This window comes from Eulemur rufifrons, chromosome 24 (assembly GCF_041146395.1).
Source record: "Eulemur rufifrons isolate Redbay chromosome 24, OSU_ERuf_1, whole genome shotgun sequence".
Classification (NCBI taxonomy): Eukaryota; Metazoa; Chordata; class Mammalia; order Primates; family Lemuridae; genus Eulemur; species Eulemur rufifrons.
In genome coordinates, this window is record NC_091006.1 from 16,789,253 (window position 1) to 16,932,208 (window position 142,956).

Below are 142,956 nucleotides of genomic sequence, written 5' to 3' on the forward strand. Positions count from 1 at the left end.
TCTGTTGCTCGCTAGCGCGTAGGGGTCTACGTTGCGGGAAGCGAGTGGGCGTCCTCGCCGGGGGGTTTCGTTTTGCAGATTCGTGTTGGGGGTTCCCTGTGGACCGGGAGCTCGTGGGCTCCGCGTTGGGACGAGCACTTGGGAGGGCTTTGTTGCAGAGTAGCGTTGGGGAGAGCGAGTCGTGCCGGTGTTGAGGGCGGCTCCGGACAGTTCCGTGTTCAATGTTGATCACTTGTTTACTTTTAAAAACGGGGTTTCTGGTCTTCTTGCTTCTATGTTTCCTGTATATTCTAGTAAAAATTTGCTTTCAGGTTTATTCTGACCCAAGTAATGACATCCCATCATCCTGAATACTCTTCTAGAAAATAACTTTTGTTAAAATTTTGTATATTCCATGTTTAGTGTTGGAATCAGGTGTGTAGGTATTGGTATAAATTTATACATATTGTTTATTGCCCGTTTTAATATCTGACTTATAATTTTATACATATTTAACCTCACATCCTATCAACTAACTACGTACTCGTATTTCCATATTACAAACTCTTTGAAAGTTTTTTTGTTTTGTTTTGAGGCCCGGTCTTGCTTTGTCGCCTGGGGTAGGATGCAGTGGCATCATCGCTCACTGAAACCACAAACTCCTGGGCTCAAGTGGTCCTCCTGCCTCAGCCTCCCGATTGGTCACCATGCCTGGCTAATTTTTTTTCTATTTTTAGTAGAGATGGGGGAGGGGGTCTGGCTCTTGCTCCAGCTCATCTCCAACTCCTGACCTCAAGCAGTACTCCCACCTCATCCTCCCAAAGTGCTAGGATTACCCGTGTGAGCCACCGCACCCAGCCTTTTTTTTTTTATTATTATTATTCTTTAAAAATTGCTTCAGTAATGTTCCATCAAGTGGGTGCTTTAATTTGGGTAGAAGTGATGTAGATCTAGGCACAACACTTTCAGGAGCATGTGATAGATTTACATTAAACCAATTATTTTTTTTTTTTAACTGGCTTTAGTGTTTTTCCTTATGTATCTTGGGCATTTCTGGTTATTCTTATTTCTACATAATTTATACTTTTGTTGCGATTGTAAATGGTGTCTTTTTGCATAAGACCCCCCACTTCCTCTTTTTTTCGTGTTTTCTAATTTTATGTAATGGACAAGAGCAAAAGTTTGAAAATACATATTTAGTCACTTCATCTCATGTTATTACATATAGCATATGAATTGACTCCTTTCTGTTTTCTAGTTGAGCGTTTTTGTCAACTGCAAATAATTTTAGCCTGGTGGCAAGTGTATGGACTGTGGTATAAGAAGAGCCAGCTTCTGCCTTTGACTTGGGTAGGTTAATCTCTGAGTCAGTTTTCTCATTTGTGAAAAAAAGCTGTCATAATTCATACTTTATGGAGTTAAGATTAAGTGAGCAAATGTTCTTAAAGTACATACAAAGTATAGTAGCTGGTACATCATATGGTCTCAATAAATGGTCACTGATTTATCAAGTTTTTATTTCTCTTTCTCAAAGGCTTTTTAACTTTAAAATTATTTTAATTTATAATTTTTCTCTCTTTAAAATTTTCTTTGATTTATTTTTGTTAGATTTCTCAGTATCTAATATTCCTGGAAAAAAAAAAAGACGTACTTTTCCATAATGATTTGTTCTTTTAATTTGGGGCTGGATTTTATTTGTTAATATTTTATTTAATATTTTTGCATCTAGAAATGAAAAGATGTCTTGGATGTGCTTCAAAATAATCCATTGGTGGAGAGCGAGTTAATAGTGGAGTAGATAAAACAAAATTAGGTGTGCATTGATAATTGTTGAAGTTATATGATGGATATGTGGAATTTGAGTTTACTGGTGTTTTTCTTTTGCTTGAAATTTTTGATACTACATAATGAAAATTTTTTTGCTTCTACGTTTATAAATGCAATTGGTCTGTTTTCTTAAAAAGTTTTTTTTTTTTTTAAGTATAACACAGGGTTAAAAAAATAGAATATTATAGCATCTCAGAAGTCCTCATCGCTTCCCTCTTCTCCAGAAGTAATTATCCTAAAAACATCATACTAGATTTGTCTGGTTGTATACTTTATATAAATGAAATCATAAGGTACATGTTCTTTTGTGGCTATCTTTTGCTCAGTATTTCATTGTGTATTTTACCTAAGTTGTTGCATATAGCAGTCTTCATTTCTTTTCATTGCTGCATAGTATTCCATTGATGATTATACCCCAATTTATTTATCCATTCCACTATCAATAGACATTTCAGTTGTTACTGGCTTGTGACTATTTTGAGAACTGCTGATATGAACATTTTTGTACATGTCTTTTTGGTGCCTAAAAGGTTCCATTGAGTATATACTTAGTAGAATTCCTGAGGTATAGCAACAAGGAAAAACAACAAATGCCAAGTCATAGTGGGAGATGCTTAACATACCTTTCTCTTAGTAACTGAGAGGACAGGCAGACAAAAAAAGCTAAAAGGCTGTAGATTGACAGGTGTCAGCAAACTTTCTGTAAAGGACCAGATAGGTAATAGATATTTTAGTTTCTGAAAGTGGGATGGTCTCTGCAGCTGCTAAGTTTTGCTATTGTAGAGCGAAAGTAGCTTCAGAGAATACATAAACAAATGGATGTGATTGTGTTTTGGTAAAACATTATTTACAAAAACAGGTTGCCAGCCTACCATAGCGGCAAATCCTGAAAGATTAGAATGACATCATTAACTTGACCAATCTAAAAACACTCCACCCAACAATTTTCCTCAAAAGCATGAAGGATATTTATACAAAGTCACTGTATGGTGGCCCAAAAAGCAAGTCTCAATAAATATTTATCTATGTATCTATCATACCTACTACCTAATCATGTCTAAATAAATTTCAAAAGATTAAAATTATACAGAATATTTTCTTTAACTACAGTGGAATTAACCTATAAATCAATACCAAATGATTTGCATTTATGTCATGCACTTCTGAATAATCTATGAGTCCAAAAAAAAAAATCACAGTGGAAATATTTTGAATTGCATTTTATAATAATCCTACATATTAAACCTTTGTTGAAATCAGCCTAAGCAGCCAGTGGAGGGAATTTACAGCCTTAAATGTATGTATGAGAAAAGAAGGAAGGATGAGAATCAATGAATAAACATCTATCTCTATAATTTTCTTTTTTTCCATTCTATTGATTAGTTTGGAAATACTGGCTTTATATAATTGGTGGAGAAACCTTTCCTCTTTTTTCTATAATCTGTGAGTGTTTATATAATATTGGAATCACTGTACTGTAAAGATTAGATAGAAATCAAATCCTGAAGACTGTTCTTTTTAACGGAAATTGAGAGTAGCTAGAATAGTATAATATGTGCCCATCCCCCAGCATCAGCAATTATCAACTCATGGCCAGTCATATTCATCTGTGCCTCCTCCACTTATATTTTTCTCTGGAGAATTTCATAGCAAAGCCAAGGCATCATGTCTTTAAACTTGTAAATCTTTCAATATGAATCTGTAACTGATAGTCATTTAAAAAAACTTATAACCAATGGGCAATTTTCAAATGTATCCAAGTTAATATTAATAGTAATTCCTTTACTTCATTGAATAACTAGTCCATATTCAGGTTTTCTCTGATCATCTCAAAATAGTCTTCTGATATTGGATCGTATGAATCATGATCCAAGTGATGTGCGTGCATTTTATTTGCTTGGTATATAGCTCTTAGGTCTCCTGTGCTCAAGTGATCCTCCTGCCTCTGCCTCCCAAAGTTGCTGGGATTACAGGTGTGAGCCATCACACCTGGCCTATTATGGGTATCTTTTTATTTCAGTTAAGTACATATTAACATTTTAAGTAATTACATAATATTCTATTAGATGGATTAAAATTATTCATTCAATGAATCCTTTATCAGTGGACCTAGGCAGTGCCTGTAGGTATATTTTTGTTTTGTAATTACCTTGGGATGCACGGTCAGACCAATGATGAATGAAAATGGTGATTGTCTGCACCCTTTCCGTACTTCGTAGGAATGTTTCCAGTGTGTCACTGGCTCTCATATACAGTGTTGGATTTGGTATTGTTTTGTTTCTTTGTTCAGATCTTTTTCCTTTTTTCTTCTCTTTTGGAAAAAAATACTAAGATCCCAACTGCAAGTCCCAACTCCATTCCTCCTTCCTTCCCACTAATGTGAAATTTTATATTATACTCATTTTTGGACTTGTAAGTATATCTGCATCCACAAATAATATATAATGTTTGTGTCTTTAAAAGTTTATACAAATGACGTTATACTTTATCCTTTTACAAGAGATACATAGGAGTGTGTGTGTGTGTGTGTGTGCATATGTGTGTCTTTTATTCAGTCTAAGGAAGTAGGCACTCCATTCCTGGCCTCTTATGGATTTGTAACAAAAGTAATATCAAATTGTATGAAATGTTTTTCCAGTATCTATTTAGATGGTCGCGTGGCTTTTCTCCTGTAATCTATTAGTTTTTTTATTGGATATTGTTGGCTGCCAACTTGACATCCATGCCCCCTTTGTTAAGAAAATTCCCATTTTATTTAGGCAGTCATCTATCTGGGAATTTAACCTCAACTTCAGTTCAGTAGGAAATTCGGATTAGTTTTACCAACCAGGGTGTTTACATAGCCATTCCCAGTTTCACTGACATGTTTCAGGCATGAGCATTTGGAGCAACTCTGATCTATGAGGTGTGAGGGAAAGTCTGCCATGAACTTCTGGGAAATAGTTGGATCGTGGATTCTCCAACCTTAGAGATCTCAGCTCCAACCCATTCATACCTAGCTGCCTCTTCTGTCTCTCAAACGTCCACATGGAGTTCTACATTTGAGTTGTATACCACTCTTTTTGGACTGGCACTGCAGGGAGATGAGATTGAAGGGCTGAGTATGGGACAAGCAGTCTCAGGATTGGAGATGGGGGTGGTATGCGCGTTCAATAGTGTGTTTAGCAGCGGGTCACAAAATGGGTTGGAGATGAGCGCTCTGGGTGGAAGATGCAGGAGAGCTAGAGGGTCTTTGGGAATGACTTGCCGGGGTGAAAGCAAAATTCAAGTTGATCTCACCATCCTGGTGTCTTTAGAGTTGTGAGTTGTTAGTATGACTCCAGAGCGTGGCTCCTGGGGATGCTGGCCTCTGATCTGCTGCTTCTGGGGCAAGAATGGGGCTGCCTTTGCATTTCTGCCTGTGTGGAAGCGGCTGGTGGAGCATGCACAGTGACCACAGGGGCTCTGTTTTTCAGCCCTGACTATGTGGCCACCGCACAGTGTGAGGCACCGGGAAGTAAAGTTCTGAAAGTAAGTGGGAAAGAGAACAAATTTGCATTGTGAGGCTGTTACAACAGGGAAATGTCACAATGAAGAGAGCTGGCTGGGGATTCAAATTCCCACATTGCTAATTAGGAAGGATGTTAACCTGCGACACACACTTCACCTTATTAAACCTCAGCTTACTTGTGTTTAAAATGGAAATAAAATAGTATTGAGGATTAAATAAGACACAAAATATGATTTGTTTAGTACCTTGGTCTTTGAACTGGAGTAATTACTCTAGTGCAGTAAACAAAAAATTTAGGAGCATATGGGTACAGGTGATTTTGAGTTGATTTCCAGAGCTACTAATTCTATACGTTGTCTTTCCTAAAATTGATCCGTGTGAGAACCTGGCAGTGGACAATACCATGAGGTGGTTTTTGTTTACCATCTTTTCTTTCTCATCCATTCCATTTCAGCTTTACCAAAAAAAGACATTCCTCTTGTCCATTTCATATCTTCATATGGAGTGCCATCCCATGATGTTAAAGCTTCCAGGGTGTTAAGGAGACAGATAAAATATTGGGACTTTACATTAGTGTGAATCCAAATGGCAATCAGAGAGTTATGGTCCCAGGTCCATGTCCTATTGTAATTGAATTTGGTCTTGAATCCACAGGTTCTAGTCTGCAGGAACAAGACATCTTCAGTAATAGCAAAAGGAGGTTCCAGGCTAGGGAGATCATCATTTCTGGTAGTAGGCTGACCTCAGATACCTGACCACAACTGCCGGCAGGTCCGGAATAGGCAGAAGACGGAGCACACCCTGGAGCTGCCAGCCCTTTCTTAAGAACAGAAGAAAATGGCAAAGGCCCAGGTGAGATTTGTTTTACCTGTTTTATCCTTTGTTTCCCAATCGATCTGTAGAAGCTTGTGAAAGACAGTCTGGCTAAATGAGACAGTATATGTTAATAAAAATCAGGATCTGTCAGAAGATAAGTTTAAGTTATCATCTTAAAATATGGGCAAATTAAGAAGTGAGATATGTAGATCATGGGGTTTGTGCAAAGTTCTTAATGTTGGAACATTGACTGTGTAAGACCCTGCGGGTTGCCTCAGCTTTGAACAGTGTCGCCTTTTTTGGTAGCTGTAATAACAAGAAAAGTATCAAAAGTGTCATGATTCGCATTGTCTCTGAGGAGAAGGCAAGGCAGTTCTTCAGGGGAAGTAAATGCTTTATTGCTCTTAGATCCTAAGAAATTTCTTCAGAGAGGTTTTGTGCTAAACAGTGTCCTTATTATCAGCCTTATAATAAAGGTATAGGATGTTCCCTTTGGTTTTTTCTTATTGTGTTCCTTGGAGTCAGCTAAGCGGGTAATGCCAAAGCAGAGCTGGATTGGACGGAATTCTTCAAAAACAGCATGCGTTGGCCAGGTGTGGTGGCTCACGCCTGTAATGCCAACACTTTGGAGAGGCCAGGAGTTTGAAACCAGCCTAGACAGCAGTGAGACCCCATCTCTGAAAAAAATATAAAAAATTAGCTGGATGTGGTGGTGTATACCTGTAGTCCCAGCTACTTGGGAGGCTGAGGCAAGAGGATCACTTGAGCCCAGGAATTTGAGGTTGCAGTGAGCTGTGATTGTGCCACTGCGCTCTAGCCTGGGTGACAGAGTGAGACCGTGTACCCTTTCTCTAAAAGAAAAAAAAAAAGTGTGCTGACTTTACCCTGGAATAAAGCCTAGATCATCCAATAGAATGAATGGGCTGCTTGACCTCGAGTGGTTCTCCATGAAGAATTCTCTCAGTCAAATTTTTGGTATTGATTTGATAGGAGTCAGCTAAAAGTTCCTCCTTGGTAACAGCTGGGAGTACAGATACTAACAGTGCTTCTTTCTTACCTTCTTAACCCCAGGTCCACAAAATGAAGTCAGTACCAGTTATTCTTGTTTTGGTCTCAGATGATTACATGGCTTTGCATGCAAGAGATTCAAACAAACAGAAATATTTGTACCAAAAGACAATATCCCCTTTCACCCTTTTCCTGTCCAGACTCCAGCCCAAAGAGTAACATATGTTAATAGTTTGGGTCTCCATCTAGTCCTTTTTTATCATTGACATATGGTAGAATATATCTATGTTTATGTACATTTCTGTATATATACATATGTGTACCTACCCATATATAACTATAAATTGTTAAAATTTTTTCCATATCTTGGATTATATACATATAATTTGAGGGCTTGAGTTTTTCATTTAAGAGAATGCCTTGAAGATCATTGGTATCTGTATGGATACATTTACCTTGTTGATTTTAACAGATGTATGGTATATTACAGATGGAGGTATGTGCCATAGTTTAATCCTGTCTGCTTTTGATAGACATTTAGGTTGTTGATAGTTTTCTAATATTATAAACAAAGAAATAATAAACAGTCTTATTGCATGTTGTTTCGTATGTATGCAAATATTGCTTTAGTGCTGTATTAGGGTAGGAAGAATTTGTGGAATTCCAGGGTCCTATGGTACGTGAAATAGTCACAGTGTGCATAACTTATTATGGAGAAAGTGATCAGAACTTGTCCCTGTTCTTTTCCACATCATCTGTTGATACACACCTCAGATTGCATTGAAATGTGTTGTTATAGGGATCGTTATCATTCGAGGATGTAGCTGTGGACTTCAGCAGGGAGGAGTGGCAGTTTTTGGACCCATCTCAAAAGGTCCTATACAAGGAAGTAATGTTGGAGAACTACAGCAACCTGGTATCTGTAGGTAAGGACAGCATCATAGTTACCTTTTCTTTTTCACTGGGTGAAGTCCATAGGGTCCCTTAAATATTTAATGGTTTGGAGTAAAGCATTGTATGTTACAGACTTTTTAATTGTGGTAAAATACATATAACATAAAATTTACCATTTTAACCATTTTTAAGTATGCAATTTGGTGGGATTTAATACATTCACAATGTTATGCAACCACCACTATCATATATTTTCATAACTCTTTTCATCTTATAAAACTGAAATTCTGTACCCATGAAACAATAACTACCCATTCCTCCCACCTTCCCCGAGCCCCTAGCAACCATATTTCTACTGTCCATATCTGTGATTTTAACTACTCTAAGTACCTCATATAAATATAATCATGTAGTATTTGTCTTTTGTGACTGGCTTATTTCACTTAGCATAATGTCTTCATCCATGAGGTAGCATGTGTCAGAAATTCCTTCCTTTTTAAGGCTGTATAATATTCTTTTGTATGATGTACCACATTTTGCTTGTCCATTCATCTGTCAATGGATACTTAATTGGGTTGCTTCCACGTTTTAGCTCTTGTGAATAATGCTGCTGTGAACATGGGTGTACAAATCTCGAAAGACCCTGCTTTCCATTCTTTTGAATATATACTCAGAAGTGGAACCGCTAGATCATATGGTAATTCTATTGTTAATTTTTTTAGAAACAGTTTTTCACAGTGGCAGTACCATTTTACATTCCCAGCAGGAGTACAGAGGGCTCCAGTGTCTCCACAACCTTGCCAACACTTGTTATTTTCTGTTTTGTTTTGTTTTGTTTTGTTTTGTTTTTTATTTAAATTTTTTTCTTTTGTTTCATTTTGGTTTTTTTGATTGTAGCCATCCTAAGGGGTGTGAGGTGTGTCACAGAGTTTTATTTTCCTCCTTGGCCTATAGTATATGTGCTCTTTTCCTGAGTAAAAGGTTTTTATTCTGTCAAAGTCTAAGTAATATTGTCACTGAAATATGACTCTCTCCAGTCTTCATAGATCCTGCAAGCATACATACTTGGTGCAGGTGTTCAGTGGTTTCCTGTTTGTAGGGTATCAAGGTACCAAACCAGATTCACTCTTCAAGTTGGAAGAAGGAAAACCCCCATGGACAGTAGAAGCAGCCCATAGTCAACCCTGTCCAGGTAAGTGAGTGAAAACTAAGAAAATGGGGGGATGGCACGAAAATCCCAGTTGTTCAGTGAAGCGTTGATGCTTTTGAAATGCTGTTTAGGGAACTTTTCTAACTGGTGACCCAAAATCCTAATCAAAACCTTTCTGTATCTTTGTTCATTCCCAGTGGGGCTGTTCTTTATCTGCTGTCAAAGGATAATGTCCTTTTTTTCTCTGTTCTGGATCTGATTACAGCCCATCTCCTTTAGGACCTTGATTTTTTTACCTGGTTCTGTTTTTCCCAGCCTGCTCATGGCTTGTCGAACTTCGTGTTCTCCACCTTTCTTGCTTTGAAATTCCCCTCACTACCCGTGCAGGTTGCTTTGTGTGTAGCACTGCTCTCTCCTTGGTCATATCCCTGCCCCTTTCTGTTTTCCTTCCTGACAATCACCTCACCTTAGTTCATGTGAAAGCCCCCTAACCTGGTCTCTCAGGCCAGCTCTTATCTACCTATTCACCCCCTGCTCTCCTACCTTTTCAGCTTCTGTTTTTTTTATCCTTTGTTTGATTCTCCTATCAAAAATTTAATTCATTCTCAGAGCCCTGGCTCTGTGTCCTATGCTGGAGGCTCCCAAATTGACATCTTTGCTACTAATGTCTGATCTGCGCTCTCATCCCCTGTATGTTGCCAGCTTCCAGAACAGCTGCCCAGAGATTTCCTACTTTCTGTATGTGAAGACAGACTTCTCTCTCCCAGATATTTCCACCATCATAGAGCATATTCATATATACTAAAGATTGAAACTTTGTCTTCTGACAATCTCAAGTTGACATCTCCCTTTCGGTAGTCTCACCTGCCTTCTAATTCTATATTTTGCCTGCACCCAGGACAGTAATCCTGTGAAATCTTTCTAGAAGGTGTGGAACTGGTAATGTGCAAGGCCATGTGGGAACTGTCAAAAGATTAACTTGAAATTGGCCACATGGAGCCAGGGACAAAGACCAACTACATATTTATCATTATATCACAATATCTCAGCATCTGCATAGAAAGTTGGAGTATTGCCTATAGTATTACTCTAAAATGATGTTTTGGGAAAGCTCAGTTTTTGGTGTGGGGTTGGAATGAGAAGGGAAAGATTTAGTAACAAGGTGTTTATTGAATATTTGACCTCAGTAATCTTGGAATGAGATGCTGCAGGTCTTCACTCTGATTTTCCAGTTCCAGACCTTTGTTGCTGAAACCCATGTTGCTTATTTACTTGATTAGCATAGACAGGGTTTCATGTCTCTGGATGTTTTTTTCCATATTCTCTGTGCATATCCCTCTTCTGGGACTCTTAAGACTTGGGAGTGCTTGAAGCTCTTTCTCCATCCATTCTTTCTAAATGATCTCATCTAGTCCCATGCAGTTCCAAGTATTTAAATAATGTTAGTATACTCATGACTTAAATTTGCTGTCTTCAGTTTAGAACTTTCTCCACACTCAGACCTGAGTACTTGATATTCTGTTTTGAAAATGTATTATTCATTTCAAACCTGACGAGCTTTTAAATGGAGTACTTGATTCCCCCCAGATGCCAGACTTACGCCTCTAATCTTCCTCATTTCATTAAATGGCACCAGCACCTATATAGTTGCTAAAGCCACACAGTGAGGAGCTCTCCTTGATTCTTCCCTTTTCTACCTCCACCCTTCATTCTAACAGTGAGTCTTACCTTTTTCTTCTCCATACATGTCTTTTCCTTTTCCATTTGATGTCCTTTGTTTTTTCACATTTCTCCATCTCCATTGTAATTATTCATGCTCAAGCCATGTGAACTCTACCATAGCCTCCTGTCTTTTCTCTCCTATAATTTTATCTGCAATTCATCCTCCACAGAAGCAGCATGTGACTTTTTGGAACTATCACTTCACAACATGTTGTTTTCTTGCTAAAAAATGTTAGATGGCTTACTCCCATTTTTCTTGGCATAAATTCCAATTTTTAACAAAGTCTTCCTATAAAATTTCTATGTTCTCAATTCTGCCAGCCTTGCCCAACTTAGGTATTTCTATCTCACTCAAGCTCAGGAGATTCCATGTATACCAGCTTCTCTTGCATTTCTTGATCATGCCGAAGTTTTTTCTTTCTTTGGGTTTTTGCACTGGCTGTTCCCTTTTCTTGGAATGTTCTTCATTTTGTTCTTTGCATAACATCGCTCATCCTTACCCAATGATGTCAGCTCAACTTTACTTTCCTTGTGGATGCCTGCTTATCTAAGATTGACCCACCACTATTCTGTCACCTCTGTTATACTGTTTTTCACATTCTGTAATTTTCTTACTTCTTTACCTACCTGTCAATTCTCTTTTTACTAGAATGACAGCTTCGTGGAGACAGAGAATATATTATCAGTCACTTTACTGTCCCAAATACGAGCCCATTCAGTGTTCGTTAGACGAATGGATCCATCCCCTCCATCTATTTGTGATCTATTCCAGTCACAATGTGTTTCTGTTTCTACCTCTGTCCCCATTTTGCAAAGTCCTTTTTGGAAAGCAGCCCAAGTTATGTTTATTCATTTTAGACAACCCATCATTGTTTCTGAAGTATCTGTTTTTCCTTTTGCTCTTTTATGGTGCTGTTTTTTTTTTTTGTTTTTTTTTTCACAGAGCATGGGGTACATTCCTTAGACTAGAATCTCATAAAAGCCAGCCAAAATCATGGCATTTTTGTACTTCCTTCTGGGTTCCCCCCAAATTATCATAGATGTTATTATTTTTCTTAGAGGAAATATGGGAGATTGACCATATGCAGTGGCACCCAGAAAACCAAAATGAGCTTAAAAGTTTAGAAAGATGTCAGCAAAGTTATGCCCTTGGAAATAATTTTGATTTCTGCAAAAGTATTGTTCCTTCAACACAAAGACACAATAAGTTTGGCTCACATTGTAAAAGTTTGATATCTCATTTAGGTCTTGTTATCCAGAATAGAAGACATGCAGGAAAGGATTCTGATGAATTTGGTGGATATGGGAAGTCATGTCTCCATATCAAGCATGATAAAATTCTTACTGGAATTAAATACCACAAATGTGTGAAATCCAGTAGCACTAAATCACAGCTCAGTGACCATCAAAAATCTTATACAGAAGAGAAACTACATGAATGCTGTGGGTGTGGGAAAGGCTTCTCCAAGAAAGCACAGCTCATTCGACATCAGAGAACTGAAAGAGGAGAAAAACCTCATAGATGCAATGAATGTGGGAAAACATTCATGAGGAAGATTCAGCTCACTGAACATCAGAGAACTCACACAGGAGAGAAACCCCATGAATGTAATGAATGTGGAAAAGCCTTCTCCAGAAAGTCACAGCTCATGGTACATCAAAGAACTCACACAGGAGAGAAACCCTATGGATGTAATGAATGTGGAAAAGCCTTCAGCCGGAAGTGCCGGCTCAGTAGACACTGGCAATCTCATACTGGAGAGAAACTCTATGGATGCAGTGTGTGTGGGAAGGCCTTTTCTCAGAAGGCCTACCTCATTGCACACCAGAGACTTCACACAGGAGAGAAGCCTTATGAATGCAGTGAATGTGGAAGCACCTTCTATTTTAAGTCAGACCTGACGAAACATCAGAGAATTCATACAGGAGAGAAACCTTATGAATGTAGTCAATGTGAAAAAGCATTTAGAAGCAAATCAAAGCTCATTCAACATCAGCGAACTCATACTGGAGAGAGACCATATTCATGCAGTGAATGTGGCAAGGCCTTTGCCCACATGTCAGTCCTCATTAAACATAAGAAAACTCATACAAAAGAGAAAGCTGTACATTCACTGAAGGTGGAGACACCTTCATCAGGGAGTCATACCTCTTTATATATGAGTGAGCTCACTCAAGAACAAAACCCTATGAACCCAATACCTGCAGGAACACCTTCCTCAGGAACCCAGCCCTTATTAAACATCAGTGAGTTCTTAGGAGCTGGAAATGTAGTGATTGTGGAACAATCTTTTCCAAGAAGTCAAGCCTTATTAGTTAATCAGGAATTTGAACAGGGACTAAGCCTTGTAAATGAAGTGAATGTGACACCTTCGGTCACACATGTCTTATATGTTACAGATATTGTATAAGAAAAAAATTGTCTTTTACTAGAAAAGCGGTAAAGTCTTTAGCAAGAATCCTCTAACCTTTATATGTCAGCATATATTATATGCTCATTTAGGGCAGAAACTCTATGGATGCAGTGGTTGTGGAGGACATTTCTGTGAGCAGTTAGACTTATTAAGCATCAGTGAAATCATACTGGGTAGAAATGCAGGTATTATGGGGAAGCCTTTGCCTGGAGATAAATCTTAATTGGTATCAAAGAATTCTTACAGAAATATATAAGAAAGATTGTGATGGTATTTCCAGTCCTAAATTGTACCACATCATGTGTCAGAGAAATAGAGAAAGACAACTGTAGACAGTGTCTTTGGATATGGAAAACATTTTTAGTAAAATATAAAATTTATAGAAAAGAGAAACCCCTGAAAGCGAGAAATGATGGAAATTCACCAGATTCATTCATGTATCACAATTTTATACCTTGGGAGTCTTGGAAAGACTTCCCTAATAAATGAAATCTTGAACACTAGGAATTGTATTATGTAATGAAAACCTATGACTATAATGAATCTGGAAGTATAACTGTGTTAGTTTTTTATGGCTGCTGCACCAAACTACCAAAACTTTGGTGGCTTAAAAGAACACAAAGTTATTATCTTACAGTTCTGGAGATCTCAAGTCCAAAATACATCTTCCTGGGCTAAATCAAGCTGTTGGCAAGGTTGCATTTCTTTTCGGAGGCTCTAGGGGAGAATCTGTTTTTTGCCCTTCCAGCTTCTAGAAGCTGCCCAAATTCTGTGGTTTGTGGCCTCCTTCCATTGTCTAAGCCAGCAGTGGCCATTCAGCTTTTTCATCACTCTTAACACTGGTTCTTTTGCCTCCCTCTTCCATGTTTAAGACCCTAGTGATTATATTGGGACCACTGGATAAACCAGGATGATCTCCCTATCTTTAAGTCATCTGATTAGAAACCTTAACTCCATCTGCTACCTTAATTCATCTTTGCTGCATAATTTAACACATTTCTAGGTTCTGGATATTAGGACATGGACATCTTCGGGACACCATTATCTTGCCTACCACAACGATGTTAGATATCAGAAAATTCATACCATGATAAATTCCCACCTAGCCATTAAGTAAATTTGGAAAAGTATATTCCTAGGGAAGTAATTAACTATAATTATAATCCAAGTACATTAATATTTTATTCTATAATCAGAGAATCTCATGCTGTGATTTTTTTTTTTTTTTTTTTTGAGACAGAATCTTGCTCTGTTGCCCAGGCTAGAGTGCCATGGCATCAGTCTAGCTCACAGCAACCTCAAACTCCTGGGTTCAAGCAATCCTTCTGCCTCAGCCTCCCGAGTAGGTGGAACTACAGGCATGTGCCACCATGCCCGGCTAATTTTTTTTTTCTATATATATTTTTAGCTGTCCAGATCAATTCTTTTTAGTAGAGATGGGGTCTCGCTCTTGCTCAGGCTGGTCTTGAACTCCTGACCTCGAGCGATCTTCCCACCTCGGTCTCCCAGAGTGCTAGGATTACAGGCGTGAGCCACTGTGCCTGGCCTGCTGTGATTGTTATATGTGAACATCTTGCTATGCTTTTGAAATATTTAAATCAAATCATCAGCACTGGAAAACAACTTTTTTTTTTTTTTTTTGTGACAGATTCTCACCCTGTTGCCCAGGCTAGAGTGCCATGGCATCAGCCTAGCTTACAGCAACCTCAAACTCCTGGGCTCAAGCAATTCTCCTGCCTCAGCCTCCTGAGTAGCTGGGACTGCAGGCATGCACCACCATGCCTGGCTAATTTTTTTTTCTATCTATAATTTTGGTTGTCCATATAATTTCTTTTTATTTTTAGTAGAGATGGGGTCTCGCTCTTGCTCAGGCTGGTCTCGAACTCCTGAGCTCAAATGGTCCACCTGCCTCGGCCTCCCAGAGTGTTAGGATTACAGGCGTGAGCCACCGCGCCCAGCAAAGATTGCTCTTTTTTAAGCACCAGAGGAGGCAAGAAAAACTTCATCTTTCTCTGCTGCACCCCTTTTAATAAAAGGATTTGTTCTATAAAATTTGGATTGACTCAAAAGGCTGCACTTAAGGACCTGCACATGTGGCCTTAAGGCCGCAGGTCCCCCCTGCCTCATGAGGACTGAAATCCTCTGATGCCTCTGTAAAAAGACATACTATACTGATCACTTAAGATCCAGCAGGTAAAAGGAGCAAAAACGGTAAATCTTAGGATAGTGTGCTTTTCACATGAGCTTGGCTCCTGGGTCACTTTTTGTCTGGGGCTGGGCAAACATAGTTAGTTGTCTTTATGGGGAAATTTGGGCTATTGAGTACCATGAAGTTTCTGTAACTGCTGAGCTGGCCACTGAGACCCAAATGGTATTTAGTTAGAGAAAATGAATAAGGCGTAGGGAATAAGAAAACTTTTAAATAGAGCCACTCACCTTACCTAATTGCCTGTTGTGTAAAGGCAGGTCAAGTGCAATTATTAAAACATTCATATTGTAAAATATACCATTACATAAGAGTGTACTAAACACAATCATACACACATATGACAGTTTGACATATAAGGGAAACACCTATATGTGGACAACTGTGTAATACCACTCAGATCAAGCAATGGAGCATTCTGGAAACACTATCCATCCCCAGTAAACGCTCTGCTCTTGAACTTCTGTGGTCAAGATCCCTACAGAGAGACAGGCCTGGAGCACTTTTCTGGAGCCAGTTTCACTTCTCCAGGTTACGACTTTGCCAGAGGCATCCTCAGATTTTACCCTGCCCTATCCCTTCTTTGCCCAATAGGTTCGTTGATGTATATACCTCAACACTCCTCCAGAATGGAAGAGGCTTCAAAAATGCAACGAGACTAAGTAAGTTCTCTGTCAGCTTAGGTTTGACCTGCTGATTCCTTTACGTTGGCTTGAGGTTCGTGGAAGCTAGGTGGGATCACGGAAATGCTATTCAGCATGAGCAACCCTGCTTGCAGCTTTGGGGCTAGTGCTAATGTGCCTTGGGAGATCAGTTGCAACCGTTTCCCTTCTCGGCGAGGCAGCGGCGACCTCCACAGCCACACGCTGTCCGTTGGCACCTCTTTCAAGATGGCCACCTCCTGTGGGCGTTACTGAAATGGGCTCTCGGAAGAGCCAGAAACTACAGGCTTTGGGCTTCGATGAGGGACTTGGTTTCCTTACAGTTTCTACTGAGTCTGTGCAATAGCCCGACCAGGCCAGTGAGCGGACTGCTTTCGATCACTGTAGTAGAGTTCGAGATTAGGGTTTCTTTTTGTTGTTGTTTGTTTGTTTTTTTGCGTGGACTGCTCTGGAACCTGCCACTGTAGGAATCCATGACTTAGGGATGCGACAGTTGACGTGTGAGGGTTATTCACTGGGGTTGGTTAAAGACCAGCCAAGGTGTCCAAGATCAGTGTGTTCAGGAGACTATGTTTGGGGTGGAAAAGGAATGAGAGAGTGAAAGGTCGTTTCCTGTGGGTGTTGACAGAGACACTGGTAGAGCCACTAGCCTTCAGGGAATGGTCAGGGAGAGCAAGGGCTGGTGGCTTAGTCATCTGGGGCTTCCGTTTTCTGGGTTTGAGGATTTGAAGGGTCTGTGTGAAAAAAGGTGTCTGGGGTTTTGTGAACAGGGGCAAATGTGAGGTGTGGGGATATGGGGGCACTATGGATATATGTGGTAGGTCCTAGGAGATGCTGGTGGGGTTAGTAGGTAGGAGGCCTCAGGAGGGTATAAGTTTCAGTGCAATATGAATTTTTGATAGATGGAAAAGTTGAAAGAATAGTAACTCACCACTTATATATTCAACAATTGTTAAAACTGTTAAAAAATTCTCAGTATATGTATATATATACTTGTGTGTGTGTGTTTTATGAGGGATGTCCAGAAAGTATCCAGCCATTGTTAATGTAATTTTCATACTACATTGTGCAGATCATTGTGTAAATATATGTAAAATGTTTAGAATGATACACAACACATAGAACTCTGTTTTTTAATGAGTATTATGATTTAATATGTAACACAATCAATTTCCAAAATGCAGTTCTGAGCATAAAATACTTTTGTATGTGAAAAAGAGTGCATTGGCTATCAAGTGTCTACAGGAAATGTATACATTTGTTTCAAGACCTGTTCCTGCCTGTCATGTGGGCATCTGTTCCCTTCGCCTTTTTTTCCTGTCTCAATGAACTATTTGCAGTTCCTTTAACCTAGAATGGTATTTAACACCTTTACACATGTTGTTTCCTTCTGGAAAACCCTTGGTCCCCATTTCTTCCACTTCTTACTGTAGAACACATACTACTAATCTTATACTAAACGTGTTAGGTGTAGCTACAGCTTGACTTCTTCAGAACTATTATTTCCTTACCTAATTGTGCCCACATACTAGTTTGAGAATACTCTGTCTTAATCCTTATTAAACCATAATACCTTGAAATATATAAAGTTTATGTAAAGAACTGTGTTTGCCATTCTCTGCAAGATCAGAAACTACTTGAAGGAAGGACTATTCCTTACGTGTGTTTTTTTTGCAGTATGTGTAATGGATAACATTAAATGCTCCTAAGGTGGGTTACAGTTTTTTTTATGTATTTAAAAGGGTTAAAAGACATGTTACATTGGGTAAATGAATCAGTAAACAAGTGAATGAAGAATGCACAAAGAAATGATAGTTTTGTAATGGATTTCATCCACAAAGTGCAAACCAAAACTTGTTACAGAACAATCTTTGTGAATTTCCATAGTAAAAACAATGAGAATAATGACCTGTAGGTCTGTTATACTTTATTCCATTATATTAAACCCAGATTAAAAAGGATTATGTGATCACAGGGCTTATTGTCATTCAGTGATGTGGCTGTTGACTTCACCTGGGAGGAGTGGCAGTTATTAGATCCTGTTCAGAAGAACCTCTACTGGGTTGTGATGTTAGAGAATTATAGCAACCTAATGTCATTGGGTAAAGATAACTTTCCTAAATATCTCCGTGTAAGCCCATTAATTGCCTGTCCTTTTTCTATTGCCACAATTTATGAGTACTCTGATATCCTGAATGATTTTGAACTTGGAATTTTAGAACTTATTTTATTTATGATTATACAGTGATTACATGTAATTTCACTTTCCAAATGAACAGTTTTTATTGCTGAGATTTATACTGTATATTCCCTGAAACAGAACTTTTCCTCACAGGCTTTAATACTGCACAGGTTCTCTGTGGTTGCTTCTTGACAGGTTATCAAGCTACCAAGCCAGAAACAGTAGTCCAGTTGGAGAACAGAGAACAAGGAACAGTAGAGAGAGATTTCCCAAATCAGTGCAGTCCAGGTAAGTGAAACAAATGCAATGGGAGTTATTGGAACCAAAGTACTAATTGGCCATTGATGGGTTGGAATCTTTGTTGTTTTAACACTTTTGTTTTTAATAGTCTCTGAACCTTTAAAGGTGACTTAGAGTGAGTGAAAAGAGGTCTTCAATATCAATGATTCCTCTTCCTCTTACTATCTGTTTTAATCCATTTGTGCTGCTATAACAAAATACCTGAGATGGGGTAATTTATACAGAACAGAAATTTATTTTAAACAGTTCTAGAGGTTGGGAAGTCCAAGATTGAGGTGGCAGTATCTGATATCAGGTGAAGGCCATCTTGCAGCATCCTCACATGGCAGAAGGTGGAAGGGCAAGTGGAGATGAATGTTATATTTTCACATGGCAGAAGAGCAAAAAGGAGCAAACCCAGTCCCACAAGCCCTATTTATCATGACATTAATCTGTTCATGAGGATGAAGCCCTCATGACCTAAACATCTCACATTAGGCTCCACCTTCCACCACTGTTGCATTGGGGATTAAGTTTCCAACAGATGAATTTTGGAGGGAGCATGTTGAGACCATAGCACCATATTTCCATATATGACTCATAGGAGAAGATGTACCTCTTTTTTTTATCTACCCTGGATCAGATCCTTGCCTATTTCATTTGTTCCTTGCTATTTTGCTAAGTCACTTTTCTTTTGAAGGCCGTTAGACAAAACTACCCTTCACCACCTCCTACTGATATTCATATACCTTTTGTAGTATGCTTTCAAATATTTCTAGAGTCTTTTCCAAGTTTGATGACGCCTATGTCCCCTTAGTTCATAACTTATTCTTTTCTTTTATTGAATGTCTCAGACTTATATTGTATACCTGTGGATCACTTTCTGAATTCTCTTTGAATATTGCCTTGCAGTTCTATCCCTCTTCATTTCATGATGATAGTACCATTTACTGATTTTTTTTTTTTCTCTCTCTCTAGAAGTAATGTGGCCAGTATATGATTGGTATCAGGAAAATACTGAGAAGGAAGAACCTGTGGAGAGAGATTGTGAAAATAACGCATTGGGGAAAATATTTTCTCTGAGCAAAAACTTTGTTCCATCCATAGAAAGATCCCATAAATGTGACTCAATAGAAATATCTTTGAAACAAAATTCATATTCAAATTTTCAGAGTAAAAGCCATTCAGAAATGAACTCTGATGAGTTAAATGGTCATGGGAAATCGCTTTCCCATCCTATACTTGAAACCTCCCACACTCCAGGCCAGTACTATGAATGTAATTTATGTATAAAGGCTTTCAGCATGGTGACAAATTTTAAAAGACATTACAGAATTCACACAGAAAGGAAATCTTATGTATGCCGTGAACGTCCACAATCCTTCCGGTATAAGTCAAAATTCATCATACACCAGAGAACTCATACAGGAGAGAAGCCGTACAGATGCAGTGAATGTCAGAGAGCTTTTAGTACAAAATGTCATCTCACTCTGCACCAGAGAACTCATACAGGAGAGAAACCGTATGGATGCACAATGCTGCTGGTCGCAGCTGTGGAGGTGGTGACAAAGGACAGTAGAAGATCTGCTGCCGTTGTTCCCTTTCCTGCCCAGGATGGTGCAATTCAGCACCCAAGAAATGGCCATCTCGCTGTTCGTCTGACTCATCTTCCAACGCTGCGGCTTCCACGCGCGGTTTGGAGGACCAGAATCGGATATGTAGCTAGACCCCTTACTCACTGTCGAGGTGCGACTGAGTCGACGCAGAAGGTGAGAAGTCGGAGGCACGGGGGCTCAGAGGAGCCCGCGGAGATGGGGGTGCTTTGGTTTCCTGTGGTAGTAGTGGATAGGGAAGGAACACACAGATTTGGTTCATGTGTTTGAGATAGAGCCAATGGGATTTGGTGATGGATTTGATTAAAAGAATCAGGAAGAATTTATATTTGGGACTTAAGACATTGGGTAGAGGGTGGTGACTTTTTCTAAGTTTGGGAAAGATGTGGATGCTGGGAAAGACTTAGCATGCAGCTGTTTTGAGGGAGTCAAATGGATAGTTCTGTTCTGGTCATGCCACGTCGGAGATATTACTTAGACTTTCAAGTGGAGATGCAGAGGAGAGAGGTAGATGTGAATGTGGACTTCTGAGGAGAGGTTATAGATTAAGATGGAGATTTGGGGGTCATCAGTGTACAGGTGGTATTTCAAGTTACAGGAACACATCAGCTAGGACGACCGCATTAATAGAAATAGATGGAAGTGTCTAAAATTGAGCCCTTAGGTATGCCAACATTTAGAAGCCAGAGAAGAGCTAGCAGAGGAGACTGAGAAAGTCAATGAGGTAGGAAGAAAATCAAACAAGTGTGATGTCACCAAAAGAATGATATATTTAAAGATGAAAGGAGTGGTAAACAGCCATATATGTGCAGGGGTTAGAGACTGCATTGCTACCATGCAGATGTTAGCTTTACCCCATTGGCCCCTTAGGCAAGCACCGAATGTTTGAACCTGCGGTGCTGCAACTTGGCAACAGGTGTCGCTGTTGTTCTTGGTGAGAGTCATCTCAGTGGCATGCTCCCTGCTTAAATCCTCGTAAAATGGGTTGTGGGGAAATGTGAAAAGAGGAAGTAAAGAAAGGAAGTGGAAGTGACCCTTGGGTTTGCTGTCAAGGAAAGCAGAGAAATAGGTTATAAAGTACAAGCAGATGTGTGTGGTACAAGAGTTTTTTGTTTTTGTTTTTTTTTTAAAGATAGTAGATAGACCATATGCTGATAATAATGACAAAATAAGAAAAACTGATAATAAGAGAGAAACAATACTGTCAGAAGGGACTGTTTGAAAGGTGTGACATTGCATACTCCATTTTAAAGTTTTCCCCAACATTTTATTTCATTTCATTTTAATATGTAAAACATACTACTATAATTCAATGTTTGTTTGCCATTAACATGGTTTCAAAAGTCAGCACTATACAAAGACGTATACTTAGAGAAGTATCACCTCCCCGATTCCTTCCATCCCATTTCCACCCATCTCCATAAACTTATGGTTATCATTTGTCTGTTTCCTTTTAAACACTAGCAGATACATGCTGTATAAGTTGGCATTCCACTAGAGAAATAGAACTTATATAACTAACCATCACAGTTCATCTTTGTCAACTAGGCACCCATCCACCTCTCCTTAAATCATATTTAATTTCCAAAGGAAGACAATTACAAAATGTACTTCAGCCTAACATGATACATCTATCCTGCCTACAACCAAGAATGCATGCTCTCTCCAAAAGAGGATGCATAGTCTTGGAGTGATCGTCACTCTTCTCTTTTATATCCTCAAACATACATAAATATCATGATGTCACATTACCTATTATCAATACATTTTACGTTATATGATAAGGAGATAGAGAAGGAAGAAAAAAAATTTGATATACACACAAACATATTCATGACAAAATAAGGAAGAAAATAGTCATTAAAATTACAATCTCTAATTCTGCAACTGGTCACATGATCATGACAGGTATTCTTAACTACCTTCTTTCACTTTCCATTTATATACTGTTTTTCCTCAGTAAGTACCTAAGCTACTCATCGTTCTTTGCCTAGTTAGGTGACCCAAACGTTTATTCATGAAAGGTCTGGGCCATTAGCAGCCCTTCCTTGATGTGTATTGTTATAGTTGCCATTGACTTTAACATGGAACACAGTAGGACTAACAGATGCCTTAAGTGGTCTCTTGTATTCCAGAAAAAACAGTGGATGCACTCAGTGGAATCTCATTTCTATCTTTGATCATTCCAGCCTATTCCCTGCTCCTCCTCCAGTTTTGGTGGCAGGGATGGAGACTGTACTTGGGATCAGCAACATGGACTTTCACTCACCATTCTGGATACAGTCACTGCTAGTTGCCCAATCTTCCCACAGCAGAGATCAACTCCGCGTGTGTGATACGGCATATGTTCTCTTTACAGGTAATTCACCCTCCTCTTACTGAGAAGTGAGGGAGTTTTATCCTCCACTTGAATCTGGATGAGAACTTGCAATTGCCTTGACCAATGGAGTTACAGAAGAAGTAATGCTATATGCCTTTCAATTCTATGTCATAAAAAGAATAAAACTTTGACCTAACATTTTCTCAGATCACTCATTCTAGGGAGAGCCAGTAATCATGTTGTGAGAATACTCAAGCAGTCTGTAGACAGGAAGCAAATGCAGCAACAACTCACCATCCATGGGAATATGTCACTTGGAAGTGAATCTTCTGTCCCCATCAAGCCTTCAGATGACTGCAGCCTTGGCTGACATCTGACCACAACCTCATGAGAGACCCCAAACCAGAAACGCCTAATAAAGCCACTCCCAAATTTCTGACCCATAGTAATTGTAAAAGATAATAAATTATATTATTGTTATTTTAAGCCACTAAGTTTTCGGGGGTGATTTGCTATGCAACAACAAATAACTAACACAGTGACCAACCAAAGTTTATTAATAAAAAAATAAGGTGGCCTCTTATGTACTGATGTGATACAATCCTTGCATCTAATTGCTTAGAATTTATTCACATCTAGCTGGAAGGATGACTGAGAAATGTATTATTTTAGTTAAATAAATTGCCGCCCGCATTTGTTAATGAAGAAGGGGGATGAATATTGCACAGGCAGCTGGCAATCTTGACCGGAGCTTACACCTTTGGGTGCTCAACATCTCTCTCCACTCTTCTCCCTAAACAGAGGAAGTAATCTCATCCTTCCCAGGGGTGATATCGCCAAAGTTCTGTTTTGGAGTTTCAGACTCAGTCAGGTCTAGAAGTGTTTCTTTGTGGTAACTATCCCATAAACTTATAAGAATCCTCAGCTTCCAAAGACCCCAATACACAAAGATGCAGTGGGAATTGGGAATCCGCAAGGAAAATTCCCAATGAAGAAAATACCAGGGAGGATGGAGAAGGCACTATTTTATTGCAGTTAACCAAGGCCAGTGTGCAGGAACAGGAAAAATTCCTTGCCCTGGCAGTGGAGCCAATCTGAAAGCACTGGTTCTCCCACCTAGAGGGACACCTCCTTTCATTTCTCCTGGCTTTTGCCTCTTATATTTTTTCCTTTTTCCTTATTTTCTATGGCCACACCTTAGTTGGACATTAAAGAGTATACATTTCTTGGGAACTTGAAAGCATTTACAGGAGTCAAGAATGCAAATGAAAAGGGTAAACTGCTCTGCTTTGGAAATGCAAAGAACTTTAGCGGGGATATGAGAGAAAGGGAGAAGAAAATTGACTGGATAAAGCAGTGGAGTGAGTGAGAGGCTTTGATATCAGGACCATGTGATATTCATCTTGAGTTGTGTCTTTTGCTAATGCATCAGGAAAGTAAGTTACACAGTGAAGGACCATTTGTGAATGGCTATGTGAAGAAAGCAAGGGAAAGGGCTGAGTACTCTTCAGGGTTGATTTATTTAATATTTCAAAACATAGGCATGAGACAACAGTTAGCCAGAGTCCTTTATTTGCATCAGAAACTCAAAACCAGAGGTGTTCATGAAAATGTAAGCCACATGGGAATTTATAAATATTGTGGGCTGGACATGGCCTGGTTTGTGTTATGAGGCCTGGGGATAATTTTAATTAGACAGTAAATGTTCCTCACTTGACACCTAGGTGATACTATTGTTTGTGGATTCATTGATTCTATACATATGTATTGAGTACACATTTACCTGCCAGAAAGTATTTTATACATCAGGAGTGGAAATCCCTCAGCATGCAATACAGACAAAATCCCTGCCCTCACATAGCTTACATTCTCATTATTTGAAAGAAATTACAAGTTCTGTACACAGTTATTGCACTGTTTGATGCCAATAACTTTGACAGTTTGAAAGAAATGTCCAACTGATGATTTAAATAAAAGAATAAAAACAATATGATCATCTTAATATATGTAGAAAATGTATTTGATAAAATGGAACAGCCATTCATGACTTTAAAAAAAGAAAAAGAAAACTCTTAGCAAACCAGAAACAAAAGTAAACTTCCATAGTCTGATTTAAAAAATAGCTACAAAAAACCTACAGCAGGCCAGGTACGATTGCTCATGCCTGTTTTCCTAGCAGTTCTGGAGGCTGAGGTGGGAGGATTGCTTGAGGCCAGGAGTTTGAGACCAGCCTGGGGAATATAGTGAGACCCCATCTCTACAAAAAAAAAAATTAAAAAATTAGCTGGGGTGGTGGTGTGCACCTGTAGTTCCAGCTACTTGGGAGGCTGAGGCAGGAGGATTGCTTGAGTCCAGGAGTTTGAGGCTGCAGTGAGCTATGATGATGCCACTGTACTCCAGCCTGGACAACAGAGTGAGACCCTGTCTCAAAAGAAAGAAAAAAAAAAAAAACCCTACAGCAGACATTTTGCTTTAGGGTGAAATACTAAAGTCTTCCCCTTATATATACCATCTCAATCCAAGCCTTACAAATTCCCACCACTCTTTGTTTTTTCTTGTGCTTGTTTCCCACCTCCACTTACCCCATGGTACAGGCTGAGGTCTAAAAGCCAAAAATAATGCTAATAGCCTCATTGTCTATTTCTTACCCCAAAATCAGGGGTACAAAAGTATTTTTCTTTAGTAAACACTTGAGCCACTTATACTAGAAGCTCGGTGTGACTCAGGTTAGATGAAGCTGGAACTGGGATCAGGGTAGGACAAGACAAAGCTCCAAAATGTCTCTGACACCCTCCTCACATTGCCTGTAACTCAGCGTCTGTAGGAGGTGAAGCAGAATTGGTAGCTGTGTCGCTGGTTGGAGCTGAGTCCTCGGTGAGGGCTCTCTCCAGACTGGTGGGCAGGGAGTGGATCAGTCTCTCTCGGAAGTCCTGGCCCACAAAGACGTAGAGCATCGGGTTGAGGCAGCTGTTGAAAAAGGCCAGGGAACTCGTTGGGTTAACCAACAAATCAACGATTTTATACTGGCCAAGCAACAACATCTCTTTGAGCCAGACTGTGCCTAGAAGGGCAACCAGTTGAAAGGGGAACCAACAGATGAAGAAAGAAGCCACAACAGCAGTGAGGACCCGCATCGGACGACTGGATTTAATCATGCCTTTTTTGTGGATCTTGGCAGCAATGAGCCCATAGCAGACTGCAACAATGGACATCGGCATGCTAAAGCCAACAATGAACCGGATGATCCCTCTGACCATCAGCATGGTTATGGCCACCTTCAACTTCTCTTCAGTGGTGTTACCCCAGGATGCAAAGTTGAAAGTACAGTATGTGTCCCCATTCACTGTAGTTACTGTGGTCAAGAAGATGAAAACTGGAAAGGTGAGGAGCAGAGCAAGAATCCAGGGCCCAAGGATCACCTTCTTGGCCAGACCGACGGTGCGGTGGTTCTGGGCCCAGACTGGATGCAGGACACAAATGCAACGGTCCAGAGCAATGAGTGCAATCAGGAAGACACTTCCAAACAGGTTGACGTCCACCACAATGTGAACTAACTTACATAGGAACCAGCCAAAGGGCCATTTTTCTTTCATGGCCATGGAGACTATGAGGAACGGTAGGGTGGCGGTGAAAGAGAAGTCGGCCAGGGCCAGATTCAGGTAAGAGATGGTGGTGACTGTGCGTGTCATCCGGAATCCAGCCACCCAGATCACAAGCCCATTGCCCAGGATGCCAAGGACAAAGGTGATCCCCAGTACCACCAACGGGAGGATCTGCAGAGCAATGTAGCCGGTAGACTCATGGAGCTCCTCTTCAGATCTATTCAGAGGGATGGAGAAGTTGGTTTCCATCGTGCCACACCTGAAACATGTCAACAGTGGTCATTTCTCAGCTGTGGAACCATCCTACAGTATTCCCATTCATAGCCCTCATCAAATTCCACTGTAGCTCCCACTCCTACTGGGAGACCAACTCCACTGAACCTTGTAAACTGCCATACTATAAAATTGGCACTGTCTTGGAAATTCCTTTGGGAAAGCCTAGTTCTACATATTCTTATAATTATGAACATGCATTCCAACTCTCAGGCTGGTTACTTTACCAAGAGGATTATGAGGCTCCTGTCCACCAGCAGAAGTGCTGAACTGAGAGTGTATAGACAACAGAAAATTGAGCATAGGCAGCTTCGGCGTAGTAAGGAAAGTAGAAGTCAGGGTCAGTGGGTACAAATTTGTGTCCATCCATGACTCAATGCAAAAATGCTGGCAAGCTCTGCAGCCTCTTTCAGCCCCAGGCTCTTCTAGGCTCCCACATCTTGTCCTTTTCACTGTCAGAATCCTTGACCTATTGTCTCTCTACTATTTAAGTTAAAATTTTAGGGTTTGGCTTGAGTTTATAAATAGAAGAGAATCTTGAGAAGTTACTGGTAACATGTAGTAATGTTACATCCCGTGGATTCTGGGCTGGAGGAAGTCAGCAAAGAGGGGGCACTATCTCCGTGTTCTACCCTCTGCTTTTCATTATCCCTGCTTGATATGGAGCTCTTCCCTGTTGGAGATGCAAAAACGTTGTACCCTTCATATAGCTTTAGTGTTTTGTGGGATAAAGAGTATGAGAATTGGCCAGGCGCGGTGGCTCACGCCTGTAATCCTAGCACTCTGGGAGGCCGAGGTGGGCGGATCGTTTGAGCTCAAGAGTTCGAGACCAGCCTGAGCAAGAGCGAGACCCCATCTCTACTAAAAATAGAAAGAAATTATATGGACAGCTAAACAAATATATATATATATAAAATTATCCGGGCATGGTGGTGCATGCCTGTAGTCCCAGCTACTCGGGAGGCTGAGGCAGGAGGATCGCTTGAGCCCAGGAGTTTGAGGTTGCTGTGAGCTAGGCTGACGCCACGGCACTCACTCTAGCCTGGGCAACAAAGTGAGATTCTGTCTCAAAAAAAAAAAAAGAGTATGAAAATTACAAGTTTTGTTAATATTTGTGGGGTTCTTATTAGAGACCATGCACTGTGTTAATTGCTATATATGGGACCCAGTTTGGTCTATATAATGGCACTATAATGCTTATTATTTCTAGTTTTCATAAGAATAAATTGATGTTCAGAGCAATTGTGAAATCTGCTCAAGGTCACTTAAGTGATAAATAGTACAAGAAGGTCTTCAGTCCAGCTTGGTCTGACTTCTAAACCCTTCCTCTGCTACACCAATCATGACAGACGCTGCTGGTGGCCCACCCAGCACCCGTTTCCTCACACTGCTAACCAGACCACAATTGTGTTTAGTTGCTCACCCTTCAGAAAAGATGTTTCTCCTTCAGCTTTGGGAGCAAATACTGATTAATCTAATTAGTACTAACTGGAATCCTTTTTGCTTTCCAGTGGATTGCTTTAGAGGTAGACGACTAAATTCTGGATGGTAACGCTATGAGAAAATATCCTGAGGAGTTTCTGCTTTTAAGAACAAGAATCCAAAAGTTATAATCCCAGCCTCTGGACCAGGTCACGTCAGTAACTATTGCATCGAATTTAACCCAAAGGCCCCTGTGACCCCCATGTCTATGCCACTCGACCAAATTTCCTTACACTGTGGTATGCAGGCTTTATCAGAAATATTCAAGGTGTCTGTTAAAATGCACATTCATGAACCCCACTCTAGAATTTCTTTGTGTAAAACCTAGGGTGATTTTCTATGGCTATGAAAATTTAAGAATCATCTCACCCTGGGCTATTTGGCTTTTTAAAGAGTAATAGCGATTACCTCGCACTTGTTCACATTTAGTACTCATAAGAATATTATGAGGCAGCCACTGTCATCCCTTTTTTACTAGGGTGGAACCATGGCTTGGGGGTTTCAATGGTGGTTTTCAACATCAAGCCCAGCCAGTCTGTGGAGGCAGCAAGATTTAAAAACCAGGTATAACTAACTCCAAAGCCACTGCCTTTGCAACCAACTCCAGAGCCATTGCCTTTGAAAGAGTTTCTCCCAAGATTACCTGGATATGGTCATACCACAGAAAGATAACTTTTCTCCGTTTTTCCTTTACTCACTACCTCCTTTTCTTCCAGTTTTTACCAGTTGCTTTCACTGAGGGTTTCTCAACCTTGGCACTATTGACATTTGCGGCTTTGTTGTGTCCTTTGTTGTGAAGACTGTCCTGTACATTGTAGCATGTTTAGCAGCACCCATGGCCTCTGTGTACCAGATGCCAGTGGTCACCCTGCCTCCAGGAGTGACAACCGAAAGTATCTATAGACATTGTCAAGTGTCCCCTGAAAGGCAAAATCATCCCCAGTTGCACGTCACTGTTACAGTATAAAGAGTTCTGGAGTGAGTTCTATTCTATTCTTATCTCTGACTCCCCAATAAGTTTTTGGTCAGTGACATCTCTTTGACCTTCAGTTTCCTCTTTTGCAGAATGAGGATGATTTTATGGTTAAGTCTAATGTTCAAGTGAGGATTAAATGAGAACAGACATGGAAATATTTTAGGCTAGATCAAGTGAGTCTATACAAATAGGAACTCCTGGTTTTCACCAGGCTTTGTGCTGTGTTGTGGGTCTCGAACCTTATGCATTGTAGAAGCTCAAGGTCAGGACAAGAACAATGCTCAAAACAAGAGTGGGTACTATTTTGAATATCATCCACACACTACAAGCTTCTCCTTTTACCCTCACAACAACTCATCTCACAGGCTTTGTGGACAGCATTTGCTAACTTGTGTAGAGCAGCGAGCACACTCGAAGACACTATAGATAATGACAAACGTTAGTGAGTATGACCGTTGCACAGATGAGTAAGTTAAGAGTTATACTGGTTACATTAATTGTATAAAGCCCCCAGTTAGAAAGAGGTGGAGCCAGAATTTGAACTCAGCTAGGCTGATTTCAACAGAATTGTGCTGTTCACCCTCTCCCGTGCCATATTCCCTCAGCCAGACACAGAATTTCTCTACCCACCCTCCAAGCACCCTGCAAGGCATTTAGAAGATACGATGTACTCAGTCATGTAAATCTCTGGTTTTAAAATGTTGTTACAGGCCGGGCGCGGTGGCTCACGCCTGTAATCCTAGCACTCTGGGAGGCCGAGGTGGGCGGATCGTTTGAGCTCAGGAGTTCGAGACCAGCCTGAGCAAGAGTGAGACCCCATCTCTACTAAAAATAGAAAGAAGTTATATGGACAGTTAAAAATATATATAGAAAAAATTAGCCGGGCATGGTGGCGCATGCCTGTAGTCCCAGCTACTCGGGAGGCTGAGACAGGAGGATCGCTTGAGCTCAGGAGTTTGAGGTTGCTGTGAGCTAGGCTGATGCCACGGCACTCACTCTAGCCTGGGCAACAGAGTGAGACTCTGTCTCAAAAAAAAAAAAAAAAAAAAAAAATGTTGTTACAACATTGGAAGGATGAATGTGCAATGACAGGTGGGGACAGGCCAACAAGGGAAAGTTGCAAAATTACAGAGCCACTCTAGTTGCAAAGGGTGGAAAGAACCTGTGAGCTACAGATGGTGCCTGTACAGATGATGAGGGCTGCTTTCTGGTGAGCCCCTACTATGTTCTCGTCACCGTACATTTCATCATCTCTAATTACAACATCCTTGCTTTGGGACAAGTGTCATCATTACTGCAATACAGGAGGAAACCATCCATTAGAGAAGAGAAGTGACTTGCTCAATGTCACAACTATTAATAAAGGGGTGGAATTGAATTTATGACCACAAATGTCAAACTCAGCACCTCCTTGTTAGCTGACTATTTCTCCCGCATATTTGCTTTAAAATAAACATTTTAGTCCTTCTGTTTTCTCCACAAACTACGTAACTTCCTCTACTCGTCCCACTTTCAGCTGATGTCCTTGACTGATATTTTAATGAGAAAATGGTAACAATTAGATGAGAAATTGTTGAGAAATTAGATGAGAATAACCTTTCCCTCCCTAACCCTCGAATCCACCTGCACCTGTTACTGTGAACAAGGAGCTCTGTTCATTCCACTGATTTCCCTCCTGCCTTTGCTTTCCACCCCCTCTCTCTCCTTCCTGCAGACTTGCCTCCTGCATTAGTTCTTTCTTTTCTGCCACAAAAAACAAACAAACAAACAAAAAAAACAACCTTCAAGATTTTCTTTCTACGAGATCATTCTCACTATCAGGTAAACATTACCATATTCCCTCCTTTTCACTTCCTCACTTCACATTATCTCCTGAATCCACTCTGTGTTGACTTCAGTCCTCATCCTCCCCTTGCTGTGTCCTCCTGATGCCTATGACCTGCCTGCTGTGGGATCCAGTGGGCCCTTCTCAGTTCTTGTCCTGATATCCAGTGACACAGGGCCCAGTAGATCTCTTTTTCCTCCTTCTAACACATTTTCCCTACGCCACAAGATGATAAAATGTACACACAATACACCCCTGGTTGCCTTTATAGCTCAACTGGCCACCTCCTTTCAGTCCATTTTACTAACATTTTTGGTTCTAAATTTAGGGGTGTTCCACAGCTTGTGTTCGACCCTCACCCTCATCCTCTCTATCTAGCCTTTCCACAGGTAATAACATCGAGCCTCATGGCTGAAAATATCATACTGTCCTCTCAGGGACACCATCAGCCTGGGCCTCTCCCCAGAGCTCTAGTCAGACACAATCACCTGACTTCTGGACATCTCTCCGTGGGAATCCCATCAGCACCCCAAGCCTCACATTGCCCAACCAAAATGTTGATTATCCCACACTCCCCAACCTGCCCCTCTCCCAATATTCTGTATCTATCTGGAGCTTAAACATTCCGTTGTTAAAGCTCCAAATCTAGAACTTTGATTTCCTTTTCCTTTACTGGCCAATCCAGTCCAAGTCCTATTGGTTCTATCCACAGAACACGCTGAGCCCACAGCCAGAATCACCTCCATCTCATACCCTTCTCCGCAGCCCTTGTCAGGCTTGGACATTTCCACAAACCTTGCAAATAGCTTGTTCCTGGCCCTGCTACACGGCCCCCCCCCCCCCCCCCCCGCCCCCGCCCCGCCAAGTCTATTATGGAGACAGAGACAAATGATCTTTTAAAAGGGGAAATAAGATCATGACATTATTCTCCTCGACACCTGCCAATGGCCTCCAGACTTCTAACTCAAGCTCTCCACGCACCCCTGGGTCTGCCCTGTGTATCCCTCATACCTCACGCATGCCGTGCTCTCTCCTCTGACACACTGCTCCGTTCACAGTGGATTCCTTGATTCCTTGAACGCGAGGCTCATTGCCATCCCAGGGCTTTTGCTTCCTGTTTCTTCTGCCTACAATGTTTTTCCTTTTGAGCTCCCCACACTAGGCTCATTCTAAATATTCATATTTCAGTTGAAATGTCATGTCCTCAGAGAGGTCCGGCCTGACCCACTGGCAAAGCAGCTGCACTGGCCCAGCCTATCTCACCAGATACTTTTCTTGTTCATTTATTTTCTATCCCAAATATCCCCCACTCTCGTATGTAAGCTCTACAAGAATACCACGTTCTTTCAATGCTGCATCTCCAGAGTAACACTGTCCAATAGTAGCATAATGGGAGACATCAATTCGAGCCACATATGTGACTAACAATTTTCGACTAGCCATGTTAAAAAAAAAAAGTAAAAACATTGGGGAAAATTAATTCTAATAACATATTTTACATAATACCACATATCAAAAAGAATCTCATTGGAACATGTTAACCAAAATAAAAGTTATTAATAAGATGACTTAGCTTTTTTATTCATACTAAGTCTTAGAACACACTAAGTACACTTTACAGTTACAGCACATTTCAGATTAGACTAGAAATACAACAAGAGCTCAAAAGCCATATGTGGCAAGTGGATCCTACATTGTGCAGGACTGCTTTTGAGTTTAGGAGGTGTCTGTCATCTAGTAGGCATTCAAGCAATAATTTTTAAATTGTCAGTCCCCAACTTACCACCATATAAGATCCTTTTCCTGTGACTTTCTTGCCTCTTGTGGAGCAATACAAGAAGGACTTTTAGCAGAGACTTTGATGAAGGACAGGGGGAGGGACAATAGAACCAGAGCCAATCAGGTGACAGAAACTCTTACAGGCACCCTGAGTAAGTTGTCAGCAGACTCTTTTTTTTGTATGTTTTCTTTTTGAGACAGAGTCTCGCTCTGTTGCCCAGGCTAAAGTACATGCCGTGGTGTCAGCCTAGCTCACAGCAACCTCAGACTCCTGGGCTTAAGCAATCTTCCTGCCTCAGCCTCCCGGGTAGCTGGGACTACAGGCATGTGCCACCATGCCCGGCTAATTTTTTCTATATATATTTTAGTTGGCCAGATAATTTCTTTCTATTTTTAGTAGAGATGGGGGTCTCGCTCTTGCTCAGGCTGGTCTCGAACTCCTGATCTCGAGTGATCCACCTGCCTCGGCCTCCCAGAGTGCTAGGATTACAGGCGTGAGCCACCGCGCCCGGCCAGCAGACTCTTCTGAGACACTTAAGTGACCGAATATTACCTCACCTCTAACCTTCGTGGGAAACAGTAATTCATCGCTCCGAAGATCAAGGATCAAGGATTCTGGGAGTCCAGGCCTTTTCTTCTTCAGAGATTCAAGAAAATGAAAGAAACAATTACTGAGGTGAGAAAAATTAGAAGCAAGCAATAAAAAACAAAGATGATGGTTAAGCAAAACTCATTCCTCTACTTACACAATACTTCTGACATCAAATGTGTGGGTTTTTTCCACACCAAGAAATTCTACAGTTCTCTGGGGACACCAGCTGGGTGTCATACAATTCAATTCTTTCATGACGCTCTCTACCTGGCCTTAGTGTCAGATCCCACAAGTTAAAGGGCTCAGTCCCACAAACTGTCCTCACTTCAGACACCAAGCACAAGTCCCAGGTCACCACTCATACTTCTGACTGCCTATAAATCGAGTGTTCCTACGACTCCTTCCTCAGGTTTGTTAATTTGCTAGAATGGTGCACAGAACTCAAGAAGACACTTTACTTACATTTCCCAGTTTATTATAAAGGATACAACTCAAAAACAGTGAATTGGAAGAGATGCCTGGGTAGATATGTGGCAGGGACAGCCTGGGGTGGTGCATGGGGCTTTCACGCTTTTGCCAGGCACACTACCCTCCCAGCACCCCTACGTGTTCAGCAACCTGAAAGTTCACCACATCTTATTGTCCAAGAGTTTTTATAGAGCTCAATCTCCAGTTCCCATCTCCTCTTCCTGGAGGTCAATGGGTGAGGGTGCTGAAAGTTGCAACCTTGTAACCACTTGGTCTTTCTGGTGACCAGCTCTATCCTAAGGCCACCTAGGGTCCCACCTTAAGTCATCTCATCAGCATAAACTTAGGTGTGGAGGCCGGGCGTGGTGGCTCACGCCTGTAATCCTAGCACTCTGGGAGGCCGAGGCGGGTGGATCGCTCAAGGTCAGGAGTTCGAGACCAGCCTGAGCAAGAGCGAGACCCTGTCTCTATTAAAAATAGAAAGAAATTATATGGACAACTAAAATATATATAGAAAAAATTAGCCGGGCATGTTGGCGCGTGCCTGTAGTCCCAGCTACTCGGGAGGCTGAGGCAGGAGGATCGCTTGAGCCCAGGAGTTTGAGGTTGCTGTGAGCTAGGCTGACGCCACGGCACTCACTCTAGCCTGGGCAGTGAGACTCTGTCTCAAAAAAAAAAAAAAAAAAAAAAAACTTAGGTGTTATCAAAAGGGGTTTTTTATGAATAACAAGACATTTATATCACTCAGTAAATTCAAAAGGTTTTAGGAATTCTATGGAACCTTGAACAAAACCTAATATACTTCTTATTACACCTCGAAAGTGCTAAAACAAGTAGTAACCAGCAACACACAGAAAGGTAAGGAGGTGAATGGGAGAGCACACGTCATCCAACATCATCACCAAGATTAACCCTCTGACTTTCTGGCCCTAGGAAGATAATTTGTGGGCCACTAATCTGAGGAGATGGGCCCTTTCTGAGTTTTAAAGCACCATCAAAATGTTCCAGAAAGTTGTTCAAATCCAAGGCATATAATTATGAAGAAAGGTGGAGAGCCAGAAAACAAGAGTCTAAGGGAAAGAGATGAAGACAACTGTTTTCCCTTTTCTCCCTGAATTGCTATATCAATAGAATGTCTACAGTGACTTTAAACTATGGGTAAATTTATTATGAAACAAATTTTGAAAGGAGGTAGATTTTTGAGTTTGAACAAGAACAGAGTTTCATTTTATTCTTCCAGCCCACCATCCTATTGGTTTTATTCCACGAGCTTTTTGAACATGACCACAGGATGGCTGTCACTGTACCAGACATCACATCCAAATGGCCCTCCAAGCCAGAAGGATGGAGATAGGCAGGTAAAGTGAGTACGATCACGTGCCTCTCTCATTTTATAAGGGAGGGAAATCTTTTCTGGAGTCTTTGCAAGACCTTTCTTTACTTGTCATTGGCAAGATGGAGCAACATGCTGATCTCTACATGAATCTGTACCCCCCAAAAAAAGAAAGAAAGAGAGAGTGGGAGAGAGAAAGGGCGGAAGGGAGGAAGGGAGGGAGAGAGAAAGAGAAAAAAGAAAATTAAAAGCTAGGTTGCCTTGATTGACTTAGGTCAATCATGATTGATTTGCTGAGATGGTGGCACATTGCCACCTGAAAAAAATGGAGTTTACTTATCAAGGAAGAAGGGGTTGTAGGTATTTTATAGGTACAGGCCTCTGAAGAGGTGGTCCCTTGCTGGCTCCAGGACACAGAGTTCAATGAGTCATGGGCTGTGCCCTGGAAAAACTGACAACCTGGGAGGAGAGATGAGAGGGTGTAGTGCTTAGTCACAGCAGCATGGGGTATGTATAGTGACAGACAGATGCCTGGTTCATTGAGGGATCCCCAAAAGGAACAACTAACTCAGGCCAAGAGGGCCTAGGGTCACTTCCTGGAGGATGTAACATCTAGGCTGAGTCTTAAAGACTGGGGTAAAGAAAGAAAAAAATCGCATTCTAAGCAGAATTGGGTGAAAGGACACAGAAAGGGGCCAAGACATAGCATGCTCCCTTTGGTTATTGGAGCATAGATGGTGAGGAGAAAAGCAATAGTGACGAGTCTTTAGAGGGTGTCAGGGGCCATCTCATGGAGGGTCTTGGATGCTAAGAAGAATTTGGAATTTCTCCTTAAGAACATGAAAAGCCATTTAAGCAGACACCTTGTCAGGTGTGTCCTTCAGAAAAAAAGAATTGTTCTAGGAGACTCTAAACAGGATCGATTTGGGAATGTTCCCAATTGGAGGCAGAGATCTTAGAGCAGAGATTGTTGAAAGAGAGCAAAGTGAACCAGGGCATGTAAAGTGTGATGGAAAAAAGATGTGGTTTAGGGAGAGATTGTCCAGGCTTGGTGCGCAGAGCTTGGAGACTACATGGCTATGGGACAGAGGAAGAATGAAGGCTCTCTATGGAACCCACACTCGTAACTCACCATTGCTGTGCAACCAACCACCCCAAACCACCACTTAACTATGCTTGTGGATTGTATGGGCTGGGAATTGGGAGAAGGGACAGAGGAGTTACTTTCCACTACCACCCAAGACTCAGCGGTTTGGGGATGACTAGGGACTGGAGTCACCTGGAGCTCCTTCGCTCACACGTCAGATACCTGGGCTGGAATGACTCAAATGCTTAACTAGGCTGTAACCACAGACTGGAGCACCTACGTGTGGCCTCTCCAGTTTGGCAGGCTCGGGGCAATCAGATTTCTGGCATGAGGGTTGCTGGCCTCTAGAACAAGTGTCGCAAGAGAACCAGAAGCTTCATGGACTTTTTTGACCTAGCTTTGACAGTTATATGGCATCATTTTTTTTTTTTTTACCACATTCCATTGGTTAAAGTAGAGCCAACCCCATCCTGATTCAAGTGGAGAAGGCATAGACCCTAATTCTCACTGGAAGAAGTGTCAAACAATAGTGTGGCCATTTTCTTTAAAACCACTGCACTGGGGTAATGGGCAGATTTGGGGGCCATCCTTGAGATGGGAACCCGTGAGGAGAAGCAGACTGTATTCGTTAACCAGGGCTGCCTGGGGTATCTTGAGTAATAGAAATTTATCTTGAATAATAGAAACTTATTTTCTTACAGTTCTAGAGGCTGGAAGTTTAAAATCAAGGTGTTGATTTCTTCTGGGTCTTCTCCCTGTATCTTCACAAAGTCTTCCCTCTGCCTGAGTCTGTGCCCTAATCTCTTCTTGTGAGGACACCAGTCATAATGGATTAGGGCCCACCCTAATGAACACAGTTTAACTTAATTACTTCTTTAAAGATCCTATCACCAAATACAGTCACGTTCTGGGGTGCTGGGGGTTAGGGCTTCAACAGAAGAATTGAGGGGCAGCATTTAGTCAATGACACAGAGTTGTGGGAGAAGGTGATGAAAGCAAATGCTGGAGGTGAGCCTGAGTGGACAGATGAACCCAAGATGATGTATGTGGGGGTCAAGGGCAGGTCTGACTAGAGACAGGGATGTGGGGACTCTTAGGTGTGGTTGAAGCTTTCAGCATGGATAGATTCACCAGAGAGAATGTAAAATGGGAGATGAAAAGATTTTTTTTTTCTAATTACTAAGTTATAAATAATATTCATTACACTGGAATTTATGTTGAATGCTTTGTATCAGTTATCTGATTTGTTCTGCTCTAGAAAATCCTCTGTAAATATTACTCTCAATTCACGGGGAAGTGACGGAGACTTAGTGCAGTTAAATCAGGGCTCAAATCCAGCCCGCCACCTCTTCTTGTATGGCCTGAGAGCCAAGAATGGCTTCCACATTTACTACTGGCTGCAGACAATCAAATGAAGAGTATTTTGCGACATGTAAAAATTATATAAAATCCATTTGTGCTGTTTTAAATAAAGTTTTATCGGCACACAGCCATGCTCATCATTTGCATATTGCCGGTGGCTATATTCCTGCTATAACAGCAGTGCCCAGGAGTTTTGATGGAGACACTATGGCCTGTCAAACATAAAATATCTACTATGTGGCCCTTTACAGAAAATGTTTGTGATCTGTGTTAAATGGCTTGTCCAGTCACAGAGCTAATGAACAGTAGAACTGGGATTTTAGCCTAGGCAATCTGGCTTCACTGTCTCGGCTGGGTGATTTACTGAGAGGCTTTGCTGCTCACAGAGGCCATTTCAGACTTTTCAGCTACCAGAAGGGTCAGGGATTTTTGCAGCAAAGGCAGGAATTCCCCCAACCCAGGACAACTCGAAGGCCACTTCCCCTTGGGTCTTACTCAGATATAGGAGCGGAAGTTCATTTCGAGAATTTCCTTGCTTTCTTCACTGTGTTCACTTTGAGCCACACCCATTTGCCTCTGTTCATTTTTGCAAATTGTGGTGTGTTAGTCATGGACCATTTGGTAGCAAGGAGCAAAACCTCCTATGCTTTTTAAAGGGGTCTTATGGGAAACATACAGAGGCATCCCAGGAGCCTAGTTTCAGGAAGAACAGTCAGATTTCAGAAGTCTTCAAAATTTTCTGGCAATTACTGTCTGGAGTTCCTCATTTCTTGTTTTCTCTAGGACCCTTCTCTGTTGTCCATAATAGTGCCCTCAGCTTTTCTCTTTAATTCTCCCACAAGGTATTTTCTTCCTCGTCATTCTTTAATACATCCACACTTGTTACTCTTCCTCCCTTGGGAACCTTTTTAATGTGTCTGATAAGTACTACCCCAAAGAAACTTTTATAAAATACAAATCTGAATATATCACAATTCTGATGAAAAACATCCAATGACACCTTTTTTCTTCCCTGTCTTTCTGGCTTGGGATGCTGTAGTGTGAAGTTAGGAGCAATGGCAGCTCGCTTGGAGCCATGAGGTGCCAATCCCCAGGGAGAAAGCCACCATATTTGGGATGACAAAAAGTGGAAGAATTAAAATAAACATGATTTTTTTTTTCTGAGGCAGGGTCTCACTCTGTTTCCCAGGCTAGAGTGCAGTGGCATCATCATACTTCAGAGCAACCTCAAACTCCTGGGCTCAAAAGATCCTCCTGCCTCAGCCTCCTGAGTAGCTGGGACTGCAGGCACGCATCACCATGCCCAGCTAATTTTTTGTAGAGACGGAGTCTCACTGTTGCTCAGGCTGGTCTCAAACTCCTGACTTCAAGTGGTCATCCCTCCTCGGTCTCCCAGAGGTCTAGGATTATAGGCGTGAGCCATTACATTAGGCCTGAACATGGTTCTTGATGAAATTCTTTAAATAGAACCTAACCTAGTTCTACCCTCCTCCAAATTCATACAAAGTAAACCATAAATATCATTTTTGGTCTAACACATTGACTGCCACACTAGAAAGAAATTTTTTTTCCTTGGGGCCACGGTGTTTTATTACAAAAATAGAACAAAAACTTCGAAAACAAAATGATCTTTTCTAATTTAATGAAAAATGTGTTATTTTTTTATTGTTTTCCGTGCATGAGTTATACACAACTCATGTGGCACTAGAATCAATTTTTACACTGCACACCAGTTGAGTTGTATGTGACTCATGACAAATTTATTGAATTTATTTTGGAGAATTGAGTCTTCATATGCTTCACAAGGCTCCGGGCTCAAAACCAGCGTGAGGTAAATACAACTCACATGGCAGTTAATGTGTTAAGCCATTGTTAGATTTAATTGTAAATGACTTAAAATTGAAAGCAGACTTCATGAAACAAGACCTTGGGAATAATACTTTTAGGATACATCTGTGTCTGTATCTGTCTTCCCATGTCTCCAAATCACTCTGCTACTCTTGCATGATTTTTAATTCTTCAGAAAGACAGCCTGCAAATGAGCCTCCACAGGAGTGGGGGATTTTAGGAGTAACCTGGGCAGTGTGTGTGGGTGTGGAATGCTCTGTCTTGTCAACTCTCTCAACTGGTCTGCCTCCACTACCTCTCCTTGTGTTTTTCTGGTTTCTGTCTTTCTCATCTTCATCTCTGCCTATTACTGCTTCCCTCTGATTCTTCTCACCACAGTACTTGCTCCTCTCTCTACCCTGATGCGTGGAGAAAAAGTGGACCTGGCCACCTGGATTCCTTGACCCTTGATGTTGAGAGGGTCGAACCTCTGCATCCCACAGAGGATTGAGGTTGAGGAAAACAGTCAGGTCCTCGAGTTTCTAAAAGGGCCTTGCTCACTCCCTTAACGCTATTAAGACAGGTAGTACACTGCCGTACTTTTGGGGCCTTTGAGAATCACAAGGGGCTCTGGTTTTCTGTTTCCTGTTTCTCAATTGGTTTCAGTTCCGTTACCCTTCCCCCGTCTCTTTTGGTGTCTTTGAGACTTTTAGAACCTGTGTCACTTTCCCCAGGAGACCAGGACTTAGAACCACCCAGAGCAGAATCACAGCTGATAGAAGGTCCAGGTAAGAAACTGGGGAACTGGATACAGCCGCACTTGGTAGGCTGGGGGGTACAGTCGAGTCTTTGGAGTGAGTTGAAGAAGGATATGGAGTTAAAGAATGATTTTTTTAAAAACATAAGAGATTTTAGAGCATATTGGGACACTGATGGAAATGATAGAATATAGAAAGTTATATTGATGCTACAGGAGAGAAGGGATAAGTGAGGAAGAGAACTTCTTAAATCGATGAAGGAGTGAGTCCCAGTAGAGGGTAGGTCTTGGGCAGGAACACTTGTTTTCTGGTCATTGATGGGAAAGCAGAGAACAGTTGTGCAGGACCAGACAGGAGGGTATGGTTGGTGGATTATGAGGCAAGAGCATCAGCTTGGGGGTACAGATGGGGTAGGATAGGAGGTGTGGAGCTTTGAGGAGAAAGCAGAAGGGCCTCAGTGGTTATTGTGGGTCATGGGGAAATGAATGTAAGAAGTAAGCAGTGGCCTTCCAGAGCAGTGGTGAGTGCGGACCTGAATGGTACGTGGGACTCATCAGCAGAATTCAGCTCTGCCCCTTCCCAAATTTGAAACATAGTCTGGTCACTTCCCATCCAAGCCCTCGTTTCCTCTTCTGTCACAGAGAGATAGTGATTTTTAGTCAATGCTGAGATTGCTGAAATCAGAGACAAGAACGGTGAGGATGTGACACAGTGATTGCCATTTATAAGAAGCGCAGTCAATGGCAGCCACCGTGGTTCATGCTTTATTGCAAATCACAGGGTTTCTGCTCGGAACCATGGTGGAGACATAATTGCACAGCCTTTCCTCTCTGGTATGTCCCATCCTGTCATTGCAGAATCTTTCTCATTCATTGCAACAACCTTTTCGAACGGTTGCCTTAGAGCTTCTTGAGGACAAACAGTCCTCAGGGTGTCTCGGCGGTTGAACGGGGGCTGGGTGGGCTGCAGACATCTCCACGTTGTTTCTGGGATTGTAGAGTGTCAAGGTTCAACAGAAACGTGAGCCACATATGTAATTTTAAATTGTCAATTAGGCAATTTAAAAAGATAAGAAGAAACAAGTGAAATTAATTTTAATAAAATATTTTACTTAACCTTATATAGCCAAATTATCAGTTCAACGTGCAGTCACTATAAAAATTATTCTTCTAATTGTATAAATTTATGGGGTACATGTGTAATTTTGTTACGTGGAGAGACTGATTACACAGTGGCGAAGTCAGGGCTTTTAGGGTATCTGTCACCTGAATAACATACATTGTACTCATTAAGAAATCTCTTTCATCATCTCTTACCTTCCTCCAAAATTTATTAACGAGATAGTTCACGTGATTTTTTTCACACTAAGTCTTTGAAATCTGATGGATGTTTTACTGTTACAGCCCATCTCAAATCGGACTAGCTACATTTCAAGCGCTTGAAAGCTGTGAGTGGTGAGTGGCCACTGTATTAGACAACTCATCTGTATTGGTAGAGTAGCAGTGCAGTGGCAGAAAGAGACACCTGCTGGAATATTTGACAGCCTGAGCTGGGTGACTTTAAGCAATTAACTTACATGCTCTAAGTCTCAGTTTCCTCATCTGTGAAATGAGTATATTATAAAAACCTACATCAGTACATACTGTGTGTCAATCACTGGCTCATGCTTTATGGTACTAACCCATTTCATCCTTATAACAACCATTCGAGGAAGGCTGCTGCAAGGATTAGAGGAAAAGAACAGCTCTTGGCAAGAGGCTGACATATACTTTGCATACCTAATCCAGTGAAATCTCATACCAAACACATTTTTTTTTTTTTTTTTTGAGACAGAGTCTCACTCTGTCATCCTGGCTAGAATGCAGTGGCATCATCATAGCTCATCACATCCTGAAACTACTGGGCTCAAGCAATCCTCCTGCCTCAGCCTCCCAAGTAGCTGGGACTACAGATGTGCACCACCATGCCTGGCTAATTTTTTTGTTTTTTGTAGACATGGGGTCTTGCTCTTGCTTAGGCTTGCCTCAAACTCCTGGTCTCAAGCGATCCTCCTGCCTCGGCCTCCCAGAGTGCTAGGATTACAGGCGTGAGCCACCACACCTGGCCTCCAACACATATTTGGACTGCAATTAATAGTTCTATCATGCTCTACTTCATTCCCAAGAGAACTGAGCCCATCCAATGATAGAGAAGAGCATCTCATCTGTTTGGCCAAGTAATCACAGGGACAGGAGTAGAAAGGGGATCTCCCGTTCTGACTTCCTCTGGCACAGAATCCACAAGATGTAAAACGTGATTACACGTCTTCTGTTACTACTCACTGATCCATTTGACCTATCTTGGAAAATGAACCAAATAGTATGCCTTGCCTTTCACAATGGCAGAGGAAAGGGAGAGGCTTTCGTGACCCCCACGACAGAGGGGGAGCAGAGTCTGGGAGGGAGAAGTCGCATAGTCCTCGTACTAAGAGTCATGGGTGGGCGAAAGTCTTGGCCCACGTCTGTGTGACACTGGGTCACTGAAGCTATCTCTCACCAGTCTTCTGATACCCATACACCATTATTTTTTATTTTTTAAATTTGTGGTAAAATACACATAACAAAAAATTTACCATTTTAAGTGTACAATTCTGTGGCATTAAGCACATTTACAATCCTTTACATCTGCAACCAATATCTAGTTCCAGAACGTTTTCATCACCTCAAGCAGAAACTCCACACCCATTAAGTGGTAATTCTCCATTCCCCACTTTCCCTAGCCCCCAGCAACCACTAATCTGCTTTCCGTCTCTGTGAATTTGGTTATTCTGGATATTTCATGTAAGTGGAATCATACAATATGTGGCTTTAGTGTCTCACTCTTTTCGTGTAGCATGATGCTTTCAAGGTTTGTCCATGTTGTAGCATGTATCAGTGCTTCATTTTTCATGGCTGCATGCTATTCCATTGCATGCACAGACACTACATTTTGTTTCTCCATTCAGACATCTGTGTTGTTTCCACCTTCGGACTATTGTGAAGAGTGCCACTATGAATGTTTTTGTTTGAGTACATATTTTCTCTATTCATCTTTTTGTCCAATACTTTCTTCTTGGAGGGCAAAGACCTTATCATCTTTAGTCAGGTGACCTACCTGGTAGGTGGCTTGCACATCCGCAACTGTGGGAACGTGTGATAAGATGCCATCTCGCCACGTTCACCATGGTTGCCAGTTTACAGATGTGGGTAGGGATAGGGAACAGTGGTGAGGATGTTCTGGCCGGACTGGAAGCTCAGGGGAAGATGAGGGAGTTATGAGCGGGAAAATTGGCAGGTGCAGAAATGAGGGCTTAGGGAAACTGCGTGGAGGTGCATAACTGAAGAATGGCTGTTGTTAAACTATTTCAGGAGTGCACAAGATGGAGGCGAATTCTTCTCTCCCCGTGAATGTGTCTGGACGGACTCACGCTGTACCTGGTGGCTATCTTGTCCTGGATATCTTCTCTTATTTGGTATTAGTAGTCACCTTTGTCCTTGGCATCCTGGGCAATGGGCTTGTGATCTGGGTGGCTGGATTCCGGATGAAACACACAGTCACCACCATCTCTTACCTGAATCTGGCCTTAGCCGACTTCTTTTTCACCTCCACTTTGCCTTTCTCCATAGTCTCAAAGGCCTTGGGAGGACATTGGCCTTTTGGTTGGTTCCTGTGCAAGTTCATTAATACCATAGTGGACATCAACCTGTTTGGAAGTGTCTTCCTGATTGCGCTCATTGCCCTGGACCGTTGCATTTGTGTCCTGCATCCAGTCTGGGCCCAGAACCACCGCACCGTCGGTCTGGCCAAGAAGGTGATCCTTGGGCCCTGGATTCTTGCTCTGCTCCTCACCTTGCCAGTTATCATTCGTGTGACTACTGTGGCTAACAAAACGGTGGGGAAAGTATTCTGCACTTTTGACTTTTCACCCTGGACCAACGACCCTGTCGAGAAGTTCAAGGTTTCCGTCACCATGCTCACGCTGAGAGGGATCATCCGCTTCCTTATTGGCTTCACCATGCCGATGTCCACCATCGCCATCTGCTACGGGCTCATCGCCACCAAGATCCACAGACAAGGCCTGATTAAGTCCAGTCGTCCTTTACGGGTCCTCTCTTTTGTTGTAGCTGCCTTTTTTCTCTGCTGGTTTCCCTATCAGTTAGTTGCCCTCATGGTCACAGTCAGAATCCGTGAGGTGTTGCTTGGTATGAGCACAGGCTTCAGAATAGCGGTGAATGTGACAAGCGCTCTGGCCTTCTTCAACAGCTGCCTCAACCCGATGCTCTATGTCTTCATGGGCCAGGACTTCCGAGAGAGACTGATCCACTCCCTGCCCGCCAGTCTGGAGAGAGCCCTCACCGAGGACTCAGCCCCGACCAGTGACACAGCTACCAATTCTGCTTCACCTCCTGCAGAGGCTGAGTTACAGGCAGCATGAGGAGGGAGCTGGGAGACACATTTGAGCTCCGGTTTCTGGCTTCATCTCACCTTCAGTTATACCGAGCCACAGGCATTCCTTGCTTATTTTCGGGTTACCCAATTACAAATCAAAGAATCTTTGAACCCACCTATAACCTGTAAACCCCCACTTCAAGATGTCCTGTCTTTCCAGGCCAAGCCAATGTATATCTTCCATATATTGATTTATATTTTACCTGTAATTCCTGTCTCCCTAAAATGTATAAAACCAAACTGTAACCCAGCTGTCTCTGGCACATTTTCTTGGGACCTCTTGAGACCATGTTACCGGTGCTGCAGTCACATACATTGGCTTAGAATAAAACTCTTTAAATTATTTTACAGAGTTTGGGGTTTTCTTTTTCCACTAACAAATGAATATGTTCATGTCCTTCTATTTCTGTCTTTGTATTCCCTGTTTTCTTTCTGCCTTTGGCAAACGTGTTCCTGAGACAGCCACTGGCATTATCTGATAATCTTTAAAATCTCAAAACACCCTGTATGTCTTGTCACATAATAAGAAATATGTATTTGGTCTCTGCCCTGGGTTCCTGACACAGAACTCCTAAAACATTCATAATTTCCTGAGTGGTAGGTGTGCCTTTTATTATAATATTTGTTCTTAGTCCCAGTTCCTGACACAAGAGCTTCTAGGACCCTTGGAATCTCTGGATCAATGAGTCTTTCGTATGCTAATGAGAGGACTGGTGGCTGGGGACCCCTAGATATCTTCAGATGGGGGCTGGTCCCCAGAAAGACCAAGGCTTGACTAGAGGGTTGGAACTTTCAGCTCCACCCACTGAGCTCCAGGAAGGGTAGAGGTGCTGGAGAGTCACTTAATCACTAATGGCCAATGATTTAATCATTCATGCCTAAGTAAGGGAGCCTCCCTAAAAACCCTGCATAACAGGGTTTGGAGAGACTCGGGGTTGGTGAACACATCCACGTGCCTGGAGGTGTTGCACCCCAACTCCTGCAGCTATAATAGAGACCTCCTGATCCTTGCCCTATGTATCTCCTCATTTGACTGTTCATTTATATCCTTTATAATAAACTGGTAATAGTAAGTAAAGTGTTTCCATGAGTTCTGTGAGCCATAATAACAAATTATTGAACCAAGGAGGGGTGGTGGGGACCCTGATTTGTAGCCAGGTCAGACAGAAGTGTGGGTACCCTGGGGACCCACTATTTATGATTGGCATGTGAAGTGGGGGACAGTCTTGTGGGACTGAGCCCTTACCCTGTGGGGGCTGCTCTAATTCTGTAACCAAGGTCAAGCTTGTATCACTCGCCTCAGGGATCAACCCCCACGTGCAGAGGACCCTGGGTCAGAGGAGCCTGGACATGAGCAGAATGTGCACATCTGGACTTCCAGGAGGCTCCTGCTCACCCCCAATGATGCTAACACAGTGACCCCACATCCTTGGCTGTTTGGAAATCAGGAGAGACCCTAGTTCCTGTTACTCAGGCAGCCCTCAACCTATTTCCGCTCCTTGTTCCTCAATTCTGTTCTTTCAGAAGTTCCCGAAGCTTGAGACAATCTTCATACACGACCGGAACTCCCGGAAACCCCAAGGCAAGAACTGCATTAGGAAGTGCAGCTGGGTCAGCAAATAGACCCGTAAGCCGTAGGGAAGCAGGAACCTCAGCTCATGGGTCCCCAGGAGGGAGTGCTGGGGACCTGGACTCCTAGGACTGAGGGCTTCATCTCTTGGAGCCTCTGTCTTCTCATTTGTAAAATGGGTATATGAACAATCCCTCCCACGCAGGATTGTCTGCACAATGAAAAGAGACAGAGTTTATTTCTCCACAGGAATGGAGATGAGCCAATCACAACCACATGCACAGCTGTGGACGGATCTCGCAGATGTAACACTGGGTGAGAGAAGCTGGGCGTGAAAGAGGGCACCCTATATAATTTCATCTCTACGAGCTTTAGAAATGGGGGGACTACCCCATGCTGATTAGGACAGTACTTACCCTTGGTGTGGAGGGAGGTGACTGAGAGGGGGTAATGGGGGTGTCCTGTGTCTTGATCCTAGTGCTGGTCACAGGGGCGCGTGAACACTGAAAGTTTACTGCGGTACATTTATGACATGTGCGACGCTCTGTATGTGTGTTATACTCCGTCTTTTACTGAGAGAGAGGAGGGAGGGAGGGGGGAGAGAGAAGAGAAGGGAGGGAGAGGGGATGGAGGGAGTGAAAAAGGAAGATAGAATGGAGAGAGGGAAGGGAGACAGGGAGAGAAGGGAGAAAGGGAGGAAAGGAGAAAGGAGAGAGGGAGAGAGAGAGAAGCAAGTGGGAGAGAGAAAAAGGAGGGAGTGAGGGAGAGAGGGAGAGAGGGAGAGAGGGCTTTCTTGGCACAGAGGAGTAAAGGGTGAGTTTTAGACTTTGCTGCAGCTGAACAGATGAGGAAGGGTGAGTTGGCACAGGGCTTGGTAGAGACAGTGAACATCATTTCTGATCCTTCCCCACCTGACTCTCTCATTCACACATCTGGGGGCACAGAGAGGAGGCTGCGGGAGACACCAGCACTGAAGGCAGAAATAGCTGGTCTCCAAGCACAGCCATGCCAGTGACCTGAGGCATCTGGGCAGTGCCTGCGGCAGAGACAGCGCCATTGATAAATTCCTGCTATTGTCAATATTATTCCCATGGGCTGGTAATGGCCTCAGTCTCCTAAGCCTCAGAATTAGCCAGAGGCCTTGATTTCTGGGACTCTGACATGAGAGAGACCCCACATCTCTGTCCCCTAAATTAATATATGTGGGGGCAGCCCCAGAGGTGTGCTGAGAAGGTTCGTATCAGCTCACAGAGAGACAATTATTAAAATTTCAGGAATTTTTATGAACCATTGTTAAAAATTAAACCATATAAGCCTACAATGAAATAAGCAATATTAAAAACAAAGGTAACAGATTCTTTTAAAATTCATCACTTCCCAGTTATTTTGCTACATTTTGACGAACCAATGTAGTTCTACCATATATTCTGGTTGTTTTACTTTTGTCTTACTCATTGACATAAACAAAATACCAACCAGCATTCACGTCAGAACTACACTCATTCATCAGCAACACGAGCCACTTCTTGGCTGAATTCAAGAGTAACCAAGCATTTATTTGTAATCTGATGTTGTGACAGTATTGTTGGTGATAGAATTATAAAATAAGGGCTGGGCATGGTGGCTCACGCCTGTAATCCTAGCACTCTGGGAGGCCAAGGCGGGAGGATTGCTTGAGCTCAGGAGTTCAAGACCAGCCTAAGCAAGAGCGAGATCCGGTCTCTACTAAAAATAGAAAAATTAGCCAGGTGTCATGGAGTGCACCTGTAGTTTTAGCTAATTCGGGAGGCTGAAGCAGGAGGATTGCAGGAGTCCAAGAGTTTGAGGTTGCAGTGAGCTATGATGATGCCGCTGCATTCTATCCAGGGCAACAGAGTGAGGCTCTATCTCAATATATATATATATATATATATATATATGTAACAAATACACTTTTTATATTTTATATATATTATATTATATATAATGGTACTGGATTTTGTAAGAAATTGCAAGTTGCCCTGAAGTTATAATTGTATGGCATTTACAATAAAGAGAATTGTATATTATATTATTATTTGTAGACAGTGTGCTACATATCCTTTATAATCAGTAAAAGTGATTGTATACTTATGTGTTTATATACAGACATACATTTTGTTTTCCTGGAGAGCCAGCTGTTAAACATTTACCAGCACACCACAGTGCAGAAAGCACATGTGTTTTGGATTCTGCAAGGGCCGCATTCAAATCCCAGCTGTTACTACTGATATGTGATCTCAGACAAGTCACTTCCCTCTTTGAACCTCAATTTTCTCTTCTTTAACATGGGAGTTGTACCAACTACTTGAGGGATATCTTTTGCTCATGAATATGAAGTGGGCAACACAGACCTTGGCATATATATCATGGCCACCAACAACATCATGGCTATTTCAGCCTGCTGGAGACCGGTCTACTTTCTCTGTCCTGTGAGACCCAGACCACTGTGATATGGCACTTCCTGTCCAACCTGCCCTCTCCCGTCCTCAGAGTCTTCCTTCCTCCTTGCAATCTCTTTGTTAATCAAGAGATTGGGGAACCATTCGGCCATAGACTTTACTCTGAAGTCCTTGGACCTGGGCATAGGAGAGAGGAAACAGCCTCCTCATGGGGCATTCTGGTCCCATGCACCTCAGCAGAGGCCTCAGCCACAGTCCTTAGAGGAGGACTGACCGCATGAACTTCTCCAGGGCAATGGCCAGCAGCCAGTTTATCACGCACTCTCGCGTGCTCTGTGCTGACCACAGTAATTTCCTAGGGCTGCTCTAACTCATTACCACAAACTGAGTAGCTTAAAACCACAGAAACGTATTAGCTCACAGTTCTGGAGACCAGAAGTCTGAAATCAAAGTGTCAGTAGGGTTGTTTCTTTCTGGAGGCTCTGAGGAGAGCCCCTTCCATGTCTCTCTTAGCTCCTGGAGGCTGCTGGCAATTCCTGGCGTTCGTTGGTGTTATGGATTGAATTTTGTCCTTCTTCCAACTCCCCATTCCTATGCTGAAGTCCTAACCACCAGTACCTCAGAATGTTTCCTTATTTGGATATTGGATCATTGAAAATATAATTTTTTTTTTTTTGAGACAGAGTCTCACTCTGTCACCCAGGCTAGAGTGCAGTGGCATCATCATAGCTCACTGCAACCTCAAACTCCTGGGCTCAAGTGATCCTCCTGCCTCAACCTCCCACGTAGCTGAGACTACACGTGTGTACCAGCACATGCCTGTAGTTTCAGCTACTGTTTAGGACTATACATTTTTCTATTTTTGTAGACATGGGGGGGGGGTCTCACTATGTTGCTCAGGCTGGTCTTGAACTCCTGGCCTCAAGCGATCCTCTCTCCTCAGCTTCCTGAACTGCTAGGATTACAGATGTGAGCCACCACACCTGGCCGCAGGCGTAATTATTTAAGTTAAGATGAGGTCATACTGGAGTAGGGTGGACCCATAATCCAACATGACTAATGTTCTCATGAAAAGGGGAAATTTGGACACAGGAAGAACATTATATGATGAAGGCAGAGATTGCAGTGATGCTTCTCCAAGCCAAGCAACACCAAAGATTGTCAGCAAATCACCAGAAGCCAGGCGAGAGGCATGGAATAGATTCTCCCTCACAGCCCTCAGAAGGAACCAATCCCGCTGAAACACCTTGATCTTGGACTTCTAGCCTCCAAAATTGTGAGACAATAAATTTCTGTCATTTAAGCCACCCAGTCTGTGGCACAGTCAGCCCTCTGTATTGGCAGGTTCCACATTCAAGGATTCAACCAATCACAGACAGAAAATATTTGGAATAAAACATCAATAAAGCATAATACAAATTTTAAAAACACAGTATAACAACTACTTACATAGCATGTATGTTGTATTAGATATTATAAGTAACCTGGAGATCATTTAAAATATACAGGAGGATGTACGCAGGTTATATGTAAATACTATGCCATTTTATAAAAGTGTCTTGAGCATCTGTGGATTTTGGTATCCACGGGGGTCCTGGAACCAATCCCTCGTAGATACCGAGGGGTGACTGACTGTACTTGGTTACTACTCTAGAAAATGAATACCCTTGGCTTGTACATGCACCACTCCGATCTCTACCTCCGTCTTCACATCATTTCCTCTCTGTGTTTGGTGCGTAATCTCCCTCTAGTTTCCACTCTTATGAAGAACACCTGTGATGGGATTTAGGGCCCACCTTAAACCCAGGATCAGCTCAAGTCGAAATTCTTTATGACATTTGCAAAAACCCTTTTTCCAAATAAGGTCACATTTATAGGTCCTGGGGATCAGGACTTGAACGTATCTTTCGGTGGGGGGGGCGCCCTTCAACCCACCACGTGAGGGGATTCATACACATCCTCTCATGTAATCCTCACTCCAATACAGCGACAGAGGAGGGAAACTGAAGCTCTGAGGGAATAAAGCACTTTCCCAAACTCACAGGTGTTGGAGGTGGTATTAGATTCCCCGGTCTTTCTGACTTCCTGCTGTGTCATGCTCTGTCCCAGAGGTGGCCTCAGTAGCAATGATTGATGAATGAATGAATGAGTGAATAAACGAATCAAGCAGCTCAGCAGCAGGCAAGCAAGCTATCTTGTACAAATGTTTTCTAGAAATAGCAAATTATCAGTGGAATATTAATAATTTGGGAGCCCATTTAAACGAAGTTTCCATCCCTGGTGCCTCCAGCTCTCCCGTGACATTGAATATATCAGGGCCTTGGTTTTTCTATCTGTAAAATGGGGATTATAATACTTTCCTCAAATATTTTTCAAGGATGTTAAGTGAGAGAAAGCACATAGGTCAATGCTAGGCACATTATTAATAAATTATTTCACTTTGGGATACATCATTTCCTAGTCAGATGGTTCCCAAATTTTACAGCAGGTGAGAATTACCTGGGGCATTTGTTTAAGTCATTTCCAAAGCTCTGAGCTTGCAAAATCAGAATACACGGGAGTGGGGCCCTGTAGGTTGCATGTTTAGCAAATGCACACGGATGATTTAGATGCTTTAGGGTCCACAGACCAGTTTGCAGAGCACTTAGTATCCGGTAACAAGAGCACGCGGTGGAGCCAGTTTCTCGTTTGTGCTCTCGGGCAGGCTTCTTCACCTCTCTCATCTCCCAACATTTGGAAAAATGGAAATCGAATTATCACAAGGACTGGAAGAGAATTGGCCAGGATGGTGTCAGGGTTGAAAAGCCAGATCTCATCTCAAACTCCTTACTTAACTTCACGACACCTGCAAAACCCCTTATAACTCTTCTTTCCAAATAAGGTCACATTTAGAAGTAGGGTTAGGACTCAGACATAACTTTTGGGGGCCACTGGTCAATCCCCTACATGTGGGGGCTCCTATCATCCTCTTGTGGAATCCTGTTGTGTAATATATGGACAGAAAACCATGGCAACATTATTTCCTCTTCTCCATCTGACGGCATCCACCGGGGATGACAGCATTGTGGTTTGGAGCTGCCGGCCTGGAGTACCTGCAGCACAGACTGCAGAAGAGGCCTCCAGACTTCTGCTGCTCTGACCATCTGTCTGCAGCCCGTGGGCGTGTCCCTTTGATGACACACCAGCCATGCCGCATGCTCTTTGGCTGCTCACCAAACTTCTCTGAGCTTCTTGCTATGCTGAACTCCTCCCAATAGCCCCAGGTGGGAGGGTCCCCTCGCCCCACTCTTGAGAGATGAAAAAGCTGGGGCCCAGGGATTAAGTCGGTACCCAACAGAGTTCCATCCACCCACATCTATAATATAGTGATGGGCTCTCCTTGTCTACAGGTGGCTAAGGTGGGGAAAGAGGCTGAGGCCCAGGAGGTGGCTTGTCCAAGGCCATCAGCCTTAGAACTCAAGAGTGTCTGACTCCAGAGCACCCCCCGCCCCGCCCCGCCCCGGCTGACTCCTCAGACAAGAGCTGGAGTATCCAGGGAGGGTAAAAGGGTCCCCCTGTTGCCATCTGAGTTAGTCATGGAGACCTTCAGCTACTGATTCAGAGATGGCTGAACTCATCTCATATTCCAGTGTGCCAGGCAGACTCTCTCTCTTAACCTTAAGAGATACTCTGTGAAGGATAACTGGAGATAGTCCCATTTTACAGACGAGGAAAGAAAGGGTCAGGGGGAAAGAAATGGCTCCTTGCCAAGAATATACAAGTAAATGTGACATAATTAGGGTTTGTGTCCCCTTAAAGTTCATTGTTGAAATCCTAACCCCCAAGGTGATGGTATTAGGAGGTGGGGATTTGGGGGTGATTAGGTCATGGAATTTGTACCCTTGTAAAAGAGGCCTGAGAGAGACCCCCTTGCCTCTGCCACCGTGTGAGGACACAATGAGAAGGTTCTATCAACCAGGAAACAGCTCCTCACCAGACACCAAATCTGCCAGTGCCTTGATCGTAGACTTTTTAGCCTCCAGAACTGTGAGAAACAAGTTTCTGTTGTTTATAAGCGACCCAGTGTATATTTCATTAGAGCAGCCAGAATGGACTGAGACAATAAGAAATATATATTTGGTCACAGGTTCTGGTTTCTGGCACAGAGTTCCTAAAACTCGTGTAATTCCCTGAGTGGTAGGGGTGAGATTGTCTTTTGTTATTCATAATAAGCCCCTTTCAATCTTACCTGAGTTGATGCTAATGAGGTGACTCTAGCAGGGTGGCGGCTGGTTTGCCAGAGGAATCAACCTTGTGATTAGAGTGTTGGAACTTTCAGCCTCATCTCCAACCTTCAGGAAGCTTAGAGGGGTGCAAACTGACTAATAGTCAATAGCCAATGATTTAATCAATCGCACCTAGGTAAAGGAGCTTCCATGAAAACCCTAAATAACGGGGGTTCAGAGAGCTTCCGTGTTGGTGAATGCATCCACGTGGTGCCAACTCCACAGCGACAGAAGCTCCTGCACTTGGGACCCTTCTGGACCTGTCCCTGTGTACTTCCTCACCTGTTCATTTGTATCCTTTTTAATATTCTTTGTAATAACCGGCAAATGTAAGTAAAGTGTCCCCCTGAGTTCTGTGAGCTGTTATAGCAAATTATTGAACGTGAAGAGGGGGTCCCGGGAGCCCCTGATTCGTAGCCAAGTCAGACAGAATGTGGGGACCCTATGATCCCACTACTTGCGACTGACATCTGAAGTAGGGGGACAGTCTCGTGAGATTGAGCCTCCACCTATGGAGGCTGCACTAACTCCCAGCAGTTAGTGTCAGAATTTAAACAAATCCTTAGACATTCAGTTGTCCAGAGAGTTGGAAGATTGATTGTTAGTGGGAAAAAAAGCCCACACGTCAGAGTATTATGAGCAGAGAAACAGGGTTTTCTTTCAAAACCACTCTTCCCTGGTGGCCCCCCGCAGTCCAGGCAGCCAGCCCCGCCCTGGCTCTCCGTCCTCGGATTTATTTTCTGAATCACACTGTTGTGCTCCTCCTGTGGAGGCTCTTCCGCCCTGGTTGTGGTGGAGGTGGACCTGGGACTCAAAGTGGGCAACAGGAACTTCAGGAGGGTCGGGGGAAGGCACAGAGCTAAGACCACATCTGCAAGAGTCACCCGGGCCTGGGAACATTGTCTGTCAGAGATTAGAATAAGGCGAACCCAGAATTCGGGACCCCAGGCCTCCTCTCGTGCCCACAGGAGTCAGGCCCCCAACCCCCTCGTCCCCCAGACCCAGGGTCTGGATCCCCAACCCCCTCCTCCCCCAGACCCAGGGGTCTAGGCCCAGCCCCTCCTCCCCCAGACCCAGAGGTCTTGGTCCCCCTCCCCTCTACCCACAGTGACCTGCTCAGTAGATAGAGCGACTTAACTCCTGACACCTGATTTCTATTACCTGGCTATGCTGCCTCATGTCACTGCGTCACTCTGGCCAGGAAACCACTCTGCTCAGGCCTCATTTTTCCTGTCTGGAAGACAAGACTCCTCCTCTCTTGCTTCCCTGGGATAGACAGCTGCTGAAAAAGGAAGTCCCACCCTCTCCCTCCCACTCTCTGGTGCTGTTTGTTTCCCTCCAGGGAAAAGGGCTAGAGAGAGAGTGGAAGACTGGGTGGAGGGTGTCTTCGGCTGGACACCGACAGGGCCCTCCCCCTCCGGGCCTTCCCTTCCCTCCTCCCAGCTCCAGCAGTGGTCCTACAGCTTCTCCTGACGTGCCAGCTGGAAGCAGAGGCTGGATTGTACAATCATCATCACTGGGCGGCCTCCCTCCCTCCCCCGGTTTCAGCAGAATCTTGGAGGTCTAGGTGTTTCCCAGAACACGCGTGTGTGGGAGGAATGGCCCGGTCTAACTCCAAATCCATTAGGGCTCCTCTGGGAGCATGGCGGCCCAAGCCTTCTGAATTCTTGGAAGTCCAGAGGCAGTCTGCTTCCAGATTTGGGATCTTTCCTGATCCTGAGGTCTTTCTGTCTAAGGTCCGATCTCCCTGGGAGCTTCTCACCCATCCCTCCCAGGACTGGGCACTCGGAGTGGCATCCACAGAGCTGTTGGGGAGGGTTGGCAATGGGGAGTCCCCTCTGGTGGCTCTCTCTCCCCCACATCTCTCCTTTCCTTTCTCTCTTCTTACTCCATTCTCCTCCTCCTCCTCCTCCTCTGACCTTCCTCCTTCTCCCCCTTTCTCCCTGTCTATCACCCCCTTCTTGTCCCCCTCCTTTCCTTCCTCTTCTCTTTCTCTCTCCTCTCCATACACCATTCTGAGTCTCTATCCCAATCTCACTCATTCATTCAACACCTATTTACTGCGCACCTACCGGGAACCAGGCACCGGGCCTGGCTCCAAGGAAACAGTCATGAACAAAACAGGTAACACCACTGCCTCTGACAAGGGAGACACACATTACACACAAAAAGATGCTAAATGAGCAAGTTGTACGTTATGTAGGAAGGTGATCAATGCTTGGAGAAAACAAAAAAGCAGAGGTGGGTAAAGGGGCCCGGGAATCCAGGGTGGGGCAGGTTTCTCTATTAACAGGGTGGTCAGGTAAGCCAGCTCCCCACAACCACCCCCTCTCCTGTCTCTCAGTATCTGGATTCTCCCAAAGCGCTTCCTTCCCTGCCAATCCAGGACACCCAGCAAAGAAACCATCCACCTGGACGCAGGCATTTAACGAAACACGGACTTCTTCAAGTTACCTCCCAGGGTCCCCTTACCTCCCTGTTTCCCCAGGAGGAAGTCATCTTTGAGACCAGTACCTGCTTAAGATGGGGCAAAGGGAGGAGCAAATGTAGGAGGAACCAGCCGAGGTGAAGGGCTCCATGTCTGTGTCCAGCTCCTAGCCTCAGGGTTTACTCTCGCACCTCTGCCCATCCTCATTCACACTTCCTCAGGGGCTGCACCAGTCCACGGCTTCACCTCCATCCAAGCTCAGACTCAGAGCTCTCTCTAGCCTGGAGAAGACTCTGGGATCTCTGATTCTCTGATATGACCCCACCACCACTGAGTCGCTGTGGTCAAGAGCACTCTCCAACTCCCGTCTCTCTGTCCCTCACTGGGACCCAGAGCTGATCCTGCCCCTCCCCTGCTCACAGCCCTCCCGTGGCTCTCCAGTGGCCCGAGGACAAGGTCCTAGCCTCTGATTCCGGTATTCAAAACCCTGAATGTTACACATATTAAATAGCTTGATTTAGCCATTCCACAACATACACATCTAGCAAAACATCATGTTGCACATCCTATGTATATATACATATATATATATATATATATACATATACTGCTAACTTGTCAATTTAAAATTAAATTCTAGAAATCCCCACATGGGTGGGCACCATTAGGTACCCACCTCCCATTCTCTGGCTTCACCTTCATGCTTCCACAGCATCAATTTGCCCATACTTTCCTGACTGGCCGTGCCATTTCTTGCCTTTCCACCCCCACCCTTACCAAGGCTAACTCCTCATTAGTCAGGATCACCTCCTCCAAGAAGCCCTCCCTGACTCTCCAGCTGATTCGGTGCAACCTCAAACGGGTTTGTGGTCCTCTGTTTACACAGCTGTCTCCTCCATGGGATTGGCATCTCCTCAAGGGCAGGGCCCAGGGCTGAGTCATCTCTGTGTGCCCAACATGGCCCAGCCCAGAGCCCCGTTCACCAGAGGTCAGGAGATGTCCCTAAGATGAATAAATGTTCTTTCCTCGGCCTTTTCTCAATTTTTGCTTTATCTCCACCACACTTCTCTCCTTTCGGTCCTGGTGTTCTGCAAGCCATGCCCTGAAGTTTTCTGACGATGATCAAAATCTTGGGAAGGCCATGTGGACCCAGGGCAGGGACAGGAGATCAGCTGCCCTTGGAGTGGAGGGGTCTGGGAGAGAGGACTGATAGTGGGGGGTGCTGGAGGTCTCTGCTTGTCCCCCCATTGCCAGTCCCTGCCTCCTATGGGGCAACCCAGCTCTCTCTCTCCTTGTCTTTCAGTTCTTGTCTTGGCTGCTCCCAGCCTTGGTCATCTCTCTCTGCAAGAAATTCTGGGATTTCAACATGAGACATTAATAATAATACCAAAAAAAAAAAAAAAGAAAAAGAAAAGAAAGAAAGAAAGAAAAAAAAAAAAGAAAGAGAAGGAAAAAAAGAAATTCTGGGAGATTGGACATATGGGTATGAAGGAGGAGGCGGATTGGGGGCCTGGACCTCTTGGTCCGAGGGAGGAGGGGCTGGGGGCCTGGATTCCTGGGTCCTGGAGGAGGGAACCACTGGGGTTTAAAGTCCTGGTTTCTTCTCCCTCATCCACACTCTAGTTTTAGAAACCTCTGGTTTTATACAGTTGCTCCACCCGGGCAGGGCGGGGTGGGGGCTGGGCAACCACTTGCCAGGCTTCTAGGCGGAGCCTGGGCTGCCCCCTCCCACCAAGTAGAGGGATCACCCTCCCCTTCTGCTCTGGGCTAACCCCGGATCATCAGATCATCGGAGGATCCCTCATCCTGACACAGCCAGACACCAGGCGCCCCAGGCGCCCGGCAGCAGCGTCAGGCACCGCCCGGCACGCCCTGGCTGCTGGGCGGGGCGCCCTGGCGCTGGGGGACGCTCCTTCTCTCCCTCCAGCCAGGCTGGGCAAGGGCTTAACCTGGCGCTGCCCCCAAGCCTGCCTCCCGGGGGAACCCCAGGGTGTGAGGACTTGGTGTCCCACAGAGGAGACTCCAGGACAGGCTGGAAGAGATGGAGCAGCAGAAAGAAACGAAAACTTAGAGACAGAAAAACAGTCAGAGAGAAATAGTGATGGGCGGGGGATGCACAGAGTTGAAGTCTCGGGAGGAGATCGGTCGGGATGTAGAGAGGTAGAGGGAGGACAGAGACAGAGACAGAGACAGAGAGAAAAAATGAGAAAGACAGGAGGGACATTAGAGACACTCAGAGAGAGAGTCACAGGACGAGGAAGTCACCAGTCAGGGAGACAGAGAAATTTAGAGAGATGGACACCAACCCAGAAAGAAGCAGGTATAAATAGATGGAGAGAAAGAGAGAGAAGGAAAGAGAGGGAGAGAGAGAGGGAGGCATGAAGAGGAGCAAGAGACAGGCATAAACAGACAGGAATACAGAGAGATGGAGACCCAGACTGACAGATGGACAGATCAGCAGTGTTGGGGAGGCAGAGACAAAATGACAAGGACTCAGAGAGGGACTGAGACAGAGAGAGAGGAGATGGGAATGTACAAAGATAATCAGTCGCAGACACAGGGAGAAACAGCTACCCAGGTGAGAGGTTAGACATTACCAGTTCATAGCAAGAGGAGCAGAGAGAAAGATAGAATTAGACACAGAGAGTTTTTTAGTTTTTTTAAATCATGGAAAGAAAGGCATGGAAACAATGGCATTTATCACTGATTTTCTGGTCCTGAGGGGCTGGGGGATCAGATGCCCTGGCTCCAAGATCTCTTTTCCATCCTTACTCTGACTCAGTTTCTGTGGTGGGTCAGACCTCTGACAGAGCCCGTGTGGCTCCCTGGGGCAGCTGACCAACATCTCTCTAAGTCCACCTGAGTCCCCGAGGACATGAATGTCAGTGCTCCCGCCCTCCACCCCAACTCTGGTGTGCATGCATACGCATACGCACATGCACACAGACACACACGCACACACGTCGATTAGGCATCTAAGGGACAGACATTCACTCACAGTGCTGGTTCCAGGCAGCTGTGCCTCAAGCCAGTGCACACAGGCACACCCACAGCAAGCACGTGTGTGCATTTTATTCCATCTGCCAGTTGCTGAGACACGTCATCCCTTGGGGACCCAACCCAGAGACTGATTCTGGGCACAGGAGGGGCAAGGCTGTGGGGAGGGGCAGTGTGGGGGTGACTGGGGAAGGTGAGAAGGGGGAGGTGGAGAGAGCTGGGGAGGAGGGTAGGAGAGGGAACAGGAGGAGAGAGGAGGAAAGAGAAGTGTGGAGAGAGAGGGATGGAGAGAAATACAGGGTTGGGGAGGTAGAAGGATGGAGAGAAATACAGGGATGAGAGAGATGAGGGGAGCCCCCCCAAATGCAAGGGAGGTGGAAGAGAAAAATAAGAGGGCAGGCAACGGGCAAGAGAGAAAGAGAAGGAGAAGAAAGAGGGGAGAGGCTGGGAGAGAAGGGGGAATGGTGGGGGTGGGAGAGACTGGAGGGGTGGGTGCAGACCTGGGGGCCTGGGAAGGCAGGCTGGTCTGGGTGAGGGGGGCAGGGGGCGGGTAATAGCGGGAAGCGGGTGGAGCTGCCCAGCTTGATTGTGACCTCAGAGCCCCTGGCCCAGCTTAGCCTGACGTCAGCGCCTGCTCCCGCCCCCGCCTGTGCTGGTTTTCAAATGACCCCCCCCTCCAGCTCTCCGGCCAGACACAGACTCGGAGAGCAAGCCGGAGAGGAGAGAGCCCAGCCGGACCCACTGCGATGATACAGGTGTGTGTGAGAACATGGCCATGTGGGGAAACTGCCACCATCTGTGTGACCACGTGTGTCGGGGAACCATGTGTCTGTGATTATACCCGTGCGTCTGAGTACTCGGGCTTCCCTCTCTGCGTGGAAAGTGGCTGTGCCAAGTGCGTGTATGTGAGACATGACATGTCTGTGTTTCTGTACATGTTTATCTTGCCGTAAATTCATGTATGTCTGTGTTCCCCAGGAGGGGAAGAGAAAGAAAGAATGAGAGGGCGAGCAAGCTACCGAGAGCTAGTGAGAGAGAAAGACAGGGCTGTATTTGCCTGTGACACGTGGGTCTGATTTGTTTTATGTGTTCAATAAGTATTAAGTTGAACTAAATGAAATCACCGACATTCAGCCACTCTTGGCTGGTGAAAATGGCAATTTCATATGGTTCAGTATCATCTTAACTGTTAACTGCTATTTCTTCAGAAATCCTTCTTGTCAGTCTCATTGCTCCACTCAGGGGTGTTGGCGTGTTTGTTACCACATGGGTATCTCTTCCTGATGTTGCTTCTTCCTGCTGAGGGGTATGTGTGTGTCTGCAAGTTCACCTGTGTGGCTGTCAGGGGGTGGTCGCAGGGTCACTCTGTGTGTCGCTCGTCATGTGTGAGTACACATGTGAGCAGGTGTGTCTACACATGTGAGCGGGTGTGTCTACACATGTGTGTAAGCCTTTTAGATGAACTAAATGTGTGTCCCTGTTGCTGGAATCACAATCCTCTGGACCTCCTCCTGTCACGGTGATCCCCAGCATGAACTGGGCCACCCCAGGAAACTTGGGCAGGGCCAGGTGTAAAGCAAAGGGACAGAGAAGGATTCTAGAAGAAAGAATTGTTAATATTGAGCATTTAAAAACTCCATCACAGCTCTGTCCTATAGAAATATGACTTGAACCACAATATGTGATTAAAAATTTTCTAGTAGCCATATTTGAAAAAGTAAAAAAAAAAGTGAAATTAATTTTAATACTGTATTTTATTTAACCCAATGTGTCAGGCTCAGCACTCTTTTTCTGTAAAAGGTCAGAGAGTAAGTTTTTTGTTTTTTTTTTTTGAGACAGAGTCTCACTCTGTTGCCCAGGCTAGAGTGCCGTGGTGTCAGCCTAGCTCACAGCAACCTCAAACTCCTGGGCTTAAGTGATCCTTCTGCCTCAGCCTCCCAAGTAGCTGGGACTACAGGCATGTGCCACCATGCCCGGCTAATTTTTTCTATATATTTTTAGTTGTCCAGATAATTTCTGTCTATTGTTTTTTTAGTAGAGACGGGGTCTCACTCTTGCTCAGGCTGGTCTCGAACTCCTGAGCTCAAACGATCCGCTCACCTCGGCCTCCCAGAGTGCTAGGATTACAGGCGTGAGCCACTGCACCGGCCAAAACTTGAAATTCAATTCCTCAGTTGTACTGGCTGCATTTCAAGTGCTCAGTAGACGCAGGTGACATCTGTATTGGACATTGAAGATCTATATCTTAATGACTCATTTAACTTACAACAAGCCTACAAGGCAGGAATTGGTGACATAGGAGGAAGTGTAGCATAGAGGGGAACGCAAGAGCCAGACTGCCTGAGTTTGAGCCCAACTCCTCTACTTACTACCTGAGTGACCTTGGGCAAGAATATTTACTTCTCTGGGCCTCAGTTACCTCATCTGTAATGGAAGATAGTAACAGTACCTACCTCATAGAGTTGTTGTAGTGTCTGGCATGTGGAAGGTGCTAAATACCCATTTTACAGATGAGAAAATGGAGGCACCCTTTCCCTCTGATTCTGGGCTCTTCCCTCAAAACTTACTGGGCACCTGGCCCAGTCCAGGAGCTAGGCAGTGGAAGGGGAGAACCAGGGCATGCCTCTGGGAAGTCAGAGAGGAGATTCCTCCAGCTGTGAGCGGCTGACCTTGCACAATCCACTCCTCCTGGCTAATCTGTCCTCAGTTTTGTCGTCTATATGGTGGCAGCAAACACCGTCTGTCCCCCTGGGTTCTCCTAGGGAATAAAGCCAGTATATAAGATTGTGATTTAGTGACTACATTACCAGAGTTCAGGTCCAGACTCCTCCTCTCTCCAGGTGTGACCTTGGGCAGGTTGCTGCACCTCTGTGTGACTCAGTTGCCTTATCTGTAAGATGGGCATGATAATAATAGTACCTGCCTCATAGGTCTGCTGTGAGGATTAAAATAAGTTACTTCATCTAAAAGGCTTAAAGCAGCACCTGGTACAGGCCATTTTGTATTGTTCTTTTAGTAAATATTATTATTACTGTCTCAACGTTAAGAAACTTTTGATTGTGAGATGAATTTTTATGTTTACGTGCCACTAAGAAACAGGGGAGAAACACCCCGCTAATTAAACTGTGGCACTCCACTACGTATAATCCTCACGGATTTAAGAGATGTTTACAATGTGGAAAAAGGTGTATTAGAAAGGATCAAATCGGATATTAAGCCTAGATAACTGGCCCAATTATTTTCATCAATGCAAATAACTTTGTAGTGCCCAGGGGATGTTTTCAAAAAGGTGATGTTATCATCCTGCTTGGGGGAAAAACCCAGAGATCTTCTCAGAGGAGGACCTCAGGACTCATGCCCCTTCCTTTTCTCTGCCGGCTGCCAGCAGGACGTGCCCAAGCCCACCCCAGCAGCCCGCCGCTGCTCTGGCCTGGCCCGGCGGGTGCTCACCATCGCCTTCGCCCTGCTCATCCTGGGCCTCATGACCTGGGCCTACGCCGCCGGCGTGCCGCTGGCCTCCGATCGCTATGGTCTGCTGGCCTTTGGTCTCTACGGGGCCTTCCTCTCGGCGCACCTGGTGGCGCAAAGCCTCTTCGCGTACCTGGAGCACCGGCAGGTGGCGGCAGCTGCGCGGCGGGCAGTGAAGCGGGGGCCCCTGGACGCGGCCACTGCCCGGAGCGTGGCGCTGACCATCTCGGCGTACCAGGAGGACCCGGCGTACCTGCGCCAGTGCCTGGCGTCCGCCCGCGCCCTGCTGTACCCGCGCGCGCGGCTGCGCGTCCTCATGGTGGTGGACGGCAACCGCGCCGAGGACCTCTACATGGTCGACATGTTCCGCGAGGTCTTCGCCGACGAGGACCCCGCCACCTACGTGTGGGACGGCAACTACCACCAGCCCTGGGAACCTGCGGCGGCGGGCGCAGTGGGCGCCGGCGCCTACCGGGAGGTGGAGGCGGAGGATCCGGGGCGGCTGGCGGTGGAGGCGCTGGTGAGGACGCACCGGTGCGTGTGCGTGGCGCAGCGCTGGGGCGGCAAGCGCGAGGTCATGTACACCGCCTTCAAGGCGCTCGGCGACTCGGTGGACTACGTGCAAGTGAGTGGAAGGCGCCCTTACCCCACTCGTGACCCCACCCCGCACCCCACTTTCCTGGGGCCTATCGTTCAGTGTAGAGATTCGAATAGATCTCTTCCTTTGTGCATTTATCCATTGAATGGAAAGATTATTTCCTTCACTCATTCATTCATATATCCATCTGCCCCTCCAATATGGAGATCATGCCTTCATTTATTCATTCATTTATCCATTCAATGTAGTCATTCCTGCCTTCCTTTCTTCATTGCCCACCCACGCAAGGCAGACTCTGCTCCACTCATTTATTCATTTATCCATCCATTCAGTATAGAATTAAGTTCTCTTTCTTCCTTTCTTCATTCATGCGATGCAGAAATTCTTTCCTTCACTCATTCATTCATATATCCTTCTGTCCTTCCAATGTGGAGATCATGTGCTCATTTATTCATTTATCCATTAAACATAGAGATTTGTTTTCCTCCTTCTTTCCTTCCTTCCATATTGAGATTCTTCTGTTCATCCATTCAACCGTCTGTCTATTCAATATAGATTCATTTCTTCATTTAATCGTTCATTTTTGCATTCATCCATTCAGTGTAGAGATTCATTCACTAATGTACCATATTAGATTTCTATTGCTGCATAACAAATTACAGTACATGTGGCAGCTTGAAACAAAACACATTTATTATGTCATAGTTTCTGTGGGGCAGGAGTACAGGCACAGATTAACTGGGTCCTCTGTTCATGGTATCTCCAGGCTGCAATCAAGGTGTCAGCTGGAACTGGGTCTTATCTAAGGCTCAGGGGTCCTCTTCCAAGCTCATGTGTTTGTTGGTAGAATTCATTTTCTTGCAGCTATAGAACTCATGGTAGCTTGCCTCCTCCAGGCCGGCAAGAGAGAGTCTCTGACTTCTAGACCATTTTTAAAGGGTTCACCTGATTAGGTCAGGCCCACCTGGAATAATCTCCTTTAGATTAATTTATAGTCGACAGATTTGGGACCTTAATTACATTGCAAAACCCATTCCCCATTTCCATATAATCATGGGAATTGCAGCCCATAACTTTTGCCATATTCAATTGGTTACGAGCGAGTTAGAGGTCCTGCCCACACACCAAAGGAGGGTATTATACAAGGGTGTGGGTCTTAGAGTTCGTCTTAAGATGTGATTAGATATTGGAAATGGCTAAAAAAAAACCGCTGCAAAATTATGTTCAATTTGGTTGCAAATTGAACAGCTGCCCCCCACCCAGTGGCACCCTCCCCCACAAGCACCACCCCATGCAGGGGTCTGGCCTGATCTCTGCCCTTCCCACCTCACAGGTCTGTGACTCGGACACAAGGCTGGACCCCATGGCACTGCTGGAGCTGGTGCGAGTGCTGGATGAGGACCCCCGGGTAGGGGCTGTCGGGGGGGACGTGCGGATCCTTAACCCTCTGGACTCCTGGGTCAGCTTCCTAAGCAGCCTGCGGTACTGGGTAGCCTTCAATGTGGAGCGGGCTTGTCAGAGCTACTTCCACTGTGTGTCCTGCATCAGCGGTCCCCTAGGTGAGCAGGGGCAGGGCTTGGGAGGGCCATGGATGGGGTGGGGATGGAGAAGGGAAGCCAGAGCGGGAGGGGGCTAAGGATGTGACTGATGTTGGTGACAAAGATGGGGCTGGGGCAGGAATTAGGGATGGGATAAGAATGGAAGTTGGCAGTGAGGGTGTTGTTTGGGCTGGGGCTGGGTTTGGTGTAGGGACTGGGGTTGCAGAAAGGATACAGATGGGGATTGGGGCTGGGGCCAGGGAAGGGTTTGGGGAAGGGGATGGGGTGGGCTTGGAATCAAGGACAGGGATGGGGCCAGGTTTAAGGTTGGAGATGGGTTTTTGGATAGGGATGAGTAGGGAATGGGGCTGAGAATAGATGTGGGATTGGGGATTAGATTGGGGTAGGTTTGCAGCCACAGTGGGTGTAGTTCAGTGACAGGCAAGTTGGAATGGGTACAGGGTTGAGGACAGGATCGAGGCTGGAGTTGTGGTTGGAGATAGGGCTGAGATTGGGATTGCAATGATTAAGGATGGGGTTGGAATTGGAGATGGGGCTTAGGCTGGAGACGGCATTGGGGACGGTGTTAGTGACAGTAGAAGCTGATGCTTTTACACATTACCCCTCCCTGCAGGCCTATACAGGAACAACCTCCTGCAGCAGTTTCTTGAGGCCTGGTACAACCAGAAGTTCCTGGGCACCCACTGTACTTTTGGGGATGATCGGCACCTCACCAACCGCATGCTCAGCATGGGTTACGCTACCAAGTAAGCTAAGGGGACCAGGTGGTGGGGTATGTGTGGAGGCCAATGAGTATCCCAGCAAATGTGTGTGTGTGTGTGTGTGTGTGTGTGCGTGCATGTTTGTGTGTGTTTTGAATTTTCCAAACCCAAAATAACTCGGACAATGGCCTCTACCAGCTGAGATATTAGAGCAGAGAGGAAGATACTAGAAACAGAAGAGGGGGCATTTGCTTTGAGCCAGTGGACTTTACCAACCAAGATATTAGGAGACAGTGGAAGATACCATAAGGGACAAGGATGGCATTTGCATTGAACCATGTGGCCCAATGGACTTTATCAAATGATGCAAGGGTGAAGGTGGGGAATTCCACCTAGAAGATACAGCGTGAGAAGGCGTGAGTCTCCACTATGGAGACATGGCGACCAAGGCAGCACAGATCACTCCATGTGAGGAGTGAGGTGAGGTGGGAAGGGCAAGAGATAAATAAGGTGGGATCTAACTAGTGAGAAAGCCACCGAGAAAGAATCAAGTGAGAGAGGAGGGGAACATCTAAACTCTAGTAAATGTTTCATGAGAAGAGAAGTAATTCAATGAGACTGGGGAAGGGGGTGAGCTAGACCAAGTGAAGTTCATGGGAGAGTGATTTCTAATACAAAGCCAGACCCAGTGAGATCTTGGGATATACCGAGGGAACCCATGCATTCATTTACTTGACAGATATTCATTTAGTGCCTACAATGTTTTAAGCTCCGGGGATGCAGCAGTAGACAAAAGGAACACAAATTCATGCTCACACTGATTGGGGAGATAGACAAGTAAGATAAATAAGTAGAACATACAGTATATTAATGAAATGTGCTGTGGAGATAGATAAATACAGGAAGGGGGATAGGAAGTTTTGAGGTAGGGAAAATGTTAAATGGAGTGCCTTGGGGTAAATAGGGATGGGGGCTGGGAACAGTGTGGCTGGAGCAATGAGCCTGGGGAGTGGGGTGTGTTAGGAGGAGGACAGAGAGTTAACAGAAGGTCCACTCGTGAAAGGCTTATAGGATATGGGAAGGACTTTGGATGAAGATGAGGGAGCCACGGGAGGATTTTAAGCAGAGAAGTGAGTGACATGTAACAGGATCCCCCGGGCAGCTGTTTTGAGTACAGGCAAGGTCGGAAGCAGGCTGGTCATTGAGGATGCCAGATGACACAGGGGAAGGAGACTGGACACAGTCAAGTAATGCCAGGGATTCTTTGGCTGGAAACCGTGCAGGCGTTGATGAATGACGATGTCTGCCCTGACACAGGAAGGGGCCGAGGGTTCCCTTGAGCAGCTCTAACACATGGACTACCCCAGGCAGCAGCCACGCCTGACTTGCTCCTCATGGTAGAGCCTGCCAATAACAGTAAGCATAGTAGTATTAGTAATATATTAGTGATAGTATTAGTAATAGTGTCAGTAACCTCAATGATCTTAGTAATGGCAATAGTAATGGTATTAGTCATAGTAAAAATAATAGTCGCTGACATATATTGGGCAAGTAAAATCTACTGGTCCTAAGCATTTGGGATTTAATCCTCATTCAATCCTCATAACGTCCTTATTAGATAGCAAACATTATTGATCCCATTTTACATATGAGAAAACTGAGGCCCAGAGAGGTTAAGAAACTTGCTCCCAGTGGTCATCCACAGTGGTCATGTCTGGCTTCAGAATCCTGTGTGGGCCCCAAGGCGAGTCACACTGATGCCTTCATTTCTGCCACCTGCCCAGGTACACCTCCAGGTCCCGTTGTTACTCGGAGACGCCCTCGTCCTTCCTGCGCTGGCTGAGCCAGCAGACGCGCTGGTCCAAGTCGTACTTCCGCGAGTGGCTGTACAACGCGCTGTGGTGGCACCGGCATCACGCATGGATGACCTACGAGGCGGTGGTCTCGGGCCTCTTCCCTTTCTTCGTGGCGGCCACCGTGCTGCGGCTCTTCTATGCCGGCCGCCCGTGGGCGCTGCTCTGGGTGCTCCTGTGCGTGCAGGGCGTGGCGCTGGCCAAGGCGGCCTTCGCGGCCTGGCTGCGGGGCTGCCTGCGCATGGTGCTGCTGTCCCTCTACGCGCCCCTCTACATGTGCGGCCTCCTGCCGGCCAAGTTCCTGGCGCTGGTCACCATGAACCAGAGTGGCTGGGGCACCTCGGGCCGGCGGAAGCTGGCCGCTAACTATGTCCCTCTGCTGCCGCTCGCCCTCTGGGCTCTGCTGCTGCTCGGGGGCCTGGTTCGCAGCGTGGCCCAAGAGGCCAGGGCCGATTGGAGCGGCCCCTCTCGGGCTGCCGAGGCCTACCACCTGGCCGCAGGGGCCGGCGCCTACGTGGGCTACTGGGTGGTCATGTTGACACTCTACTGGGTGGGCGTGCGGAGGCTTTGCCGGCGGCGGGCGGGGGGCTACCGCGTCCAGGTGTGAGTGCCACCTCGCAGGTGCTCGCTCAAGGGTCTTACAGGGGAGGCCAGAGGAGACCTGTGGGGCCCCAGGAGTCATGAACTCGCTGGGTGGTTCTTTGGGCCTCAGTTTCCCTCCTCTGTGAAGTGAGGGGGTCGACCCAAGATTCTTCAGTCTGGACTATTGGGGCTGGGACTTCTGGGTCTCTGGGAGGGGTATTTATTGGTCAGGGTGTGGGTTTTAGGGGCAGAGGGGAAAGGGCCCCACTTTCTCCCTGTTCTTATGTAACCTCCATTTGTACTGTGTGATTAGAATATAGTAAAGAATTTTATTTATTTTCTCTGAGCCTCCCACCTTTTTGAGAACAGAAGGGGCTGCATGACTGAGAATTGAAGACTCTTGGCTCAGTCCAGGGTGCTAGCTGTTGGAACCTGGACAAGACGCCCTCCTTCCTCAGAACCTCAGTTCTTTCTCTGGAAAATAGGGATTATTAATCGCATGGGTCAAGGCTGTTGTGGGGGTTAAATTATTTAACTCATTCACAGATACTTAATGGAGCACCAACTACCTGTTGGACGCTGCCAGGCTCTGCGGATGGTGCTTTCTTTCTGGTCCATCCACTCAGAGGCCTAACTCATCCCTTCTCTCCTCAAATGCCGCCCCCACCTCCACCCCCACTCAGCCTCACTCTGAGCTGTCTTTCTCCTTCACAGAGAAAATAGAGGTTACAAGAAGGATCCCCATTTCCATGTCTTCCCACTCACTTGCACCTGTGCTCACACACGCCACCTGCATCCTATTGCTGAGGGTGAACTGTCTGTGCTCTGAGCCAACGCCAGCCTCTTCCACTAGGGCACTAGACCGGCCCTTCCCCCCGCTCTTGTCTACTCAAAGACCTCACTCCAGCAGTTCTTCCCACCCTCAATTCTGCCCTCCCTTTGAGGTCGTTCCCATCAGCAACCAAACATGCTGTTACTCTCCCATTTTTAAGACTCCTTGTCTTGACCTCAACTTCTTCTTGAGCTACTGTTTCATTTCTCTTTCTGTTAATAAAACTCATTGAGAGTATATTTGGCTCCAATTTCCCTCCCACAGAGTTCACCCATTTAAAGCACACAATTCAATGGTTTTCAGTAAGTTTATAGATTTGTGCAGCCATCAGCATAATCTGACTTTGAAACATTTTCATCACCCACCTAAAGGGAATCCCATACCCATTGGCAGTCACTCCTCATTCCTCACTCTGTTATCCGCCCCCAAGACCTACGCAGCCACTGATCTGCTTTCTGTCTCTATAGATTTACCTATTATGGATGGTTCATATAAATGAAATCATGCAATATGTGCTCTTTTGTGACTGACTTCTTTCATGTAGCATAATGTTTTCAAGGTTCATTCATGTTGTTGTATATATCATTGATTCATTCCTTTTTATTGTCAAGTAATATTCCATAGCATGGACATATCACATTTTATCCATTTATCAGCTGACGGACTTTTGGGCTGTTATGAATGATGCTACTATGAACATTCATGTACCAGTTTTTTGTGTGGACATAGGTTTTTAATTCTCTTAAGTATATACCTAGGAATGGAATTGCTGGGTCCTATGGTAATTTTATGTTTAATTTTATGAGGAACTGTCAGTTTTCCACAGGGCTGCACCATTTTACATTTCCCAGCAATGTATGTGGGCTCCAATTTCTCTATACCCTTGATACACTTGTTATTACTTGGCTTTTTGATTACAACCATCCTAGCGGGTGTGGAATGGTATCTCATTGTGGGTTTTTTTTGTTTTTTTTTTTAATTTTTTTTTTTTTTGAGACAGAGTCTCACTCTGTTGCCCAGGCTAGAGTGAGTGCCGTGGTGTCAGCCTAGCTCACAGCAACCTCAAACTCCTGGGCTTAAGCGATCCTACTGCCTCAGCCTCCCAAGTAGCTGGGACTACAGGCATGTGCCACCATGCCCGGCTAATTTTTTGTATATATATATATTTTTTAGTTGTCCATATAATTTCTTTCTATTTTTAGTAGAGACGGGGTCTCGCTCTTGCTCAGGCTGATCTCGAACTCCTGACCTTGAGCAATCCACCCGTCTCGGCCTCCCAGAGTGCTAGGATTACAGGCGTGAGCCACCACGCCCGGCCATTCATTGTGGTTTTGACTTGCATTTCCCCAATGACTAATGATGTTGACTCCCATTGACTCTTAAATTCATGTCAATCAGATGGTTGTGCCCCCATGGAAACTGCTGTTGTCAAGTTCACCAACGATATCCACACTGTTAAAACCAATGGCCAATTCTCAGGCCCCCTATTTCATGATTTGGCAGCACCTGACACAGGCAATCACTCCTTGAAATGCCTTCTTCACTTGGCTTTCAGAATGCCACGGCTATGCTGCTTTCCTCCATCCTCAGTTTTCTTTCATAGATCCTCTTCATGTGGCTACTTGACATTGGAGAAACCTCTTCTCTTATCCATCTACAACTGTTTCCCCCGTGCATCCAGTGTTATGGCTCATCCAGTGTTACGAATGCCTCATTCATGCTCCAGACATGGAGATGAGACTCCCAAACTTATCTTCAGACCAGACCTCGGCCCTGAATTCCAACTGCCTCCAGGACATTTCCACTTGGAGATCTAATAGGCATCTCAGACCCAACTCCTCACTTCTCCTCCCCTTCCTTCCTGCTAATCCCCACAAAACCTGCTCCTCCAACAGTCTCCCTATCTCAGTCAACAGAACTGCATCCTCCCAGCTGTTCAGGCCCAAAATGCTAGAGCTGTACTGGCCACACAGTAGCCACATGGAACCATTCATTCTTTCTTTGATTCAATTCACAAGAACATTTACCAAGTACCTACTGAATTCCACACACTTGGCCAGGTTTGCAAGTATAGAAACAATGAAGAGCCAGCTCCTGCCTTCAAGGAGCTCTTACTCAAGCAAACACAAAGAGAGTGATCCACAGGTGAGAAAACCCAGACACACGCCTCTGTGATTTTTGCTATCATGGAGCAGGGGCTATTTTAACTTTAAACTAACTAAAGCTACCTAAGATTATAAATTCAGTTCCTCAGTTGCACTGGACACCTTTCACATCCTTCATTGCCACATGTGGCTGGTGCTGTCATCCCGCACAATGCAGATCTAGAACATCTCCATTAGGGGAGAGAGTTCTACTGCACAGTGTTGCTGCAGGTACCCTCGACTCTCTGTTTCTGTCACACTCAACATCCCAATCCATCAGCACACCCCACTAGTCCCAACTTCAGGACAGATCTAGAGCCACTGATCCCCACCACTCTACCCACAACCTGTGTCTCTTGCCTGGGTCACTGCAGCACCTCACAGTGACAACTGCTTCCACCCTTGCCCCAGTCTGTTATCCACAGAGTAGCCATGAAAATCAAATCGTGACCTTCCTTCATTCAAAAACCACCCATGACTCTCATCTCGTAGACGTAGGTCTGCAGACCTTACAGTGGCCAACATCCTGCATGATCTGGTCCCCGAGTTCTCTGACTTCACTGTGCACTCACTTCCTAGGCTTTGCTCCAGCTACACAGGCCTCCTGGCTATGCCTCCCACATGCCTGGCACTCCTGCCTCAGGGCTTTTGATTTAAAAAAAATTTTTTTTTTTTTTTGCCTGGAACACTCTTAACACAAATGTGCATATGGCTCACACCCTCATCCCCCTTTAAGTCTTTATTCAAATGTCACCTTCTCAGTGAGGTCTTCTCCAAAGACCTCATTGCTGTCTCCTCTCCCGAGTTCCGTTTTTCTGCTTTATCTTCTCCATCACATGTATTATCACATGACTTGATACACATTTTACTTCATTTTCTTGCTTACTGTCTGTGACATAAGAAGCTTATTTGGAGTCTGCCCCCAGTTCCGGACATAGAGCTCCTAAAACCCTTAGAATTTGCCAAGTGATGTGGGTGACAGAAGCGTCTTAAACAGGGTTCCTAAATCCCTTGGAATTTCCTGGGTGATAGGCATGTCTTTTGTTCTACTGAACGTGACCCTTGGTGGGCTCTTGCATGGAGCCCAAGACTAGACTATTAGGAACTTTGAGCCCCACCCCCTCAGGGAGGAGAGAGGGGCTGGAGATTGAGTTAATAATCATTGCTAGTCAGGTCCACATGAGGAAGCCTCCATAAAAACTCCCTAAACTATGGGGTTCAGAGCACTCTTCCAGGTTGGTGAAGGCATCCACGTGCCAGAAGGGTGGTGCACCCTAACGCTACAGGGACAGAAACCCCTGCACGTGGGACTTTTCCGGACTTCTCCTTATTTTCCTCTTCATTTGGCTATTAATCTGTTTCCTTCATTATGTCTCTTATAATAAATCTGTAAATGTCAAATAAACGTTTCCCTGAGTTATGTGAGCTATTCCAGCAAATGATTGAGCTAGCGGGCCACGGGTGCAGGTTGTGGGAAACCCCACCTGGCAACTGGCACCTGAAGTCAAGGCAGTCTTGTGGGCCTGAGCCCTTAAAACCTGTGAAGTTTGACACTAACTCTGGGTGGTTGATTTCAGAAATGAATTAAATTATAGTACACTCCAGAGAGACGGAGAATTGGTTAGTATAGAGGAAAAACATCCACACATTTGTGTCAGAAGTGTTGAGTGTATAGTTTTCCTTAAGTGCCCACTACAATCTAAGCTCCATGACAATATTGTATGGATTTTTTGTCTCTTCTTATTTCTTCATTGCTGTCTCTACGTGACATACAGTAAGAGCTCAATAAATAATCGCTGAATGAATGAATCCATAAAGGGGAATATTATCAGTGATGGTGAATGAATACATGTTCAGAAGAAGCTTCCTTTTTAGGTAGGGAAAATAAAACCCAATGAAAAATGAGTTAATATTAGGTCCCATTGAGTCTTAGGCACAAACTAAAATTGGGGGATGTCAAATAATCACAGGGGGAGGGGCAGTCAGAGGTGACACCACAGCTGGGATCTGCAATGAGAGGGAGGTGGGTTCGTGATGTTTAGAGGAAAGGCTTTTTAAATATGAAGCACAGCACATGCAAAGGCCTAGAAATGGGACTGATCTTTGCATGTGCAAAGGACCAAAACAGGAGGCCACTGCGGCTGGACAGTAGCAAAGGGGATGAGGTGAGGTGGAGTCAGCAGATACAGTGCCAGCCTTACAGAGCTGTCATAGGGATTAACTGGGTTAATACATATAATGGCCACTCTGGGAAAATCATAACTGAGTTAACTAGACCAAAAAAAAAAAGAGAAAACATTATTCTAGGCTGGAAACAGCATGTACCAAGATCCTGGAGAGGGTGAGACGAATCATAATGAGTTATAAGGAAGGAGGAAAGGCCAGAGAAACTGCAAGGTAGAAAGATCAAAGGGGAGAGTGGGAGGGGACAAGGCTAGTGTGGTCAGCAAGGGCCAGAATCTAGGAGCTGTGGAAGCTTTGACCCAATGGCAGTAGGGAGCCACTGAAGGAGTCTGAGCAGAGGAGTGACCTGATCTGACACACTTTAACATATTACTCCTGCTGCTGTGTGCAGAATGGGCTTCAGCAGAGCAAGGAGGTTGGTAGAGAGCCTGCTCCAGAGACCCAGATATTTAGGAATTAAAAAGGCTGAAATATGGAAATGAATTGGAAATGGAGGAGAAATTAAGTAAGAAATTAAATAGGTTTCTAGTTTGAACTGCTAGGTGCATGGTAGTGCCCTTTCTGGTAGGAGGAAAGTCTTGGAGAGAAAGAAGCTTTGAGGACAACATCAAGGACTCTATTGGGGATGTTTTCTGGAAGTGGAAATGCCAAGAAGACTGTCAAAAGTCTGAAGAGGGGTCTGGAATTCCACCTAACAGAGCCGTGAACTGTGATAGCAATGCCTATTACTGTCATTATGGGGGCGATATTCACCTGGGCATGTCTGGGGTATGCTGCAACTCCTCCTACCTGAGTTAATAGGAACCATCTTCAAAGACGAAAGAATCCAAAGTTGAAATATTCTTTATTTTAGGGATGGAAATAGGATAAGGAAGAGATACCTTTGTTAGTTACCGCTGAAGTACCATCGAAAGAACATCCTGGGGAAACAAGGAGGCATGTGTGTTGGAGGAGGGGTTGGTGACCAGAAATCTAGGTCCTGAAAGACTGGACACCTGAGTCCCAAAGATGGATAGGGCTTGGACTCTTGGATATGAGGGAGGAGGGGCTGGGGGCCTGGACGCCTGGGTCTGAGGGAGGAGGGGCTGGGGGCCTGGACTCCTGGGTAGGAGGGAAAAGTGGGATGGGGGCCTGGACTCTTGGATGTGAGAAAGAAGGGAGGTGGGAGCCAGACATCCAGGTCTGCAGAAGGGGGGAGCTGGATGGTGGGACTCTGGAGTCCCAGAGGCTCACCACATCAACAGGGTCGCAGACGCTGACGCGAGAGCTGCAACAGCCGCGAGCAGGAACAAGTTGCTCAGCGTCAGAGCCTCGGGCCTGGCCAGCAGCTCGCCCAAGCTCGGGCTCCAGGGCTCGATCATCTCCGCGTCCCGCGGCGCCCAGCGCAGCACTTCCCGGAACTTGAGCTGGAGCTCGGTCTCCCGGCGCGGGGGCGGGCCCGTCACTGAGGGGACGCGCGCGTCAGACGGGCACGAGCCGCGTTCCCCGCGCGGCCCCGCCCTACGCAGCCCACCCTCCAGCACCGTTAAGGAAGAAGTAGAGCCGCGCCAGGGGGCGCTGGTCGTGCTTGATCTCGCAGGAGAAGGTCCCGCGGTGGTTGGGCTGCGCCGGCCGGATCCGCGCCAGGTATCCATGGGCCTGCGGCACCTCTCGGAAGTAGGACAAGTCCTGAGTCCGGAGCTGCGGGACGCTCGGGCTGAAGCGGCCAGAGGAACGAGCCCTGACCCCAGCCCGAGTCCTAGGAGCTCTCGGCTCCCGCGGACCAAACAGTAACTTACAAGCCCCGCCCCGGCCACACCTTCTTGGGCCCTGGACCCACCCCTCAGCCTTTATTTGCCAATCTTTCAAGCATAGCCCCGCCTCCTAATCGTGACCCCGCACCCTGAGCCCTCTACTCGCTCTACCTCCCTAAGCGCACCCCTAACCCACACTTCTTAAAGCGAGTCTGGTCCTCGACCTCTTCCCTAAATCCCGGGTCCCTGTCCTTGCACGTGTCTAGACCGGACTCCCACCCCCTGCATCCTGACTCCCCATCTTCTAGCGATGCATAACCCGCCCGACTAAACGATTCCCGCCCCGACTCACACCTCCTCCTGCGAATTTCCAGGAATAGGTGATCTCTTTCTCTGGCAGCTGGAAGTTTACGACGCAAGAAAACATTGCCTGGACACCCCGAGTCACCGTCACGTCCTGAACTGCAGACCGAGCTGGGTCACTCTCCCTCGGGCCGTCCCACGCCTGGCCTGGTCCCCAGGCCACGCCCCTTCCTCACCTCTCTGGTTGGTCAGGTCCCGCACAACTCCGAGGCCCCGCCCCCTCACCTGGGCAGTCCAGCGGGAGGTCGCAGACGGTAGAGTAGCACCCGCGGCAGCGGAAACGCCGGGAGACCTCCTGGAGTCCTGTCGGGCGGGAACTCTGGGTCTGGGCTCCACCCTGCCTTCCCCAGCCCCGGGCCGTTTGGCTACCTTGAGCCTCCCTGGGTTCCATACCTGGTGGCACCTTACCCCGCCTTCCCCGCTCCCGCCTGCTGACTCTCACTCCTCTTCCTCTCTACGGTTCCCATTGGTTGGCTTAGGTTAGGCTTTCAGACCCACCTGCTGTGAGGTTTCTCCAGGGCTCTTATTGGCCTCTTTCATATTTGAAGCCCACCCATGCTCTCCCACTTGAAGTTTTGGCCCCGACTGCCTCCCTTCCACCGCAATTCTGAGTTTTGGATTAAGTCCTTACCGCAGGGAGGGATGCAGGCCTGGACTGCGGAGAGAGAGGAAGCGTTAGTAGCCTGAAAGTCGCAGGACGGATTCTATCTCAAGCTTCCCGAAAGGATGTTACTGGGCCGGACGCATCCCTCCAGGGGGGCCGCAGCAAGGCTTGTAGCATTGCACCTGGGGCAGGCAGGCCTGTGGCATACCACTGAGAGAGGTCAGTCACAGGCCTGCGGGGCGAGCCGTCTAAGTGGGCGGTGGGAGGAGACACACAGGTCTGCAGCATGCCCTGAGGAGGGAGGGGCCAGTCCAGGTGTAATCCACAAAGAAGGAGGCCCAGTTGGAGAAGAGGTGTGGCCAGGATAGAAGTAGCCCTCTAAGCGAACCCAGTTGGAGGGGAAACATTTCACAGATTGCCCAGGGCTAGACACAGAGAGCCAGAAAGACGCCTGGTCTAGTCTGGGTCTGGAACATCCCAAGAAGGGTCCTAGCTGGAGAGGAAACCTTTCATGGAAGGAGGGGGGGCCAGATCCAGAGTAGTCCAGGCAGGCAAGAGTCACCCACCGAGGGCTGCAGCTGGGAGACTGGGCCAGGAGATTGGACTAAAGGGAGCGGATGGGGATCTAAGGAGTGAGGGTTTCCTAACTGTGCGTGTCCCTGGGGGCAGGGACGGGGAAGACCCACGGAGTCTATTTTACCTTCCTTAAGCTGTACAATGACCTTCCTTATTTTCTCTGCGACATCAGGGAAGGCAACCTCAAAGGACCCTGGAGGGTGGAGGGGCACCTTTCTAGTAAAGGCCCTTCCCCTAGGCCTGGCCTAGCTCCTCAGGACACGCTGTCACGGTGTCTGTGCCCCTTCTCCAGCCCCTCTCCACATCTGTGTCTCTCCTATTACCACATTCTCTGTTCTCTTCATCTCCTCCGACTCTGTCTACTGTGAATACTGAGAAGTCCCCAAGTCTCTTCTGCCTCCTGAATCTCTCCAGGATGGAAACCCTCTTCTGTATCATCTGCATTTATCTTGTTGGGGGAAGAAGGTAGGACAAAGATGAAATTCCTCACTAAGGCCTGTTAGGTCCTATGTGATTAGGTCTACTTCTCATCTCTTTCTGTTCCATCCCTACTGTCCACCTTTCATTTCCCTTAATATGAAAAGAACCACATTCTCTAGTGCCTCAGGGCCTTTGCACATGCTGGCTTCTGTTTCTAGCACATCTTTTTCCCTTTTCCTAATCATCCTCATATCTTACACCCTCAAGTGTCATGTCCTTAATGGCTTTCCATCACCACAACTCTAACCTAATCACACTGTCCCATTCACATCATTCATAGCTCTCACCACATTGTAATTACATATATTTATATATATGGTGACCATATACTTCTGTCTCTTAAGTAAATAAGCATGTCCCTTCTTTAGTGCTGTGTCCTTAGAATCCACAAGAGGGCCCCAAGTCTTAGAAAGTGCTCAATAAATATGTGTAGAATGAATTCCAAGATTCAGCTGGAACTGGAGACCACAATGGTGGCCTGTGACCTAAATCCATCCTCTGGAGGTGTTAAATTTGGCCTGGAAAGTATTTTTTGTTTTGTTTTGTGTGTTTTTTTTAAAGAACCAGTTGCCAACATACAAAATTGGAGAAAGTCACATAAAATGTTTGGCATCTCTTAAAAAAAAAAACAAAACTGGAAGGGCTGTAACACAGAGATTGAATTTCCATCAGGCGGCAATTAGCTGGAGCTTAGTAGCAGCCACTCCCTTTACACAGGGCATTCATCAGCCACTGCTCCACAGTCCCAGCCTCCACTCTGTTCTACTCCTCTTTCACTCTTTGATGTGCTCTACCTTTGTGAGTGTTTGGATTGTGACCATTGTCATGGCCTCCAAACTGTAAGGTTTTGTGGCCTTTTCCAGTGAAAAAAGAGAAAGTGGATGGCTGGATTGATTTTGTGGTAGTTTTGGGAATCAGAAATGGCAGGGTGTTATGGGCTAAATTGTGTCCCACCCTGGGTGGCAGGGTGTTATGGGCTAAATTGTGTCCCACCCTCCAAATTCGTATGTTGAAGACCTAACCTCCAGTACCTTAGAAAGTTACTTAGAATGTACTTGGTGGTAGGGTTCTTAAAGAGGTGAGTAAGTTAAAGATGAAGTCATTAGAGTGGACCCTAATCCAGTGTGACTGGTGTCCTTGTAAGAAAAGGAAATTAGGACACAGACATACACAAAGGGATGTGTGGAGACACAGGGAGAAGATAGCACCTACAAGCCAAGGAGAGGGGCCTGTAAAGAAACCAGCCTTGCTGATAACAAAACCTTGATCTTGAACTTCTAGACTCCAGAATTGTAAAAAAATGAATTTCTGTTGTTTAAGCCACTATGGTACTTTGTTACAAAATAATCTCTGTATTAGGAATTGTCAGTTGCCTCTAAATGTTTATATTTTCTCTTCAGTAACAGAACATTGCATTTCATCTGGGAATGGGACCCCCCCCCACCCCCCCGCCCAGCTAAAAGACTTAATTCCTCAGCCTTCCTTACAATTAGTTGTGGTCATGTGACCCATTATGGCCACAAAGATGGAAGTGGAAGTGTCATATGTGAGTTACAGGGAGTAGCCTTAAAAGGGAGGTGGTGTCATCTTATTGATTCCTTCCCCCTTCTCCATCCTGCTGCCTGAAACTTGGTTTTGATGGCTGGAGCTCTAGCAGCCATACAGGTCCATTAGGACAAGGGCTCCACCCTAGGGTGGTATACCAGAAAGCTGGAAGGAGCTTGGGTCCCCAAGAAAACGGAGCTGTCATACTAGCTTTAAGTGCCGACCTTAAGATGTATTTTATATGGGAGAAATAAACTTCTCATTTGCTTAAGCCATTGCAGGGAGTGGGGAAGGGTTCCTCTGTGTTTAAAGTCATACAAAAAGGGAGGGAACTGAGGATACTGGCAAGAGAGTGGCTGAAACGATCATCATTGGGCATATACTTGGAAAGAAGGAGCACTAAAGCCAAGAAGTAGGTTCAAAATGAGGGGTCAAAGACTTAGAGGTCTCCTCCTGACCACAGAGTAGGAGTGTGGTCTTGAGATGGCAGAATGGTCAAGAGGATGTGGTCAGAGTAGGGTGCTCAAATGAGAGGCCAGGATGTTGGAGGCGTCATCCATGGAATATCTGTGGGCCAAACCAAATGACTCACAGGGAGGATGAGTGTGAGACAGGCCTGTAAAGAAACCAGCCTTGCTGACAACGAAACCTTGATCTTGAACTCCTAGCCTCCAGAGTTGTGAAAAATTAAATTTCTGTTGTTTAAGCCACTATGGTACTTTGTTACAAGTGAGCCATGGCATCAGGGTGGGTTTATATATCCTGGGTTTATAATGTTCCAAACAGGCCAAGGGGTGTGGGTTATATCAAGTAGACCACAGGGGGAGTGAGTGGATGTTGTAAAGCAGCGGTCCCTAAACTTTTTGGCATCAGGGACTCGTTTCATGGAAGACAGTTTTTCCAAGGGTTGGGGGGTGGTTTCGGGAAAATTCAAGCGCATTACATTTATTGTGCAATCAGCACAACCTCTCTACTAATGATAATCTGTATTAGAAGCTGCTCCCCAGTGCTAGCATCACCACCTCAGCTCCACCTCAGGTCATCAGGCATTAGATTTTCATAAGAAGCAAGCAACCTAGATCCCTGGTATATGCTCCTATGAGAATCTAATGCTGCTGCTGATCTGACATGAGGCGGAGCTTATGAGATGGGGAGCGGCTGTAAATACAGATGAAGCTTCGCCCACCACTCACTTCCTGCTGTGCGGCCTGGTTCCTAACAGGCCACTGACCGGTACCAGTCTGTGGCCTGGGGTTTGGGAACTGCAGTTTAAAGTCTTCCCAAAACAGCTGCATACCCTTAGGAGCTCTGACTCTGACTCTGGTTCAGATCATCTGGGCTTGAGTCCTGGCCCTTCCATCTTGAGCACACCTGTCTCAAATCTGAGGTCTCAATCGCAAGCCCTCCTCCCTATGTGACCCTGGCCAAGTGACTTAACTTTCCTGATCCTCAGTTTCTTCATTCATAAAAGAGAGATGATAGCTGTGTCTGCCTCACTGGAAGGGTGGGAGGATGAAATGTCACACACCATAAGAACATCCTCATCCCAAACTATTTCATGGGACCATTTAATGACTGCATAAGATATTGTCTGTAAGTGCTTAGATTGGTGCCTGGCCATGATGAGCTACCATCTCCAAACTTGAGATGGGGAAACTGAGGCATGGAGAGATTAGGGAAGTGGTCCAAGGTCACATTCAAACCCAGAGCCTCCACACCTAATCGTTGCATGCGGTGTACCACCCTCCTCTCTATCCCACAGCATCCACTCCATGGTTTATATCCAACACATAGATCACCTGCAACCACCAAGAGGCAGCCCTAAGTCAGCTCCAACATCTCTCCAGGCTTCAGTCTGGGAAAGATTCGAAAGTCGTCCTCAATTCTTCCCATCCCCCTCACGCACATACATCTGGTCCAGTCTGTCTCCAAATATATCCTGGGTCTGTCTTTCTTGTCCAGCTGAGCCCCAACTTCCCCATCTGGAAAGTGGGGTTATAAAAACTGTGCCTCACAGGGCTGGAATGAGGATATCTTTTAGGAGGATAATTAACATGAGTAACTGTCTGGCAGATGCAGCCTTTTGGAAGCACAGGACAGGTGTGGCACACAGTCAAATCGCCATGTCCTGCACTCCTCAGCTCAGACCTCACCTCAGCTCACATGGACCACTGTGATGGGTCCAAGCCACCACTCACTGGCTTCTCACTGGTCTCCCTGGCTCTGCCCTGGCCCCACGTGGTTGCCAGAGGGATCTTGTTAAATCCTAAGTCCGATCCTGTCTCTGTGTAAAATTCTCCAATAGCTTCCCCATTTCAAGAGCAAAAGAAAAAAGTTGTTCCATGGGCCCACAATAGTGATTCTCAAAGTGTGTTCCTAGACCAGCATCATCAGCATCACCTGGAAACTTGATAGAAATGTCAATATTCTGGCCCTACCTCAGACCTACTGGTTAGATACAGAGGGCAGGGCCAAATAATCTGCATTTTAACAGGCTCCCAGGAGACTCTGAATTACACTGGGGCTTGAGAACCACTGGTCTACAAGGACCTATAGGAAGTGGCCCCCTTGCTACCTTTCTGATTCCATCTCTACTCCAGCCCCACTGGCCTCAGGGCCTTTGCACTGGCTCTTCCCTTGGCCTGAAACTCTCTTTCCTCAGACTTATCTGCATGGCTCTCACTATCACTTTGATCAAATCTTTGCTCAACTGGACTGTCTCATTTCTACCTCCTCTGACCGACTTATTTAAAATTATACCCCTAGTCCCTTCCCCTTCTCTGTTTTGCTCCATAGCACAGATCACCGACTGACATACTGAAGTATTTTAGTGGTTACATTTATTGTCTGTCTCCTCCCCACCTCACCCCCAATATAAGCAACCTGAGGGCAGGCAGTTTGCAGCTTTGGTCAAAGCTGTGTCCCCACTGTTGTTCCTGGCACATTCAATAAGTATCTGCTGAACGTATTGTACCAGCTTCTCCCAGCCTCCAGACTCCCCCTCTGGTCTGTTTTCCACACAACCCCAGAGGGCTCCTTCTACACCCAGAGCTGATTCTGTCCCTCCCCTGCTCACAGCCCTCCCATGGCTCCCCAGTGCCCTCAGGACAGAGTCTTGTGTCTCCCTGACTTTTCAGCTGAACCCTGCCATCAGGTATCTAGCTGCCTCCTGGATGTCCCCAGGACCCCTCAAAATCAATATGTCCTAACCTAGCTCATAATCGGCCCCCACTCTGGCTCTTTCTCCCAGGCTCCTCATCTCAGGGATGACCCACAACCCAAAAGGCATGGAGCTGGGCCTCGAGCACTGTCCTCTAACCCTCCCTCCTCCCCTCGCCAAACAGCAACCCAGGCTCGTTCCTCCAGCCCCCGACTCTCAGCCTGTCCCTTCTGCTCCACCTTCACAACGCTGACCCCCACTCAGGCCTCCTCCCCTCTGGCCTGGACCCTCACCCCAGCCCCTTCTCTCTCCCCTCCAAGTCCCTCCACATGTAGCCCTAGAGAGGTCATCCACTCCCAGATCTGGACTTCTTCCTAGTCTTTTCAAAACCTCCTGTGACAAGACAGCCTATATGGGGAGAAAGGGCACTTCCTGAAATCCTGCACCCGCCCTGTCCAGCTCTCAAGCTCCTCAGGATCCCCCCGGGGGACCCACAGCTGAAGCCTTCTCCATGCTGGCCCTGGGACACCCCCTGGATGGATGGGAACATCCCCCTCCTCAGTGACCTTTGATAAAGTTTGGTGGGGCCAGTTTATTCCAAAAAATAGTGCTCTGTGGCCTCCCCCCAGCCTTTGGACCCTCCACAATTCCAGCCTCTGGCATGTTGGGGGGTCATGGCCATGGTGACCTGGTGTGACTGCTGCTAACACCACCCATAGGCCATGTATGTTCCCCTGGCCCTGAGGTCCCTCTGCACAGCCACACACGTGTGTCTTACCCACCCCAAGGCTGTCACGTGTGCCTATCCCCCCAGGACAGTCACACCCCTGTCTTTCTTCACAGCTGTCACCTGAATGATCTACTCCACTGTCCCCATGTGTTTGTCTGCCCCCTCGTAGCCTCACACCTCAAAAATGGGGAACCAACCACTTTAACTGTAAGAAATAGACATGTGTGTGTGTGTTCCATCTTAGAGGAAGATGTCCTCGCTGAGGGTTGCTGATAAGGGTCGGTTGCCCTCCTCACCACAAGTGACCCAGCTCACTGGGCTTCCCAGCACCACCCCCCCAGGCCGCACATCCCAGGGGCCCCACCCCCAACCACTCACCCTGGGCGGCGGCCATCTCCTGCAGGGAATGGGTCATCTGGGTGAAGGCGTCATGCAGGTGGCTTCTCTCATCATAGTCTGGGGTGGGACGGGGGTGAGGCTGCAGGAGTCAGCTCCCCCACACCAAGTCCCTGAAGGGAACTTCCTTCCCTCTCTGACCCTCTGCTCCAAGCCCCATCCTCCCCTCTCTGAGTCTCTGCCCCCAATCTCCACCCTCCTGAGTTTCTTCCCCTGGTCTCCACCCTCCTCTCTCCCAGTCTCTGCCCCTCTCTTTGTCTCCTGTCTCTCTGTTTCTCCCCACCCCCTTGGGTCTCTTGGCTCAGTGTCTTTGAGCCTTTCTCCTCTGCCTCTGTGCTTCCCTCTGTGACCTCACTGAGTGTGTCCTGGCCTCTCCTGTTCCTCCCAAAACACCCTCCCAGGACCCTAGTGGAGTTCAGGTCTCCCTCCTCACTGATTTCGATGTCTGAGAGACCCTGGAAGGCGGCCGTAAAGACCTCCTCGCACTTCTGGAGCTCAGGGCTGTCCACCCCGGCAAACATCTGGCAGATGCGGAGGCGCTCCGCAAAGGTGGTGAAGCAGAGGAGACAGGCCCAGGTGGGCGCCCTGAGGACCACAAGGCCCAGCAGGGCACATAGGACTACTCTGGCCAGGGCCAGTGGGGCCATCGCAGAGAGTCTCAAGGCCCAGAGTGAAGCTGGCGACCTTTGTGAGGTCACCTGGGGTGGGGGAGGGGCCAGTGGCCTGGGCTCAGAGGTTGAGTTTCCGTTGGTAGTCAACTGTCAGGCTCTGGAGGAAGGGTGTGAGGGATCAGGGGTCAGGGGTCGGGACGCCAATCCCCAGGTTTGTGGATGGGCCAGACGCCAGGCTCCCAAGAACCTCACCTGTGACCCTGGACGTCCTCACAGGTTAAAGGGTCTCAGGGACCCAGAGGCTGGCAATATGGCACATGGTGGCCCCAACAGGCCCCACCGTGGGCATTGGGGTAGGGCTCAGAGATGGAGATGGACACAGAGACACTCTAAGTGCCAGAGGACAGAAAGACCAAAGAGACAGAAACAGAGACAAGGAGAGATATGGGGAGGGTAAGAGACCCAGAAAGTCACAATAAGAGAGATGGAGACAGGGTCCCAGAGACCAGTGTGCAGAGAGATGCAGAAGCCACAGAGAGACACAACAGAGATGGAGCGACACAGAAAGCAAAAGAGATTTCTTGATGGAAGAGAAACTCTTCAAGGAAAGCAGGGAGGGAATGCTGGACAGAAAAGGCAGCTCAGCTCCTCCTCCCAGGGTCCCTGGGGCAGCCGTGGGGGGCTGGGGGTCCCGCCGGCCCGTCCCGTGCAGGGCGCAGCCTGGGGAAAGCTAGGAGGCCGTATAGTGATCTCCTTGGGTGTCCTCCTCAACTATACAACCTCCTACCTCAGCCCGGGGGGCGCGGCCGGTGGACAGAGCAGACAGATAGACAGACAGGGCCAGGAGGGCCGGGGAGGGTGGGGAGGGCCGGGGAGGCCCCAGCCGCGATGATGAGCCCCCGACACGGACCCACAGACACGAGCTTGTGTGCGGCGAAGGCCCCGCAAGGTCGGTTCTACGGGTGGGTGCCAGGACCCAGGAGTCCGGGCCCCCGGCCCCCTCCTCCCTAAGGAGCCCAGGAGTCCAGGCCCCCAGCCCCTCCTTCCTCAGACCCAGGAGTCCAGGCCCCCAGCCCCTCCTGAGTCAGACCCAAGGGTCTGGGCCCCCAGCCCCTCCTCCCTCAGACCCAAGGGTCTGGGCCCCCACCCCTCCTCCCTCACACCTGGGAGTCCAGCCAAGCAGGCCTCTCCCTTCCCTCCTTTCCAGCTTTCCAGACCCTCAGGCACAGCCTGAGAAGAGACCTGACTTCCTGGGTACAGGCCAGAGGGAAATTCAGCTGTCTTGGAATTCCAGCCCGCTGGGCACCATGCTCCCTACCTACCTTCCTGTCAGGCTGCAGAGATTCCAGGCTCAGGGCTGGGGAGGGGGCAGGGGTCGTGAAACCTTCAAAGCCTTTCTGGGTATTTTTTTCTCCTCTCTCCTCCCTTCTTTTGGCTTCTTGTCATTTATAACCATGACAGCTATAACCTCTGGGCACTGACACTGCACCAGTCTCCTCTCTGACACCTCCTGGTACACAAAGCCAGGTACTCTCTGCATCCCCATTTTGCAGGTGAGACAGGTGAGGCAGGTGAGGCAGGTGAGGCAGGTGAGGAGGCCCAGCCTCAGAGAGGGGAGGAGACTTGCCAAAGCCAGCCTGTAAGTGGGAGGGGCCGAGGGCCGCCACCCACACTCCCCACCCTGGGGCTCTCCCTGGTCCACTTCCCTCTCTCGCTCTCACTGTTCCAACTCCATCTACCCTTCCTGCTTCCTCACACTGTCCTGTGGCTGACTCTGCCCGTTCCTATTTCCCCTCTCTCTTTTCTCAGTTTCCATCTTACCTGCCTCCCACCCAACCTCCTCCATCCAGCATCTGTGTCTCTCCAGGCTGGGGCACCGGGCTCTCTTCTCCCATCCGCCTCTCCCGCGCCCCGTTTTCCTCCTTCCCTCCCTCCTTTCTCATTCCCTTTCTCTACCGCCTGTCTCCGTGCTCCCTTCTCTTCCTCTCTCCTCTTTGTCTCTCTCATTCTCTCCGACCCTCTCTCGGTCTCTCTCTCCCACTTCTCTTTCACCCTTTTCCTCTCCCTTTTTTTGGACATCTCGCCTCACTTCCTCTCCCTCCTCCCCTCCCCTTCTCTCCATCTCCCTGGCTCCGGCTCCTTCTCCTCCTCTGCCTCTGTCTCTCTCCCTTTCTCTCCCTCGTTCTCCTTCCCTCCCTCTCAGTCTCTCTCCCCTCCCCTCCCCCTTCTCTCTCTTTCTCTCTCTCTCTCTCTCCTTCCCTCTCTCCCTCCTCCTCGCAGCTCGGAGCCAGGTCTGGAGCTGGGGGTGGGGTGGGGGTGGTTGGAGAAGGGGCCCAGGGCTGGGGTAGCGACCTGCTGAGGGGGAGGAGAGGCGGGAAGGGGGCGGAGAAGGGAAGGGGGAGGCAGGGCCCGGAGACTGGTCTGCGGTCCCAGCTCTCTTCCCCCTTTCCTCCTTTCCAACCTCCCAGACCCTCAGGCGGGGGCGAGAGTCAGGCCAAGGTGGGGTGGAGAGGAAGGGGAAGGGAGGAGGCTGTCCCCCCCAACCTGGCCCGGAGCCCAGGCCCGGGTTCCCAGCATGCCCTGGGGCTGCCTGGGGCCTGAGGAGGGGGGTGAGGGGAGAGGGGAAGCTGAGAATCTTAAGATTCCCGGGACCTGAGCATCTCCCCAACCCCCAGCCAATTTCTCCTAGGGGAAACTGAGGCGGAGAGAGAAGGGTCAGGACTTGTTCAAGGTCACTGGACAAAGCGTTGGTGGAAACGCGATCTTCCTGGGCTGGCTTCGGGGATGGGGTAGGCGCTGGACTTCCCCCAGGCCTAGGTCCCCCTCCCCCTCTCTGCGGACCCTGGGGAGCCCCCAAGGGTCAGAGAGCAGACCCAAACAGTCTGGCACCATGGCAACCAGCAGGCCCCGCCCCCTTAACCCCTGGAGGGCTGGACTCCAGCTGGGACTAAAGAGGAGGTTAGGGGACTCCTGGGTTCTAGGGGACGAGGGGTCTGGGGGTCCCCTGAACTCCAGGCTTTGAAGGGAGGTGGGGGCCTGAGCTCTTGGGTTCTAGCGGAGGAGAGGGTTGGTGCTCGAGCTCCTGGGGAGGTGGGGCTGGGGTTTTGAACTCTGAGATTTTGAAAGGGGTGGGGGCTCGAATGTGGACTCCCTGGTCTGAGAGAAGAAGAGGCTGGGAGCCCAGACTCCTGGATCCTGGGGAAAAGGGGGCTAGGGGTTCGGATTTGGGAATTCGGGATGCGATGGACTCCCAGGTCAGATGGAGGAGGGGGCTGGGGCCTGGAATCCCGGGTCGCCGAGGGAGCCTGGATACCGGGCCTCTCCTTCGCCAGACATCCCCTGCCCCCGCCGCTGACCCTGGCCTGTCTGGCAGCCCAGACAACCTCCCCCCTCCTCCTCAGCCCCCTCCCACTGGCACGGCTCACCCTTGACCCCTCAAAGCCCCGCAGCCCCATCCCTGCCCCTCCCCCTTCCCTCCAGCCAGACGTTAACCCTTCCCTAGCCCGAGGCACCTCCAAAGCCAGACCGTCTTCCTCCACCTCCCCTGAGAGCTGCAGCATCTCGCCCCTAGCCTTCTCCACCCTCCAGTCATACCTGCCCCAGCCCCCATCTCTGTCCTCCCTCTAGAATCCAGGAGGTGTTCCCAGCCTTCTCCAGCTAATGGACCTCGGAATCCTGGTCCCCAGCCCCCTTCTTCAAGGATTCAGGAGCCTGGGCTCCCAGCCCCCTCTTCCTCCTCCAAGAACCCAGAAATCCGGGCCCCTGGCCTCCTCCTCCCTCGGGGACCCTGGAGTCCCGGCCCCAGGCCCCATCTGCCTCCCTTTCCGCAGACTCACGGCTCCCCGGCTCCCGCGTCGGAGGGAAGGGTCTCCTCGGCAGGCCCCAGGCCCGCGGCCGAGCCCGGCCGCCGCCGAGCCCTCTCCATCCTCTCCCCGCCTCCGCCGCCGGGCGGCCTCTCCCCTTCCTCCCGCCGGCCCCGCCATCCTCCTTCCCTTCTCCCCGGCTCCCTGCGGCCGGCGCCGCCTCCCCGGCTCTGAGGTCCCGGGCTCCCCCTCCCCGGACCCCGCGGGCGGGCGGCCGGCGGACCAGCCCCCTCCCCAGGGGGCCCCCGCCCCGGCCCCTCCCCACGGCCCAGCCCAGTCCGGCCTGGCTTCCCCCCCTGCCCGGGAGCTGGCCCGGGTCCAGGGGAAAAAATTCCATCCAGCCCCGGGGAGGAGCAGCGGGGCGGCGGGGAGGGAGCAGGGAGGGGGAGGCCGGGCCAGGGGAGCATGACGCAGAACGGAGGGAAGGGACAAAAGGGAGGCCAGGGAGGCGGCCGGGGCGGCCGGCGCTCCCACTTCTCCCTCCCTCCTCCCGCGGCCAGTGCCCGCTTCTCTCTCTGGCTTTCCTCAGTCCCCTCCGCCTCTCCTCCCTTTCCCTCGCTCTGCCTCCCTCCCTCTCCTTCCCTCCCTGCAGCTCCGTGCGTGCTCGCTTTCCCCCTCCACCGCCCCCCCTGCTGCCTTTTTCTCTCCGCCAGAGTCATTCTCGGGTGGTTTTGCTCCTTCTCTCTGTCTTTCTGTCCTCCCTTCCGTCTCTGTATCTGTCCTGCTTTTCTTTCTCTTTCCTGCCTCTGCGTCTCCAGCCTCCTTGCTGTGTGTGGGTCTTCGGTCTCTCATTTGATCCTTTCCCTTTTCTCTTTCTGTTTGTTTTTCCTCCCTCCCTGTCTCCGCGTCTCCATCCTTCCTCCCTCTGGCTTTCTCCTCCCCTCTCTCCTCTTTCTCCTTACACCCTCCGTCAGGGTCTGCCCTTCTCTCTCTCCCTTTCGTCCTCCCAGCCTCTCTCCCCTCCCTCCGCTTTGGTCTCTCCACACCCCCTCCCCACCCACTGGGGACTCAAAGGTGAATAAGACCCATATCTGCCCTTGCAGACGGAGCTCACAGTCTGATGGGAGAGACAGACCCAGCTGCAGACAGTCCCAATCTATGGGGATTGGGGTATGACAGAGGGAGAGACCAGAGGCTGTGAGAGCCCAGGGGTGAAGGAATCCTTGCAGCAGGAGACATCAGAGAGGACCCCCAGAGGAGCTGTGGTTCTGGCATGACCTCCAAGAACCAGGGGAAGTTAGATCTGAATTTTTGAAAGAAGGTGTCAGTAAGGGTGTTCCAGGCAGAGGGCACAGCTGAAGCAAAGGCCCAAAGGCAGGGAGCCAAGGCCATGCTGGGAGGACCACAAAGCAGTCAAGTCCAGAGCCGTGAGGCCAGGAGCCCAGGAGCATAGGAGATGAGGCTGGGGTGAGTGGGCGGGGCCAGATTCTCAGGCAAGTTGAAGGCCAGGCTGGAAACTTAGTCTTCTGAGGGTGACAGGGAGCCATGGAGGGTTGTGAGCAAGGGGGAGGGACAGGGTCAGATCTGAAGGTCAGACCCCTTTGGGGCTGCAGGTGGACTGGAGGGAGAAAGACCTGAGGGGGCAGCTAGGACCATGGGGGGTGGTGCCTATGGGAATGTGAGGAGCTGGAATGGGGACCGCTGGGCTGTGGGGGGGGTGAAGGGGAGGGAAGAGGTGAGAAAGCTACAACTTCCTGGGATCTGGCCCAGGATTTGAGGGGACAGGAGCTTTTCCCAATGGAGAACCTGGAGGAAGAAGAGGAACAGGAGACAGAAGATACTGTGGGTAGCTTAGAACTTAGTGGACATTAGGGGCCAGGGGACATTTAGGGAAGATATTCAGGCAGTGGTAGGTTTATGGTCCTGGGGATCCAACAGTGGAAAATAGGTCTCCTTCTCATGCTGTCCCCTGGCCACCCACTTCTCCTCTTGGGGGACAGCTTATGCTTACTAATTTCTTTTTTTTTTTTTTTTTTTTTTTGAGACAGAGTCTCACTCTGTTGCCCAGGCTAGAGTGAGTGCCATGGCGTCAGCCTAGCTCACAGCAACCTCAAACTCCTGAGCTCAAGCGATCCTCCTGTCTCAGCCTCCCGAGTAGCTGGGACTACAGGCATGCGCCACCATGCCCGGCTAATTTTTTCTATATATATTTTTAGCTGTCCATATAATTTCTTTCTATTTTTAGTAGAGGTGGGGTCTCGCTCTTGCTCAGGCTGGTCTCGAACTCCTGAGCTCAAACGATCCGCCCACCTCGGCCTCCCAGAGTGCTAGGATTACAGGCGTGAGCCACCGTGCCCGGCCACTACTAATTTCTTAATGTATCTGTCCAGAGGAAATCTATACATCTATGCACATATATGATACCACCCCCTCTTTTTTGTCCCGTGATGAGATCATACTATTCTGCACCTTGCTTTTTTTTAACACTATAATCCCCAAATCATCCCATATCTATGCTTATAGAGGTACCTCATTCATTTTAACAGCTGTATAGTATTCCATTGTATACATTTATTGTCTATAATTTATTCAGTCTACTGGGTGATTAATACACATATTCAAATTTACTAGTTAGGGGTTTTGTATGTGTGTGTTTGGGGGTTTTTTAGTGATTTCATTGGATGCTTTTAAGCTTCTGAACCCAGATATTTCATAAATATTTCTAGGTCTTTTAAAATTTATTGATTAGTAATTATTAGTAATAGGGATAATAATAATGAAAACACATACTTTTTATTGAGTGACTACTTGGAGCCATTCCTGGGACTGAGTATTTGTTATATATTATGTCATTTATCACACTGCAGCCTTACAAACTGTTATCATCCCAGCTGTAAGGATGAGGAAACAGTTTCCATATAGTGAGTTGCCCAAGCTCACGAAATGAGTGACAGAGTCAGTGATTGGAACCCCGGCCTCCCTGGTTCCTTCTTTGAGGGCGGGCTGCCTCCGGGAAAATGTGCTACTATGCGGGATTGACATTGGGCATGTTTAGACTTTTCATGCACACAATTTTGCACATGACTAAGAAAGACCCTTTTTCAGACTGTGCACTTTACCTTGGGATCTGGAATTACTGTCACTTCCGTAATTCACCCCAGATGCCTTATAGACAGGTTGGGACAGTAACTGCATCATCATGCTGTCCCCTTGTCCTGGCCCTGATCTCCTTGTGTTGTGATTTTCTGTGCCTGGATTTGTCTTTGGGAATTTATTGAGGGTATGGTCTAGGTCTGAGTCATCTCTCTGACCTCAATATCACCCAACATAGGTGTGGCTCAGAGGCAGGGGCTCAGGAAAATGCTGAATGAATGAATGGAGGGATAGGTGAATAACAAATGGCTTGGGTTAGGCTGGGAGTTGTTTAAGCTTCTGGGATAAGAGACCACAATTCCCATTAATTCCTGAACCATAAACCTTCCATTCCCATCAGTTAGTAAGTTACGGGGACCACTGTTTCCATCATTCTCTGATATACAGGGCACCAAATCTCTCAGCACCTAAGACTCAGCTACTGCAATTCCCACAAATCCCCGGGACTCAGGATCTACCATTCCCATCACACATTGGCGCATGAGTACAGGTTGAGCATCCCCAATCCAAAAATCCAGAATCTGAATTGCTCTGAAACCCAAAACTTTTTGAGTGCCAACATGATGCCACAAGTGAAAAATTCCACACCCGACCTCACCTGATGGGTTGCAGTCAAAACACAGTTAAAACTTGGTTTCATGCACAAAATCTTTAAAAATATTGTATAAAATTACCTTTAGGCTATGTGCATAAGGTGTTTATAAAACATAAATGAATTTCATGTTTGGACTTGGGTTCCATCCCCAAGATATCTCATTACATATATGCAAATATTCCAAAACCTGAAACCAAAACCCCTGAAACCTAAAACACTTCTTGTCCCAAGCATTTTGGATAAGGGATACTCAACCTGTACTACCATTCTTCTCAGTCTCTGCTACTCTATGTCCATAATTCTCAATACCCCTTAGACACAGGGGCCACCGTTCTCATCAACTCCAGAGACTGAAGTACCACCATTCTTATTGTCCCTTGGAACAGCACTCTTCAGATTCTGAAGCCAGAAAGTCTAGGTTTGAATCCTGGGCTCAGCCACTTTACTAGCTACGTCTCAGTTTTGTCATCAGTAAAATGGGTATGATAACAATAGTACCTATAACAAAGGGTTGAGACATGAGGATGAAAGAAGTTACTATATATAAAGTGCTTAAAACAGTGCCTGGCACATCGTAAGCCACATAGAAGGATTATTTGATGTTATTTGTACCAATTAATATAGAGCTACTCTTTATTCTAATTTCTTCATACACATGTACAGAATTTCATATACACAGGGGACTGTGTACTTATGGAGATATTTTTTACTGCATTCTTTCCCATCCTCCTTTCTTCTTTCTGTGCTTACCTTTATTGACCCTTCCCTTCCTGCCCATTCCCCAGGTGCCCCTCCTCCCCAAATCATGAGTCATATCTATTGTGGGTTAAATTGTTTCCCCCCAAAATATATATTCTAATGCCTACTACCTGTGAATGTGACCTTATTTAGGGGTCTTTCAGATGTAATCAAGTTCAAGTGAGGTCATACTAGATTAGGGTAGGCCCTAAATCTAATGACTGGTAACCTTACAAGGAGAGAGAGATTTGAAGATACAGAGAGGACACATTGGGAAGAAGACCATGTGGTTACGGAGGCAGAGAGTCACACGATGCATCTATAAGCCAACAAATACCAAGGGTTGCTGCAACCACTAGAAGCTGGAACAGGAAGGAGTCTTCAGAGAAAGCAGGGCCTTGCTGGGACCTTTGTTTCCAACTTCTGGTCTTTACAACCGTGAGAGAATAAATTTCTGTTCTTTTAAACCACTCAGTTGGTGGTACTTGGTAATAGCAGCCCTAGAAAACCAAGATAATATCCGTGTTAATCTGTGAATCTTGCCTTCCTTTACTTCATGCTTAAGTAAACACATGCATACACAGTAATATGCACATATTTGAGGTGCATCAAAATTCAGCTTCAGCCTCAGTATTTGTTCAAATTTTTCTATTTGACTTTGGCCTCACCTCAGTCTTTGGAAGGTTGAAATACTGAATGCCAACGTGAAGGTCATTTCTGGCATCCCTGAACTTGTGTGGGCTCCATGAATACATACACGATCAATTGGGTTGCCGTTGTATCTAACCAGTGCCATAACATTAGTAATATGAACAAGTCATGTCGTTTCCATCTAACGTTAAGGTCTTAAGTGTCACTTTCAAATTTAAGCATTCTAATGGAACTTGGAATGAAAATTGTGTGTGTGTGTTCAAGGTTAAAATTTTATCAGTTGAAGTATAAGCCTGTGTGTATATAATTATATAATTATAAAAGTAAGAGGCTGAGATAAATAATGATAGATTGTGCAAGCCTGTAGGCTGCAGGTGATTTCTTCAGGAAACTGACTTTGAAACAGAGACTAGAGCTCAAGAAATTAATTGGGAAGCTCCCAGGATTCACACTTGTAGGGGAGTAAAGGAAGTAGGATTAGGCGGTGGGAAAAGTTGAGCTACTATACAGTCGTAACAAAGGCCTCAGCCAATCCTACAGGGAGTGCTAGAGCTGGATGGCTCTACAGAGGCGTCCTGAATTGGGGCTTTATACCACACATTGACCTGTTAACAAAAACAATTTAGACAAATTAAATTTAACAGAGTTGATTTGAGCAAAGAATGGCTCATGAATAAGGCAACGCTCAGAGCCAGAAGAGCTTTGGAGAGCTCTGTCCCGCGGTGAGTAGCAAGCTTTTATAGCCTGAACACAGAAGCAAAGTCGAGAGGTCATCTGATTGGCTACAGCTCGTCATTTGCCTTATGTGGACATAGTGTGATCAGTTGGATGCCTGTGATTAGCTGAAGCTTGGCTGTCTGTGATTGGCTAAAACCCAACCATTTGTTACAAAAAGCGTATTACAGTTTATTAGGTAGGAATTCAAAGTATAGCGACAACCTCAGGCTCACGGGCTCCTGCTTGTTTTGTGTGAATACACCAGTCATTGGATGTGGACTCACCCAGGAAGGGGCTGTGATTTTCCGTGAGGCAGCGCCCTTTCTCTAACTCAGCTGCAAGCTGTCAGTGGTCAACACTCCTAGCACCTGGAGGAACCAGGGCTCAGTCCTGAGGGGTTAGTCTATCCACTACACCAGGCCTTTGACACCCAGAGACAATTATTGAGATCTCTTGCATAATTATACAACTCAGGAAATAAACTGAGTATTGGTATAAAGATTAAGCATGCTTTAGTTAGATACCATTAGGAAGAATATTTTCTCCTTTTGGAACTGACAAGTGGTTGTAAAAATGTAATTAATAACATGAGGCAGAACAGCAAAGATTAGATTAGATAGAAGTCCAGAGATCATCTTTGTAACAGGCAACCTTCTTTGTAGAATTGTTTGGTATTCTAGCATTCATATTTATTAAAGAAAATAATCTTTAATAATTGTATTTGATTTTTTAGTTATTTAATTCCATTTAGGCCATGCATCTTATAAGAAAAAGTATTATCTGAAAGTTGCTCACATTTGTGAAGGTGAATTTTAAAAATATCTACAATTTTGCTTACTTAAATTTCTTGAAGTGGAAATAAAACCCTCTAAAACCATGCATAACAACTTCTATGATAAACCACCTTTGATCCAGTCATAGTAATGGATGCAAAGAGCATGAAAAAAAATAGAAAAGTGTTGGAAATGAGGTGCCCCAAACACATTTTGTTCTCACTAATCAACTTCAAAACAACAAATTTTATAAGAATACTTTTAAAAGATAAATTCTTTGTAGTCTGAGTCCATTGAAGCTAAAACCTTAAATCAAAGCTGTCACGTTGACTGCACAATACTGTCAACCATTTTCAGAAGTGGAAGATGAAGGATTTTCAAAATTTGCCCAAGCTATGATTCTTAAAAGTTATTTCTAGAAAACATGTTTGAAAAATTATTCTAGACTATATTGAACTGTGCACAAAATTATCATATGTACTACTTCTGTATATTATACATAAAACATTTGGACATGAAGAAACAATAAGCTGTCTTTTTACTTGATTTGTGATGAATTTAACTACATTTTTACTCCATTGCTGAGATATTTCTGGGCCTTACACATGGTTAACAACATAGTGAATATAATTTATGGAATGTATGTAGAATGGAAAAATCAGTCGTCATTGATAATGGAAAGAAAACAGTAAAGGCTATGAGTGTATTAGAAATTGCAAGCATATTATGAAAGTGGTGTGTCCAGAAATAACTGGAGCTCAGTATCAGGGAATACAATTGCTGGCCATAAGCAGAAAGATGGTTGGGCCATAGTTTCCTCATGCTTCTTCAGCCAAAATCAAACTTATGACATACAAGAGAGTTCAAAACTGTATTCATACAAATCACTCAAACAGGATAGCAAAGCAGCTCTTCCACGTTCGAAGGCCTACTTGAACAAAAAGGAGATACTACACTGTGTAGATAACAATCCCAACATAGCAGGACTTTCTGACAAGTGGGAGCTGCCTGCAGAAAAAGTGGTTTATTTGATGAACCTACTGAAGGAGTAACTAAACCAATATGCTTTGAAAGTGGATGATACCTGCTATAAGAATTTTGCTATTGTTCTGTTCCTGCCAAGGTACTTACTGAAATTAGTGTGTAGCTATTGAAAGTGGACATAGAGATGGAAATTCAGACATCATTTTCGTGGTGGTGTCAGCCTTCTGAAATGGCTCCTGATGGTCTCCACTTCCTGACACTCATGCCCCATGTAACCTCCTCTCCCTGAGCATGGGGTAGACTTGCTCATAACCAAGGCAGTACGGCAATAGTGATGGGATGTCACTTCCAAGATTAGATTACAAGAGACTGTGGCTTTTGTCTTGGTAGCAAACTCTTTATGTTGCCTTTTTAGATTTTCACATATGAATAAAGCAAGTGGCTACATTGCAAGCTGCCCTATTTGGAGAGGCCCATGCGGAAAGGAACTGAGGGAAGCCCTTGGCTAACAGCCAGCAAGGAACTGAGGCTCTCAATTCAGTACCCCATGGGGAGGTGCATGTTGCCAAAAACCAATGAATGAACTCAGAAGTGGGACAGTCCCCCAGTCGTGCATTCAGATGAGACTGCAGACCCTGAATCAACACCTTCACTGCAGCCTAGTAAGAAACTGAAGCCAAGGACCAAGCTAAGCTGTGCTCCAATTCCTTACCCATGGAAACTATAAGATAATAAATGTGTATTGTTTTAAGCTGCTTAGTTTTGGAGTAATGTGTTAGGTAACAATAGACAACTAAAACGATTTTGACATCTTAAAAGTCAATTGCCTTGCTCTATTGTCATACTTCTCATCCAAGATTTAAGGACAGATTCTTCCCGAGTGATTATGTGTGAAACAGCAAGTGCATGCAAGAATCTTAGCAAGGGATAAAAAGGACAGAGCTTTCTCATGTTTGGCAATCATGGGCCAGGCTATGTGGACCAACTCTTTTGCTGAGAACAACTATTAATAAAGATGCTATATAAAATATTATTATAAAAACAATATTTACAAAATCATGAAAGATAAGATGATCTAGTGAAGAATTTCCCAGCTAAAATTTAGAAAGTGGGAACTCTGAGAAGCAAAGCATTCGAAGCTGCTTTTGACTGATGGGTATTTGCTTGCTCTGATTATGAAGATGAGCCGTAGTTTTGAACAGTCTCCTGGGATGAGGGGAACAGAAATAAGGGTGGTACCAAACCGGTACTATGGCATATGGAAGAAACAAACCTAAACCCTCCCTGAAGGAAAACACTTCAATCCCAGAAGAAAAATGATTCCAGATGGAAGATCAGAAATACAAGGAGCAAGAAAGTGGTAATATGTAGATGTATGCATCAGGATCCTAATAGGAAACTGATGGCACATCCAGGAGCTTAATTAAACATAGACAAATGAAGGGACTAATAAGAGAGATGTAAGCAAAATTAAGAGGTCCAAGAAGGGATGCTGAAGCATCCAAGGACAAGCAACGGTGGGAAGGTGTTACCATCCTAGACGTGATGGGGCAAGAGAGAAATGATGGTGCCTGAGGCCAATGAGAGCTGTAGCCTTTGAGGATGGGTTACCTGATGGGATCTGTGGCCTTGGAGGAAAACAGCCACTGCCAGAACTGTGGGAGAGCGGGAAATAAAAACCTTGACTTCTTTCCTCCCACACTCCAACCTCCTGCCTCCATTGGCTAATCCCAGAGGGCAAGAGGAATGAAATGACACAGTCCTGAGAGGTCAGCCTCCCAGTGCGCAGGGGTGAGCAGAGATGACTGAATCATGGATCTGGAGAGGCATGGGTCATCCCTCTTGCCACTTAGCACCCATTATTTTCCTTTGTTTGGATGAACAAGCTCACATCCTTAACACAGAGAAGCCCCAAGTCCCAGTGGCTCCCCTATCTTTGCAAAGTGATGTTATTCCAGTCATACTCCCAATGGAAACCTAAATTGTAATAGCAGCCACCAAAAGTACTCTTCACATAAGATATCAGGGTTTAATTGATGTGGGAATGAACTAATTAGTTAACAGAAAACATAACAGCTACAGTCCATGCTTCTATAGCCAGTCATAAGCCAAAATTGATAATCATTTTATGTCCCTCTTACCTTCTTCTAGTGCTTTGATTGGCTGAGATTTTTTCACTGGCAGGGTGACCCAGGTCACTAGTCTTTCCTCTTTATTACATTGCTGCAGTTTCCCATTGGCTATTATTCTAGACATGTGGGTATGAAGAGATTCGCCAGTGAATATCCTCGGTTCCACTTCTAATTCTCCTTGATCCCATTGTATAGCAACAACCCAATTTCCTTTTAATAATTGGATCAATCACTCTAGCTTAGTAAAAAGACTCCCTTTTCTGCCTGTTGGTCTAGCATCATGACTTACTCCAAATGGCCAAGCCACAGTCTCTGTTTCCACATTAATGGAACCATAACTATGTCCTTTGGCGGAAGTGTTTCTCCTTTAGACACTAGGACTCCCAAACCCACCCACTCCAAGGTTGCAAGTTTAGGAAGCAAAAACTGCGTAAGTGTGTGATTAGGTGGAATAAGCAAGAGGGGTTACTTCTACCTCCGCTTTTTGGTTTTCACATTGTGTATTGTGGCTCTGGGAGAAGTGGCGCCATATACTGAGGGCTGGTTTAAGGCAAATACTATTCTGTAAGACCTCACTCAACCTCACCAAGTGTTTGCCTCCATAACTGAGCCTTCAGTAAGTCATTCCAACAATACATCAAGTCACCTGCTTCTGGGTGATGAGGCCCATATTTCATTTCCTTGGTCTTAAAATTATTTTCTTGTGCAGTATATGGGACCTGGAGGGGTTTTGTTTTTAGCTGGCATAGCAACAAAGATAAAGGATTCTATTAAGGTAGCTAGAGATGCTTTCTGATATTTCTAACATGTGTCTTTACTTGGGAATGCAAGGCCTGAACTTATCTTTTTCTTTTTGTTTGGTCTCCAAGTCAGACAGAGGCAGCCTGTCTGCCACACAGTCTTGGTAATGACCTTTATCACCAAGGTGACCAAGTGCCACTTAATCTCCTGATGATTTGCCCTCCACCTGCACTCTCTCTTATTCTACCACTGGTAATAATTTGAGTAATCATAACACAACAAAAATAACTAGAGGGCTTAAAAGCAAGATAGATATAAAATAATAGAGAAAACAGTAATATATTAGAGATTTGCAAAAGGAATAAAGTGTTCTAATGTTCTATCTTATATTAGAGATGCTTAAATAAATTGATTAACTTTAGACTTTATTAAGTGTGCACATTGTAATTTTTAAAACATAACTAATATGCTCAGAAATAGAGTATAAACCCTCCAAACTGTCAGAAGAGAAATGAAGTAGGAAGGATAAAAATTACTCCAGCAGTCCAAACATAGGCCAGAAAGAAGGAAAAAAAGAGTAATTGAACAGGCAGAACACAAAGAAGGCACACGAATAGTAGTTTAAATCAACATATTTTAGTAATTGCATTAAATGTAGTATAAGGGTTCAGTTCAAATCAGCTTGCTAGACTGGATCAAAACATAAAAAATCCAACTGTATGCTGTTTACAAGAGACATATAAAACATAAGGGTACATAAATATCAAAGGAAAAAATTGGAAAAGGATATATAATGCAGCAAATACTAACCAAAAGAAAGCTGATCAGCTATATTAATATCAGCTAAAATAGGCTTTATTTAGGCAGAGAGTTTAGGTAAAACACTTTACCAGAAATAAAACGATCATATCACAAAGATAAAAGTTTCATCAGAATATTAAAAGACCTAATTAGTAAACACTGAATAATACAGCCTAAAAATATACAAAGCAAAAGTCGACAGAACTACAAAATAAAGCACAAATTCACGATCATAGTGGGAGATATTTTTTAAACATATCTCTTTCATTTATATGTAAATTAAGAAGATGAGAAAAATCAGTGAAGATATAGAAAATTTAAACAACATGATCAACAAATTGACTTAAGCAAAAGACAACACTAGACTCACAACTGCAAGAATGGATGTATTATTCAAGCACTCATAGTAAGATTATTGAATTCTTAAAGGTTTGAAAATTAAGAAATCACATCTAAACAGTCCATGGATCAAATAAGCAGTCAATTGGGAATTAGAAAATATTTAGAGGGATATTGCTATGGTTTAGATATTTGACCCCTCCAAACCTCATGTTGGAATTTGAGAGGTGTTTGGGTCCTGGAGGTGGATCCTTCATGAATGGGTTGGTACCATCCTGTCCATACAGTAACGAGTGACTTCTCACTCTATTGTTCCTGCCAGAGCTGGTTGTTTAAAAAGAGCCTGGCATCTACCCCTTCTCCTTCTGGCTTTCCCTTTTGCCATGTGATCACCACACGCTGGCTCCCTTTCGCCTTCCACCATGAGTGGAAGCAGCCTGTGTCTCTCGCTGGAAGAAGATGCCGGCTCCAGGCTTCTTGTGCAGCTTGCAGGATCGTGAGCCAAATAAACCTCTTTTCTTCATCAATTACCTAGACTCAGGCATTTCTTTCTTTCTTTTTTTTTTTTTTTTTTTGACAGAGTCTTGCTTTGTTGCCCGGGCTAGAGTGAGTGCCGTGGCGTCAGCCTAGCTCACAGCAACCTCAAACTCCTGGGCTTAAGCGATCCTCCTGCCTCAGCCTCCCAAGTAGCTGGGACTACAGGCATGCACCACCATGCCTGGCTAATTTTTTTCTATGTATATTTTAGTTGGCCAGATAATTTCTTTCTATTTTTAGTAGAGACGGGGTCTCGCTCTTGCTCAGGCTGGTCTCGAACTCCTGACCTCGAGTGATCCTCCCGCCTCAGCCTCCCAGAGTGCTAGGATTACAGGCGTGAGCCACTGCGCCCGGCCCTCAGGCATTTCTTTATAGCAACACTAAATGGACTAACATAGCTATCAATAGCTTAAAGTACATATTAATTGAGGAGAAATAAGCCAAATTAAATTAGGTCTTTTTTTCTCAAGAGATAAGAAATAAAACTAAAGAAAGTAAAAAGAAGGCAATAATAAAATAAGTAGAAAATAATGGAATTTTAAAAACTCATAAAATAGACTCAACAAAGCCCTAACTTGTTCTGTGACAGAGTAATAAAATTGGTAAAACTCTGGTGAGTCTAATGAAAAAGAGAAGGCACAGTTAGCCAATGTCAACAATAAACTAAAGGACATAACCAGAGATGCTGCTGACACTAGAAAGATAATAATATTTTGAACAATTGTATATAAATACCTTTGAAATTAAGATTAAGTGGATAAACATCCAGAAATATGTAATTTAGTGCAATAGACTCAGAAAGAAGTAGAAAACCTGAATAGTTCTGTAACTATTCAGAAGAATCAGTGGTAAAAATCATCCCCCAAAGAAAACTTTAGGTCTAGATGGCTTTATCACTGTATTGCACCAAAACTTAAGGAAGAAATGACTCCATTCCTAATCAAAATCTTGCTGATTTGCTGAGGATAATATAAATTTTATATCAAAATGCAATGACAATATGAAAATCCAAATGAACCCCAATTGTGTATATTGATAAGGTCTTCAACCTTCTTAGAGGGAAATGCCAAATTAATATCACAGTGAGATACCATCACATACTCATCAGATTGCTAAAATGAAAACTACCAAGGGTTGGCAAGGATGTGAGGCAATGGAAACTCTCCAATTGTACACTCTTAGAAGCCTAAATTCATGTAATCTCTTTGGAAAATAATTTAACTTTACTTAGTAAAGTGAAATACATGTGTGTGTGTAAGTATATATATATATATATACACACACACACGCATACACATATCTTCATATATCTTCTATTTTAGATATTATATTGTATAATGCAATGTGACACATTAGAAAGATCTGCATAACTCACAGAACCAATGTTTTCCAAATAATCAATGCATAAGGTTGCAAAGCATACATGGGTGAAAGATCCATTGAAAGTGCAAGATAGACCACTGGATTTTGTATCAGAGTATAATCACTTCATCATGTGGTTTCAGATTCCAGGTTACAAGAATGTGTACAATTATCAAAAAAAGCTGTAAAATACTCTTTCTTTTGTTTTCTTTTTCTTTTCTTTCTTTCTTTTCTTTTTTTTTTTTTTTTTGAGACAAGGTCTCGCTCTGTTGCCCAAGCTAGAGTGCAGTGGCACCATCATAGCTCAGTGCAACCTTGAACTCCTGGGCTCAAGTGATCCTCCTGCCTCACCTTCCCAAGTAGCTGGGACTACATGCAGCGGCCACCATGCCCTGGCTAATTTTTTCTATTTTTTTTTTCTGTACAGACATAATCTTGCTCTTACTTAGGCTGGTCTTGAACTCCTGGCCTCAAGCAGTCCTCCCACCTCAGCCTTCCAAAGTGTTAGGATTACAGGCATGGGCCACCGTGCCTGGCCTATTCTTTCCCTTTGCAACTGCATATCTGTGTGGGGCTGAATTTTCCTTATATACTTCAAATGAAACAATATATCACAACAAATTTAATGGAGCACAGATATGTGAATTCAGCTATCTTCCATTAAGCCAGACGTTAATGAGATTTGCAAAAATGTAAAACAACGCCACTCTTTTCATTGATTTTTTTCAAAAATGTAGGTATTTTTTGTTGAACATTATTTGTGTAAACATGAACTTGTTTTTAAACATTCCTTGAAATACATAATACGTAAATATTTTCAGATTTTCTCAGTTTTAATAATATCTAGTAAGGCAAATATTAATAGATATAACTTGCATAAAAAAAACTTTCTCGGGCACTTTTTTTTAATGCTGTAAAGGAGTCCTCAGACCAAAAAGTTTGAGAACCATTGCCCTAGAGATATTTGTGCACAGTTATACCAGATGTGTGTGCAAGAATGTCCACAGCAGCATTGTTTATCATAGCTCCTACATGGAAGCTATTCAATTGTTTACTTACAGTCATATGGATAAATGAATTGTGGTATGTCCATGTAATGGAATACCATGCAGCAATGAAAAGGAATGAACTACAACTACACAAATGCATGGAATACTCTCATCAACACAATATTACAAAAAGTTTGCAAGATACAGATGAATACATAGAATCTTGTTCCATACATATAAACATGTAATCTTAAAAAATAGCTAAAAGAAAGCTATGTAAGTAATACCACTAAAAAGAAAAGTGAGGGTAAGATTATCAAACAGTTAGAATGTTGCTGACTTCTGGAGGGAGGCAGGGGTTATTTCTGGGGAAGCCACATGAAGAGGATTCTGAAATATTGTGCATGTGTCATTTCCTATGACTACTTTAAAATTATTCATATGTGTGTGAATAAATTTGTTGTATGCATGTTTAAGTTACACTTCACAAAAATATAACAGAGGTCCACAATCTTAACATCTACTTCTGAAGCCACTCAGAAAGCAGCTTCCCAAGCAGTAAACAAAGATTTAGTTTGTGGTACTTCTTTAATGAAATTGCATCATCACCTTTGACCAAATCTTCCCCAAGAGGAAGTAATCCTTTCATTTAGTCGGTTTCTATTAGTAAGGAAGGAAAACTTAATAACTTGGTTACAACATCACTATCACTAGGTCCCTTTGCTGGCAAAGTAAGCATCTACTTAGTATCAGAACTCTGCAGTATAGTGAACAGACAAAAAAGTAACAGCTACAAGTGCTGAGAAATCATTGTTCCCATACTCTAATGTAAAATGTTAAAATTTGGGCCGGGCGCGGTGGCTCACGCCTGTAATCCTAGCACTCTGGGAGGCCGAGGTGGGCGGATTGTTTGAGCTCAGGAGTTCGAGACCAGCCTGAGCAAGAGCGAGACCCCACCTCTACTAAAAATAGAAAGAAATTATATGGACAGCTAAAAATATATATATAAAAAATTAGCCGGGCATGGTGGCGCATGCCTGTAGTCCCAGCTACTCGGGAGGCTGAGACAGGAGGATCGCTTGAGCTCAGGAGTTTGAGGTTGCTGTGAGCTAGGCTGACGCCATGGCACTCACTCTAGCCTGGGCAACAGAGTGAGACTCTGTCTCAAAAAAAAAAAAAAAAAAATTTGACTACATGACACTTTCAACTCTTTATGTTGAGCTAGTTTTAGTGTTTACAAAAGTTGCAAAAGTGGTAGGGAGAATTTATGTGCACACATCACCCAACTTCCTCTATTGTTGCTACCTTCTCAGAACAGTGACCAAAACCAGGAAATTAACATTGGTGCACTACTACTAACTTGTCTATATGTTTTTTAATAATAAATTATTGGGAACATTTTTATATAATTAGTGGTCATTTGGATTTTCTTTTTGTGAAGCCTACTGCTATGATCCGAATGTGTGTATCCCCCCAAAATTCATATGTTGAAATCTAATCACCAATGTGATGATATTAGGAGATGGAGCCCCTCATGAATGGGATTAGTGTCCATATGGAAAAGGGCCCAGAGAGCTGCTTTGCCCCTTCCAGCATGTGAGAACACAGCCAGAGGTCCCCCTTTCTGTGAAGCAGGAAGCAGGCCCTCACCACGCACTGACTCTGCCAGTGTCTTGATCTTAGACATCCCAGCCTCTAGAACTGTGAGAAATAAATTTCTGTTGTTTATAAGTGGTATTTTGCTTGTTTATGGTATTTTCTTGTAGCAGCCTGAATAAACTAAAATAGACTCAGATCATTAGCAAATTTTTCTATTGGATGGTCTAATTTTTTTTTCAAATTACATTTATAGTTTTCTTATAATCTTCATTCAATGAGAATTATTTTCAAAATGTTTATGCATTTATTTTAAATGACAATGATAAACCCACACATGTTAACTCAATATATTTTATGGGGCAAAACCCTTATATTTTCAAAAACAAAAAATCCACGTAAAGACTGACATTGTTTTACATTTTTGCAAATCTGTTCCATGGCTGGCTTAAGAGAAAATAACTGATTATACATACCTGGTTCTTTGTTCAATTTGTTGTGATTTTTTTTTATTTGTCCTGTACTCAGTGGTGTTGGCAAACCAAGGTTATTCAGCCATTATCAGACTAATGGACATTCACTTTATTTCCAGTTTCGTGTGTTGTTTTTGCTACCATGAATAATGCAACGATTAACATCTTTGTATGTTTACTCTTATGTATTACCGCTTTTGTTTCAGTGCGATAGATTCCCAGGAGGCGGATTGTTGAGATAAAGTGAATGTGCAGGGGTCTTGCTAATGGATGTGGCCAGATTGCTGCCACCTTTTTCCTCACATCTATGCCAGCTAAGGGTGTTCAAATTCCTTATAATTTTGCCAGTCTATAGGGGTAAGGTGACATTTTATTTTTACTCAAATATGCACCTTTCAAACTGCTGATTAATTTGAACAGTTGTTTCATGCTTTTCTACAAATTTTCTAATCACATTCTTTGCCCGTTTTCTATTGGATTGTCTTTTTTTTTTTTAATCGCTTTCTAAGATTCTTGTTAGAATATAGATCTTGACTTTATCCATTTATGTATTTATCTATTCTTTTTTTTTAGAGACGGGGTCTCCCCTCTATTTTCTTCCAGGCTGGAATGCAGTGGCATGGTCATAGCTCACTGCAGCCTCCCAATGCTGGAGTGTATTTTTGTGTAAGGTGTGAGATAAGGGCTGGGCATGGTGGCTCACACCTGTAATCCCAGCACTCTGGGAGGCTGAGATGGGAGGATCACTTGAGGCCAGGAGTTCCAGACCAGCCTGAGCAAGAGTGAGACCCCGTCTCTACTGAAAATAGAAAAAATTAGCCAGACCTGGTGGTGCGCGGCTTCTAGGGAGGCTGAGGCTGGAGGATCACTTGTGCCCAAGAGTTCGAGGTTGCTGTGAGCTAGGCTGATGCCATGGCACTCCAGCCCAAGCGACAGAGCAAGACTCTGTCTAAACAAAACAAACAAACAAAAAAATGATGTGAGATAAGACAGAAGTCCAATTTTAATGGGTCAGGTTTGCCAAGCTCATTTGAGTTTAAACTAGCTAAAGTGAAATGAAATTGAAAATTCAGGTCCTCAGTCACACTAGCCATATTTAGGTGCTCAATAGCCTCTGTATTGGACAGCACAGGCAAGGAACATTTCCATCATTGTGGAAAGTACTACTAGACACACTATAGGGGATTTGTCATATAGTTAAGAATCATTATATATATAGCAAATGATAAAAATCACACACACAGCAAAAATGAGAAGGAGGAATTCTCTGACAATGGGCTAGAGATAAAAATAAAAATCACTACTTTAGAATATCTAGCAAATAATTACAGTTGACCCTTGAACAACATGGGTTTGAACTGTGCAGGTCCACTTACACACAGATTTTCTTCCACCTCTGCCACCCCTGAGACAACAAGACCAACCCCTTCTCTTCCTCCACCTCAGCTTATTCAACATGAAGATGACGAGGATGAAGAATTTTATGATGATCCACTTACACTTAACGAATAGTAAATATAGTTTCTCTTCCTTATGATTTTCTAAATAACACTTTCTTTTCTCTAGCTTACTTCATTGTATGAAAACAATATATAGTACATATTACATACAAAATAAATGTTAATCAACTATGTTATCCGTAAGGCTTCTGGTCAACAGTAGGCTGTTAGTAGGTAAGTTTTGGGGGAATGAAAAGTTCTATGCAGATTTTCAACTAGTAGAGGGTTAGTGCCCCTACGCCTGCATTGTTCAAGGGTAAACTATATATCAAACCCAGGAGGATACAGCTATCTCAACTACTAAAGAAATGTACAAGTCATTGGTGATAACGGTGAAACTTTGAGGTCTTCCCATTAATGCCAGGAACTGGCAGATCCTGCTATTACCACAGTTATTTTTGCTCTTGAAGTGCTAGGACAAGTAGCTAGACGGAAATTTGAAATAAGGTTTAAATATGGAAAATGAAAAGACAAGATTGTCATTTTTTGTAAGTAATATGATCGTCTCCCTAGAAAGCCAGAGAGAATTTACAGTAAAACCTTAGAACGCATAATCAAGTTTTTTGATTTGGCAAGATATAAGATAAATATACTAATCAGAATCTTCTAAAGAATCAACAAGTAGAATTAGATCCCTATCTTACACCTTACACAAAGCCAGTCCAGATGGATTTTACCTGATTTTGAGGTGATGTGAAAATGAACAAAAGTTTTTTTTAATTATAATATTCAATAGGTTAGTTTTCAATGTAAGAAAGTTGTTGATTTTTATAAATTAATTGTGCAACCCAATTCAAATTCAAATGTGGGTGAGTTTGCCCTCCTCCGGGGACATTTGGCAAGGTCTGAAGACATTTTTGTTTGTTACAACTTGGTAGGGCAGGGAGTGCTAGTGGCGTCTAGTGAGTAGAGACCAGGGATGCTTCTAAACACCCTGCACTGAACAGGACAGCGCCCCCCGCCTCCCACAACCGAGGATTATCCACTTCCAAACATCAGTAGTGCTAAATTGAAAAACTCTGGTGTAACCTGACACATTAATGAGTTATTATACTGTTTCTAATCATTTTCCAGTTAATTTTGGATTTTCCAAGTATACAATCATACCTGGAAATTGCAAGGATATAGCCTTTCCGGTGTTAATGCCTTTTACTTGGTTCTGATTTGTCATTGCATTTGGCTAGCACTCTCAGAACAATGTTTGCATTGAGCAGCTGAACTACATTTCTCTGAGTTTTCCGTCCTCATGTGAGCCATGGTAGGAGGTCCTACTTCCCACCACTAAGGACCTAAAAACTAGATACTTGCTTTCCCAGAAACCTAGTAGCTAGCATGTAGTTATCTAACTAAACTTATACTGAGACTTTATAAAGACATAAAGAAGGGCTCAGTGCTCACTTTGATGGCCTTGGCACCGAAGTAGGCTGTCCCCAGGCAAACTTGGCAGTGGTTCTCCTTTCATTGTTTCCTAGGGTTCTGACCCACTTTCTAAACTTGGTGCTTTAGCTTTCTCATCCAATCTGTCAGCTGCCCAAGGTCCTATGAATGAATTCCCTTTTTTTTGGCTTAAGTTAACCCAAATTGGTTTCCTTTGCAACCAAGAATCCCACAGTTAGAATGTTAAATAATCTTTGTGATAGTGGGTGCTGTTGTCTTGCTCCTGACTTTGTTGGATGTATTAATAGTCTCTCATTTGCATTCATTCATTACTTTGTTCATGAAACACATATTGGAATCTGTGAGTTCACTTTTTTACCTCCAGATCCAACCCAATATCACATGGCTCATTTTAGTTTTCTGCTTTCCTTGTCTGAGAAAGAGAAACCTATTTCCCATTATTCATAATATATCTATGTATTTGATCGATCACCTTGTGTCCCCCATCTCAGCCCCTGCACCCCTCCAGCATAGTGGTGCTCATTCCTCATCCTGCTAGGCCCTGCTTCCCTTACTGGGATGCCCACCCCCACTCAGGGACTCCCTCACCACCCTGTTCAAGCTCTGACACCCATGCAGGGCCATCCCTGTGTGCACACAGACGCACATGCTCTCCCCGCACAGGTTCTGACACTCCTCTCTGACATTTCTTGGTAGATGAATGCCCCATTCCATACCGTTTCTCTGCACAGATATCCATCTTGCTCTGCCACACCTGATGGATTTAGGGCTCTATTGATCAGAAAAGAAAGAGAAGGGGTGAAAAGAGGCAAGGAGGGAAGGACAAGGAAGAGAAGGGAGAAGAAGAAGAAAGGGGAGGGAAGAAAGGGGTACGAGATGGGACAGGGGATGGGGAGCAGGAGAGTTCTGGGTATATTTTGAATGTAGACCTGGAGGATTTCTGACTGGATATAGCATATAAGAGAAGGAAGGAAAACAAGAATGACTCCAAGATCTTCAGCCTGAGCAGCTGGAAAATGGGGTTAGCATTTACTGAGATGGGTAAGCCAGGGGAAGAGTCTGGAGCTCAGAGGAGAGGACTAGGATGAAGATGTGTATTTGGGAGTTGCCAATATATGGTAATTATTTAAAGCCTTTGGACTGGATAAGATTGCTTAGGGAATGAGAAGTGGTCCAAGGACTGAGTTGGAGGGGGGTGCGGTGGGCAATGTAATGTTTTACATAGAAGCATTTAACTTGCTTTTGGTTTTATGTGACTAGACAGACAGGTAAATAAATACAATCCTAAATTAAGGAAATAATCTTATATAAGGGGATTTTTGTTGGGAAAGGTACCTGAATTTTAGCACATGCCCTTTCAGCCTCTAAGAAACCAATGTCCTAGTCTCCTTTGATATATTTATTTACAGATTATTTTAATAGATTTTCTAACATTCAATCATATCAGTATCTTTAGGTAATATCCATTTGGCCATGGTATTTTTTTTTAAAAAAATTACTGGGGGTTTTTATTACTAGTTATCTAATGGGAATTTTCCCATCAATATTCATAGATTGGTCTGTAGTTTTCCCTTTTTGTATTATCATGTTAGGTTTTTATGTTATGTGATACCAATTCTGTACAAGTAATTGTGAAGCTTTTTATTTTTCTCTATAGGTTTACATTGAATCAGAATCATCTGTTTGTTGATATTTTGAAATAATACAATTCTGTCAGTTGATATCAAAGTTGCCAACCTATTTAATATGTCCGTCTCTTCTTGAGAATATTTTTGTAATGTACATGTTGCTGAAAAATCATCGATTTATCACAAATTTTCTAGTTATTAGGAAGAAGCTGAACGAAGAATTCTCTAAATAATTTGGTTCCCCCAGAGAACCTCCCCTCTCATCATTTTCATCCTCTGGTCTTTTCCTGTTCATCCTGTGTGATCTTCCTGAATCTGGACACCATACCACTGCTTTTTGCTTTCTGTGTGCCCAGTATTGTATTTTATGCCTCTGATTTGATCTTATTTTTTCATTGTCATCATTTTCTCCTTAGTCATTTCTGCTAGATTTTCTGGTTTCATTTTTATTCTGCTGCCTTATCATTGCTTGTATCTTATAAGAAAGTTTTCTTTAATTTCCTTGTAAGTGGGGAGCTGCTAGTCTACTATCTTTGTTTCATACAGTTAATTATTACTTTTTCATGCTATATTATTTGTCTAATTTATTATTTGTCAAAAATTGTGTTGGCACAGGGACCTGGAGCATTGGGCGCCTAAACTGGGGCGGGGGTCGGTTCTCTTGGTCTCTCCATGATTTATCTCTGGACATGTGAATCTCGTCCAGCAGGGGGCATGCTTGGACTTTGCTTGGCTTGCTGCCTCCACCTGAGCAAGGTCCACTGTTGAGAAATTAAGTTACAAGGTAAATCTATGGATGGAAAGATTTTTTTGTTTGATGGCTCAGTGCATTGATTTTCCCAGGAGTTACAAAATCAAGTCCCTATGAGACAAAGGCAGGCATGGAAAATGAGTGTAGCAGGCTCGATAAACAATGGGGCACGTATAATGACAAATGGCACCTCAGCTTTGGCTTCAGTGCTGGGGAGACCACAGCACTTGGTGGGTGACGCAGCAAAATAAAGTCGGGCAGCTCCTGCTTCGCCCTGGCTGACTGCTATAATGTGGACACGCCGGATAGTCCACGATTTCAGGAGAATTAGGCATTCAGATTACTGGAAGATATCTCCAAATTTCTAACTGTAACCAATGAATTAAAAATTAAAAAAAAACTGTGTGTAAACTAAATACAACTATGAACTTGAATTTTTTTTGGTGGGTGGCACTGTATTTACTGTACTTATATAGTATGGACTTCCAGAGATACTGAATGGTGAAATTTTAAACACTTTTCTCCTAAGGTCAAGAAAAAGACAAGAATGTCTATTATTACCACTTCTATTTAACATTATAATAAAATTACTAGAGGGTGCAGTGAAGCAAGAAGAATAAAAGACACAGTGGAAAGGAAGAAGTAAAACATTGCTTTTTTCAATGACAAGATAGTGTCCGTAGAAAATCAAAAATATCCTCTAAGCAAACTGTTGGAATTAGTATGAGAGTTTAGCAGAGTAGCTGCATCCAAAGTCAACATATAGAAATCTTTTCTATATCTATAGTAGCAACAATCTGAAAATTAGAATTAAAAATATGATATCTTTTAAAATAGCATCCCAAATCACAGTATTCCTGAAAGTAAAACTAACAAAATAGTTTCAAGACCTCCACACTGAAAACTAGAAAATATTGTTGAGAGAAATTAAAGAAGCCCGAAATAACAGAGGTATAGACTATGCTCATGAGTTAGAACACCTGATTTTTATAGAAGTCAGTTCTTCCTCAAATGAGGACTGGGTTGCTGAGGACTCAGGGCTATTCCCTCCCAGGCCCATCTCAGTTTGACCGGGGAAAGAGGAAAGTTTGCTCTCAGCCAAATGGACCAGGTGTTCTTCATTTCTGTTAGTGTTTTTGATTTCTAGAATTTCCTTTTGAATCTTTTCTGGAGCTTCCATTTCTGTGCTTCATTACCCATCTGTTCTTGCATGTTGTCTACCTTTTCCTTTAGAGCCCTTCACCTGTCAGTCATTGTTGTTTTAAATTCCCTATGTGATGATTTCAACATCTGTATCAGTCTGGTTCTGATGCTTGTTTTGTCTCTTCAGACTGTAGTGGCTTTTTTTTAAAAAATAGACTTTATTTTATTTTTATTTATTTTTATTTTTTATTTATTTATTTATTTTTTGAGACAGAATCTCATTTTGTTGCTCAGGCTAGAGTGCCGTGGCATCAGCCTAGCTCACAGCAACCTCAAACTCCTGGGCTCGAGCAATCCTCCTGCCTCAGCCTCCCTAGAAGCTGGGACTACAGGCATGTGCCACCATGCCCGGCTAATTTTTCTATATATATTTTTAGCTGTCCGTATAATTTCTTTCTATTTTTAGTAGAGACGGGGTCTCACTCTTGCTCAGGCTGGCCTCGAACTCCTGAGCTCAAATGATCCGCCCGCCTTGGCCTCCCAGAGTGCTAGGATTATAGGCGTGAGCCACCTCGCCCGGCCTATTTTATTATTTTTTAAAATTATTTTTTATTTCTAGAGACTGGGTCTCCCTCTGTGGCCTGGGCTGGAGTGCAGTGGTGGCATCATAGCTCACTGTAATTCTAACTCCTGGGCTCAAGCAATCCTCCCACCTAGGCCTCCCAAAGTGAGACTTTATTTTTTAGAGCAGTTTTAGGTGCACAGCAAAATTGAGCAGAATGTACAGAGAGTTCTCCTATTTCCTCTCTGTGGTTTGCTGTTTTTTGTCTTGTCTTTTTTTACCTTTTAGCATCTCTTGCAATTTTTAAATTGAAAGTCAGATGTAATATATGGAGGGATGGGAACTGAGAGAAACTAACCTTTAATGTAAGGTTTTGTATTAATCTTATTAGGAGCTGGGCTGTTTAATGTTTTCCGTAGCTGTAGGTGCCAGACTTCAAGTTCCTCTAGTGTCCTTGTTTTTATCTCTTCTGTTGACTTTGGATTTCCCCAAGAACGATTCATCAGATAAAGTCTGCATCTTATAGCTCTTCCTTTAATTCACTATTACTATACTGAAACCTTGCTGGTGTGGGCAAAAGTAAATATTCTACAATCTTACGCATTAGTTTCTCATGGCTCCTATAATAAATTGCTACAAACTTAATGGCTTCAAATGCATGTATTCATTTCTGGAGGTCAGAAATCCAGAATCAGTTTTACTGGGCTGATGATAAGATATCAACAGGGCTGGTTTCTTCTGGAGACTTTGAGGGCAGAACTGTTTTCTTGCCTTTTCCAACTTCTTGCTGTGGCCCCTTCCTCCATCTCCAAAGCACGTCACGTCTATCTGCTTCCATCATATCACCTCCTCTTCTGTAGTCAGCTCTCCCTCTGCCTGTCTTTTAAGAACACTTGTGATTACATTTATGGCCCACTCAGGATATCCAAGATAATCTCCCCGTCTCAAGATCCTTAATGACACCCGCAAAGTCTCTTTTGCGTGCAAGATCATGTTCACAGTTCTAGGGATTAGGACCTGTATGCCTTAGGGGGCCTTTTTGAAGGCCACCACATCTGAGATTAAATCTCAGCCTTTTAGTGGGTCTTGGGCTGTGGGCTTCACAAGTGATTCTCAGCTTCTATCCACCCGTATCAGGTGAGACAGGAAATGTAGAGTGTTTTGGATTCGGGAGAAATGCCTTCCCGCAGGTGAGAGAAGGTACTGATAAATTCTTTCCCCTGGAAAATAGGCTTAAGTTGTGGGGAATACTCTGGGTACTTTTAACAATAATTATTTTCTTTCCTGACCCTGCCAGACCTGCCAGGGGATCTTCCTGGATTCTTGACTGTGCAGACCTGGTGGGGTTCCTGAAAGCACCTGGAGGTAAAATCCACGAAAGTGTGGGGACCCCTAAGACTGAACCCATAGGAATTTCTTTCTTAAGCTAGTCCATGCTCAGCCTCCAGCAACGAGCCAAACAACCATGTGAGTGTCCCTACCAGTTAGTGGCTCCAGCAGCTTCTGCCCTAGGTGAACAGATCTCAGTTGTAAGTGTTTGGATTTTCCAGTTTCTCCACATTTGGGGTTGGTGGTTTTCTCTTTTACTTCGGTTTTCTTGATGTGTCCCAAAAAAGTTGTTGATTCTCAGTTTGTTCAGCTTTTTCTTGCGTAAGGACAAGAGTGACAACGTCCAAGCTCTTTGCATGACAGAGATGAAGCTGAAGTCTCCTGTTATGTCATTTTTCTTCTTTTGTACATTTTTATTGGGGGCTGGGCCTTACACTTCTACACTTTGGGAATGTTGTCTCCCCAAGTTTAATGTCTGAAATAGGTCAAAAATGTTGAGCTCACTTGGCCCAGCAGGGGGAGTCCTTGGGCTTTGGTTTCCTCTCCTTTCTCGAGCTTGATCTTTGCTGCTAAACCAGATAAGAGAGCCATCCTACAGCCTCTGGAATTTTTGTTTGGTAGGTTCAGTGCCCCCTAAATAAAATCCCTACATGGACAAGGCACTTATGGTAAATGAGTGAAGCAGATTAGTGTAAGGAAAACAACTGGGCAAGTATTCTGACAAAGGGTAGCTGGGCTTGGGCTTTAGTGGAGGGAGACAATAGCACATGGTGGGGAGTGCAGCAAAGCGACCAGTTTTTGCTCAGCCTCAGCTGATTGCTACATGGGATGATGCCAGATCTCCCAATTTTTCAAGAAAACCTGGGATTTCATGTTTGTGTGAGCTATCCCCCAATTATCTCTCAATGTTGTAAGTTAACTAGTTAAAATATTTCCTAATAAATTAATTCGTTAAAATGTTTCCAAACCATTCCAGTCAAACAAATTGCAAACAGGACCTACCCCTAGCCTGCTCACTGGAAGCCAAAGCAAGGGGAGACAGATGCTTTACAGGCGCCTGGTTTTCCCTTCTTCCCGGCAGCCACTGCAGGTCAAGTGCGGACGCCATCCTGCCTGTGGTTCACTCCCAGCATTCTTCATAATGTCCTCCCCATACTTCAACTTCACAACATCCTACCACATTCTCAGACAGGGGCTCTGCCTTTGTCCTCTGCTCCTTCTGTCCCACTTCAGTGCTGTGCACATTTTAGTTTACCAGATTGATATCCTCAGGGATTTTTGCATCATGCATAGCACAAACCAGAGGTCCCCAAATCCTGCAGCCCTCCAGGATTTTAAAATCTAAAGAAAATAAATGGGACCCCCATGTCGCAGAAGTACAGTGAATCCCAAACTGCCAATCTTGCATGCTATTTGGGAGCATCACTGTTGGTGACAGTATTCTCCTAATTGTTACATGCACAGTATGTTCTCCCCCTGCCCAATATGGGAACAAACACTTCTTTCTTGCATCTCCCAGTCCTGTTAATCGAATGGTATCGTGTAAAACATACACAAAGTTTGGGAAAGCAGTGGAGAATGGCCCAGTAAGACACGAAGCATCTTCAATGGGATATTAATCCCCACCATCCATCTCCACCCTGTGGAGCCTCATACCTGCTGTGTCTTCTGTCCCCTACCACTGGGGTCCCATCTCTCCTAAGAGAACACCAACTCCTACCCCACCACACCCATTGCCACCGCGACCATGGCCTCGCAGTCTTTTATCTCTCAGCCACAGTCTTAGAATTCACATTATTTTATTATGCCAAGAAATTTTAGTCTGTTCTTCAGCTCAACTTTTAGCCTAGTCCCAGGCTTTCTGTTTAGACACCCCAAAAAGGTGATCAATTTGTTTTGAAAAACAAGTATCCAGGTGCTCTCGCTGAGATGAAGTTTGTAGCTCTTTTTGAATGTGGAAAATTGCCCCACTGCACTGCGAGAGACTGAAGATACATACAGACAATGGACAGACCATATATGAAAACAGAACTCTGACCCACAGTCTGTAGTAACCAGCCCAGGAAACCAACCCATCATCTACGGTAACCAGTCCAGGCAGCCAGCCTTCTATCTATAAGTTAGCCTTGTAGGAAGTCATTATCTCTAGTAACCTTTCCAGGAAGCTAAACAATAACCCCTGTAACAATTGACCCCAATTGGCCAGGACTGGATTAATAACTGACATCTTCCCTAATTTTTGTCCCCATGTCCAACTTAGGACCAATCAGGGAGAGTCAATACACTCCCCAAACCCAACCACACAGGATTACTCACTCCTAATTGGCCCATCTGCAGATTCCCCAGGCCAATGGCCTCTAACCAGGGCATACCTTCAGTTTATTTTCTACTGTAAAGGTTTCCTACTCCTCCACCTGCCTTTGAGTCCCTGCTAAATACAAGTGATGGTGGCCGACTCCCTTGTCATAGCAAGCTCTGAATACATAGCCTTTGCTTGTTCTTATTTGGCTGGTCTTATTTTATTTCCATAACTGGTTTGATCATTTGAATTTTATATTGATGGGCATCCCCCAGGACTTGTTTAAGAGCAGGAACACATGTTGGCATCCTTCCCGGACGTCCATGGAAGGATTGTGAACTCCAATATTGAAGTCAGGTTTTACGGAAGTCTCTTGGCAGTTTCAGGAGTGGAGGCAGAGTGGTTAGGGGGATGTGGGCCTGGTGGTTACAGGAGAGGCTGTGTCAGGCAGGACTCTCTGGGGTGAGAGATTTGGTGAATGTCCACCCAATCAATTTCCTAATTTTTACATAGTAACAAAGGACTGGATATACTGTTTTGTCTTCTGAATATTTGCTAAAGTTTAAATCATAAATATTTTCTCATGCCACTAAGCTTTAGATTTAAATTTCCTTTAATAAATAGATACTAGGTCATTGCATGAATGAATCTTAACCTATTTAAGCATTACACCAATTTTGGATATTTATACTTTTCATAATTTTGCCATGATAACATACTTCAATCAATCCAGTGAGATCATCCAGCTCAAACTGGCCTAATGGGGGAAAAAAGCCAAGCGTTGGCCCATTTAGCTAAAAAGCTCAAAAGTACACGGGCTTTAGGCACAGCAGGTTTGTTGGTGTCACCAAAATCCTTTTTCTTTGTTAACCCCGTAGCTCTGCCTTCCTCTGTTGGCTTTGTTCCCAGGCAGCACTTACCACATCTCTGGGCCATGGCAGCTCCAGGCTTATGTCTTCCCATTCAGGAATGCCAGGAGAAAGACAGCAGCTATTTCTCCTGAAGGTGTAGCAAAAGTCCTGGAATTTAGATTCTTCAGAGGGAATTGGACGCAGGCCTATGCATAAAATCAGCTGCAGTGTTGTCGGTGAGGAACTATGTGGATTGGTCAGTGGGGCCAACAATGGCAGAAGAGTGGAGAGCAGTGGTCCTCCCGAGGACCCGCAAGAGGGGGCTATCGACCGGGTTGTGGGCAGGAAACAAACAAACACACAAACAAGAACACAACAGCATAGGGGGACAGAGCCGTGAGGGACCCATGGATCTCTCTAAACTTGGGAAACCTAGAAAGGTAGGGTGGGGAGTGAGGATGAGGGCAAGTTACAAGGTTTGTGGGTGGGAGGCAGGGTTGGAGCTGTAGCTCTGAGCCCGGAAACGTGGTGCTGTGTTGCTATTTCCACAACTCAGAGACTCAGGCTGGGTTGGACTCTTTTCCCGCAGTCCCTGACACTGCTGGCCCTGAGGTTGGCCAGTCCAGCTTCCCTTACAGTGGGCCCTTTTCCCCTTAGAGACATTATGGGGAAACTTCCTTTCCTGCTGAATCAGGGTACTTATGTGTACGTGTGTGGTGGTTTCAGATGCAACTTCCTTCCTGCTCACTCATCTCTTTTGTGTTCCTATTCCTAATAGATGAGTCAGAGCATGTGGTTAGAGAATCCCAGGGCAGGACCCTCCAGCCTGGAGAAGCTTCTGCCCTCCTTGCTATTGGCTGGGGCAATGGCCAGAGGGGGAGTGGGAACGGGGGTTGGGGTGGCCCAGCTTCAATCTCATTCTGTTGGGCAGAGCTTGGGGGTGTGCAGGAATGCACTGTGCCCACAAACCCCACACCTTCCCCTACCTCTGCTATGTAGTCTGACTCCCATCTTCAGGTCCAGGAAACACCAAATTCAAGTTTCCCACATTCCAAGTTATCCCCAGGGCAGGTTTGACTTCTGTGTTCTGCTTCCCTCTCTGGGTTTGCACCACCTCCTACATCTTAGTCTGAAAATTCTTCTCTTTCTTGTCAGCCTTTCCATGGTTTTAAGAAGATTTGCAGTGGTTATCCCCACTATATTTTTAGTTATTTTCAGTGGGAAGGAAGATCTGATACTCGGGCCACGGAAGCCCTAAACTCACGCCCTTTGTGATGTGACTCATGCTCACAACTTCACACACCATCTGGATGCCGATGATTCCACATTTGTCTCTGGCCAGAACCTTTTCCAAATTCCAGACTCTCAGCTCTAACGCCTCCCACTTACCCTCCACCTGTGTGTCTAATGCACACATCTGACCCAACACGTCCCAAGCCGAGCTCCTGATTCTCTTCCATAAAAATTCTCTTGATGTCTTTTCCTTTTCCTGCAACTGCTCAGGCCAAAAACATCGCCATTGTTTGCGACCTTTTTTCTCCCTACGTGTGTCTGATTTGTTAACAAGTACTGTTAATTCATCCTCTTCTCACCACGTCTACCAGGTCCATGCAGACCCGAGCACCCCCGTCTCACGTCCCCAACACTGAGACAGCTCAGCAGACCCTGGCCGCAGAATAGCAAGCAGAGGGATCAGGTGAAAGCAGATAAAATGCCGTCCCTTCTCTGTTCAACCCCTGAACTGTCTGCACAACTCACTTGGTGCGATGGTTGGTTTTAGGTGTCAACTTGACCAGACCACAGCGTGCCCGGACATTTGGCCAAACATTATTCTGGGTGTTTCTGTGAGGGGGGTTGGGATGAGATTAACATTTACATCAGTAAACTGAACAATGCAGATTGCCTTCTTCAGCATGGCCTGAACAGAACAAAAACGCTGACGCTCCCGTGAGCAAGGGAAACTTCTTTTCTGACTTTCTTCAATCTGGGACATGAGTTTCTTTCTGCCTTTGGACTTGAACTGAAACATTGGCTCTTCCTGGGTCTCAAGCCTGGCAGGTTGTGGCAGAGGACAGCATCGGCCCTCCCAGGTCTCCAGCTTGCCAACCGCAGAGCGTGGGACCTGTCAGCCTCCGTAATTGTGTAAGCCAATTTCTTATAATAAATAAACAAACACACACACACACACACACACACACACACACCCCGTGGGTTCAGTTTCTCTGGAGAACCCTGACTAATACACTCAGCAAAAGTCAAGTTCTTATAAGAGCCTCCAAATCTCTTTGTGACCTGACCCAGGGCACCTCCCAGAACGACCGTCCCACTGTGCTCTCCACTGGCCACTCTGCCATGCTGCCATCTAGCTGTTTTCAAAGCACACCACATGTTCCCTCCTTGGGAATTTTAAATGTGCCCGTCCCTTGGAAGGGACCCACATTGGCCCAGATACTTGCAGACTCGTTCCCTCACTTCTTTCATGTCTTTGCTCGAATGTCAGTTTCTGCATGTGGCCTTCCCCAGCCATGTTTCTAAAAATTTTAGCAGTCCTCAGCGATTCCTCTCCTGGGTTTCTGTTTTATTATTTTTTTTTAACCTAGGATATGTCATTTTCTAGGAGACTGTGTACTCTAATTTTCATATTAAATGCTTGTCTCCCCACTAGGGTTTTTTACTGACTTTTGCATCCTAAGAGCTCACCCTTTGCTGTATCTTCAGCACACAGCAGGTGCCCAGGAAACAGCGGCTGAAGGAGTATTTATCCAGAGCCAGGCTCTGTCCTGAGCATTTTACACACATGGATTCATTTAATCCTCACATAGCAATGCCACTATTGTCACCATTTTTCAGACGAGCAAACCGAGGCACAGAGAGATTAAGTAATTTTGTAATGTTCAACAGCCGGCAGGTGAGGAGTCTGGGTTCCAATGTGGACATTCCATGTGCTCAGCCTCCTCATTCCAAATGCCCGGCTCTCGGGTCTGGTCTGGCTGTCGACGCTAGAGCTGGAGTCTGAGGCTGCCTGGGACAAGGAAAATGATGACATCAGGGGCCCAAATCCAAGGGATCAGGAGACCCCATGGTCATTGGTGGGGGCCACATCTCTGCTGACTGCTAAGGACCTGGTCATGTCCACCTGACCTATTTGTCCCTCCAAACCTGGGACCCAAGCCTGGGCTTCCCTGGTTGCAGCTCCCATCATATCCTAATGAATTTGCTCTTTGGTCTCCTTGAGGGTCCAGAAGCTCTGCCCCCCAGAGCTGGCCAGGTGGTATTCTCTTCCCTGTGTAGACGATGGTGCATAAGGAAAGCACTGCAGCTATGGGGACCTGGCGACTCCTCACCTTATGAATCTAGACTTGTAAGTCTGGACCTGCAGCCTCCTGTGGGGGGTGGGAACAGGAGGATTTCCCAGCCGCGGCCTCAGCCCCCAGCAGCATCAAGTTCCCCGTCTGTGAGGCCACAGCTCTGCTCACTCACCAGCTTCCTGTACCAACTTCCCCGGCCCCACCCCACACTCGGAGCATTTCTTTCCCTGACAGACACTGGGCCCCGGGTCCGGACCTGGCGATGCGGACATGCTGGCCCTGCTGCTGCTGCCCCTGCTGTGGGCAGGTGAGTGGGCTGAGGGAGGAGGGACGGGCATGAGTCTCGGGGAAGCTGCAGCTGCAGCTGAGCCTGTGTCTCCCCAGGGTCCCTGCAGGACACACGGTTCGAGCTGCAAGTGAAGAACTCGGTGACGGTACAAGAAGGCCTGTGCGTCCTCGTGCCCTGCTCCTTCTCCTCCCCGCCCCGGCCTTCGTGGTTTTCCTTTAACCCAGTCTACCTCTACTGGTTCCGGGATGGGGACAACATATACTATGGTGATGCTGTGGCCACAAACAACCCAGACAGAGCAGTGAAGAAAGGCACCAAGGGCCGATTCCTCCTCGTTGGGGACATCAGGACCAGAAACTGCTCCCTGAGCATCAGAGACGCCAAGACAGAGGACACAGGGACCTACTTCTTCCAAGTGGAGAGTAGCAATTCTCAAAAACATAGTTACAAAAACGATAAGCTGAATCTGCAGGTGACAGGTATGGCAGAGGCCCCAGGAGAGGACCCTGGGATGTGGAGTCCCCGTATTAGAACAGGGACAGGACATTAGAATATGCCCTGCTCCCGGTCTTGGGGCAGGAGTGGTTAAAAGAGATACAGAACTTGGGACAAGCTTAGGGCCTGAGGCCCTGGTCACTGGCAGGTCACGCTGTGGGTCCCCACCCTCCTGGGGCCTGGGCATCTCCCTCTCTCCTCCTCAGCCCTGACAGAGAAACCCGACATCCACTGCCTGGAGCCTGTGGAGTCCGGCCGCCCCACAAACCTGAGCTGCAGCCTGCCGGGATCCTGCCAAGGGGGACGGCCTCTCACGTTCTCCTGGACGGGGGCTGCCCTCAACTCCCTGGACCCCGACACCCTTCACTCCTCGGCAATCACCCTCACCCCGAGGCCCCAGGACCACGGCACCAACCTCACCTGTCAGGTGAAACTCCAAGGAACTCATGTGACCACAGAGAGAACTGTCCAGCTCAATGTCTCCTGTGAGTTGGGGGAGGGACGGCTGGGTCACTGAGGGCAGTGGGAGTGGGGTTTGTGCGTGCATGTGTGTGCTGTGTGTGTGCATATGTTTGTGTGTGTGTGTGTGTGTGCATGTGTTTAGAAGAGAGAGAGAGAAAGAGAAGGAAAACCTGAGGAAACTCGGGCATGAATTTGAGCTTGGGAGTCCAGGTGGGGAGGGGGCTGAGGACAGCTGTCCCCACCTTCCTGGTTTCTGTGGCCCCTCCTTGGATACTTCCCGGGGCCATGCTGGTCCACTCCACACCTGAAGTTGGGGGGCCATATCTTTCTATCCCAGATGCTCCACGGAACCTCACGATCAGCATCTTCACAAATGGCACAGGTAGGGAAGACCCTCTCCTGTCCAGGCTGTGATGGGGGCACTCTGCAGGCTCAGGGCTCAGAATCAGTGAGGAGACCCTCCCTCGCTCCTTCGTCCCTGCCCCGACTCCCACTCGCCAAGGTCTGGCATTGGCAGACCCAGTATTGCTTCTGGCTTCTCCCTTTTCTCTTCTTTCCAATTTATGTTTAATTGTGGTAAAATGTACACAGCATAAAATTTGTCATTTTAACCCTTTTGAAGAGTATAGTAGCGTTAAGTACATTCACACTGTTGTGCAATCAATCTACAGAGCTCCTTTTTTTATCTTGCAAAACTGAAACTCTACTCCCATTAAATAGCAACTCCCCATTTCCTCTTCCACCAGCCCCAGGCAGCCACTGTTCTTCTTTCTGTCTCTGATGTTGGCTTTTCTGGGCACTGTTCCCTCTTCTTGAATTTCTGTGAGCCCCCACCTCCTCTGACACTCGCCCTCCTTCTTCTCTGATCTGATCACCCTTCTCGGGACCCTTCCATGTTCCCACTCCCATGGCTCTGCCCCGCCCTCGTTTCTCTCTCTCTCTACTTTCCTTGGCCATCCTGTCCCTCCCCTGACCTTGTCCTGAAGCCTCCCACAACTTTATATCCAGCCCTTTTCCTGGGCCATAGATCTACACATTCAGCCACCTCCTGCAGCTGCCTCTCAATTAGCCCTTCCCCGGCCCCCACGTATCCCAGGAGTATTCTGGACACAGCCTGAAAAACTCCCTTCCTCACCAGCTACACCCCATGGGTCAGCGGAGACCACCACGTCACCAGTCACTTCCCTCCTCTCCTTCCCCTCGGTTCCACACCCAGCTGAAGTCGCATCCTCCACCCTGGTCCATTGCCCCAGCCCCTCCCCAGCCTCCTGCCTCCTGTCCAGTTCCCCCAGCTCAGGCCTCCACCTGGCTGCAGCAGGATCTCTCTAGACCCAGCGCTGATTCTGTGTTTCCCCTACTCCCAGCCCCTTCTGCTTTTCAGCACCCCCAGGACAAAGCCCAAGGCCCCCAGCCTGGCCCTCACGTCCTCAGAGCTCTGATTCCACCTCCCTTCCCCCCATCATTGTGTCTGTGGAGCTTCTGGTCCTCCCTGCTAAGAGTGCGCTTCCCCTGGTCTGCTGGTTGATCTCAGTTCTTGGCACATGTGCACCTGAGCCGCCCACCCACTTCCCCTTAGCGGGAGAACACCTGCTCATCCTTCCAGCCTCGGCTCAGCCCCCGTCCTTCTGATGGTCTGACCTGACCGCTGGTGTCATCACCCCTTCATCCGTGACACCCATTCTCAGTACTCCCCACGTGGTCTTGTCTGTCTACCTGTGGCTCAGTGAGAGGAGTGAGGAAGAGACAGACCCCGCAGCTTCACGCACCCTGCTGTGTGTCTCTTGCACAGTCCTGAAGATCCTGAACAACGGCATGTCATTGCCTGTCCTGGAGGGCCAGTCCCTGAGCCTCATCTGTGTGGCCGACAGCAACCCCCCTGCCAGGCTGAGCTGGTCCCGGGAGGGAAAAACCCTGGATCCCCCCCAGGCCTTGGCGTCCAGGGTCCTGGAGCTGCCCTATGTAGGGGCTGGAGATGGAGGGGAATTCACCTGCGGAGCTCAGCACCCACTGGGCTCCCAGCACCTTTCATTGAGCCTCTCTGTGCAGAGTGAGTTGCAGGACAGGTGCTGGGGTGGGCAGCCCGGCCAGGTGTGTGGGCTGTGGGAGGGCTGAGGCCTGGGGACAGACCTTCATCTCCTCTCCTTTTTTTCTAGGAAGCCCCTCTGGCTGCAGATGTGTGACTGAGGAACAGGAGGGCTCCCGGGCCCTGGTCATCACCCTGATCAGGGGGGCCCTCATGGGGGCTGGCTTCCTCCTCACCTATGGCCTCACCTGGATCTACTATACCAGGCTAGCAGAGCTGCCTCTCTCCAGGGAAGCCCAGTAATAAGCCCCTGAGTCCCAGGTGGGGCTGAGCTGTCCTGACCCACCTGGAGCCAGAATTAAAGTGGCTGAATCTGATCTGAGACCCGTGTTGGCTATGCAGGCGCAGAGGTCCCCAGGGGATCAGGGCTGAGAGCCTGACTGAGCCCCTCCTTCCCAAGACAGAACTGAGGTGTGGACACCAAGCCCAGAGGGACAGACATGGGACATCACTGTCAGCTTCCTTCTGGAAACTCACACCCCACTGACTGCCCTTTGTCTCCTGCCTGCCCCACGCCCATCTACTTACTCCCCCTCTCCCTGTTGGTCCTGCCCCAGCCCCAGCTACATCACCTTCATCCCTTCCCCTCGCAGCCTTCTCCCTCTCCACCCCCAGGACTTCACAGGGAATGAACTTAGGGTCTTATCCCCCGTTACCCAAAACTTACCTTCTTAACACTTGAGTTTCTGGTCTCCTCAACTTCCCTGTCAGGATAGACGTGGATGCACAGTGCAGTCATGAACACAGCTTTGCTTTTTTATTTAAAGACTCTACCTCATTATGATTATTATAAAATATTACAGCATTTAATTATAGGTGAAAATTTATTAAACAATACAACATAAAAATGGATTTTACCATTTAATGCCTCTGTGGGGTTTGTAGACCAACATTACATCTTAATCTTTTTTTTGGACATGTTTTATCTAAGGCTCTTTCTACATTTTTTTTTTGATGCATGAAAGAAATAAGCCAGACTTAAATTGAATAAATAATGCAAATCTGAAGAGTATAATTAGCTGAATTTTTACATATGTACACACTCTTGTTTCCACCATCCGGCTCAGCATACAGATTCTTTCCAGCCCCCGCCCCCAGCAATGGGTTTTTGCTGCTGTTTCCAGTCTACACAATCCTCTGGGGATGACTGTTCCCTCTCTGTCCATACAGATCTATCTGTATTGTCAGCTTTTCTCCATCTACAAGCTGAAGCAAACATTATATGTACTTCAGTATCTGGCTTCTTTCAGTATGGTTTTTCTCATTTATCCGGATAAACAGTTGATTTTTGGTTTTGGTATTGTTTTTGCTGTTACGATAACACAGTGTCCTGTGTATCCGCCGGTCCCACACCCGCACATTCAACAACTGCAGATGGAAAATGCAGTATCAGTGGGGATGTGGCATCCCAGAGTATGGAGGTAATTTTTTGTATCCACGGTTCCACGGCCAACTTCGGGACTTGAGCATCCAAGCCCCCGCATGTACTGAGGATTCCATGTGTGAAGATATCTCTGGTTATTTCTTCATTCTAAAGACAATGACATTATTTAGCCATAAAAAAAGAGGAAAATCCTGCCATTTGTGACAACATGGGTAAACCTGGAGGCCATTAAGTGAAATAAGCTTCCAACTCTGGAGACACATATACCACTTCTCCACCTTGCCTGTTACTATTGTTCTATATTTTACATAGATGTAAATGTTACCATATCCCATATCCCATGACATTATAAATGCTCTGTTACCCGGTAGCTCAGTACAGCCTCAAACTCCTGGGCTCAAGCGGTTCTCCCACTTCAGCCTCCCGAGTAGCTGGGATTTGCAATATCTGCTTTATTGTGATGGTCTGGAACTAAACCCATGATATCCATGAGGTATGACTGTATTACAGTGAGCCAAAAGAGCCTTACATAACAAATTAAGTCTCTGGTTAAACTAAAATCACTTCCACTCAACCTTTAACAAAATATATTAGATAGTCCCTTTTTTTCCTTCTTTGTGGTTTAATTACTTATTTGAACACTACTCATTTGTTTTAGAGAGAATTACATTCTTTTTTTTTTTTAATTTATTTTTAAATGACTTCCGTAGAGCCAGGTATAAGGTAAGAAATGAAATGACTCATGGAGAAAACAACAACAAGACAAACAAAAAGAAACAAATAAAAAAACTTATCTAACTTAACCTGTCTTCTAGGTAAGAGCATGCTTTTATAATTTCTTCATTGTCTTTTTTCCCCATGAATTTGGCTTTGATACACTTCAGGTTTTTTCTTTTAAATTCCCTAATTACACTTAGCAAATAGAGTGTAATGTTTCATTCTGTTCTATTTGTTTAAACCCTTGATACACTGTATTAATTTATTCAATAGTTTAAGTGTATGTGTCCCCCGCAAAATTCATATATTGAAATCTTAATTCCCAAGGTGACAGCATTAAGGAGGTGGGACCTTTGGGGAAGTGATTAAGTCATTATGGCTTTATCCTCATAAATAGAATTAATGCTCTCATAGAACAGATTGAAAAGTGTGTGTTTGCACCTTCCACCATGTGAGGACACCATGAGAAGACACTAGTTATGAAGCAGAGAATTCTCACTAGACTCCAAATCCGGGCACCTTGGTCTTGCACATCCCATCCTCCAGAATTGTGAGAAATAAATTTCTGTTGTTTGTAAATTACACAGTCTAAGGTATTTTGTTATAGCAGCCAAATGCACTAAAACAATTTATTTTATTCTATGTTTTTTCCTTCTTTATTGTGTGCATAATTTTTGTTGTAGGAGGGAGGCTGGAGCACGTACCACAGCACATGAATGGGATGTGTAGCAAAGTAAAAGAGGCGGCTCCCACTCAGCTTCAGTTAATCACTGTCAGGAGAAATTGCCAGATTTCCAATTGTTCAAGGAAAGTTGAGCTTTTATAATATTTTAAGAGAAATCTCTATTTTTAAATATTGGAAACTAATTTATAGATTCCAACATGTATAAATATTTATAAAATTTGTATAAACAGTAAGCATTAGAGGAATGCAAATCAAAACCTTTATGAGATATCTCCTGACACCCATTAGAATGGCTAGCATAAAACCAAACCAAACCAAACCAGATAATAACAAACATTGATGAAGATATAGAGAAATTGGAACCCTTGTGCATTGCTGATGGGAAGGTAAAATGGTGCACTCACTATGAAAAATGGTATGACAATTCCTCAAAAATTTAAACACAGAATTACCATATAATCCCACAATTCCACTTCTGAGTAGAAACACAAAAGAATGGAACAGATATGGGACTTTAACAGATATTTGCACACCAATTTTCCTAGCAGCATTATGCACAATAGCCAAAATGTGGAAGCAACCCAAGCGTCCATTAATGGATAAATGGATAAACAGAATGTAGTATATACATCAAATAAAATATTATTCAACCTTAAAATAGAAGGAAGTTCTAACAAATGCTTCAGCATGGATTACCTAGAAGACATTGTGCTAAGTGAAATAAGTCAGACACAACAGGACAAATTTTATATGACTCTTTATATGAGGTAAATGGAGGAGTCAAATTCTTAGAGACAGAAAATAGAATGGTGGTTTCCAGGGAGTGGGGTGAGGTAGAAATGAAGAATTAATGTTTAATAGGTACAAAGTTCCAGTCAGGGAAGATGAAATAGTTTTGGAGATGGATGGTGGTGAGAGTTGCACCGTAAGATGAAAATATTTAATGCCACTGAACCGCACACTTAAAAATGGCTAAAATGGAGAATTTCGTGTTAAGCATTATTTTACAAAAATAAAACATTTTTATAAACACTTTCAGTCAAATATAATCAAAATACAAGCTAGATATACCCACCCAATGGAAGCCCAATCAACAGGAATGACTTCCTAGCCACCTGAGTTTTCTTGGTCCACACCTCTCCTTGTTGGAACCTCCACATACTTCCTGCCTCACTGAATCATATACTCAGACACAGGGGTTCTCTAGTAATTCTGTCTGAATTTTGTTCCTAGCTCCTCCTCTCATGTGTCAGTTTTATCCAAATTGTACGGTACCAGGCTGATATCTTCCAAGATTGCAACAGCAGATTTCAATTTTTATGGTACAAAATAGTAGTCTCCAAATTCTGCATCCTGTTTGTACTTTAATATCCACAGAAAGGAACTGCATCTCCCATGCTTAATAATTACAGAGAACCCAAAGCTGCCAACTCACCACAGTATGTGGGAGAGTTCCTAAGGATGATGGCTTCCTGTCATATGCAAGCTGGTGTAACTTCCCCTAACAAGAGAGCAAAGACTTCTTTTCTCCATCTCCCCACACTTTATACAAGTGTATTTTTACGTAGCATTCTTCATTCAAGGTCTGGGGACAGCAGAAGGGAATGACGCTTCAGGACAGGAAGTAGATTATATTGGATACTAGACATTGTGTTGCAAAAATTCACCATGCATTTTCCTTGTTGCTAATTAGGTGGAGAAAGTTTTTATTTGTTTGCTCACTAGCTGTACGTTATCTTTTACCAGGCACCTGCTCAAGTAAACCCATTTTTTCTTCTATTTCTTCTATATGTTCCCATGACAAAATATCTTTTACTTGACATCTCTCTCCTGTTACGTTGCTGTTGGGGAAAAGAGGGCATTTCCCACTTCCTCATCTCATTTCCACTGAGTCTAGGAGTTTTAACAATGCTTTTTCTCTCCTCCACAAGGGGGATGCCTATAGTTCAGGATACTTTATTATCCAACATCATTTTAACTTCCTCTTCATCTAATCCTCCAAAAGTTTATACACCCAAAATTACCATTAGTAATTTCATGTGATGTGAATTTCACCTGAATAAAAAATATTATCATTAGGTTTTTTGCAAAAAACTATATACACACTCATCTCCCTGAAGTGAACTCTGTAGCCCTTCTTGAATGTGAAAATGTTTGCTTCTTTCTCCCAATTCAGTAGTTGGGGTTATTTTATGTTTATTAGGATGAACATTGTGCTCCTAAGGGTGGTCCAGCCTGGCCTCTTCCTTGCCCTTGGGGCCCAGCTTTTCTGGTAGAGGTGATGTTGAAATTTCGTTTCCTGTCCTCTGTCTATACCTTGTGACTTCAGTTGCAATTTCCTCTCCCCTCACCCACCCCATCTGTTTCTTACTCCTAATATAAAGGACACAGTATAGGGATTAGGGGAATGAGGCTATCCCTGGGAAAGATTTGTAATCTTCAGCTTGAGAGATGCCTATAGTGTTGAGTGGGACAAAGGCCAGAGGGGACCACGTGGGGGTTGAGGCTGGCACTGCAGATATCTCTGTTGCTCGCCCCAAGGAACAAGTGATCTGATGCTCTGTACCTTTCCCTACACCTGAGATCCTGAAATCCTAAAACTCACTGTAGCCAAGCGCATGGTTATTGTGCTCTAGTAACTGCACATGAACATGATGAATGTGCAAAATATAATCCCCAAGGTCAATGTCACCTCCTCAGTTTCCCCCAGGACAATGACTGCTCTCTGAGCACCAGGGGATTCAAGATGGGTGTCAGTGGGAGATATATCTTAAGAGGATGTGTATAACATATACTTGTTTACCTAAGAGCCACTGCGAGAATGATAGGAGCATCAGTTCTCCAAGAGCGGGCAACAGAGATGGAGACTGGAGTGGAACAACACACAGAGTTAGTATGGAGTCCCCTGTTACTCATGCCTTGAAAGGGACCCTGGAGCCAAATGGGTAGGAACCACCCATGATATTATTAATTGTACACAATTAATCAAAATATGGTTATTAATTAACAGACATCAGCAATTAATCAATATTGGTTAATAATCATTCATTAATTAAAACCAATATGAATATGATAATATTACTGTATTCTTATATCTATATATACATTTTTTTTTTTGAGACAGAGTCTCGCTTTGTTGCCCTGGCTAGAGTGAGTGCCATGGCGTCAGCCTAGCTCACAGCAACCTCAAACTCCTGGGCTTAAACGATTCTACTGCCTCAGCCTCCCGAGTAGCTGGGACTACAGGCATGCGCCACCATGCCCAGCTAATTTTTTCTATATATATATTTTAGTTGGCCAGATAATTTCTTTCTATTTTTAGTAGAGACAGGGTCTCGCTCTTGCTCAGGCTGGTCTCGAACTCCTGAACTCAAACAATCCACTCGCCTCGGCCTCCCAGAGTGCTAGGATTACAGGCGTGAGCCCCGTGCCCGGCCTCTTATATTATTAATATAAATGTTATTTATATTCCAACAAGCATTGCTCCACACTTTTACTAATACTTTGTGCTGTCAGATGCCTTAATATTTGCCAACTTGCAGTATGTATAACAGTATCTCTTCTGGATACAACATGCATTTTCCTTGTTGCTAATTAGGTGGGGAAAGTTTTTATTTGTTTACTCACTAGTTGCATGTTATCTTTTACCAGGCACCTGCTTAAGTGAGCCCATTTTTTCCTGCATCCTTCTATTTCTTATATATTTGTAGAAATACTTCTTATATTCTCCATACTGATACTTTGGTTTTTGTATGTGTTGTAAATACCTTCCTTCACTTGCTGGCTGATGATTTAGCACTCCCTATGGTGTCTTTTATGATGAGTTCTTAATTTTAATGTTGTCCAAGTTTCTGATCTTTCTCTATATAAAATATTTTATTTATATCTTGTTCAGAAATCCTTTCCAACCTCACGTTCATGATGATATCCTGCTATATTATCTTTTAACACTTCTATTGTTAGGTCTTCTAGCCATTTGAGGGAAAAACCCAAGTTCCCTAGCATACAAATAAACACTGTGCTGTGCTAGTTTGAAGTGCTGAACAAAATTGTTACAAAACAGACTAAGTAAATACCAAAAGATAGTTCCCAGGCACAAGAGATGTGCCTCAGCACTCTCTTAGGGAAGAGGCAGCCAGTGTAAATCAGCCCTACCTGCTTTACAACTGCTTTCACTGACCTATGATACCCTTTAGCTAATGATAATACTAAAATCGCTGCCTACTGGTTAATTATAATAGCATCAACATAACATGGGTGGTATGACAGTGAATGATGATTGTACTGCATACGCTTGATTTGTTTCAATGAGAACATGCTATGATACAATGAAAAAGCTGTCATTCACTGGGAAGGCATTTAAGATCCCTTAAATGGCATTTAAAATCCCTTAAGATTTAAGTGTTGACTGCGAATAAATGCCCTTGTAAGAACTTTTAAATAAACTCGTCTAACTTGCCAAGCTGGATGTATCTGAGTTATTCTTTGGTCTCAGCTCCATCTCAGTTTGGGGGGTGGTTTTTCTATACTGTCCCAGGATTTTCTCAAAACACCTGTACTTGATTTTCATGCATGGTCTGAGCTAGGGGGCTAATTTCATTTGACCGCATTCAGATCCCTACTTGCCCACATATATTATTGGAAAATCTATCACTTGCCACTTCCCATCACCTTCTCTATCACACATGATGTTTCTGATGGTTGAGGTTTATTTTTATGTTTTCTATTTTACTCAGTCTATGGGTCTATTTCTGTGTCAGCACAACATGGTCACATTTTCTATAATGTTGTAATATACTTTGATGGCATTCAGAGCCACTCAATTCTTATTCCTGATTGCCTTGACTATACTTGGAAATATCTACTTCATTATAAATTTCACAGTAGAGTTATTAAGTTGCACAAAGGTCACTTGGAGAGTTGTGTGACATATTTCTCTGACTCTGTAGATTAATTTAGGTGGAATTGATATTTATAGGGTATTGTTTTCAAACCCATTAACATGTGCCTTTCTCAATTTATTTATATCTTTAACGTCCTTTCATACAGATTTCTAATTTCCTGCACTGAGGTGGCACACTTTGTATTTTTGTTAGATACCTCTCTAAATAATTAGATATATTCTAGGCATATCATAATTTTTGAAGCTATTGTCAATAGCACCTTTTATAAAATTGCCTTTTTGTTTATTACTGTGATAGGGAAGTAAAACTAATTTTGCAGTTGATTAATCTCTAGGAACCTTGCTAACTCTTTTGTTAAGATTCTGTTTATGGAAAACCCCTAAATTGTGTTTTTTTCTAAACTCTACACCACAACAATCATAAACACAGAAGAAAACTGCAGCTAAATGGGTGTGGGTTTTTCCCTCACACACCAAGCAATGGACACCACTTGGGTGTCCTCTAAATAAATTCTGACACTATCTACTTGGAGGGAGTGTCAGATTTCAGAGTGAGTGTTCAGTCTCCAAAACTGCCTTCCCCTTCCTACCATTTGCAAGTCCAGGCCTCCAGAACTTTTGACCAACTGGCTTTAAGCTGGAGTTTTAATGACCCACCCCTTTGTATTGGATTAGTTTCTTGGAGTGGCTCACAAAACTCAGGGAAACACATTTACTAGTTTATTATAAAGGACATACATGAAGAGGTATGTAGGGCGAGGTATGGAGAAAGGGGGGCACCACCCTCCAGGAACCTCCATGTGTTTAGTTACCTGGAAGTTTTCTGACCCTGTCTTCTGGGGTGTTTATGGAGGCTTCATTACATAGGCATGATTGACAACCATGTAGAAATGTGATCGGACAAAAAGCTCATGATCTAAACCCTGCAAGGCCTGTCTGTTTAGACTTTTTTGGCCTCTCTGTGCAGTATTCTTTCCTCCAGGGTATAGGGCAGGACCCTCTCTGGAATGAGAGTCTTTTGACCCACAATCAGATTAGACTCCTGCCTTGGGGTGGTGAAAGAAAGACCAGAGAAGGTCAGAGAGAGATGTGTTGTTTTCTGAGGACTGTTTTGAGGCCTAAAGCTTCTCAATACTATAACAAGGACTACAGAAGTTATGAGCCAGAAACTGTGGATGAAAACCAATATACATATATCATGACACCATAGCCCCAAAGTGTATCTGTGGATCTTTCTATGTATGTCATCATGCTGTTTATGAAGAAAGATCTTTTTTTTTTTTTTTTTTTTTTTTTTTTTTTTTTTTTAGACAGAGTCTCGCTTTGTTGCCCGGGCTAGAGTGAGTGCCGTGGCGTCAGTCTAGCTCACAGCAACCTCAAACTCCCGGGCTTAAGCGATCCTACTGCCTCAGCCTCCCGAGTAGCTGGGACTACAGGCATGTGCCACCATGCCCGGCTAATTTTTTGTATATATATATTTTAGTTGGCCAGATAATTTCTTTCTATTTTTAGTAGAGACGGGGTCTCGCTCTTGCTCAGGCTGGTCTCGAACTCCTGACCTCGAGCGATCCACCCGCCTCGGCCTCCCAGAGTGCTAGGATTACAGGCGTGAGCCACCGCGCCCGGCCAAGAAAGATCTTTTTAAAAAAAATTTCTTTCCAATTCTTGTACCGTGTATTTATTTTTATTGCCTTACTATGCTAGGACCTCAAGGTACTTCATTAGGTATGATGTTTGCCAAAGGCACCTTTTATCTTATTAGGGAAATTATCTTTATTTCTGGTTGGGTCTGAGTTATATCACGAAGGAATAACAGTCAAACTGACAGTCAAATCAAGAACTCAGTACCATTCCCAATAGCTGAAAAGATAATAAAATACCTAGGAATATACTTAACCAAGGAGGTGAAAGATCCCTACAAGGAGAACTACAAACACTGATGAAGGAAATCATAGATGATACAAACAAATGGAAAAATGTCCCATGGTGATGAATTGGAATAATCAATAGTGTCAAAATGTCCATTGTGCCCAAATTTATTTAAAGGTTTTATGCAATTTCCATCAAAATACCAATGTCACTTTTCAGAGATCTAGAAAAAGTGATCTTAAATTTTAGGAACCAAAAAAAGAGTCCTAATAGTCAAAGCAAATCTAAGCAAAAATAAAAAATCTGGAGGCATCACATTACCTGACTTCAAATTATACTACAAGACTATAGCAACCCAGACATCTTGGTACTGGTATAAAAGTAAAGACATTGACCAATGGAACAGAATAGAGAATCCAGAAATAAAACCATATAACTACAAACAACTGATTTTTGACAAAGCGGGCAAAAATATACACTGAGGAAAGGATGCCCTATTCAATAAATGGTGCTGGGTAAATTGGATAGCTACATGCAGAAGAATGAAAGAGGATCCCTATCTCTCACCATATACAAAAAATTAACTCAGGATTGATTAAAGACTTAAATGTAAGACCTGAAACTATAAAAATTCCAGAAGACTAAGTAGAAAAAACTCTTCTGAACATCAGCCTGGGGGAAAGAATTTATGACTAACACTCCAAAAGCAAATACAGCAACAACAAAAATAAATGAGCCTTAATTAAATTAAAAAGTTTCTGTACAGCAAGGGAAATAACCAGAGTAAACAGACAACCTACAGAACGGGAGAAAATATTGGCAAACTATACATCCAACAAAGGTCTAATATCCAGAATCAACTAAGAACTCAAACAAATCAATAAGAAAAAACAACCCCATTAACAAATGACCAAAAGACATGAACAGTTTTTTCAAAAGAAGATAGACAAATGGCCAAGAAACATACGAAAACAATGTTCAATATCACTGATCATCAAGGAAATGCAAATACAAATCACAATGAGATACCACCTTACCCCTATCAGAATGGGCATTATGAAAAAATCCAAAAAACAATAGATGTTAGCAGGGATGCGGTGAAAAAGAAATGTTTATACAGTGTTGGTGGGACTGTAAATTAGTACAACCTCTATGGAAAACAGTATGGAGATTCATTAAAGAACTAAAAGTAGACCTGCCATTTGATCCAGCAATCCCACTACTGGGTATCTACCCAAAGGAAAAGAAGTCATTTTGTCAAAAGGACACCTCCACCCAAATGTTCATTGCAGCAAAATTCACAATTGCAAAGGTATGGAATCAACCTAAGTGCCCATCAATTAATGAGTGGATAAAGAAAATGTGGTACATATATACCATGGACTACTACTCAGCCATAAAAAGGAATGAAGTAATGTCTTTTGTGGCAACTTGGGTGGAACTGGAGACCATCATCCTAAGTGAAGTACCTCAGGAATGAAAAAACAAACACCACCCACTAATAAGTGGGAGGTAAACAATGGGTACACATGGTCATAAAGTGGTGTAAGGGACATTGGAAACTAAGAAGGGGGGAAGGTGGGAGGAAAGAGGGGGACAAAAACTTACCTATCATGTACAACGTACACAATTCTGGTGACAGGCACACTAAAAGTCCTGACTTTAGCATAATACAATTCATTCATGTAACAAAAGCACTTGTACCCCCTTAATATTTTGAAAAAACATATAATTCTCTCATAATTAAAAATAGTAAATATTTAAATTTATCAAAAAAAAGTTTGGTCAAGGAGAGAAAGTTTGTCACCTTTAGAAAAAAATAAAAAATTTGACAGACATAGATTATTTTTGGAATGAGAAAACACTTTCACACCAAATCACAAAACCTGAAAATACCAAAATTCTGGTAAATGCCAAAATATAAGACAATTCAAAAAAATGACATACTATTTTTATTAATAGTATAGTCTATCTGTCTGGTACACTTGCATACTTTTTGCTTATGTTTTTGACTGATACTGTTTGATTGCTTTTTTATAAGAGAATAATTTTGTAATAGAATTTTTATAGATAGATGTTTGGGGAAAAACTCTCAAACTGTATTTTACATCATAACAATCATCAACACAGAAGAAGCCTTCTGTGGGGGGTTTTCTCCACACACCAAGCAGTGGACACCAGCTGAGTGTCCTCTAATTCAATTCTGACACTATCTGTCTGGAGATAGCATCAGATCCCCACAGGGTGATGGCACAGTCTCCAAAACCACCATCCCTGACACCAGTCACAAGTCCAGGCCTCTGGAACTTCTAATCAGCCAGCTTCAAGTTGGGGTTCCCACACCCCCTTCTTTGGGTTTGATTAATTTGCTGGAGTGGCTCACAGAACTTAGGGAAATATTGACTCATTTGCTGTTTTATTATAAAGGATAATAAAATGGATACAGATGAAGAGATGCGTAGGGAGAGGTATGGGAAGGGGAGCAGAGCTTCCATGCCTTCCCTGAGTGCCACCCTCCAGGAACTTCCATGTGTCCCGGTATCTGGAAACTCTCCAAAGCCTGTTCTTTTCGGTTTTTATCAAGGCTTCATTACATAGGGGTGACTGGCAACCGTGTAGAAATGTAAGTGGACAAAAAGCACATGATCTAAACCCAGCAAGGTCTGTCTGTTCAGATCCTTCCTGGCCTCTCTGTGCAGCATTTCTTCCTTCAGGGTATGGTGCTGGATCCTGTCTAGAATCAGTGTCTTTTGACCCACAATCAGATTATAGTCCTGCCTCGGGCAGGTGAAAGGAGAAGGTCAGAGAGAGACAGATTCTGTCTCCTGAAGCCTAGAGCACCTTGCATTATAACAAAGACTATGGGAGTTATGAGCCAGGAACTGTGGACAAAAACCAATATGTATATGTTCACATTGGTAACACCATATAGTAGAATAGAAACAAAAGTCAGTATTTATTCTGGTGTGGTTGATTGAAATCTCTTTTGATCGTTGCTAGTTTAAGAAACTGTCTTTACTTTCACAACTCATTTTTGCAAATGTCTAAAATTTTTTAAGATCATTGTTAAATTTGGGGACACTTATTTATTAAGTTTCTTTTATAAAGGAGGAGTAAGATTGCAGGTTATTTCTACACATTGTTTTGGCTCCTGCCAGGGATCTGAAAAGGGATTCTTGTGTGGGGACCAACGCCTTGGCCCCCTGGAGGTTTGTTAAAAAAATCAACTCACAATAAGGCGGATTAATAAGAGAAAGGGCATACAAATTTATTTAACCGTGTGCATGGGGAGAAGCACAGAGTGATTGGCCAGTATCCCCAGGATCCAGACGCTTATATGCCACCTTGAGCTCATAGAAAGAGTAGGGGCTTGGATCCTGGCATAATAGGATGTGGGAGGGGGAGAAGAGGAATTCTATTGAGGGGTAATAAAACGATTACTAGAATGATTGGATCTGGGAACACAAATTACCTGTAAATAGTTTTGGTTTGTTTAAATTTAATGATTCCTGGAGACGGCACTATATTATAAACGCTCTGTTCAGGTGTGGTGACATGCTTGGTCTTCCTTTTCCTAATGGATAATGAAATAACAGGGACAGACGGGGGCAAGAACAATTGCTCTCCTGTCTTCATGCAGACAGGGAAAAAGTCTCTTCTAAGGCCTATTGATGTCTGAGGGTTTTTAATTTAAAATACTCATTATACCAGGGAGCCCTATTTCAGTGTGAAATTCCTTGTGCTCCTTCCCCTGCGAGGGAGAATGCCTGGCGATTGAGCTTCAGCAAATTTGCTTCTGTAGCCTTTTGGGGACCCCACATAATGGGCTGAGGCTTTCCCTTTAGACATTCCATTTTGAGTGGGCCTGTGTTCATCACTGTCCCACAAGACTCTTAGGTCCAGGAACACCAGAACCAGACTAGGCTGTGTCTCAAAAACCCCCTTAGGGCGAAGGTGCTCCAGCTCTTTCCGTGGGTTCTCACCTTCCCCTAAATTTGAGTTTAAAAATTCCATTATTTCTTGTCAACACTTGAGCAATGTAAAGGAAATTTAAAATAATATTTTTCCAGAACTTTCAATGGTTTTCAGCTGGAGTGTGGGTCTGACGCGCATCTCAGGGAATCACCAGCTCCAGCCCTCTTTTCCCTTTGCTGTCTGCATTCACTCCCTGGTGATCCTACTCTTGAGTGAAACATCATTTGGAAGGGACCACTTCTAGGTTCCCATCTGGACAAGCCTCTCGCCCTCTGGGGACCTCAGTAGCTCCACCTTCAGCCTCCCAGCTGGGGGGACAGGATGATTTCCCAGCCCCCAGGAGCATCAAGTTCCCCGTCTGTGAGGCCACAGCTCTGCTCACTCACCAGCTTCCTGTACCAACTTCCCCGGCCCCACCCCACGTTCCGGTGTTTCCTTCCCTGACAGACACTGGGCCCCGGGTCCGGACCTGGCGATGCGGACATGCTGGCCCTGCTGCTGCTGCCCCTGCTGTGGGCAGGTGAGTGGGCTGAGGGAGGAGGGACGGGCATGAGTCTCGGGGAAGCTGCAGCTGCAGCTGAGCCTGTGTCTCCCCAGGGTCCCTGCAGGACACACGGTTCAAGCTGCAAGTGAAGAACTCGGTGACGGTACAAGAAGGCCTGTGCGTCCTCGTGCCCTGCTCCTTCTCCTACCCGCCCCGGCCTTCGTGGTTTTCCTTTAACCCAGTCTACCTCTACTGGTTCCGGGATGGGGACAACATATACTATGGTAATGCTGTGGCCACAAACAACCCAGACAGAGCAGTGAAGAAAGGCACCAAGGGCCGATTCCTCCTCGTTGGGGACATCAGGACCAGAAACTGCTCCCTGAGCATCAGAGACGCCAAGACAGAGGACACAGGAGCCTACTTCTTCCAAGTGGAGAGTAGCAATTCTCAAAAACATAGTTACGAAAACGATAAGCTGAATCTGCAGGTGACAGGTATGGCAGAGGCCCCAGGAGAGGACCCTGGGATGTGGAGTCCCCGTATTAGAACAGGGACAGGACATTAGAATATGCCCTGCTCCCGGTCTTGGGGCAGGAGTGGTTAAAAGAGATACAGAACTTGGGACAAGCTTAGGGCCTGAGGCCCTGGTCACTGGCAGGTCACGCTGTGGGTCCCCACCCTCCTGGGGCCTGGGCATCTCCCTCTCTCCTCCTCAGCCCTGACAGAGAAACCCGACATCTACTCCCTGGAGCCTGTGGAGTCTGGCCGCCCCACGAACCTGAGCTGCAGCCTGCCGGGATCCTGCCAAGGGGGACGGCCTCTCATATTCTCCTGGACGGGGGCTGCCCTCAACTCCCTGGACCCCGACACCCTTCACTCCTCGGCAATCACCCTCACCCCGAGGCCCCAGGACCACGGCACCAACCTCACCTGTCAGGTGAAACTCCAAGGAACTCATGTGACCACAGAGAGAACTGTCCAGCTCAATGTCTCCTGTGAGTTGGGGGAGGGACGGCTGGGTCACTGAGGGCAGTGGGAGTGGGGTTTGTGCGTGCATGTGTGTGCTGTGTGTGTGCATGTGTGTGTGCGCGTGTGTGTGTGTGTGTGTGTGCGAGTGAGCGTGTGCGTGTAGGAGAGAGAGAGAGGAGAAGGAAAACCTGAGGAACCTCGGCATGGATCTGAGCTTGGGAGTTTAGGAGGGGAGGGGGCTGAGGACAGCTGTCCCCACCTTCCTGGTTTCTGTGGCCCCTCCTTGGGCACTTGCCAGGCCCATGCAGGTCCACTCCACACCTGAAGCTGGGGGGCCGTATCTTTCTATCCCAGATGCTCCACGGAACCTCATGATCAGCATCTTCACAAATGGCACAGGTAGGGAAGACCCTCCTCCTCTGGGGCTGGGACCAGCCTCTGGGTCCCCTCTGAGAGCAGTGTGGGGGAACCAGAGCTTGAAATAGGCAGCAGATGTAGGAAGAGCAAGAGGGAGAATTACCACCCTCTGGCCCCCACCTCCTGAGAGCTCCGTGTTCATTCGCGGGCACACATACAGCCTCACTCTGCTCAAAGCCGGGAGCAGACCCCAGATCCCGTCCATCTACCATCCCTCCTGTGGCCCGGTTCATACCACAGTCGTGGCAGACCCATCCTTGCCCACCTCGTCTCTTCACAGCTCCGCTCCGTGTCCTGCTCTACCCGTCCACTCCAGCCTCCTTAGTCTCATTCCCTGGCACATTAGCTGAATCTATTTCGCAAAGCCACTGGGGGCTCTCTGTCCTCTCTCTGCCACACAGTCCAGCACATACCAGTTAGATATTGAGCCTTTTCTGATGATAAAAGGCCCACACACTTTTGGTCAACTTCCTGAGGGTATAAAGGCCAAGCCTTTTAACCAAGGTGAAACCGAGCCAGCATGGGCCAGGGGAAGAGAGGGAGATGTCACCCGGATCCTGGGAAAGAGGGAAGGAAAGGGACTGTCACCACCCCCTCCATCTCTCTTTCTTTGTCTCCTTACAATCTGTCTCCCCAAAGCCCTGGAGATCACACAAAACACCTCGTCCCTCCCGGTCCTGGAGGGCCAGGCTCTGCGGCTGCTCTGTGATGTTGACAGCAACCCCCCTGCACAGCTGAGCTGGTTCCAGGGGACACCAGCCCTGAACGCCACCCCCATCTCCAATACCAGGATCTTGGAGCTGCCCCGAGGGGTGTCTGCAAGAGGAGAATTCACCTGCCAGGCCCAGCACCCCCTGGGCTCCCTGAACTTCTCTCTGAGCTTCTCTGTGCACTGTGAGTTTGGGGGCACCTGGGGCCAGAACCCCAAGGTATTCAGGAGGGGAGAAGCCCCTGCTGAGTCCTGTCTTCTGTCCCCACAGACCCCCCGCAGCTGCTGGGGCCCTCCTGCTCCTGGGAGGCCGAGGGGCTGCGCTGCAGCTGCTGCTCCCGAGCCCAGCCGGCCCCCTCCCTGCGCTGGCGGCTCGGGGAGGAGCTGTGGTTGGGGAACGGCAGCCACGGTGCCTTCAGGGCCACCCCCAGCTCAGCCGGGCCCTGGGCCAACAGCTCCCTGAGCCTCCGAGGGGAGCTCAGCTCGGGCCTCAGGCTCAGCTGCGAGGCCCACAATGTCCACGGGACACGGAGTGGCACCGTTCTGCTGCTGCCAGGTGAGGGGGCGTGTTCTGGAGGCTGGGGGTGGCCGGAGGGAAGGTGCACAGATGTAGAGTGATGAACGGTGGGAGAAAGGGGCTGGGGCCCCGACAGAAGGCGGTAGGGAGGACGGGGTCTTCCATCTCCCAGCTGAGCGGGGACCTGGAGCTAGTTCCACAGGGAGATGGGAAGACATGAGGCTGCGTCCTGGGAGCGTTATCTCTCCTGCCTCTTTTCTGCAGGGAAATCAGTCTTGGGGGCTGGAGTGGTTCCTGGGGCCCTTGCGGGTGCTGGTGCCATGGCCTTGTTCTCTATCTGTGTGTGCCTCATCTTCTTCTGCATGTAAGTTTTGGTCCCAGGGAAGGTATAGAGAGATGTGTGGTAGGGAGTAGGAGAGAGGTGGCTGAATCCCAGAAACACAGAGCTGAGTAGATCCAGAGGGGTCTTCTCTCTTTTTCCTAACAGCTTTATTGAGATATACTTCACATTCTGCACAATTGATCCATTGAAAGTGTACAATTCAGTGTGTTTACAGGTGTGCTTACAGAATTGTGCATCCTTTATCACAATCAATTTTAGAACTTTTTCATTAGCCCCAAATGAAAAAGAAACCCATGAATTGGTTGAACGAATTCTCCTCCTTCTGCAGACACCCCATGGGGCAGCTCCAAGATTCCACTTCTTGGCTATTAGGAATAACACTGCTATAATCATTTGTGTATAAGTTTTTGTGTGTAAGATGGGATCTTTAGTGATGGATATTCAGTCCTTGGCCACCTTGACCAAATCTCTGGTCATCCGGGAGGGTAGAGCCCCCGCTTGCATGTCAGGAATATCTCCAAGTCCAGCTCCAGGGCCTGGATGCCTCAGTCATCATTTTCACCATCTTAACAGGGGTGGGGGCAGCCTGCTCACATGTGCCTGAGCCATCCGGGCTGCATTGTGCTGGTTTCTTTCCCTAGCATGAAGGCCCGCAGGAAGCAAGCAGCCAGGAGACCAGAGGGAAGGGATGATGACCCTGTTACGGGTACAGCTGCCTGGGTGAGTGATTTGGGCATCTTCTCATGCACAGGGGGCCCCTAAACGTGTCCACTCAGCTAGTCCAGACTGAGGTCCTCAGCATTTCACGAAACCTGCTCCTCCCGTCACCTGGGCAGACACTTGGGAGTTATCTTCTCTCCTGTTCTCCCCTTCATCTCCCAGAGCCAACAAACCGCTATGTCTTGTCCAACCTTCTTTCTAAGTATAGCTATTAATACATCCACCCATGTTGCTCCCTGATCCCTCTCCAGTAACCACTGTTCTGTATCTTGTCTTCCCAGTGTTGTCACATATATGTATACTTGAAATATACACTAGTTTTAATTGCTTCTGAACCTAGGAAGAATATCACATATCATGTTCTGTGCAATCTTCTTGGACTTGCCTTGTATAATAGACCCAACACTGTATTACAAAGATTCATCTATGTTGTTGTACAGAGTTGCAATTTATTCAGTCTCCCCACTGTATAATATTTCACTTTATGATTATGTCTGTTATCTAAGCTTATATTGATGGACATTTGAGTTGTTTCCAAATGTTGCTGTTATGAAAATTCTTATTCATGTCTCATTGTATTAGCATGTAAGAACTTTTCTTTAGCATTACCTAGAAATTTAATTGCTGGATCACAGGACATGTGGATGTCCATCTTTACAAGATCATCAAAAATGGCTTTTCAAAGGAGTTGTATCCATTCACACTCTCATCTATGCCTATGAGATTCTGTTGATCTATAATCTCTCCAACACTTGCTTTTCTCAATTGTCTGGTCATTTCACTATCTCAGTATGGTATTGATTTGCATTTCCTTGCTTACCATTGAAGATGAAAAGTCTCTCTACGATTTTACTGGCATAAGTACACACTCTCTATAAAATGCCTGGTCACATCTGAAGTCCGCTTTCCTATTGGGTGTGTGGCTTTTTCATATTGAATTTGTTGGAGGGCTTTATACATTTTTATACTAATTTTTTTTCTGGTTATATGTATTGTGAATACCTTCTCCCAGTGAGTAGCTTGTCTTCACTTTTCTTAAGGTGACTTTTGGTGAACCTAAGTTCTTAACTGTAATATAATCATATTCACCAATCTTCTCTTTTCTACTGAGTGCCTCTTGGATCCATTTAAGAAAATCTCTCCCATTCTAAGATTAGAAAGATGTTCAAATAGAGTTTCTATTGAAAGTTTTATGTTTTCCTTTTTTCATTTAAGTACTTAACCTATTTGGAGTTGATTTCTGTGTGTGGTGTGTGGTGTTGAACAATCTATGTTCCTCCTTTTTTCGAATAACCACTTCCTCTCTCTGTCCTCCATTGAATTGAAAGCCAATTCTGTCATATATCAAAATTCTATATATGGGTGGACCTTTTTCTGTGGTCTCTGTTCTATTCCAATCGTAAACTTTACTGTCCCCAAGTCAGAACTGTCTATAGAGACAATAAAATCTATAAATTCAAAAATAAGTCCTGACATCCAATAGAGCAACACCTCCTCTTTAATATCCTTCAATACTGTCTTGGCTATTCTTGGTCTTTTGTTTTTTCATTTCAATGTTAAAATCAGTTTGTCAAATTCCAAAAACTACTCCTGTTGCTATTTTGATTAGAATTACATTGACTCCATGGCTCAATTGGGGAAGAATTTACTTGTTTACAAATTCAAGACTTCTTAGCCCCCAAAATAGGTATCTCTCTATTTGTTTGAATCTTTTTTTAGTGTTTTTAAAAAAGATATAGAATTTCTTCATGCAAGTCTTGCACATCTTCTGTTATTTTTCTTCCTGAGTACTCGTTTTTGTTGCTATTATAAATGCTATCTTTTTAAAAAGTGTATTTTCTGATTGCTAATTGCTAGAATGCAGAATGAAAGTATTTTTTTAAATAAATTGTTTTATTGTGATTAAAAAATACCACAAGTTGGTCTTGAGTGTCATTTAGATCTTGTTGCTTTGGTAGCTGGAAAATTCTTAAATTTTATTAATAAGTCTACTGCTCTGTTCTTTTTCTGAGATATAGATACTATCTGAAAAATTAGTGATATTCTTATTTTTAACTATCATAGGTTATTGAATCAAAGCAGCTGAATTTGACACAAATGTATTGTTATTTCCTTCAAAATTCAACTCATCTTTTTGGGCTTCAGGTACTAAGCAAGAAACACTTGGCCACATGTATACCCTGCAGGTGTATTTTTCTTCTAAAAGATTCCATATTTCAACAAATGACCTACTCGATGGTGGAGTGCAAACACACAGTCCTAACCTCATCTGGCAACGGAAGTCCATGTAACACCTCAGACTGCGGGCAGTGCATGACTGCAGATTGTGTGAACAGTGCCAGTTACTTTTCATTTCCCCACCATCTGGCAACACAGAGCTTCTCGTTTTTATTTCCCAAATTCATGGGGTTGAATTCCTCTGCTGGGTTCCTGTAGGACCTCCCCTATAACAGTACTTCTTTTCATAGTGACACCCACCTCTTCTGGGTGTCAGCTGTCTGGGTGCTGAGAATTGCCTTCACTCAGTAGAGGCGGTGCACAAAACTCAGTTACATTTTTAATTGCTTTTATGTCCTTCCACCTTGCTAAGCTATCCTATTCGTTCAAATAATTTGTAGATAGAAATAGAAGTATTTCTAATAAATGTTTTCCATTTTAAGAAATATCACGAATTGGTCTTGGGTGTTATTTAGAATCTTTGGGGATTTCAAATTAGATGATTATATCATCTACAAGATAACACCTTATTTCTTCCCTTTTTCCTAAACACTTCATTCAGTTTTCTCGTCTTAATATGCTGGCTAAGACTCCAGTCAAAACAACAGTGATCATGGGCCTTTTATACTACTCCTGATTTTGAAGGAAACACACAGAATATTCTGCCATTTAAGTTGGTTTTTTCATTGAGCTTCTTGGATGCATAGGTAAAAGAGAGAAAGATAGACAGACAGAGAGAGAGAAAATAAATTAAAAAAATAAGTTGCTTTTTGTTAACCTTCATCCCGTTAAGGAAGTTCCTTTCTATCACTAAATGAATTTTTACCATAAATTTTTACCATAAATGAATTTTTACCATAAATTTCTGTTGAACTTTTCAAATGCGTGTACTGATAGGATTTTTTTTCTCTTTCATCTGTTACCATGGTGAATTAAAATTAAAGATTTTATAATATAAAACTACTCTCTCATTCCTGGAACAAAACCATATTGTTCGTGGTACGTATTTTTTGATACCCTGGTAGATTCAGTTTGATAGAACCTTTTGCTTAGCACTCTTGCATCTATATGCATGGGTCAAATGGACTTGCCGTTTTCCTTTCTCCTCCTGTTTCTTTTGTTTGGACATTAAGATAATATTGAGGGATTGGGGACGATTCTCTCTTTTTTTATTATCTGGAAGAGAGTGTTTAAAATTGGAATAATTTGTTTCTTGAATGATTGATAGGTGTCACTTGTAAATCTGTCTGGGCCTGGTGGTGTCTCTATGTGCAATTTTTCTAATTCAATCACTTTATGTGTTCTTCAGTGATCTTCTCCTAGGGACTTGTTCATTTCACTTACGTTTTATACTTTTTTATGGGTGGTATTCTGTTGTCTTTATACTACTGATTTTAGTGAGATTACTTCCCCTTTTATATTCTTGACATTGGTTATTCGTGACTTCCTTCTCTTTTTTTTTTTTCCTAGCTAAATCTTATTAATTGTTTGTCTATTTCATTATCAGTTTCAAAGAATCAACTTTTGGGATTGTTGATTTTCTCACTGTATCTTTGTTTTCTACTTTATTCTTACTTTCATTTTCTCAGCACCTGCCTTCTCACTTTGGTTTATTCTGATGTTCTTTTATTAATTTTTAAGCTGGGTACAGAGCTAATTAATTTATAGCTCTTCCTTCTTTATAGAAGTAATTATGGATAAATTTCTCTCAAAATGCAACTTTTATCCCATTCTACAAATTTTGATATGTCCTATTTTAATATCATTCAGTTCTGGATATTGTTAAAACACCATTGTGATTTCTTCTTTGAATCTTAAATTATTTGAAATTAAAAAATTCCAAATGTATGGGAATTTTAAACATCTTTCCACAATTAAAATCTAGCTAGATGCTTTTTGGTCAGAATACATGGCATTTTGGTTTTTATAGAGATGGGGTCTCCTTCTGTTGCCATAGTTCACTAGCTATGATTACACCACTGCACTCCAACCTCAGCCTCCCAAGTAGCTGGGACTATAGGCATGTGCCACCATGCCCAGATAATTTTTCAAGCAAAAATTTTGAGCAAGAGCGAGACCCCATCTCTACTAAAAATAGAAAGAAATTATATGGACAGCTAAAAATATATATAGAAAAAATTAGCCGGGAATGGTGGTGCATGCCTGTAGTCCCAGCTACTCGGGAGGCTGAGACAGGAGGATCGCTTGAGCTCAGGAGTTTGAGGTTGCTGTGAGCTAGGCTGATGCCACGGCACTCACTCTAGCCTGGGCAACAGAGTGAGACTCTGTCTAAAAAAAAAAAAAAAAAAAAAAAAAATTTATATAGGGACAGAGTCTTGCTATGTTGCCCAGGCTGGTCTCAAACTCCTGG

The 142,956-nt window shown here is 44.9% G+C and overlaps 7 protein-coding genes across 10 annotated transcripts in view; 5 read left to right on the plus strand and 2 right to left on the minus strand.

Annotated features, from left to right (window-relative positions):
* Positions 1 to 13,498, plus strand: part of ZNF577 (zinc finger protein 577) — a 13,614-nt gene extending 116 nt beyond the window's left edge. The window contains exons 2-6 of the mRNA XM_069457738.1: positions 1,238 to 1,329; positions 5,951 to 6,148; positions 7,920 to 8,046; positions 9,114 to 9,206; positions 12,132 to 13,498. Of these exons, the coding sequence (XP_069313839.1) occupies positions 6,134 to 6,148; positions 7,920 to 8,046; positions 9,114 to 9,206; positions 12,132 to 13,297 (1,401 nt within the window). The 5' untranslated portion in view covers positions 1,238 to 1,329; positions 5,951 to 6,133 and the 3' untranslated portion in view covers positions 13,298 to 13,498. The remainder of the gene's footprint in view (positions 1 to 1,237; positions 1,330 to 5,950; positions 6,149 to 7,919; positions 8,047 to 9,113; positions 9,207 to 12,131) is intronic.
* Positions 13,499 to 25,086: 11,588 nt separating this feature from the next.
* On the minus strand, positions 25,087 to 26,413 carry LOC138374729 (N-formyl peptide receptor 2). Its single transcript, XM_069457824.1, has one exon. It carries the CDS (start codon positions 26,411 to 26,413, stop codon positions 25,358 to 25,360), a length of 1,056 nt encoding a protein of 351 aa, XP_069313925.1. The 3' UTR covers positions 25,087 to 25,357.
* Positions 26,414 to 39,915: 13,502 nt separating this feature from the next.
* Positions 39,916 to 44,476, plus strand: FPR1 (formyl peptide receptor 1). The gene is made up of 2 exons (XM_069457865.1): positions 39,916 to 39,956; positions 43,313 to 44,476. The coding sequence occupies exon 2, from the start codon at positions 43,324 to 43,326 to the stop codon at positions 44,377 to 44,379; it is 1,056 nt and encodes a 351-aa protein (XP_069313966.1). The 5' UTR covers positions 39,916 to 39,956; positions 43,313 to 43,323; the 3' UTR covers positions 44,380 to 44,476.
* A 14,296-nt stretch (positions 44,477 to 58,772) lies between these two features.
* On the plus strand, positions 58,773 to 67,175 carry HAS1 (hyaluronan synthase 1). 2 transcript variants are annotated; one of them, XM_069457806.1, is made up of 5 exons: positions 58,773 to 58,828; positions 61,459 to 62,166; positions 63,473 to 63,698; positions 64,312 to 64,444; positions 66,184 to 67,175. In XM_069457806.1, the coding sequence occupies exons 1-5, from the start codon at positions 58,820 to 58,822 to the stop codon at positions 66,857 to 66,859; spliced, it is 1,752 nt and encodes a 583-aa protein (XP_069313907.1). In that variant the 5' UTR covers positions 58,773 to 58,819; the 3' UTR covers positions 66,860 to 67,175. The 2 variants fall into 2 exon arrangements, with proteins under 2 accessions (XP_069313907.1, XP_069313908.1); XM_069457807.1 differs by having other exon boundaries at positions 61,462 to 62,166.
* Positions 67,176 to 72,824: 5,649 nt separating this feature from the next.
* Positions 72,825 to 82,424, minus strand: SPACA6 (sperm acrosome associated 6). The gene is made up of 9 exons (XM_069457655.1): positions 82,015 to 82,424; positions 81,564 to 81,641; positions 75,395 to 75,463; positions 74,722 to 74,745; positions 74,316 to 74,393; positions 74,080 to 74,189; positions 73,518 to 73,674; positions 73,228 to 73,438; positions 72,825 to 72,914 (listed from the first exon to the last, which is right to left on the minus strand). The coding sequence occupies exons 1-9, from the start codon at positions 82,226 to 82,228 to the stop codon at positions 72,881 to 72,883; spliced, it is 975 nt and encodes a 324-aa protein (XP_069313756.1). The 5' UTR covers positions 82,229 to 82,424; the 3' UTR covers positions 72,825 to 72,880.
* A 35,190-nt stretch (positions 82,425 to 117,614) lies between these two features.
* SIGLEC14 (sialic acid binding Ig like lectin 14) lies at positions 117,615 to 121,084 on the plus strand. The gene is made up of 7 exons (XM_069457949.1): positions 117,615 to 117,651; positions 117,729 to 118,112; positions 118,335 to 118,613; positions 118,928 to 118,972; positions 120,374 to 120,637; positions 120,744 to 120,934; positions 121,016 to 121,084. The coding sequence occupies exons 1-6, from the start codon at positions 117,615 to 117,617 to the stop codon at positions 120,914 to 120,916; spliced, it is 1,182 nt and encodes a 393-aa protein (XP_069314050.1). The 3' UTR covers positions 120,917 to 120,934; positions 121,016 to 121,084.
* A 13,605-nt stretch (positions 121,085 to 134,689) lies between these two features.
* The window catches only part of LOC138374788 (sialic acid-binding Ig-like lectin 5), a 13,931-nt gene continuing 5,664 nt past the window's right edge, over positions 134,690 to 142,956 (plus strand). Inside the window, exons 1-8 of one of the 3 annotated variants that reach the window (XM_069457920.1) lie at positions 134,690 to 134,726; positions 134,804 to 135,187; positions 135,410 to 135,688; positions 136,017 to 136,061; positions 136,719 to 136,973; positions 137,060 to 137,344; positions 137,570 to 137,669; positions 138,290 to 138,368. In XM_069457920.1, coding sequence (XP_069314021.1) covers positions 134,690 to 134,726; positions 134,804 to 135,187; positions 135,410 to 135,688; positions 136,017 to 136,061; positions 136,719 to 136,973; positions 137,060 to 137,344; positions 137,570 to 137,669; positions 138,290 to 138,368 — 1,464 coding nt within the window. The remainder of the gene's footprint in view (positions 134,727 to 134,803; positions 135,188 to 135,409; positions 135,689 to 136,016; positions 136,062 to 136,718; positions 136,974 to 137,059; positions 137,345 to 137,569; positions 137,670 to 138,289; positions 138,369 to 142,956) is intronic. The other 2 variants (XM_069457922.1, XM_069457921.1) reach the window with 2 other exon arrangements.

Coding starts and splice junctions, on each gene's coding strand:
- LOC138374729 (XM_069457824.1), bottom strand. CDS start 26,413: ATGGAAACCAACTTCTCCATCCCTCTGAATAGATCTGAAGAGGAGCTC.
- FPR1 (XM_069457865.1), top strand. CDS start 43,324: ATGGAGGCGAATTCTTCTCTCCCCGTGAATGTGTCTGGACGGACTCAC.
- HAS1 (XM_069457806.1), top strand. Junction 63,699..64,311: donor CTGCATCAGCGGTCCCCTAG/GTGAGCAGGGGC, acceptor CCCTCCCTGCAG/GCCTATACAGGAACAACCTC. Junction 64,445..66,183: donor AGCATGGGTTACGCTACCAA/GTAAGCTAAGGG, acceptor CCACCTGCCCAG/GTACACCTCCAGGTCCCGTT.
- SPACA6 (XM_069457655.1), bottom strand. CDS start 82,228: ATGGCCCCACTGGCCCTGGCCAGAGTAGTCCTATGTGCCCTGCTGGGC. Junction 75,464..81,563: donor GGAGATGGCCGCCGCCCAGG/GTGAGTGGTTGG, acceptor TCCACCCTCCAG/GGTCCTTTGAGGTTGCCTTC. Junction 73,439..73,517: donor GCTCTACTTCTTCCTTAACG/GTGCTGGAGGGT, acceptor GCGTCCCCTCAG/TGACGGGCCCGCCCCCGCGC.
- SIGLEC14 (XM_069457949.1), top strand. CDS start 117,615: ATGCTGGCCCTGCTGCTGCTGCCCCTGCTGTGGGCAG. Junction 118,614..118,927: donor TGTCCAGCTCAATGTCTCCT/GTGAGTTGGGGG, acceptor TTTCTATCCCAG/ATGCTCCACGGAACCTCACG. Junction 118,973..120,373: donor CATCTTCACAAATGGCACAG/GTAGGGAAGACC, acceptor TGTGTGTCTCTT/GCACAGTCCTGAAGATCCTG.